Raw genomic sequence first — 144,179 nt, forward strand, 5'->3', positions numbered from 1 at the left:
AGCTTGGGCATCGAGGTCTACCTAAACTTCCCCGTGTGGTTTGCCTGACGCTGTTCTTTGCTTCCTTTTCTCTCCTGGACAGCCATGTAGTGCACCTCTGTGGGCCTAATAATTATCACATTTTGTCTTGTGCTACTTGTGGCTGCATTTCAGTGGAGAAATTAAAGATTAATAATATCCCTCCATGTTTTTCTGGTTTTGTTTTGGTTTGGTTTGTTTTCCCTGAAGTGCTGTGCACCTTTAAAAGCCCACTGAGATAACAGGGCTGTAAAAATTCAACTTTCTCTTACTCATTATCATTACCAGCAACATGAAGACACTGTTCACATAAAAAGCAAGGCTAAAAATTCTGAATAAGAGAAAAGACACCAAGAAATTCCCCTGATAATTAGTGATGACTGCAGCTAAGATTTAACTGTAAGGTTGTCACACGAATTTATATGGTCATTACCAGCCACTACGCGAGTTGTGATGTATCTCTTAGTGGCAGAATAGATAACAAGATCAATTTCTCATTTCAATTGAAGAGACAAGAGTGGTCTAGCAAAAAAAAAAAAACAAAAAAACAAAAAATTAAAAATAGAAAGTCAGTGGATATTGCATGACCAGTGCTGAGTCGTCTACACCGTGGTACAAGATGCGACTGCAATTTGTGTTAATGCGGTTAAGCTAGATTTAAATTAACTCTGATCTCAATGGCAGCGTAGCTGCAGCAATGTGAACTTCAGCTGGTTAAAGGCATTAACCACATTCATTTGCCCATGGTTTGCACCTTGCACTGAACTCCAGAGAGCCACTGCAACACTGATTGTTCCCTAAGCAAGTTTATTCAAAGCAGAACTCTGTGTTTCTGGAAAAGTTGCTGTCACACCTGGAGTGTGACCTTTTTTGCCTCTTTTCAAGTGGTACAAACCATCTGGAAAACTAATCAACTAATCTAGCTGGCTTGCTAGGGATTCCCCATTTGTTAAAGCACCTTGCCAGAACGTGGCCCACTATACCTGACCTTCAGTTATGAGTGATCCCATAGAATCTCAGGTAGTCAGAAATGACAGAACAGTTTGAGATGGCTCTAATTTATACCAAACCCAGTCTGGCTCCTGCCAGTCCCAAAATCACAGGAGTGCAAATGTAGATTCCAGCCACATTTTTCCCACCTTTTGTTGCAGTTCAGGCAGACAAAGGGCTTATCCAGCAATTGTATAGCTGCAGGTTAACTTGGAGAAGTCTCTTCTTAAACCATTTAGAAATTGGATTTAAAACTAAAAGGAAAATATTTTAGACTTAGAACGTAGCTGAGAACAGAAATCTAAAAGTCTAGGAATAGCTAAGATTTGACAGCAACCTTAAATGTACCCTTTTTCCTTTGTTTATTTTTCCTATTACTGAAGGAAGAATCATTTCTCAGGGAACAAAATACACTTATTTATAACACAGTATGTAATCAGTTCAATCTATCCCCTACCCATAGCGACAACAAAACTTCTACTCAGAACACTGAACAGGAATACATTAAAAACATGACATGAGCCCTTCAGAGGTTTTCAATTATTAGTTTTCTTGCATTGCACAAAGGTACAAGCTGTCATTGTATTGTGGCTTTTTAAAATGCAGAGTATGAAATAGATGTTTCCTCCACATACAGCCTTTAAGCACAACCATTGCAAAATTTAAACTCTCCCTCTTTTTAATCTCCTTGCTTCTTTAATAACTCCTGACTACTACTTAACCTAACAATCAGAAAAAAAATAGTTTTCGTAGATGGAAAACATAACAATGGAAGGCAGCAGAGTCCACAGGGCAGGATATGGATCTTTGGGATGCTCCATTTCTTTTCCAGGCTATGCCATTAGCTCCCCATGTTGCCACAAGCAGGTCATTCTGTTTGGCTATTGCTAGTTCCCTGCTATGCAAATAGCAACAACACCACTCATCCATGTTTTAAAATCTTCTGAGGAAATAAACTTGGATTTACTTGTTAAAAGGTTAGATTGATTCCAAAATGAAAGACTGAAATCTGCAAGAGTACTTCTACTGGAAAATAGTTCATAATAATAAATATTACTGATAATAAGAATTTAAATGCAGATAATTATGTACAATTTATTTAGGTCAGCACTTCCGCTTAAGTGTATAAAAGACTTATACTGCATAAGTTTATTTAAAGTTAACAGTAAAGCCCAATTAACTTATCATCTAAACTTGCTCCTGTTCGTGCAAGCTACATGTCTTGGAAATTCTGCTAGTGTGGTGACTGATTCTAAAAAGCGCCTGTTAATACAGTATGTTTGTGATCTTCACCCTGCACATTATTTAAGGTCTTTGGACTAGGGAGAACAATATAAAAATGAAAAAAACTATAGCCTTTAAACAGTCACAGACCAGGCTACCATGCACAGAGTTTGGAGACTCTTGCTATGTCTTTCAACTTGAGCGAGTAAAGATGTCCTTAACCACCATGACTGGGAACAGCCTGCTTCTCGCTTCCATAGGAATTAGTACCTCCAGCACCAGAGTGTGAAACACGCCAGCTTATCATATAGCATTTATCACATAAACCTTTCTAAAGATTGCATAGAAAGGAATATCACTGTCTCTGAATTTATCTTGTACTTTTGTAGCCAACCACTCCTGGGAATATGGTATAGGTTATATACCTTGTTTAAAATGCATGTATTGTATTTTATGAAAGTTGGATTATAATTAGTACTTTCCACAATTAACCCATCAAGCCGTTCAGTGTCGAAGTTGTTGAAAAAATTGTACAACAACAGTAGACTACTTAAAAGAATTAGTTCTTTCCAAAGCTGTCATAACAGCAAATAGCAAAAATCAGAACAGTTCAATATATTTTGTAAAATATTAACAAAAGTGCTTCAGGAAAATTCAGTAAAAATTGGTGTAAAAACAGAAGTACTATGCTGATATGCTTTCAGCCATATGTTATGTTGTTTTATTTTTCAGCACATGTCATCAACAGTTTTCTTTTGATATGATCAAAGAACCATACACATTCACTCAAATAAGGTATAAAGAAATCTGTGCTTCTATTTTTCTTTAGTTTTCAGTCCTTCATTTTTGTCTGTTCTTTAAACAAGAAACCTTGAGTGTTCTCATGGCTAAGATGTGTATCAATTAAAAGTGAACTATTTACTACAGGAAAACTAAAAACTTCAGGACCTTTCAGATATGCATATCAATGGTAGGAACCTGATTGCACTCCAGGGAGAAACTCTCAGTTATCACAGAAACACTCAGACTTGGCACTCTAGTGATTAGTGCAGGAAAAATACATATACAGATAACTGGATTAAATGGAAGCAACTAATTTTGGCCTAGTGAACTGAGCCTTTAATGTAATTCCTGTACATATTCTGGGATTTCATTAGTGGCTAGATGTACACATTACTATATAGGCTTGCACTCTTCTGCTATAGGGCTGGGGTATGCAATAGCGCAGCAAGATGAAAGCAACTTTCATTTTTTAAAGGATGTGTAATAATGATGTAAAATCTCCTAGTGTCCACAAGTGCCAAAAGTAAGGTTTGATGCAATAAAAATACAGCCACTGGACATGTTGTACCAACTTTTTCCTGATCCCGTCAAATCTCGTAAGATTGTTTGTAGTAAGATGGAAAACTTTTTAGGGATGCTTACTGCCAATGACATTCATTATAGACAGTTTGCACTGGAACACCTCTACCTTCTGCTCACGGAAAAGGAACAGCTTCATGGAGATAACTATCTGTCTTCCATATTTTGCATGCTAAGCACTGAAAAATCATGGCTTGGGCCAAAAAGTTTTTTACCTCTGTTAAATATAATTAAATTTTTTTGGCCTTTGTTCAAATGCACAATTTAAGTTCTTTTCAGATGCCTTGTGAGCCTCTTGCGTAACAGGTTGCGTGCAAACTTCTCTGCAACCAGAGAATCAAAGGTTAATCCATCAAAAAATTGTAGGCACTTCAGCAGATCTGCAGCTCTGGATCCATTCCCTAGTCTCCAGTACGTGGAGAGGGTTAGAGGAAGGGAGCATGAGTCCGAGATCCTGAGTTCACACCAGCCCCGACTTGTCAGTGTACTCGGCACAGTTCAGCACTCTTTTGAAGCACTTCCAGAGCTGAACTTGCACTCTGTTCCCTTATGTTTCTAGTTCTGGCTTGGGAAGGTGGCTGTTTCTGTGCCTGCAGAAGAGATGTGCTTTGGCCATAATGATATTCACAACAGCCAGTATGACAAAGCTGTCTAAAAAAATAAATCTAGTGGGAAACACCCAAAATATCCTAAATATTGCTTCTCTCGGTTACAGCTCTAGTTACCTTAGAAATTTTCAAGTTTAGGTGGAGGGTGCATGTCAGTTTGTCTAGATCTGCCATTACAGAGGTATTTCTTGGTGCATCTGGGGTAAAACTATGAGCAGACGGTGTGTATACCATTGGCTGGGGTGACCTGGGGACCTGAGGCACCTCCTGCTTTAGCTGTGCAAGCACTCAGCTAATTCCAAGCGTGGACTTAGAAACTAACGGGGGAGCAAGATACAAGGTGTGGTTGTCTAAAATCAAGATCCACAAATGCGTCTTCACGGGGCACCAAACCTTTGAGTTTAATCTGGGGCCAGCACTACTTTGTAGATTTGGCCCTAGCACCAGACTTTTTAAAAATTAAGTTGAGTTTCATGAGAAACAAGACTCGGAGCTGAGAGTATAATAAAAAAACCCCAAGTACTGCAAGATTGGTGCTAAAATTGTAAGCACCGACAGCGTCATTCTGAAACCCTCCCTTCACCAAGGTCAGTGAGAGTTTTACCGAGGACCTGACAGGCTAAGGACTTCACGCTATGTTTTTAGAGGCAATATAAAACTGTGTAAGTCTTGACCATATCCATTCATTTCAGCCTGTCTACTAGAGCCCTGGAAACTTCTCAGTGATACTGTTTTTTAAACTGGCACCACTGTTTAAATACAGGTTGCTAAACTGCTGAAGACCAACCGTACCTACATGTTTTTAAACTTTTATGTCCAGCCACTGAAAATGGCATTCTTTTTAAACAAAAAGAGAAAAAAAAAGTTCAGAATTTTCTAAAAAAATACAACAAATGTACAGCAAAGACAGACAAGAAATAGAATCTAATATATAGCTTCTAATAAGAACAGGGAAGTTAACCCAAGGATCTTGGCCATGTTCCAGTTCTAATAATTGTGTTTTAGCTCTCTAAATTCCTCTGTAATTTTATATAGGTAGAGAATTCTTCAATTCCTGTCCTAAGCTGTTGTGTAGATTTGCTATTCATTTCTGAACAATGCCATTTTCCAGTCAGGCAAAGCTTAAGTCATACATAAACTATCTGGATTTTATCAAATTAACTATTAAGAAAATGCCCTAACTCCAGTTTAGTCACATGTAACTTCTCCGGTAGTTTCACTGGTGAAAAAAATTACGGTTCTCCAAAGTTGTACTTCTTCAGTTGAAATATCTAAGTTTTTAATATTACAATACACAGCAGTATCTTTGTATGAGAGAGTATACATGCTATACTTTTAATAAAAGAAGGTACATTATTCAGATGACCACAAAAGGAAATGTGTAACATAAGCATAAAATGTATATCACCAATGTTAAACAACATGAGTATCTATGAAAGCAAAACCAGAACAGTATTTTCCTGAATTTTACTCTGTCATTTGAGTGCATTCTTTCTGATGCTTAATCTTTACTGAGTGCATTATGGACTTCTCCAGGGAGCAGAAAATGTGTTTTTTAAGTAAACATGAAATGCTTTGAAAAATCAAAACATTCAAATGAGATTACTATCGGAAAAAAAAAAATCTATTCTGTTTTTTAACTGAAATTCTATTGTTTAGGATAATAATAAAACCCTTTATCCCAAAAGACTGAAACAAATTTTTATTCATTGTTGCCATACTGCACATTTCTTAAAAACTAAATTGTCATATCAAATGTAAATAATGTATTCCCATAAGCTAATCAGAGAGAAGTAGAAATTGCCTACAGCATACTGAGTGATCGATATTTTAATGTGGTAATTAAAAGAAGCAGCACCTTTCCGGTACAAATATTCCTGTATCACAGACATGCAATGGTCTACACCTTTACCTATTCAACAGGAAACAAAGCAACCCGTACTGCAAATGAATCACTCATGTTTTGAATATTGACCTGTGACAGTAAATTTTAGACCACTGCTTGGAATGGTGCTGGGTAAAGCACCAGAAGATCGTTTTTACCTAAAAAACCACTTCTTGCTACTTATTACCTTATATTGTTTTAAATTACACCTTGGAATCTTACAGCTATGTAGAGATTTGTTTTTATGGAGATAAGCCCCCAAATACCTACTTTAAAGTAAAAGCCTCATTTTTCAGCTTTAAAATACAGATTACAAGCCTGATACTGCAAGGCAATATGCACTGTTCAGTAGTGCCTAGTATCTGCAACACACTCTTGCAATTAACCGAGACTGCTCCATAAGTGGATGAGCCAGCATATATTTCTACATGCATACTTACGTAGTGTCCTATGAATGGTAACACTGATACTAAAAGTAGTATTGAGCAGGAGACAGATCTTCAAACATGTAAACTGCAGTAGCCTTACTGCAGTTGCCTGAGGCATGACGGTTTATAGAACTATAGGTTTTAGCCTTGTGTTGAGAGAAGTAAAACATATGAGCTACAAGAGCATGAGTCGTACACAGTAGCATTTGGAAAGTTTAGATAACTGAACAGAAATTAGTCAATGTTTAGGTAAGTATGTAAGTACCTGTGAGTATTGAGAGATGTCCTGCCCCAAACTGACTTTCACAGAAATCTAAGTCCACCACTACTTTCAGCTGGACCAGAAATTCTTAAATCAGGAGATCTGATCTCAGCAAGTTTAAGAAAGATACAACCTAACAATATGGTAAAAGTCCAGCAAGGCATTTAGGCATGAGCTTAATTTTAATCTAATGACTAGCTCCACTGAATTAACAACACAACTCATGGGCTCCAAGTTAAGAAACTGCTTAAAGCGTTTTATTGACTCGGTAACAACTATTAGATCAGAGCTTCTTAAACACTGCCAGATTTGTAGTTACTGTGAGACTAGAATGAGTGTTGATGTCAAAGAAACCCTTGCAATTCTGTAAAAGCCAAGGGGCACACAAATTGCATGTCTTTGCAGGGGTCCCTTGATTTACATGTACTAACCTTGGAGCCTCTTCCTGAAATGTAATAAATAATTTACAGATTCCACAGCCCTGTACAAATATTAATTACAGCAAGTCTTATCACACTTTCTTAGCAAAACTGAAAATAAATTGTCGAAAGCCAGGCAGTGAGTGGCGGAGCTGGTAACACACTTCTAATACCCATTTATTTGCTCCCTACTTTGATTTGGTATCTGATTCAAAGATCTAGAAACTCTGTTTGACAAATCAGACTTTGGGCTGACGTTATTGCATTTTAGCTAATCTATCCTAGGTGGAGGACCTGTAAAATTATTTTCCATTCTTTTTGGGCCTTTAGTTTCCAGGCAGGGGAGTCGGTGATGCACTTCTTTTTCATTTAGAAACATGGTGTAAATTTCATAGAATCACAGAATGCTTTGGGCTGGAAGGGACCTTAAAGATCATCTAGTTCCAACCCCCTGCCATGGGCAGGGACACCCTCCACTAGATCAAGTTGCCCAAAGCCTCATCCAACCTGGCCTTGAACACTTCCAGGGATGGGGCATCCACAGCTTCTCTGGGCAACCTGTGCCAGTGCCTCACCACCCTCACACCATTCCTAACATCTAATCTAAATCTACCCTCTTAGTTTAAAGCCATTACCCCTTGTCCTATCACTCCAGGCCCTTGTAAACAGTCCCTCTCCAGACTTCTTGTAGGCCCCTTTTAGGTACTGGAAGGCTGCTATAAGGTGTCCCTGGAGCCTTCTCTTCTTCAGGCTGAACAAGCCCAACTCTCTCAGCCTGTCCTCATAGGAGAGGTGCTCCAGCCCTCTGATCATTTTTGTGGCCCTCCTCTGGACTCACTCCAACAGCTCCATGTCTCTCCTGTCCTGGGGCCCCCAGAGCTGGAGGCAGTACTCCAGGTGGGGTCTCACAAGAGCAGAGTAGAGGGGTGGAATCACCTCCCTTGACCTGCTGGTCACTCTTCTTTTGGTGCAGCCCGGGATATGGTTGGCTTTCTGGCCTGCAAGCGCACATTGCTGCGTCATGTTGAGCTTCTCATCAACCAACACCCCCAAGTCCTTCTCCTCGGGGCTGCTTTCAATCCATTCTCCGCCCACCCTGTAGTTGGGCTTGAGATTGCCCCAACCCATGTACAGGACCTTGCACTTGGCCTTGTTGAACCTCATGAGGTTAGCATGGGCCCACCTCTCCAGCCTGTCAAGGTCCCTCTGGATGGCATCCCTTCCCTCCAGTGTGTTGACTGCACCACACAGCTTGGTGTCGTCGGGAAACTTGCTGAGGGTGCACTCGATCCCACTGTCCATGTCGCCAATAAAGATGTTAAACAGTGCTGGTCCCAGTACCAACCCCTGAGGAACACCGCTCATCACTGATCTCCACGTGGACATCGAGCCATTGATCCCAACATTTTGAGTGCGCACATCCAGCCACTTCCTTATCCACTGAGTGATCCATCCATCGAATCCATATCTCTCCAATGACAAGGATGTCATGCGGGACAGTCTCCAATGCTCGTCAAATTTGTAGCTAAAGAATTCCCTAAAGTGAAAGGATGGATTAGAGACAGTGTGTGAGTACAAACTCCTCCCTTCTGGATCCAGACACCATGCACATCTCATTTGATGGGAGTGGGGAGGGTCTGTCTTCATTCATGTACGCCCCTAGCTCTTCTCCATTAACAGAACTGCACATCCATCCTCATCTCTGCCTGCTCAAGATGCTGTTACTCCTGCGTCATTGTTCTCAGTACACAAGTTGTGAGCTCTAACACTTTCTAATATGAAAAAGCAGTCTAAACATTAGAATCCAAAGCTCTTCTTTATGAATTAATTAGCACCACAGTACTTCAGCTCTTAACTAGATCATGGTCAGTAATTTGAGGGTTATCATTAGCGGCCCCTATAAAACTGGTACAACAGATCTGTGAACACTGCCCTCTAATTCAGAGTAATAATCTTCCTACAACTGTGTTCACTGTTGTTCTTTAACTGCGGGGAAATATATCAGTTCAATTGAATGAATCTAGTATTTATATCTCCCTTGCTATCTAGTAACAAGAAATTACACAGCATTATTCATAATATCTGTGTGGTAAAGGTAATAGTAAAAGGTTGCTGTAGAAAATAGGTATAGCGCATTTTGACAAAAATATCCATGAAATTTGGTAGGTAGAAAGCTTTTATAAACTCTGGTTTCTGCTAGGTTACTGTATTAGGAGTCTCAAAGCTTCTTCCAGTTAAGGTTAATTTATTGTTAGTAATAGTGCATATGCCTTAACAATGTAAAGAGCATTTCCCACAGATCGGTTAATAAGATGCAGCACAGAGAAAGGGCCAATGAATCTGTTTGTTACAGTCTACTTAGTGAAGCTATGACTACAATACTCCAGTGCTGAAGTCAGTGAAAAGACACCAGCACAACACAATCCAAGGAAAATGCAAGCTGATACAGCACAAAAGATTCTTTGTTTAAGAGCAGCAGAAATTTCCAGCAACTATCTGTACAAAAATGCACGATAGAAGAGAATGTAATTAAATAACAAAACAAACCCAAACTAAAAGAGAATCATTATAAACCAGGACAAGGACACTTTGTTTTTAAGTGCACACAATGAATTTTAAAGATCTTTCTTCAGAAGGGGCAATAAAGTATTATGGAGGAGTGACACATTTGATGGATGGGTGGGTTCTGAAAAACCACATTATCAATTATTTTTTCGTGTTTGGCTCTGGTCCAGTAATTATTATTTGAACAGGCCACATGCTAGCACGATTTTGATTGCAGGAAGTGACTGACTTGTTAAAGGTGGTACTATTCATTTGCTATCTTCAGCTTTACTCTATCTCTCCTTTTACTGATGGGGACTCTGTTATGGGAGGCACCGTTTCAATTCTTAAAAGACATTAAAAAAGGGGAAAAAAAGTTTGTTTAGTAAACTACTCCCTGTTTTGTTTTCAGCCAGCTCACATCAAGTTCGACCCAATATATCTGGCAGGTTGCTCAGCAAAGAAGCAATTTGATTGCCCCTCACGTTTATTTCCCAATCACTTTAACCCTGCGGGTTGTATCCCCTCTCTCTTTCGTACCAGGGTTCATCCAACGCAGTGCCATTAAACCCGATGGAGTCACTTGAGCTACAAGCAACGAGGGAGTAAATCCCCATTCACTGCTTCCTTAAGTAAACTTTACAGAGGTTCACGAGGCTGCCTGGTCAAAAGGATTAGTTATCAGGTACAAAACGTCACTGTTTACCTTTGATACAGGTGTGGGTTAAAGGACTAGCTGATACCTGGAGTACCTGGAGTGAGGATCACTGCACCTGTACCCACTTACACAGATAGAAACAGTCCTTCAAACAACAATCATTTTCTCTTTAACTGTGGATTGTGAAGGTCCCTTCGCCAGCACCCAGCGAAGAGAATTGCATTCTTTGCACTCATTTTTCATGGAGACCAGACTGTGACCCCTACTATAAATCATACCTAGAACAGAGGACAGAGCCTCACCACTTCCAGAATCCATTTCGCTCCACTCCAGGAAACTGACGGCAGCTCTCCATCCCACGGAAAATACTATGGACTCCCCACCGGCCTCCTCTCTGGTATTGGGGGCAGGAAAGAAAAATGCGTTCAAGGACAAGAAAGGCAAGGCTGCAACATGATGATGTATTTCATGCTAGGACAGCAGGAACTGTCAGACCTCCAGAGCCGGGATAACAGAAAGGTAACCTCACATGCTTGAGAGGTTGTGGATGCCCCATCCCTGGAAGTGTTCAAGGCCAGGTTGGATGGGGCTTTGGGCAACCTGGTCTAGTGGAGGGTGCCCCTGCCCACGGCAGGGGGGTTGGAACTAGATGGTCTTTGAGGTCCCTTCCAACCCAAACCATTCTATGATTCTATGATTCCATGCTACTTTGACATAATCTGATGACGTGGCAGTATTTTTCACACCACCCCAAAATACGCATATAATCCATAAAAGCCTAATGTTGACCATTTTCTGAAGAAAGGATTGCTGACTCCATGAATATGTCCATGTCCATATATAGTCAGTGTATGTTAATCCATTAAACACAGAAATAGAAGCAGAATGTATTCAGTGGTTCTTGAAATCCATCTACTGTTTAAAAGTTTCAATGCTGAAATACACTCAAAGTTCAAAACTGCCTGGACTCCTGTAAGACAGCAGGAAATTTACATTGCAACTAATGAATTTATTTGAAGCACATTGTCTCAACTATTTCCATTCTGAGTAATAACCGGAGAGGAATTATTCTTCCCATTCCTTAGGAAGGAAAAGTGTATTTAGAGAGAAACTCTGGTTGTTCATAAGATGAAAACACAGTGCCATTGAATTAATTTTGCATTATTTTAGAAGAATAAACATATATACAGCAGCTATTTGTGGAAATCAGTCTCTGCTAAACACATTAATCTTTTTATGTAGTAATTCCATAACTACTAAATGAGGTATTTATATCTTAATCATGAATGTTGCTCCTAACGAAGGTGTAAAGAAAATAAAACTGTTTCACAGTACACAGTATCTAAACTTTGGATTCCATGTGCTCACTGAGTCGGCAGTACAATGACAGCATGCAAGTCAACTTCAATATATAATTGAAGATTAAAAGAGAAATGGTATCTTTACCCTTTCAGAGCAACCAGGAAATTTGCAGTATACGATGTAAAAGAGGGAAGTTCAAAATCTTATTTACACTCTGAAAATAAGTTAAAAATCTTTTCTGAGGGCCCGCCCGCCAAAGTACAGAAGTGTTAATAGAGTCAATATAAAGAACATTAAACTGAAGATATATTACATACATTTTAAAGTATTTTTCTTTCTTTTGGCTTCTCAACCTTCAGCACAGCCTTCCTCATCCTACTTAATGTACCTTGAATTTGTAAAATTAAAAGTGGTTTATATAGTTTTCTTGCATGACAAAATATAAATAATTTGACGTTAATTTCCAAACAGTGATACTCTTTTATCAAAATTGCAACGAAATTCCCCTTTTCAACTTAATATTTACTTCTGAAAAGCTAAAGTTTTGAAAAATGTGGAATAGTATTTATTGCATCTGAGAAATCTTGAGTCAAAGTTAATGATGGCATAGGATTTTATGAGACTTCTCTGACAGAGTAAAGTTTTCTTCCCAAAAAATTTGTCATTGGTTTGCCATGGAAAACAATCTTCCTTACTGCTAGTTCATAGAGATGAGAAAGGCAGCATTGTCTAGGAAAAATTACTTTAATTTCAAATTCCTGCCTAAGCCATTCTGCACTGTGTTAGTTTGCAAATCCAGCTTCCAGTATACGATAGGCCCTAAACTGCTATCCTTCCTGCCGAAAAAACTTCTGTGGACTTTTAACAAAGGTTTTCCTGCCACATCCCAAGTGAGTTTCTTATAAATGGAATTGTGTCATGGCAAGAAGTTTGCATGTAATGAAATCAAGCAGAAATAAACAAAGTAGACCATGAATCCAAAACACCAATGCCAATTAAAGAACTAAATAAAATGGGACTTCGGCAATGTTAAAGAAGAATGTAAAGACTTAATTGAAAAATAGTTTGGAACATGCAAAACTCTTGTTTTGTGAGAGAGCTACATATAAATCATTGTATTATACATACTATAATAAATTCTCTTAATGTGCTTACTAGCTACAACATACCCCTAAGGTCACTAATGACTAATTTGGAAAGTTGTAGGTAGGGAGACAGGGTCACTTGATAGCACTTGTAAAACACAAGAACATAAACCGTGTGTCACGCTGTTACATTCTTCTACCAGTTAAACCTGCCTTAACACCATAATTAAAAGTTTTAAGGAGAGAGAACTGGCTGCCAATTAAACTGAAAACCTCAGTGAGTTTATCTTTTTGAAAGATAAGAAGAGCATTGTTACACGGTGCACTTAAATACATGTACTGATGTAAGATCTTCTCTGAGGCATTTCAAACTGATTGATTTATCAGTTTAACACCTTTATTTTTGTGTGTGTGTGTGTGTCTGAGTACACAGCTGACCAAGCACTGTGACCTAGTACCTTGGTCCCAAAATAAACCATAACAAGTTGCAGTGCTAGGCACAACTCTCTTGGTCTTCAGCTACAGTCATTCCAGACAGGAAATCTGTGGGGTTACATACAACATGGCCTCAGGACTGGACCCTTTATTAAAGGTCCTCTGGCACTGATAAATCTCTGTATTAAGGTTATGACTTGACTATAAAAAAAAATCACCAGAGCCTGAAAGTCGGTTAGAAAATCCTAGCCGGGAAACAGAGTTTCTTTTTCACCTCTCCTGTAAAATACATATATAAGCACACACTGTTCTGTTCATTTCAGACTTTAGACTTTGAATGTGAAAAAAGCAGACTAATTCCAAATTAACAGGACTGAAATAACCAGTTGCTTTTCTTGATAATGAGAAAAAGAACGGATGTGATGTTTTGCAACCCCAGGCTCCTCCGTGATATTTCGTAAGAGTTTTTCTACACCAGTCAAAACTCAGCACACTTGCTGTGCATATAAAACTGCCTAAATATTTCTTGCAGTCGATTCACTTAGGAGAAATCTTTAGCGAGATGTGTAAAACATTTAAAAGCTACCTTCTCCACTTGCTAGATAATAGTACAGGTTATATAACCTACCATAAAAGATTTTTCATAAAAGAAGGAAAAAACAAGGAACTTTAAATACAAAACAGCCTATATTTAAAGACTCATCAAGGCTGTGTCAGAAGTGACAAAAGATAGGAAAATAGAATGACATTGACATTCTGATCTTAATTCACATCATTTAAAAGTGGCAAGTTACAGTGCACTTTCTCTTAAACTTCTGGGTTTCATGGATCTTGCCAGAATGCTGCAAAATTGTGCAAAAACCCACAGTGATTAGGTAGATAGAAAGTTAAATATATAGACATATACATCTTGCTAACACTTAGCAAACCAAACTCTGCCCTACTTCTAGCCACACAAATTCACTGAAGACTAATCGGCAAGCAAGAGTGAACACTGTTGAAGCTTCAAGGAACACCACTGGTAAACTGCCCTCCACAAGAAGAAGAGGGACTGCTTTGACCAAAAAGCTGTATGAGTTTGCCTTCTAAGGTGTTGAATACCTTTCCGTTTGGAGCTATGTACCTCACTCCAAACTCATGCAGGGTGACAAGGAACAAAGAATCCTGCTGTTATTTTCAGAATTCAACTTCTTCAGGTATAGTGTTTATTTTATAACCGGTCTCCAGGATGTGGATTTTGATGAGCTCGCCCATCACGTTTCCAGAGATGCTTGCGGCTGTGCAGAGTGAGTTGTTCTGTTCTTCCCAGCTTTCAAGCACTTGGATGACAGGCATTTAAGCATCTGCAGATTTGGCAGCCATACTTCTAAATGTCAAGACTTGATCCTGGCACATGGTGAAAGTCCTCTATTTCAAAGGAGTTGGAAGTGCTCCACTGCCTACTTGAGGGTGCTCATGACCAATCTTTTAAAAGCATTTTTGGTGCTGGGAGATTTAGATACACGACAAGCAGTGTTTTTGTAATGAGGCAGGTGTTTTATCTCCAAATCTTTAAACAATATTTAGAAGTCTAAATCCCACTGGAACACTGATTACGAACTTGGTAAATACAAAAATTCCAGTAGAAACGACATTTGCAAGTAGGCTGAAGGCTAATACTGCGATACCTAATGTGTAGACATTTTTGGTGGTATAAAAACAGAAGGTGAGAAGGACGTGTTTTGGTCCATTTCCCAGCGGACCACTTGCCATTTTAGGCAAAAAAATTGCTTCAAAAGGATTCAGAATCAGTTGCCGCAAAACGCTCCAGATACCAGCAGTTACAGCACTCGCCACGAAGGAAGCAGATTTTGGTTACAAACTACTTCAGAAAGAGGAGGAATTTCCACCCCTTGGCTCCTGGAGCTCTGAGCCCTAAGCAGTGGTGGAAGATGGATGCCATCACCACCTTCATCAGCACCACTGCTGCTCTGCTTCAGAGTCCTGAGCTCCTGACTACTGCACCAGTCCTCGGAGATCACGTAACCAAGGCAAAACCCGGGTGGCAAAACCCGGGTGGCATGCCCCATCAAGGCTTCAAGGTGCTCGGCAGCTGCAGGCCTTAGCCAGAGATCTGTGGGCAGCAGAGAGAATTTACGACCAAAAAATCTAAGTATATATAATTTAGGTACCATCATTAGGGCACTAATTGCTGAACGCAAGCTTTTAGACTATAGATTTGGAATACAGGCATCAAAAATGACGTGACTAAACCGCATCTTTTTTGCATGCAGGTTTAAACTGCAGCTCATCAGGAATACAAACTGCTTGAAGGCAAATCTAAGCATGACAGGCAGAGGGAGAGGGGGGAAAAAAAAAAGAAAAGGTCTGAGCCTATCCCTCACGTGTGCGTCACCGCACGGCATTGTCTGCGGTGGGGCTCGGCAGAAAAATTGTTCTGGGGTCTTTTTAGGACACAGCACCACTAGGTGCAGAACTGGGTGGGTTGTTGGGTTTTTTTTTTGGGCGGGGGGCGGAAATCAGGCGTTCACCTTACATCTCGGCAGCGGCAACGGAGCAGCAGGCAGGCGGCCTGGGAAGGCATTTCCCGGAGCCGGCTCCCCCAGCCTGCAGAGCGCGGACGCCGCGGCAGCCGCAGCCAGGCTGCTCCGTGAGAGGCGGCTGTAGTTACCTGTCCCTTCCTTCCACGGGTCGCTTCCAGGTGCGGTTACTGCACCTTCGGAAACCGGGCCCCTGGGACCCGGCCGCCCCCCTCCCATCCGACGCCGGCAGAGAGTGCCCCGTCGAATGCCAACGTACCTTCACAATATATCACTTAAAGGTCACGCCTTTAAGCCTTACTCTTGCGAGCAGCCGAGAATAACACCTTCGCACCGCCACCGCTTCCCCGAGTAAACACCGAGTCCCTCAAGTAAAGCCGGCAGGAAAAGAGCCTTGCACCACGTCCCTTTCAGCGACTCTAACGCGGCACCGCTCCGCCGGCACCGGCCGCGCCGAGGGGCCCGGGGGCACCGGCCACGGGGGCGGACGGCGGGGCAGGAGACGTCAAATGGCGGGGGGTGCCCCGTGTAAACGGCTCAAACCGGGCCGCTGCGAAGGGAAGCCCGCCCCGGCCCGGCGCAGCCTGGGCAGGGGAGATGAGACGAAGGTAGGACAGCGCCCGCCCCGACAGCCGTTCTCAGGGATCGCCCGTCCCTCACGGTGCGCAACGCGGCGCTGCCGCCGCTCCCTCCGACGAGCCCCACGACGGGCCGGGGACCGGGAAGCCTACAGACGGCGTCCCGCCCGGCGGGGGGGGGGGGAGTACGGGCACGCCGCGCCTGTCTCTTTAAGGAGCTGTTGCCCCCTAATTAGCGCGCGTCCCCGGCGGCGCGGGCGGCCGGCTGTGGCCGCGGGCGGGGCGGGAGGCGGGGGTGGGCGCCCCCCCGCCACCCCCCGCTCCCGCCGCGCCACCGCCCCGCGCGCAGGAGGCGGTGGGAGCAGCAGCGGCGGCAGCGACAGCCGACACCGTCCCACGTTACTTTGATTGACGGCTGAACAAATGTTTCCCCTGTTCGAACGCCGGCGCCGCGGAACGCCAGCGATCTCAAGGCTCCACCTCGGGCGGCGGGCAAACAGCAGCGGAGAGGCAGGGGGAGCCGTCTGATTGGCTGCGGGCCCGCGCGCCGTCAGGCCCCCACGTGGGGCCTAAGCCCGGGGCCGCCCCCCCCTCCTCCCTCCCTCCTCGGGCCCGTATGCCCATTTGTCAGCGGCGAAATGATGGGCATTAATACAGAACGGCGATTAATGTGCGGCCGCCGCCGATTGGTCGCCGGCGACGCCCTTCATGGGCGGAGCGGCGGAGGGGGCGAACGAGGGGGGGCGGCCGGGCCGCGTCGCGGTGCCCGACGGGAGGAGAAGTCCCGGGCGCGGCCGCGTGCGGGCGGAGGGGGCGCCGGCAGGACTGCGGCTCCCAGGGTGCCCCGCGGGCGGCGGCCTTCCGGCTGCTGTGAATATGTATCAGAATGTTAATGACCAGCCCCTGCTAAATTTGGTCAAAGGAGTCACCTCGCCAGAGCGTGCTGCGGGAGCGGCACGGAGCGGCGGCGGCGGGCTGGGCTGGGCCGGGCCGGGCCGGGCCGGGCCGGGCTGGGTTAGGCTGGGCTGGGCCGGGCCGAGCCGAGCCAAGCCAAGCCGCCGGGCAGAGCACGGAGCTCCGCTCCGCGCGGCGCCGCCTCCGCTGCTGCCACTTCTCGGAGTTTCGAAAGGCGAGGAGGGAAAAAAGAGAAAAAAAAAAAAAGACATAAATAAACCAGCCCGGACCGTATCTTCTTTTTAATCTTCATCGCGCTCTTTTTAAATTTTTTTAATTAAAAAAAAACCAAAAAACAGAACGAAAAAAGGGCGGCCAAGCAGCACAAGCGGGGCAGATGCGGTCCGGCCGGTAGGAGCGAGGACCAGCCCGCCACACAAAAGGGCTCCGCACCGCACCGCACCTCCGCGGCAGCAGACCCGTGCGGGGCAGCCGCCCGCCCGCCCTCCCAGCTGGGGCGCTCCGCTCCGCTCTGCGCCCCGCTCCGCTCGGCGCCGGGGGCGGGAGAGCCGCCGGCAGCAGTAAAAGTTTGCAGAAGCGGAGAAAACTGCCGGCGGGGATCTCTGGCGGAGCGAGCACCGGCGCCGGCGGAGGGGCTTTCTCCGCCCTCCTTCTCCTCGCCCGTCGCCGCACAGGGCTCGCAGCCCGCCGGAGCCCGCGGAGCGGCGGCGCTCGGGAAAGCCGGTCGGCGCCACCCGCTGACCGCCCCCGGGGGATGTGGCAGCGGCTCCCGCGCGCCGCGGACGCCGCCGCCGCCGTCGCCGCCGCGCCTCGCTGCTGCCGGCGGTGCCCCGCCAGCCCCGGGGTGGCGGGGCCGGGGCGTCCCTGCCCGCCGTCGCCGCCGCCGCGCCTGCTGCCCTGATCCCCGCCTCTCCGGCCGTCAGCGCCCCACGAAGCGGCGTGGATGATCCGCGACCTGAGCAAGATGTACCCGCAGACCCGGCACCCGGTGAGTGGCGGCGGCGCCCCGCGGGCAGCGCTCCGGCGCGGGCACCGCGGAGTTGTAGCCATTTTCTTATTGTTGTCCGTCGCCGCCGCCCCGGGGCCGGGGTTGGCTCCTCCGAGTTGCCGCCGCCCGGTGCGCGGCGGTCCCGGCGCCCGCTCCGCGTCCCGCGGCTACGGCCGGTGCGGGAGGTCCGAGCGGGCGACGCCTCCCCCCGCGGCGGGCCCCGCACCGCCGGCGGCCCCGTCGGGGCAGCAGCCCGGGGCGCCTCGGGCGGGCGGGGGGGTGCGGCGGGCTTCGCTTTCGCGGAGCCCGGGTGCGAGGGCCGCGGCGGCGGGCCGGGGGTGGCGGGCGGGCGCGGAGATCCGCGGGAGGGCGAGAGGGGGTGATTAAAAGACCCGCTGTTGCTTGCTTGCAGGCTCCTCACCAGCCAGCGCAGCCCTTTAAATTCACCATTTCCGAGTCCTGCGATCGGATTAAGGAGGAGTTTCAGTTTTTGCAGGCTCAGTACCACAGGTAACGCTGCCGACTTTCCCCGAGCCCCGCGCCGGCTCGCCTCTTGCCGCTTGCCACCGCCGTTGTCCGTGGGGGCGGCGGGGCGGGAGCGCCGGGACCTCCCGGCGGAGCCCGGGCGCGGAGCGGACCCAGCCCAGCCGGGCGCTCCTCCGCCGGCCCCTCCGCATCCCGGCGCCGCCGCTGCTTCCCTCGGGGCGGGGGGCTCGCAGGGGCCCCGAGCCCAATGGTGCGAGCGGATCGTCTTGTTTTCCCCACGCTCCGGGTTGTGGCTTTTGGTTGGGGTTTTTTTGTTTGGTTTGGGGTTTTTTTTTGGGGGGGGGGAGGGGTGTGTGTGCGTGTGTGGAGATGGGAGCTGATGGAAAAAAATGTGGCTGGCAGGGCTCGTCCTCTGCGTTTCTTCAAAATGCTGCTCAGGACACGCATCTTGTCTTGGCTCGGCCCCCTCGCGCCTTTCATTGACATGTCAAGTGCTGATAACCTGGAAGTGAGGCGGCGAGCTGTTTCATTATCCTTAGGTGGAAGAGCGCTGCGTCCTCAAAGTGACAAGTGACTTCTGGCAGGATTGCTTAGCGGGCTTCTGAAAACAAACAAAATAAAACAGCGGAGGTGTTCGTGTTTACCACGGTATTCCTTAAATTACCTGCGGTATTTCCCTTGCAGTTCTGTTACCAGTAGCAGGAAAAAAACCCTTCATAAAATCTAGCAACTTTTTGCTCCTTGAAGTGGTGATATGTGTTTGATTCCTCGGTGGATTGAGTGAAAGCAAGAGGTGTTTCTAAAACTCTTCTAAGTAAAAACTCCAAAACCCAAATTATTGATTTGTAAGTGGCTTCTCAAGCTTAAGTGTTAGAGGTGTGAACCCTTGCGCCCTGCTTCTGTGAACCAGTGTTGGAGTGTTCTTTTGTCAGAGAAAAATACTCTGCTGTGTGCTGTATGCAGTTCGCTTAGGAGATGAGGATGTTGCACAGTATCTCCTGAAAGAGGAAAAGTACAAACCCCACCCTGAACTCCTAAGCAAGACCTGGAATGCACATTTCTATTTGTGTGTCGGAGAAATGCTTGAAAAGGGCATTAACACGCGCTCAAAAGAGTGTCAGGTTTGTGTTACGAAGTACCCATGCTTTTTCCTTTTTATGTCTTGAACAGTTTAAAGCTAGAATGTGAAAAACTGGCCAGTGAGAAGACAGAGATGCAGCGACATTATGTCATGGTAAGCAAGCTGCATAACAAATTCAAAATGTCTATTAGCTTGGTATACTGAGACCGAAATACATTTGGATTGCTGGAGGCGAACAGAAAGATTATAGTAGTGCTGCTGTTGTTGAGGTCGCATCAGCGCTTCCGTTATAACCCCTTAGTTTCAGGGGTTTATAAGTTGTTTGCAGCAGTTCGTTTGCGGGCGAAACCTGGTTTTTAACCTTTTAAGCAATTGGGGATATTTGTTCCAAATGCCAGCAGATTACTTGTCAGCCCTTTAAAGCCACGTACAACTTTTGTAGCGTACCCGGGGATGATGTTTTCACTTTTGCTGACTTCTCCCAATGATCATATCTCTGTAAAACGGTTCGAGATAATATTTTTTCCTGTGATGGGAGTAAGCCAAAATTGTACACGTACACATACAAACTAGAAGCCTACTTCCTAGAAGAACTGTTGCACCTGGGCAGCTGGTTCGTTGTTTCGCTAAATTCAGAACGGCAAGGATCTCAGCAGTGAAAGGGATTTCCTCAATGGTTGTGGGCTTCCTGGTTAAATAACAGGCATAGGAAGACATCTCTAAATACATAATTGTGTGATGGATCATGATAACTCCAGAGGAGGTCTTGCTATCTGTTCTTTTGTACATCTGTGAAGGATTAGCCGTTTTCCATACGTATGTGACAAATTACACTCTTGTATTTACAAAAAGAGTAAATAACCTTGAAAAATTCTTAACCAAGAGCACAAGCAAATGTTAAGGATCACAGTTGTCTTTTTCATGCGTGAGTCCTGGAGACTGTTTGGTACTAACATTACACACTGAACTGGGTTCCCTGCAATACTCGGGCACAGCAGGACATACTTAGATTGGTGTATCTGCTTTGGCTCTGAATTTCCATGCTCTTTCATTTTTTGCATCCCTGCAATTTAATTGCAGCTTTTTTGTGTTTTTAATTTAAAATATTGAATAACCGGTCTGTTAGACATTGCTGATTTATATGTGTGTCTGGCTTCAAGCACTTCAGGCGTTTTTTTTGGCATCTTTTATGTGTGCTAGGGAATAAAATCTTGAGCATTTTCTGTGTGGCTTTTTTTCTACTTCTAGTCTTTAGCTCTGGTTGTGATTACTTTTCATGATTTTTTTTGTTGTCTGTTTTTTTCCTTGTTTTATGACTGTTCATTGTAAATTTGACACAAAGCAACATAGATAAAGCAAAAAAAAAAAAAGAAAAAAAAAGGTTGCTGTGAAATGCTGTTTCAAATTCCAGGAGCTCTTCAAGGCCAATAAATGTTTTAATGTTTTTAGGTCTGTATGTTTTTGTACAGATAATGTTTGAGTCAAAGTGAATTTTGGAACAGTTTTCAGAATTGCAAGGTCTAATAGAGTAATTTTCTTCTTTCTTAGTATTACGAGATGTCCTATGGGCTGAATATAGAGATGCATAAACAGGTAGGTAGATAATTTATTTCGTGTAAGAACGCTCTGTATAGTTTCTTCCATCAGTCTTACACCAGATGTGTATTCTCTGTGACTTGCTTTTAATTGCATGCTTGAGTGCATTAGAAATTTTCTTTTACTTAACCTGGCTCTGACACTTCCATCTTGTGTATGGTAAACGGGCTCTGCGTAGGTTATGGTCTTGGCTACCAGTTGTGCGTTGTTTGACTTTCCACGTGCAGTCCCGGCGTATGGCCACGGTCCTGTAGTGCATGGGGAGGGTGTATGTGAGTAGGGATGGTGTGTGGGTTGTACCTTTGGATCTGTCTGACCTCGAACCTTTGGGGTTTACTTTTTTTGGGATGATAGCTATATCACGAATACATATTAGAGGTTGAGGGATTTGTATTTGCATATTCTTCGGTTAACCTGGAATGATTTAAGCTGGAGCTACAAAAACAATTGATGCACAGCCATGTTCCTATTTCCCTCAGGCTGCTTACTTGGACCTTTGTCCAAAACCAGTGTCTTAGCATCTCAAACACGAAAGAGTAAATGAGCTTTCAGCGAGGATGTTAGCATGCTCGGTTTTGTGCCTTGAAGTCTAGCACTTAGGCCAAGATTAGCAGGAGATTAGTCAGATGGAGCATGGTAGTGTAAATCAGAGTTTCTTATTCGGTAATGCATGTTTTTAACCTTCTCTAGAGGAGAATGAATTAAACATCTGACCTCTTTTCCAGTGAGGGAACTTTTTATAGTGGAGTTTAATACTGACAACTCATTTTAGCAAACGGTTGAGCAATTCGCCAGCATTGCTGGGGAGTGTAAACTGCAGAAATAAAGAAATCGTTGGATGGGAGAAGAAAGACCATCTGAAAATTGGTTTGTATGCATTTCTGTTCAAAGTTAGGGATTTGGAACTTCTCTGGGTTGTGGAAATAGGATTTCTTTATCTTGTTGAGAGCAGACATAGAAGTCAAATGTTTTTTCATGTTATTTATTATTTATTATATTTTGTGTTCCATTAGCATCCCAATGCCGCAGTACTGATTAGGGCCATTTGTGCTAGATGGCGTACAAATATGAAGACGGTGAGATTTCCTGCCTCAAAGCGTTTTGCATCCAGCTCTCCAAACTTACGGCACCTTGTACATACACGTTACTTAGAGACATATATGTAGACCTGTTGAATTCAGATGTCCTACTCACAGGTACCATGAAGACTCCACAAGTGCGTTTGACAAAGGGCTGAGAGGAAAAGGCTGTGATTGCAGCTGGTCAGATTGTACATACATGGTGACTCTCTGGACCTGATTCAGGTCGCGCGTGCTGGTGGAAGGACTGGTTATTGACTCTCAGAGGTGTTGGGTCTGTTCTCAAATGAATAGCCAGATTGTTTCAGGTCCCATAAAAAAAAAAAAACACCCAAACAACATGCACACAAAAAAACCCCCAAAACAAACAAAAACCCCACCCCAATCAGTAAAGTAGTAGATATGGAAACAATTCACAAAGACCAGAGTCCTTACAGGCCACCTACGTAGCAAATTCTTACAGGCGTTTGAAAGCAAGCATTGCAGCCAAACTTGTTTATATTTCTAGGTACCCTGTTTTTACAGCGAATAGTTGTATGTAAACTTACAGTGACTGCACAAAATTCTGTAGGACAAAATCAGCTTGCAAGTGCAATGTGTGATTAAATTGTTTTAAGTGGGGGGAAAAAACCCCACAGCAAAAGCTCTCTCTTAACTTTTAATTTCTAAATGCTTTACTTCAGAAATTGTATGCAGTTATGGCGATGGAGTCGTCAGTGATATTTTGGAGAAATTAAATACTTAGTTACAACTAAGTGTGGGGATTAAAAAGGACTGGGTTTTAATTAAACACCTTTTCCCACTACGGTTCAATCTGTTCAAATTAGTAGTTTAAGTATCGTACTCTCATGCAAAACACTTAAATATTTTGTCAGATGTTGATTCAAATTAGCTGCAGCTAAGAAACTTGTTTGCTATCATTCTTAAATTTGATATCAATTTCAAATCTATGATGCCTCCCCTTCTATTGCCAGAACAGGGGTTTTTTTGTTGTTTTTTTTTTTCTCCTTTCTCCTCTTCCTTTAGCAACTGCAAAATATTTCTCATCTTGCTTTATGATCTCAGCGTTAGGGTCCAATTTGGTATATTATGTAGATAGTGTTGATTGCTTCATTTGATGTGTGCGAAGCTGTTTTAGTCGTCCACCTTAAATTCCCTTCCCTTCCTTCCACATCTTTGAATTTTACTCGGCTGAAATTGAGCGATTCGCCCTTTTTTTTTTTTTTTTTTTTTTCTTCCTTCTCCCCCCCTCCCAGCTTTCTAAATTCAATCATATCAAAAATCCTGAGGGCAGTTTATCACATTATGAAATACAGACAGCCCTGCAAACCACCTACTTATTATATTTTCTTTCTTTTTTTCACTTTAGCACGGAGGCATATCTGTCTTTATTTGTTTTTCTGGGCAGACAGCCTTGGTTCCTCTCAGGTTCTTTTCCAGATGTACTCGCTGGATGCCCTTGTAATGGAAAGCAGGCAATAATGCAGTGAAGTTGCCCTTCGGCGTAATTGGGCCTAGTTCTCAAGATCAGGTTAGGCTTATTCACTTATTAGATTTGCTTCTCAAAGGGTTCAAGAGCAGGACTCCCTGGAGTCCTTGGAAGTACCCTAGTAATTGGTGGCCCTGATATTTGAAACCTTTGTGTATTTTTCTGTTAAAGCTTCTGTTCTTCTTGGCTGCTCCCAGCCACAGAGTATTTATTTTTAGAGAAATTTTTCACTGGAACAGAAAATGATGGCTGTGATGGAGTCATGACTCTGTGACTTAGCAAATTGATAAAAGGATAAACGCGCAGAGAGCAGCGGTAGTGAGTGTGCCTGTGTGTCGGGGCCGGGGAGGGGGGAGAGGGGGGGAAGAGCATTTCTTTTCCCACCCCTCGTGTGATGCTCATCATCAGTCATCCTGTGTTGATTTTGATAGAAGACTATTAAAGTGAAACCTATGGGGAATTTGTCATTCTGAAAGGAAAGCTAATGTAATTAGTACCAATTAAAGTACATTTAGTAAATTGGATTTAATCTTAATTAAGCTTGCATAATGTTGCCAATTTTTAACAATTATGTTTGAGAACATAATTAATTTAAATTTTGGTAACTGAGTAAATAGCATTAGACTAGTAGAATTAGTCATTTGTATTTTTTTAAAGACAAGTGTGGGGTATGTTATGACATGCAGTGTTATTGCCTAAAATACTACACTAATTTTTTATATTCTGTACTAGGATCAATAGAGTTTCAAAATAAACATATTCCAAAAAAAAAAAAAAAAGAAAAAAAAAAAGCATTGAGTTGGGGGGTTTTGGGTTGCAGTGTAAACAGATACTTCCCTACAGTTTTAAATTTCAATATTATCATAAATATGTACGTTTGAGTGTGGTCCGAAGATGTCCGCGTCTTACTAAGTTGCTTTTTTAACATGTGTTTTTAAGAGGCTAAGCTGATAGTTTATGAATGAATAGTTGACGTGCTGCTCTGTGTTTCTAATATACTGTTGCTACTTGGTGATGGTGGTGGTCATTTTGTTTAATTTCTGAAATTAGGCTGTTTTAATGTTATGGTAAACAGTTTATTTAAATTGCTGTAATCAAACATGCTTGATGAAGGTTTTAATTCAGAATTGTAATTATCACTTAAAATAAATGTCTGTACTTGGCTGCAGACAACAGATATTTGTGAATGAGACTGATGGAAAACATAAATAGGACACAGCATTCACTTTTTACTTCAATTATGTATTTTGGAGGTGGCAATACGTAAATTCTGAGTCGCTCTTTTTGGTTAGACCTCCGTCTTTGAATTGATTCGCATGCTAGGATGTTGGATTTCAGCATTTTTGAATGAAAATTCAGGTCTTTTAAGAAGCTGGGTATTAAAAAATAAATGAAATGACTTTTTAAGATCACAGTAAAAAAAAAAAAAATTCAGTCCAATCCATGTAAATTTTATTACAAGACTTGGGCAACAACCATTTGAGTGCTGCTAAAATATTAATTGGATAGAAATGAAAGGGCTCTGCTAGCTGATAGGATATCATAATCATAGCTGCAGTAGTCGATGGTAAATGATGATAAATGGCATTAGGAACCTTTTAGCAAACTGTAATAACTACGAGGAGGGAAGCAGTATGGATTTGCATTATATCTGATACCCTCTAGTACCAAGTGGATTGCCAATACTGCTTGTTTAGCATTTTCTAAGGGCAATAGGATATTGATTTCTGACTTACAAGGAACGGCTCTATTTTCACCATTGAAAAGTATTGCAGGTTGTTAAGAAGAAATTGACTTGAAGAGGCCTGACTGCTGCCCATCATGGAGCAAATAAAGCAAAACTGCCGAAGCATGGTGGAGCAGCGAGATGGGGCCCTCAGCAATTTGTTGCTATTAATTTACCATGCTCGACAGCAAATCAATCGGCATCTACTTCATCTGCTGGAGAAAATGCTGTCCAGGGCAGATAAAAGGCCCTGCGTGGTACAGGGAATAGACTGGATTGGCCAAACGGAGGCTGCAGTTAATGTGTAAATAAGTGAAATCAAGGCCAGTGTTGCCGAGAAAGCTGTTTTTAATTAGGTTGGCGCTTTATAGTGAGCTATTTAAGAAAGTAGTATGGAGAGTAAGGGGAGATTTATTGCCGACTGAGTTAATATATGGGCCGTACAACATCTCAGCCTTGAGTCTGCTTGCTTCTTAAGCCTTAGTAAATTATTTTGGTAAAGGGATAAAAATGGAAATCAATTTGTTTAATTTAGGGCAGAGTTTTGACCGTTTTTCATCTTCACAGCCATAAAACGCATATATCACAGAGAATTGGTTTGTATATGCGCTACCTGTGTAATGGAAAAATACTCTTGTTTTCTTTTTTCTTTTCTTTTTTTTTTTTTTTGGCAGTGGTTTGGGCTTGGCGTGAATGTGTGTGCATGCATGTGTGCACATTTTTTATTTAACACAGTCAGTAGTTGAGTGTATATTGTCTTCCATTTGAAGACTAGCTGGAGAGCCAGCTAAAATTATACCGGCTGAATTTGTTCTCCATTATAAACAGTAGGAAAGATTTAATAGAGATACAGGCAGTGGGTAGTCAGAACTGAACTGGAAAACTTCAAAATAAGGGAGATTAGAAGTGAAATTTTGAAGACTGCAGCTCACACAGGACTATTAGGAAGAGAAAAACAAGTGGCTTTTCCATCAAAGTCGCAAAATGTAAAAAATAGGCTGTCAAATCAGTTTGACAGCTGAGGCTTGTTTGTCCCAGTTTTAGGTTATTTAGCCTCTGAAGCCAGCAGAAAAGCTTAGAAGCTTATGAAAAGTTAGAAAATGTATTACTCTGCAGTTAAACCAGAAACCTTTTACGTGGTAATAACTGCTAAGTTCTGAAACAAGATTCTGCTTTCTTTTCCTCATGGTGTAGGTGTTAGCCTTTCTGCGGAGAGGTCCTGTTAATTACTGGGAAGCTCGTTGCTGCCGCTTCTCCGAGACTTACTGTTGAAATAAGCTTCCCCCCCGCCCCGTCCCCACAACTGCAGGGTAACACGCACGAGGACAAGAACTTTTATTTCACCCTGGTTTTGCCATTCATTCATAAGCAAAGGAAAGCATCGTTTTCCCCTGCTTGCTTTGGCAATTCAGACAGATGCTTAAGACACAGGAAGTAGCACAAAACGTGCTGAGCAAACTTTTAAATTAAGACATACGCTCTGTTTTTACTGGCAAAAGGCTGTGCTCTACAGCGCTTAAACATAAAAGCATTTTTCTGCCTTTGAAAGATGCTAATTGCCGTGATGCTGCCTCGCTGACTGTGTTAGTTTATGGGCCCACTTGTAATTACAGAGGGGGCCAGCGGTGACCATGTGGTTCGGGTTGCCTAACACCTTCCCCTATAAAAAACCCACAACCTTGCACGTTTTTTTCTTGATGCGAGAAACTCCATCACCTTTGCTGTTTGCAGTCGGGGACACCGCGCTGGTGAGAAGAGGACCCCCCCGTCCCGTTTTGGGCAGCGGTGGGGGAGAGGGAACGCAGAGGAGGGAGAGGCGATGTGGAGGTCCGCAGCGGGTGTCCCCCTCCCGCTGGGCACCGCGCTGGCTCTGGGGGGGTCAGCCAGCGCCGCTGGGAACGCGACTCCGGCGTAAGTTCTCCTGCTGAACGGTCAGGGCTTACCGCCCGCCGGGAGAGGGAAGCTGTGTCACCATTTTGTGTATAATAAGTTTTGCACCATTTTGTGCGGTGAGATTTGCCTTCCTTTTCGGGGCAAAAAAGAAGTGCCGAGGTCGTTCAGCACAGGAAGAAACATTAATTAGCAGATAGGTTTCGAAGTGAGGTATCAGGATGCCGGGACGCCCAAGCTTTACAGCATTTGTGCAAGCTTGATCCTGCCCCATTGTGTATGTGCCTCGTGCTGCAGTTTTTACTTATACACTCGCTGATCTCATTACCAGTTTTCCTAGAGGACCTCTTTCAATGCACAAAATAGACATTAGGAAAGTAGAATTAAGGCTGCAGAGGCGATTGTAAATCTGGCTTTAAAATGTTTGGCTGCTTGGCTCGGCAACTGAAATAACTTTAAACATAGGGATTCAGGCATGTGAAATAATTGCGATTGCAAGCTCTGAGAGGTGGGGATTCTGGTTTTGGTTTATGTTACAAAAAGTGAAGGGAGTGCTCACACAGGTGAATCACGGTGTGTGCCACGGACTTGGTGCGTTAAAGCCCGGAGACAGATTCTGTGACTCTTAACACCAAGGCTGTCAAATGTTAAGAATTCAGAGTTATCAGTTTGGTCTTTTATTTTTTTTTTTATGAGAAGATATGATGTACTATTTGTGGATGTAATTGAGGACTGGGTTTATCACGGACATGGGCCAGTTTGTGAACAGTGTGATCATAATTGATACAGAAGTCACTTCTTTCGCTTTCTGCAGATTGAGCGCATCTGCTGCCACTGACTTTCAGAAAACCTATTTAGCCACAAGGCACAGCAGGAGCAGAACAAAGATGATAATGTGAAACACAGGATGTATAAACCTATACTTGCATCAAGTAACAGATAACAGTATACTTGAAACTGAACCTGTCTATACTGGAGAAATGTTATTCTATGAAAAAAAATCTGAATGTTTGAATTAAAAATTAATCTTTGTTTTATAATACAAAAATACGAAGTGGTTTTAAGAATACCTATTTGTATCTCAGTTTATCTGTGTATTTTTACAGGTTTTGTCTTGGTTCGAGATGATATTTTTACAGTTCCACTGGTACCTTGAAGTACTACTGCTGTAATTTTTTTCCCTTGATATCGTTTATCTTTGTGATGGCACAAACTCTGTAGTTCAGTGTAGCAGGAAGTGTTTTGGCACAATATCAAAAGCAGGTGTCCATAACTTTTTTTTTAATAATGTTTTTTAAATATAACTGAAATACGTCACAAATAGTCAACAGAACTCTACAGAGTGCTGCCTTGCCCATGTGGATAGGATTTAGACATAAGGAATCATCTTTTCTAGCCCAGGACAGGTACGTAATGCTTTGGTACTGAGCACTGTGGTGTTACGGCTAAGACGTTTAAATGTGCAGATGTCAGGCAAGTCAAAGTTATAGTCCCCACAGTAAGCTTGAATTGGTCTCTTTATGGTTATGTATTTGTAAGGTACGCTGTATTGCCAACTCCAAATGTTAAATCATGCCAGTCACCAGAAAATCATGAGATTGGCTTAAAATTAATCATGAGATAAAAATAATAAATTTGGGGTTCTTTTTATTTTCTTTCTAATTTTAAGCTGTCAAACCACACTTGGCTCATGCTTCTTACTTTTCCCTCCAGTATTCTTCCATAATCGTTTTTTGCAAGTAAGGAGTGAAACGTCCCAAGATTCAGAATAAAGACAGAGGAGCTGGGTATGAGATACAGCCAGCGACTTTTGTTGTAATTTCCTGTTCTTGGAAACTGTGAGGTGTACTCCTAAGGAAAAAAAACAACAAACCAAAACAAATTAAAAATATATACATTTTTTTTTCTAGAATTGCTTGTTAAGTTTTTGTGGATTATATATTGTAGCTTGTTAAATTTTTGCAGATTATATATCCTAAGACGGCACAGATATGCTGGTGGAAATTCCCCTTTCTGTGTTAGAAGGTGAGGGAACACAGGACATAGTTTTGAGAGGAGGTCTTCTAATTTGGCCTCTCTCTTTTGGTCTGCTTAAATGGCTTCTCTGCAGGATCTCATACTGCCAGAGGTTTCTGACATTTGCTGGATGAGTTTCAACTTCTTCAAAGGAGAAAAACCTTTCACTGTTATGTTTGGGATGTGGAACACTGGCAATGAGAATGTGTGCTTTTCTTTTTTCTTGTGTTTGCTTAAAAACCTCAGCAGAGCATCTCACAGTTGAGCAGAAGTCAAAATCTGTCCTCTTCATGCTATAAAGAATCTGCATAACAATAGGTCCTGCCACTAGATTTTGTTTGGCATGTGTCGTGTACTGTGTGCATGTTTTGTATGATCACTGAGAGCATTTAATTTTTTAAAAAGCTGCTCTTTCCTCCATCTTAAATACAATAAACTCCCCTTGTATTTACTCTGTCTGCTTATATGCCTGGCTTCTCTTAGTGTCTTTGTCTTTTGGAGAATTTGCCAATGCAAAAAACCCGCTCTGACCTGGGTAGCCGGTGATGGAGTAGCACTGTAACAGAGGGCATGGGGAGGCTGCTGCTGAGACATCACCTGGGTTTCAATTACAGGCATAGCGAGTGATGCAGATATACTGTGGCAGAAGTGTACTTCGGAAAGCAAAGGGGCCGCTTTCCCCTTGCCTTTTCCGACTTTTAACCCAAAATCAACAAATCAAAACACAGCAGGGCCAACACACGCTCTCTGCAAATACTTAATGCAGCATCGTGGTACTTGTAGGGAGTGACAGCAAATGATGTTGAAATTCGACTCTGAAAATTTTAAACCCAAGAACAGCAGCAAATAGGTCTAGCCTGGGTCTGTTGTGTCCTCAAGGCAGAGAACTTCCTCAAAATTAATTACAGGGTGCCTGTGTGGTTACGATGACAATCTCAGCAGGGAATGAGGGAAGAGAAGGTAACCTGAAGCTCACTGAACTGGCACAGAGGTGTGTTCCTCGGGTCCCCCCTTGCTGCGGCTGGGAGGAGGCTTGTGTAATGGCACACGGACCTCAGTGTTTGGGCATTCTCAATTGTAGGATGTTCTTCTTGACAGTTGCTCAGCGGCTGCAGACATCATTTTCCATGTTAACGTAACAGCATTAGTTAAAATTAATCATAAGGCAAATTGGAATGAATTTTTTAGCTAGCGGTCGAGGGAGAAGGCATTTTGATCACTCATTTTGCTTCTTGTATCTCTTTGCTTCTTGGCAGGAGAGGTGGAACTTCATTTTTGCTCATTCTTTATAACAAAGATAGCTAACTGAGGGCTTCTAGGTTAATATATCCGCATATCCAGTTAACCTGTCTATCTCAGTAACTTCTGTTTGGTGGTCAACCAGTTACTCCTATTTAGCATTCGATTCAAATTTTACCTTTTAAAACCATGGGGAAAGTGGAGCAATCCCTGAGGAAAGTTTTTTTATCTTGGACAACCACTTTTTCCCATTTCTAACCTTTCACAGGGACGAATAAGGAGTTTTCAGCCATGCCTCATAGCTGAAACACTTCTGGACTTTGTTTTGAAAACACAGTGGTGTTTTCCTATTAAGGGAGCAAGGGAGACAAAATAAACTGTAGTGCAGCCCAGCTAAGGGTTGGGAAAGGGGCACGGCTGGACCTGGCAATGCTTGTCCACGTGTTTTCATGAAAGCCGCTTCACCGAGGGCTGTGCAGAGCCAGGTTTCTGTCAGTAACTCCGGCGGTGCCTCTGACTTCCTGTCTGCCTTGGGAGATCCTGCGTTGGGTTTGAGGTGGACAAGCCACCATCTAGCTTCTTGACAGCCAAGTAGCCAGTGGCTGCGTGGGCTCTGCGTGGTCATTTGAACCCAGGAGTTGAGCCAAGCTATGTCATGGTTTTGGCTTTGAGAGGGATGTGGGGCTCTGCTGGATTTTTGTGGTGGCTGCGGGATGAAGGGTGTGAGGTCAGTACTCATCCTTTGTGAAGTGCTGTGGGTCTGCAGAGAAAAGTCAGCATTGATTTCTGTTCTGTGTCCTGCTCTGGATACCTGCAGATGCCTACCCAGGGGCCTCAGGCCTGGGGAAGAGGCCATTTTTAATTTAAAGCATGTGACAAATTTGCAGTTGTGGTTTCTCTGACCAAGAGCTCGCACTCTGCAGCACTTTGGGAAAGTCTCAACATTTCCGTGCCTCTGCCTCCCTCCCTGAAACGGTGATGATATTTACATGACGGAGAGTGATGTAAGATTTAATTTGTTAACGTCCATTATTAGATGAGAGGCTCTAGAGAATCACAGAAGATTGAATGAATATGCGTTTGCTGTGGAGGGAAGAGGACTCCTTCCAAAGCCCTGTCCGCTGTGTAACTAGGTCCAGCAGTGCCTTAACTGCTACGGGATTTGCTTTGTCCTTTATGCCCCAGAGGTTACCAGAACATAACACTAAAGACACTTGAGTTGTCCTCCTGCCTGCTACTCTGTTAATTGCATTTGGAGATAAAAGTTGGAAATAGGGGAAGGCTGGTCTTGTGATAACATTTGGAGAAGGAAAGCAAAGAGAATAAGGCCCAAGCTGGCCAAAACACGTACACTGGATTTTTGGTTTGAGGGAGGAGGCAGAGAACAAGGAACGGTTGGAGGAAGCTCATTAATTTGTTTTCTTCTCACGTCTCCTATTTCCCTGCAGTACCATTCACTCTGTATGACAACCATCCACTTTCACAGTGCCCGCTTTGAAAGATGGCACTGTGCTGTTGTGTAAAGAGAGAGTCAGCTACAGCACCACTACTGTCTGCTTTCTGTAATTTTATAAAGCATGTGACTAGATACAAAGTAGGTGCCTCTTCTTAAAATATCTGTCCATAGTGTTTGAATAACACAAGAAGATTGGAAAGACTTTGTGCATAAAATACACCCCGTATGTTTGTGTCAGCGTATTAACAAAGGATAGATTGTGTATTCTTACACTCAATATTACCAGTAGGCTTTCTGTCCTAATTGCAGAAAGCTGTTACAGTCTGAGCATGTTGCTTATTTACAGTTTTTATCAGTACTTCTTAATTTCTGAGGACAAACTGCATGCTTGCTTTCTCAGTCTTGTCCTAAACAACAACTACAACAACAACAAAATCCAGGCATTGATGAGAGTCTCTTGCTTGTTTGTTGCTCTAAAGCATTATTGGTGGAAGAGACACCAACTCCTCCAAACATCACAGGTCTTTTTATGTCCTAGTTACTTGTTATGTATTTGTCCGTCTGTAAATACGGAGGTGTCACTCTTGAAAAGTAAATTGCATATAAGCTTTTGGTTTAATTAATTTAAGAGTGATGACCAGCTTCCTTTGCGTCTCTCAACTTCCGTGTGCTTCTGGAGATGGCATTAAGGAAAACAAAGCTAATAATGTGTCTTTAATGTGGACAATAGGAGGAGAAAGACATTTTCCATGCATCTCTACAAGACAAATAGTTCTTTTCCCCCTCCCAGCTTTCCCTGGTTTATCTCTGCAGACTGGTGACACCAAAACATGCATCCTGTTTCACTTGTTGGCAGCATAAGAACAAGTATTACAATTCTGTGCCTGTGGCGTCCTGGAAATTTCTGGAGAATGGTTTGTTTCTGACATTTTTTCTCAAACCACATTTGACTGAGGATGACAATTGTTCTTGTTCTTTGGTTTGATCATGGAGATAGAGATGTAAAGAGCAACAGCACCACAAGATTGTACAAGAAGAGAGCCCCCCCCCCCAAACATGTGGGGTGGTTTTTTTCTGAGGTTGTAGGTTTCCGCTTGAAGATGAGTTTTCCAACATGCATACAAGATGCTTTTCATGCTAACATTAGTAGCCTTGTTATTAGACACTTTCAAAACTTACCTCTATAGAAAGACATAAGACTTTGCTTTGCAGATACAAACATCCAGCTTCTTGCCATATGCAACAGTTTTTTTCAAATATGCCTTCAGCCAAATGGACATACAGGCCTTGTGAATGTAAGAAATGGTGATATTTTGTCCTTTGTTTAGTTGCTATTTACTTAGCTCTGTGTTCTGCCTGGCACTCAGGTGTGTATTTCTTCTAAAGCATTGATTTTGAACAAGTCTTTTTGTGTGGGTGAGAAGAATCCTGGGATAATCTTCGTTTGCACATTTTCAAAGAAAAATGCTGCTGTAAGTATGCACTGTATTAAGGGTCATGAGGTTTGTTTAAGCCTGCGACAGAACCTGGAGAGCCTGAAAATCTGTAGACACAGGAAATACCTCTCTGTATTAATGTGCAGCAAAGCAGAGAGCTCCCAGGCGGATGAGATGCAGCCGCCAAGGTCCAGGGCTTGGGGGGATCCAGGTGCGAGTTTCTGGACTATGCTGTCAAGGACTACCTGTGAGACCTCGGATAAGCCGCTTTGACTGCTGTCTGCGGCGAGACGGGAGCGATGCTGTGGGCACTGCTGGGCTGCAGGGCCAGCTGAACGAGGACAGAGTGATGCTTGCGGCATGTGGGACGAGTTAAGCGATTCGGCATGGAGCCACAGAAATCCAGCACGTACAGAGGGTGGTTCAAAGGGAATGTTGAGGTCACTGGTGTGTCTTAAGTCTCTCACTGCTTGAAGGCTGAGATACGAAAGTTGGTGCTGCCAGGACATGCTGTCTTGGCTTAGTAGTCTCAGAATCACTTTTTGAAGAGTGGCACCTAAACTTTATGTCAAAGTGCAGATTTTTCTTAAATAATAAAAAAAAAAACCAACCAAAAAAAAGCTGGAGAAGGCAACGCTCTTGGTTCATCTTAGTTCAGCTACTTTTCTGTCTACTAGTGAGACCCACGCCTCTCCTGGGAGAATGACCAGGATACCCAGCAGAAAGCTGTTTGGTTTGCAGGAGATTCTTAATGGTTCAGTAGAGCTGAAAGAGGAGCAATGCATGCTGTGCTGTCACCCTGGAAAGACTGGCCAGCTGGAAGGAGTTGTGCTGGGTTCCAGTCCCTGCCCCAATAACATTTACATGTTTTAGCCCATGATGGTTTTTCACATACGATGATCCTGAGCAGACAAAAGGGACTTTCCTTCTCCAGTGGAAGAATTGGGAGTATTTCCTTCCCAGATGAAGCCTATTAGACAGGGTGTTCTCCTAGGAGATGGAAAGAAGTAAAGAAAGAAAAAAAGTCATGTATATAATGCTCAGTTAAACTCTTTAACCACTAATCTGTTACATACAAGTCTATCCGTTCTCCACCCCATTTTTTTTTTTATGTGCTGCTGCTGTATTTTATGTGGGAATAATTCTGACAGTATATCTCAGCTCCCTGAGGGACATGGGTGGAGAAGTGTTGAGTTGGGGGAGTTGCAGTGTGAGGGTGTTTGTAGGCCTTAGTTGTCAGCTGGATGCCAAAGAGCTTGGTCTTGTTGAGCCAAAGACTCTTCTGAACATGTCTGGAATGGGGACTCAGTAGGGTTAATGGGGAGCTTCAGTGCTGGAGGTGGAGACTCCTATAGACTTCTGGTGGCTTCAGCACTGCGTCATTCCTGAGCGGCGAGGAAGGGTGCTAAAGACTGTAGTTTGGGATTTTAATGCCTAAATTCTTGTGGTGCTCCAGTGTTTATAGTTGATGTGCCTTTTTTTTAAGATGCAAAGGTACATTTATGTATCTTTGGGTATGAGCAAGTGCCCCCCTGTGCTTAGGAATTCTTGGCAATCTTCATGAGCATTTGTCTGTTGCTGACTTTCTGCCTGAATTACATGTCTAGTCTGCTTAGGCATTTTTAAAAATCCCATTACGTACCTTCTGGAGACTTCACCTCTGGCTTTCACTGCTTCACTTCTCTGTCTGGGAAATGGCAGTAATACTATCTCCTGAAGCATAACCCTTACCACAGAGCAGTTTTTGGAGAGCAGTACATTAAGAAATGGGAGGTGAGATATTGTTACATGGGAGTCACTCAGAAGTGGCTATGTTTATCTCTCTAAGATGCTTGGGGCAGGATGGTCTTTCTCAAGACAGTTTTGTTCCCCATTTTGCCTCCCATGTGAATTCTACTGTCTTTTGCATCCCAGCTGCAATTAGCATGCTCCAGTGATGTACCTTTCAGCGGTAATGCAGTCAACACTTTGATTTGTATTAAGGAAGTTTGCCCTTGGTAATCTATCTTCTTAGCCTCTGTTCCCCATCTGGAAAATGGGATAATACTACCTTTTTTATCTGTGTGGGATTTTGGGGGGAAAACTGAAACAAACTTTCTTACGTTGTAGTAGCACATCACTACCTTCTTGCTGTAGGCCCAAACCTTGGCAAATGCTGGAGGTGGGGCTTGTTGCTCTATGTGCAGTGGTTGCAGCACCGTGGTATCTTGATTCTCTGGTACAAGCAATTACATTGTAAGGTTAGGGAAAATCCAGGGTTTGTTAAATCTTTCTGTGCCTCCTGGTTCTATGCAGAATTAGTCTGAGGTAGGCTCTTGGTGTAGATCTCAAGTAGCTAGTTTCCCATCTCTTTTTAATCTCATTTGAATTTCTACCTGTCCATTAGACAATGAATCTGCACAAGGCTCTTTCTTGATTTATTGTTGCAGAGATTGAAGGAAGATAATGACAATGTGAGTTGTCAAAAGATTAGGCAAACTGGCTTAGTATTCAACAGTGAGGACCACAGCTTTGGTTGAGTCTTCACTCTTTAGCATGTGAAGACCCCGCATGTGTGAGAAGCTGTAAATCTAGTTTTGAGCCTAAATGGAAGTTGGACTTTGGAAAAGAAATACTAGTCTGAGGGCTGTCTTCAGCGTAAGATAGGAGAAAGGTTTGATATCTGGTGCTCTCCACTGAAACACTGCTGTGCTTTTCCACTTTGGTGAAGCGGTGGGATTTAGATGGTAAAGTAGGACAGTTTATCTACCAAGCATCACTTTGGCGCTACCTTTCCTGGTTGCCCTTCCTCAGAAGAGTGCCAGTTTTGGAGGCAGAACAGCCGTGAATTTAACAAGACTATGATATCTCTCAGTGTACAGTCTAGCTTAGTCAGTAGAGCTGGAGAAATCCTAATTTACAAACATAGCAAGTGAGCTCTACGCAGGTCCTGTGGTGCATATTGAGAGTAATTTTGTATTGCTTTGGGCTGCATGGGTGGTAAAAGGCATGTATTTTTAAAACTTTGTTTACAGGTACAGAGTTAAGATAAAGTACTTTCTGGTGCGTGTGGATGGTGTTCAAGGATATGACTGAAGTACTCACCGGTGTGCTTTAACCACCACCGAGCAGACTCATTCAGGTCCTGCTAACCGAGAAGTTGGGCTGAGTATTTCTCCAGCTTCTTTGGGCAGTTCTGCAGCTAGTTTAAAGGCTTCAGTTTTGCATTCATGAGCTGAAGTTATACTTGTGATGGTAAATTCACTGTATCCCATGTTGGTGGCTGTTAAAAAATAAAACTTTCTCTCACTTCTCTTTCCTTTGCTTTCACCTACGCAACATGGTATGTTACAGTAGTGAAAACTTACTTATTTCAATAAAAAAATCAGTCATTTTGAGCTGCCTTCCCTTTATATTAAAGGTTAATATTTTCCAACTTACTCTTTTATCTTCACTGAAGCTCACACAAAGGAAACACCGTCTGAGCTATCCACTAGTCATCAAACCTATTTCCCTTCCTCCTCCCCCCGGCTTTTTCTGTCGTCTTTGTGAAAAACAGATAGTGATTATACACAAACAGGTTTGCAAACAGTCAGTAGGTAGTTCAATGATTTTAAGGTTTCCTTTCTTGTATTTTGGCAAATTTCTAATGCAAACAGAATAGCACAACTTAGCCTCTAATTGTCATGGGAAGCTGCTATTATGAAAAGAAATAATTATAATAGTTTGTGCAAAACAGATTCTCATAAACCAAAATAGATATAACCTCTGTGTATTTTTGTGAGTATTTGCATGAGTATTTTTCATATCAATGCTTGCCTGAACCTTTTTGATTAAAAGGGTGGCAAGATTACAGACCTAGCTAACTAAATATGAAATTAACAAGCCCAGAGACTGCATTTTGGTAAGCCATAGAATTATGCTATGGCAAAAAGCCAGAGATCCATTTAAAAAAAAAAAAAAAGGCATGGAAATGTGGTTTTGCTGTCTGTCATGCTGTCTGCTGTAGCTGAAAAAAACATACATTGTTTTATGAGTGGGTTTTTTTTTTCACAGTTTTGACCACAGCATTTAATTTCTTCATCTGACCACTACTGAGCTAGGACGTCCACCACTAATGTACGCTAGTTTTTATTTATTTATTGTTTTGAATTCACTGTGCAATTGGGTATTGGTGATTTGGTTTACCAGATGACCTAACAGGTGGCTCTAAAGACTGGTTGAAACTTGCAGCTAAACCAGATCGTGATGCTAACCCGAGAGGTGAAAAGTTTAGGATGTGGTTGATAGCAATATGTCTTGGTTGCAGGGTAGTGGAGGAAGTGAAATGGAGTGCCTTCGTATGCTCAGAGAAGTATCGGTATCTGTAACGAGATGAGCAGCTTGCCCAGAGTGCTGCTGTGTGGTTTGCTCTCTTAACTGTGCTCTTGTTTTCTGACTCAAAGGAGTGTTCACAAAAAGCCTCGGCTTAGAGGTTTTGTGTGTCTGAGACTGAAGTTTTCCGTGCACTTCAGGTGGGCGGAAGGTGGCATTGGTAATGAAAGGGGTGATCCTGCATTTGCATTAACTCCATGGTAAACTGGGTCTGGGATGATGATTGTATTTAAAAAAAAAAAAAAAAGATTTGTGGGGGTCTGGGTTTTAACTTTTATAAATTCATTGCTTAGTTCACCATATACCCACAAAAATGCTAGCAGCAAAAGGGTGGGGTGAGCAAGAGTAGTTGGATTAGGGGAGAGTTCCTGTTTTTATGCCAATTTAAAGTGCATGTGAAGCTACAGCAAAAGACTTCTCTGTCTTGAGAGCAGATACAGTATAACTGGTGGGTGTGTAATCTGTATTTCTGGCCCAGACATCTTCATAAGGGGATCACGAGTGCGAAATTGGACCAACTTTATGATGGAATCCTGTTTAATGCCTTTTTTGATAAGAAAACATTTAAGGAGAAATGCGTTGATATTATCACATGGTTAATCTGTTTATAAAGTTGATTATTTACCCCTTTCATTTGCTTACATTTGACCTACTTTCCATGTTCTAGATGTTTTTATTAAAGTCTGTAGGTGCGGTATGATGAAGAGCACACTCAACATATGGTGCATCTTGAGCATTTGTCTGAAATTAACGCAGTTCATAGTAGCTCTCCACATAAAGTGTGATCTCACAGGGAGTTAGAGCACTGCAAAAGGTTTCATGAAATCTACATTTCCCAACCAGAGAGTTCTTTGCTCCACACCTCCTGTTCTTTTTATGGCATTTTCTTAAACTTTGTGTTTCTTTAAAAAGTTATTTTAAGTTGAAATCCCTCTTGGATGAAGAGTATTTGAAAACCTCAATAATGCTGATGTAATTTAAAGATAAATGCCATTTAGTGTTGCTTAACTCAGAGTCTGTCCTGGCAGGAGTCTTACTGAGGGAATACCATTCAAATGAATTGAACATCAAGATGTACTTAGTGTATCCAGCTGTCTTGGACAAGTGAATTTCCTGAACATATTAAGCATGCATGCCTTACAAATGTCTTAGCATTTGCTTTGCAAATGTGTCTTCTTAGGAAGTCTAAAAAGATAATTGCACATTATTTTAGATGTATTTTGCTGGTGAAACTTCCACTTGTTAGATATTCACATGTTGAAGGATAAAATTACCTGTTCTTTCCTTGTCCTCCTTCAGTTAGGGAAAAAATAGCAAGAAACCCCAGTTGCAGAAATGCTGAAATCCGAACAGGGTTATTTTCAGCAGAGGTAGTTATGATCCACAATGACTGACATTATGAGCAATGACAATTCATATCAATATTTTCTCCTCAATAGGAGTCAGAACTATAGACTGTTTTTTTGTTGTTGATCTCAGGAAAGCAGCATTCTGCTACATCAAGAATCCCTTCCTGTTGAGCTAGTCATCACAGCAAGTATTTTAGTTAAAAAATACAAATATGGATCAATATAACCTTGCGTGGTGGCAGAGATGTGTGAAAGGCTGGAACTTCCAGTCCTTCCTTACTGGATGAATGCACTCAGTTCCCCAGCTTTTTGGTGCTGTCCCTCTTAACTCTCAGGGCAACCTGCTCCAGAGAAGAGGAACTGGGATCCTGACTGGCTGTGTCATCCTGTGTGGTACGGGGTAAGTCCCGGGCAACGAGGCTGGTGACAATTCATCCTAGCGTGCCCATCCATAGGGTGCTGCAGGATGGAAGTCGACGGCTGGTGCTTCAGTAGGAATGTGGCATTGCCACCTCAAAGCATGAGGAAATCATGAGTCAGCACCTGAAGTTGACACTTACATTTCAATTCGGAGTAAAAGAAAATGTGCCTTCCTTATACAACCTGAGTATTTTAGATATCATTCACTTGTTGAGTGTTGATTTAAAAAAAATAATAAAAAAAGCTCTCCAGGTAGGAAAGGGCAAAAAATGTCTTAAATGTAATCTGATTCTCAGATGATCATTTTATTCCAGAAACTGGGACTTGGTAAATACCACCAAGGCGTATGAAACATTTATTTATCTTCAGAAAGAATTAACAGGTATCGTACTTCCACATGGTTTAAAAGTTGAGATAGTAACATGCTTTACTTGAATTTGTGTGATTGCAAGGATCCAAAATTGAAGCTTGATTATAGCATTGCTACAAAATCCACTACACTATTCTTTCATCTCTTTCAGGGTGATGTGAAAAATAACACTTTCATGTACTGGCTTAAAAGGGGCAGGATTTTTGGCTATTATGTCATATACAAAAATCTGTTACCTTAATCTATGGAAATTGCATCTGAGTATTGCTCATTTTCATAGTACAACAGGAAGTCACAATGGAAAAGGAGTTAAAATGTTGTTTCCTTTGTGTAGACTACTTTTCCTTGAAATAAATACCAGGGTTTTTTGCTGGATTTCTTAAGCTAATTGATAGCTATTCACCACGTGGTGTGAAATTGCTAGGTAGAAAGAAGAGATGAGAGATTGAAGGCAAAACATGACAAAGTTTTCAAACACTGTAAGAATTCTTGTAACCAGACCTAAAAATTCCACTGAATAGATCAATGTGCTGATTCCTAGTATTTATCTTTTCTGGAAGCAAACATAATCGATGGGCTCCACCTTTCATGACCTGCAGGGCTGAGGCAAAGGAATCCAGAGGTGGAACAGAAGAAGTAACCTTGTTCCTGATGCAGAAGGGCTGATTCCTGGCCTCCAGATGATTCTGGAAGAAAACAGATTGAGTTCAGCAGTCACATTGCTTTTCCTGTTGTTTATGGGGGACTTCTGACAGACACTTTTAAAAGTTTATTCATCAGCTTTATGTAGTTCCTTAAAACCTGGAACACCACCACACTTGCTGGAGAAACTAAATTTCCTTCCTTCTTTTTTGTCAGACTGTTAGGTGTTACCATTGGTTGCAGCGTTTAAGGCGAGCTTCAAGACTAGCAGTACTGCCTTGTAGATGTAGCTGGAAGTCTGGCACAGTCTTCACAGTTCTCAGCCATGATAGCTATCAGCTTCTTGGTGATTAACATCTGGAGCATACTGCTCCAGAGTAAGCACCGTAGCCATGATACAGAGTGCGTGTAGGTAATGGGGTGCTTATAGCTACTTCTGAGTCTTCCTTTCAGTGTGTTTGTAAATGAAAGGTGAGTGCTGGTGGGGGTCAGAACTGGGCACTGACAGCTCTACTTTGCAGAGGGAAAACTATTTTAGTGTTTATTTTATGGTAACATTTAAAAAGAGCAGCAGAACCCCCTTTTCTAAGCACTATATACGTAAATTAAAAAAAAAAATGTTTCTTCTAGATTCACCTGCTAGAGATTTTCAGCTTTTTCCTGAAATGCTCCCTCCTTAATATTTTTCCAGGGCAGTTAAGGACACCTCAAGTTAAACATGAGCCTACTGAGAACAGGATTTGACCTTTTTCTTTTTTTTTTTTTCTCCTCTTGTTTTCCTTTTTTTCTCCCAGTTTTTCACGATGTACACATTGAAACTATTGACCTGTAGTATTTCTTTCTGATTACTTTTCCTGCTACTCCTCAGAAAGAGAGTATGAAATTGTGGTGTAAATAAACAGAGGACTTTCTACATCCATTTAAATTAAAACTGTACTACAACCACTGTATGCATATAGTTGCAAGGACAGGCTCAGACTGGCTTGTGTCATTTCCAGCAGGTGCTGAAGAACTGTGGTCAGAAGTTTTGGAGGGATGTGTGAGGGGAGGAATCGAGTGGTAAGAGAGTGGTGATGGTGTGTGTGCTGCTGTGTTTCAGCTGTTAATGGGAAAGATTGAAATGGGAAATTCTGACCTAATTGCAGCTAGAAGACGGATGCAAAAGACTGAATTCAGAGCTGCAGCTGCCGTAGCGCAATGCCACAGGTTTATAAGCTTAAAAAAAAGTTTTGTTTGTTTGGGAGTATTTTAATATGAAGTCAGATTCCTTCAGGTGGTGGAGAGTAGTGGAAATTTCTTATCCCTATGTTATGAGGCCGTATTTCACAAAACAAGTAGTGCCGTGAAAGGGACAGCACCTTATGGAGGACTTCAAAGCTCTACTGATGGAAACAGCACCTCCCATGGCAGTGTCCCTTTCCTACTCATTCCTGTCTGCTTTTTCAGCAAGTGTTTCCTGCTGCCTTCGAGGAAGGGAAATCGAAGCTGGTCTCTGCCACCAAGTTTCATTTGCAGCCTTTTTTCTGGATGCTGTGTAGGTGCTGGTGGCAGGGCAGGGCAGGGCTCAGCTTGCTACCTGCTGGCAGCCTGAACAAATGAAGGGCTATGGGGATCTCCAGGCTGTGCGTTTCTATTCCCCTACTTGCTGGTAGAAGTCGATATTAACAAAAAACGTCGACTTCCTCAAGTGACAGGCTTGAAGCATGTTTATATGTCACCTTACTTGACTCGCTTTTTATTGTCTTAATCATGAATGATTCAATATGTACCCTTTCTTGCTCAGTTGAGCTCCACGTGGTTCCTGAGACATTAAATAAAAGCCATGTCTTATCAGTTCACTTCAGCAGCCCACGGATTGGGATGTACATTAGAAAATTGATTTTGAAAATTCTGCCACTCTGGTTTATTGCTTATGTTGCTGTCTGCAGTATTTTGTGCAAAATAAGCACCTAAATTAAGTTACAAAGGGTAAGTATCAGGTTTACAGTACTTCATGAGCTTAGCTGGGATGTTTGTAAAGGAGGTTGATAGGAAAGCGAGGTGGAGAATGTACCCATGGTTATTCAGCAAAGTCTGGTGGTCCCGCCTGTGTTCAATCAACTCTTACTTTCATTGCTCAAATTCAATCTCCTAAACTTGAGCAATTGGCTTGGTGAAGAAGTTGTTTTCTGGTTAGTATCCTTCTCACCGGAGAATTTTTCCTAGACTGTTTGTGGCTCAGTTTCCAAACACCATTCCTTTAGGGCTGAAGAGAAATTTTATATTCAGGGCTTGCAGTATTTCCTCCAGTACTGTAGAAATGGAGTAAGCACTTCCAGGCAACAGTCTGTGATTAAAACAAAACACATTCTTCTTTATGAAAGAAGAGTTAATTTTCTATGAAATACTAAGATTAGCTTTTTTGCTCGCTCCATTCAGAATTGTGATATGTCTTGTACAGTGTAATAATGTTTTTTGTTCGCACTAATTTTTGAAATGCTTGTTTAGATGTTATGGGTGTGTGCATGTGTTCTTGGTAAGCACTTAATAAACTAGATTGATCTTTTTGGCAAAGGCTGCATTGTGTAGAACAAATTAAACCTGAAATAACAGTTGTTTCAGATTATTTTTCTGAAAGTGTAATTGCATATATTCTTTTTCCTACTGGCTGCTGAAATGGGTTTCCCAATAGTGTTTTATTATTCTGTTTTATTTCAACAATACATACATAGTAGTTTTGTTTCCATTCCACTGACAGACCTACAGCCTCCAGTGGTAATTCTTTACCAGCAATTTTTTATAATTGTAATAACTATGGAACTTTGTGAAATATAGTGGAAATATTTTCCTGAAGTTTATATACTATAAATAAAATCCCAATTCTCTTTTTTCCCTCTGCCAAAAAAAGAATGCAAATGGAGATTTTTAAGCAACAAATTGATTCTGAACTCCCTACGTATTAGAACATTGCTGAATATTTTAATATCTGGAGTTTATATGACTCTTGCTTCTCTTTTAGTCCCCATCTGTGCTAAGAATTCGGACATATGCTAAAATACTTATCAAGGCACTTAAACACATTCCCATATTTTACCGTGTGCTTATGTCCTATTTTAGCTGTGTGTGGCAAGGGTAAATTGAATTAAACCCCTACATTGCCATCCTCAAAGGGATTTAGGAGTCTAATGGTCCGTCACATGCTCCCCTCTGCGTACAGCTGGTAGCTGTGGGGCCGTGGTTGTACCCCAAGGACCAGCTTTGCTGAGCCCCCTTCGGGGGCTGGCTTACCTCGTGAGACCTGCGGCGTAGCCTTGCCCACAGGCTTATCTCCTTCAGAATGCTTTTAAAGGTAGGTTTTTAGGCATGTTTAGGCAATTAAGTACCATTGAACCACCGGATTTTGTTGGCTGAGTTGGGGACCTAAGCTGTTGCTCTTGTGCGGTATCCTGGCAGTGATGCTGAGGGACTGTTGGCTGGTACGGGTCTTCATTCCTTTACTTGGGTCCAATTCTGGCACAGTGATTTTATGGTTGTCTCTTTATATGCATAACAAAACAGAGAAGTTATTAACTCTGTAGTTAATAAATATTTATTCTTTCTCTTTTTACAAGAGATGCCACGTAAGTGGCTAGGAACAGAGCTCAAAACTGTTAAAAATAGTGTCTTTTGTAGGTGTTGCCCAAAGGATGCAAACAATACAAGCTTGCATTAGATTAGATAAGTAAAAAGACAATTCCAGCCTGAGCCTTCCCTGCCTGCCTCTTCCTCATCTTTTCTGGTTCCATGCTGGTGTGTTTTTATGCAAAACCAAACATCTTTTGTGTTTAGGGAAAGGAGTAATAGAAGTGTCGGTGTTTGTTAACATATTTGACAAACTATGGCAGCAAAAGCTATCCTTTTTATATTTTGGCATGAACAATCGCCCTTTTATTGGGCCATTAATGCTATTTCGGAGCATCACGCTGTATCCACAGGCAATAATTTAGCAGCTGTTTATCAGGAGCTTTCATAAAGCTTTGAATAGTATTATAACATTCAGTAACCCTAACAACAGCATTTCAGAGTCTGTGCCGGTTTAAATGGGATATCCATGAATGTAGTTGTTCAGGGATGCGTGACCCACATAACCTATAAATTTGATTGGAAGTTACAGTGCTGGCATAGGCTGATGGATAGCAGATTAGAGCCCTGATTAACCATGTGATTCACAGGCTGGGAATATATTGTCCTAAGAAAGATTCATCAGATGCAATCAGAATTTCAAGTGGTCAGATGAAATTCAAATGCGCTGTGTGCTTTTTTTTTCTTCTCCCCTCTCTGTTCCTTCCTTGCGCTTTTCTTCTTAGTTTGCCCTCTGTTATTTATTTATTTTATTTCCAGAGCTGAAAAATACTTCTTTGATGAATCTGCTCCTCACCCTAAAGCTGTCTGTCTGTTATTCATCAGAAAGCAGGTCGCAGTTCAGTGAGCAGAAGAAAAGATTTTAATAGAAGCTGTGCCAAGGGCTGTAATGCATCATTTTAGGGCCCTAATTACATTACAATGACAAATATCAATGGTGACAACAGCAATAACCTACATCCTTTAATGGCTATGCTGGAAAAGGAGTTTGGGCGCTGCGCCATCAGATTAGACTTGGTTTCAAAACATAGGCCATTAGAAGTGTGTGTGTGCCCACAGTATTACTGGCCGATAACCGATGCCCAGTGGAAAGGCCTGTAAATAAATGATGCCTCTCCAAAGCCTGGTCCCATGGGACAACAGAGGCAAAATCAGAAGACCGCGGAAGCAGCCGTGTTTCCGAGGCGACTTTGGCTTTCCGTGTGAGGAATTGGCTGCCTGATTCTATGAAATCGTGCTTTTTTTCCTTCGTGCCTTCCTGCTGCCTGTGGTCTCCGGAGGTGGGCAGTCGATGTCTCGGCCGTGCCGTGCTTCCACGGTCCACTGCTGCTCGCTCGGGCCGTTTCCTTGCCGCCCAAGTGTTTAGAGCGATAAAACACAACTGTACACACAGCCATGCAACGGGGGACGCTGGTTGTTTGGGGGAGTGAAGACTGGTTTAGAGTGTAAAGACCTGGTTTGGCGTAGCAAGGGCTTCTCAGCTTTGTTGTGACTGGCCCCGTGAGCCCCTTGCCTAGCTGAGAAATGCTGCTAGGGAAGGTCCTGGCATCTCTCGAAGCTGTTAGCCAGCTCTTTTTTCTTTCTTCTCCGTAGATTGGGCTGGGTGCTGTCTCCATGAGCTCGCCTTCCTGCGCGCAGCACGGAAAGGCTCGCTGTCCTGCACTCCAGTGGGATCGGTATCAAGAGTGTTCATATTCAGTCACCTGTTCTCAGTTACAGGTTTTTGGAAGATGCTTTCTAGCTTAATATTTCCCAGGCTCAGAATCTGCTGGAGGTGAATTTTTGTATAAATACTGTGCAAATAAGTTTCAACCACTTTTTTGGCCAGAAGAGCAGTAGAAGAGAGACATATAAGTGTTCTGCTGGGGAGGGAGGGAAGTGATCAAAAGAAAAACATCATAGCTGAAACAGCTTGAAATGGCTGGGGTTGCGTACCTTAATTGAGATGAAATGCCTCAAAGTGAGTTGAATAAAATTATTTTTGTTGACTAAGCTATATTCTAGCTGAACTAGAATTTATGGGTTTGATGGAGAAATCGGTGAAGTTTTACAGCCTGCGTTACTGAGGAGGTCAGATAAGACAGTTGTAACAGTCCCTTCTGGCCTTAAAAATCTATGAATCTACAAGCCTTTTAAAATTACACGCTGAGCTCCAGCATGGCACTTGGAGCCAGTTTTATTCTCAGTTCCTAAGCGGTGCAGTAGAGGCGTCCAGCTAACCTAGCTGTGATGGAAGAGTGGTCATAAGAGTGGTCGTCTGCTGAGCACAGCTGATGCAAAGGCTCCCCCAGGAGCTGCGCGGGAGGTGGGTACGGCTGCGTCAGACATGTTAAAGATGGGTAGGAGGAGTTGTTTTGCAGGGAACGAAAGCATCACATGCCTTTTTTTAACTAAGGCCCGTGTGTGTTAAATGGCAGGTCAGAGGGGCTTCAGCTCAAGTCAAGACGGCGGCACTTTTGAGTTTTCTCTTCATAGGGAAAATCCTCAAAGAGCAGGACGTGTAGTTTTCTCTTTGGTTTTAAGGCACTCAGGCGATTCCTTTAAAAAAAAAAATAGCAGCGTGGCTAGGACTCAAAATTTGGAAATGACTAAATTAATGGTGCTTGAACCACTACAGCACAGGTACTTCACAGCTGTACATTATATTACAGTCTACAATTCCTTAATCAAATACTGTTTCTCAAGTAATGCTGTATTGGATCATGCAGACTGTCTGGCTGAAGCAGAAGGGCACACATCTTGCTGCTCCCTGTACTGCTCGGTGTAACAAGCAGTTCATAAATCTCTGCGTCAGCTAATACGGTGAACACTGTCTATTTAAAGGGATATTTAAGTTTTACATTGTGGGATAACTGATATTACAGGCACATATAGACCTTTGAAATTAGCAGGTAGCTTAGCTTTGTGGTGAAAAGAACATATTCTCAAGTGTCCTTTGAGGTACCTATGCTGCTGAATAAACAGAAAAAGTGTAGTAGATGAATGTAAAAAATGCATTAAAATGCATAACTTTAACAAGATGAGGACTTGCATAAACAGTGAAGACCAGTGAGAAGATACCGGGGCAGTGTAACATAGAAATCACTGCATAAATAACCCACAGGAGCTGAGACAGATTTCAGAGGAATGAAGGAAGTGTGTTGCGGAGTAGTGAGTGTGAACCTGAGTGTATCACAGTATGCACAAGGGGGCAGAGTTAGTTTCATGTGTACCCTCACCTCTAGCGGACCATGTCTTCTGGTTACGTACCTGTGTAACTGCAATATTCCTTGCACCCAGGTTTATTTTATACGTGGTTCCGTCTTTTTTTACTGCTAGTCCTGAGCCATTCTGCTCGATAGGCTGTTTTCTAAGCGTTCGCAGTTTAAAAGACAGGATAGCAAAAAGGCTGGGAGGGTTGCTGTTAAAAGAAGGAAGCCTAAGTTGCCAAAGCTTGTATGTCTTCGTCATATGGTTAGTGACTTTGCAGTAGGAAGAGCATTCTGTCCTACCGTATAATGAGGAACTGACCCTGGTTACAATTTATTATAAGAAAGTTATGATTTACTGTAAGAAAGTCTATGTGGCTTTAAACATTCTTTTTCCAGAGCTGTAATTCTTGTGTTATCTCTCCAAATCCCGCCGTCTCTGTTGAGATTTGCAGATTAAATACACAGAATAAGAATTGATCTTCAGTATGGAAGTAACACATTGTATATTACTCATTTCTGATCACAATTGCAACATGAAAGTAACTACTACTAATCTCGGGTTTGATAACAGCATAAATATGACACAAAACTGTCATACTCCTTTCTGAAATACGTGGTAGAATGATTATCATTGAAGTTGTATGTTGTGTTGCTAATGTTCTCATGATATGCAGTGTTAGTATAGAAGTAATTGGTTTGTTTGTTCACTTCGCTTACAGTGGCATTACTGTAATTTGAAATTACCCTTCTTTTTGCCTCATAGGAGAGAGTTTAGTTCGATGCACAGTATTTTGTTTATCTTTTTTATGTTACATCTCCTGAAGATTTTTTTCTTTAAATACCTTCGATTGCATAATCAGAATTAACTTTTCTTTGTGTCAGTTCTAAACTGTGTCTTTCAAGGAAAACTTTTTAGCCAGAAATTATTAGTGTCCTAGGTATTCTTGAATTGGTGTATAAATACTTTTGCCATTTTGATAATCTGTCCTGGCCAGAGGATGACTAGAGATGAAAAAGCCCCAAACAAATGTATCTTCTGTGTTCATGGGTAACAATCGCATATGAGAATTTATGTAATTGAACTTCTTTCTTCTTGTCACTTGCAGGCGGAAATTGTGAAGAGGCTGAATGCTATATGTGCACAAGTCATTCCCTTCCTGTCCCAAGAGGTACGTAGTGGTTTGTACTGATGCTGATCTAAACGATTGCCTCATATCTATTAGAAAAGCAGGATTTTGTGTTGAGACTGTTTCCTTATCAATGTCTTGGTGCTTGTAGATGACTTGACACTGTGCTGTTACCACTGTAACTTCATTATCTTCTCCAAGTTCATTACAGAATCATAGAATAGTTTGGTTTGGAAGGGACCTCAAAGACCATCTAGTTCCAACACACCTGCCATGGGTAGGGACACCCTCCACTAGACCGGGTTACCCAAAGCTGCATCCAACCTGGCCTTGAACACTTCCAGGGATGGGGCATCCACAGCTTCTCCGGGCAGCCTGTTCCAGTGCCTCACCACTCTCACAGTAAAGAATTTATTCCTAATACCTAATCTAATTCTACCCTCTTTCAGTTTAAACCCATTACCCCTTGTCCTATCACTCCATGCCCTGATAAACAGCCCCTCTCCATCTTTCCTGTAGGCCCCTTCAGGAACTGGCTGCAATTAGATCTCCCCGGAGCCTTCTCTTCTCCAGGCTGAACAATGCCAGGTGTCTCAGCCTGTCTTCACAAGAGAGGTGCTCCAGCCCTCTGATTAACCTCATGGCCTTCCTCTGGACTCACTCCAACAGGTCCATCACTTTCTTGTACTGGGGCCCCCAGAGCTGGATGCAGTATTGCAGGTGGGGTCTCACAAGAGCGGAGTAGAGGGGCGGAATCACCTCCCTCGACCTGCTGGTGTCAGTTCTTTTGATGCAGCCCAGGACATGGTTGGCTTTCTGGGCTGCAAGCGCACACTGCCGGCTCATGTTGAGCTTTTCATCAATCAATACCCCCAAGCTCTTCTCCTCGGGGCTGCTTTCAATCCATTCCTCGCCCAGCCTATTAGCTGTGCTTGGGATTGCGCCGACCTACGTGCAGGACCTTGCATTTGGCCTCGTTGAACTTCCTGCGGTTCATATGGGCCCACCTCTCCAGCCTGTCAAGGTCCTCTGGATGGCATCCCTTCCCTCCAGCGTGTCGACCACACCACACAGCTTGGTGTCGTCGGCAAACTTGCTGAGGGTGCACTCGATCCCAGTGCCCATGTCGCTGACAAAGATGTTGAACAGTGCCGGTCCCAGTACCGGCCCCTGAGGAATGGCACTCATCACTGGTCTCCAATTGGACATCGAGCCGTTGACCACAACTCTTTGAGTGCAACCATCCAGCCACTTCCTTATCCACTGAGTGATCCATCCATCGAATCCATATCTCTCCAATTTAGAGACAAGCATGTCATGCGGGACAGTGTCAAATGCCTTGCACAAGTCCAGGTAGATGACATCAGTCACTCTTCCTTTATCCACCAACACTGTCATCCCGTCGTAGAAGGCCACCAAATTTGTCAGGCACGATTTACCCTTAGTGAAGCCATTTTGGCTGTCACCAGTGACCTCCTTATTTTCCATGTGCCTGAGCATAGTTTCCAGGAGGATCTGCTCCATGATCTTGCCAGGCACGGAGGTGAGACTGATTGGCCTGAAGTTCCCCAGGTCTTCCTTTTTTCCTTTCTTAAAAATGGGGGTTGTGTTTCCCCTTTTCCAGTCAGTGGGAACTTCACCGCACTGCCAGGACTTCTCAAATATGATGGAGAGTGGCCTGGCCACTTCATCTGCCAGTTCCCTCAGAACCCACGGATGCATCTCATCAGGTCCCATGGACTTGTGCACCTTCAGGTTCCTTAGCTATTCTTGAACCTGATCTTCTCCTGCAGTGGGTGGTTCTGCCTTCTCCCAGTCCCTGCCTTCTGTGACCTGGGCAATGTGGCTCAAGCATTTGCCAGTGAAGACTGAGGCAAAAAAGTCGTGGAGTACCTCAGCCTTCTCCATATCCTGGGTAATGAAGTCGCCTGTTTCATTTAAATATATTTATGGAATGGAATGTGTTGTAATGTGCTAAGCAAAATTTAAGTTGCTTAAATATTTGGTGTCATGTACGGTGCAGTTTTTCTTACAATTACGACTTTGTCAGTCTGAAATCAGAGGATAGCTTGCAAAAATGCTAGAAAGGCATGATTTGTGCTACATTCTTGGCAGCAGGCATTAAAGTTCATCAGAAACTTATATTTTGGTATACTGAGTAATGATGCCCAATACAGTAGGCATACAAATGCACCTTTTTTTCTGCCTTTTTCCCCTCTGCATCCCAGATTACTTGTTACCTTAAATCCTTGTATGTTTTCTGTGTATTTGGGGAATATATACAGAAGATTGAAACTCTCTGTGAGCTAATTTCTCTAAGCGTTAATTTTCTCCAGATTATGATTTGCTGGTATGATCTTCAGTGCATTGTAGATGCTTTGAGGGGGACCGGGATTTGGGGGAGTTGATGGGAGGTAGAGAGGAAGCCTAGGAGCCAAAGGCATGTGTGAAGTAAAATGAAAGTGTGGCTCATGAAAGGAGACCTCAGGTGCACAACGGCTTCCCCTGCCCACCCCGCTGGAGGAAGGGGGCTGGAGACTGGGGTCTGCTGACACAGGCTGGCGTGCATCTATTTAACGCATGGTTTCATTTCAGTAGAACTGGCAGCTGAGAGGTCAAATCTGGAAGGTGTGTTCCTGTGCATAGCATCCGTAAAACACCGTGCCTGAGAAAACGCTGCAATTCTTTCTCCCACCTTTTCAGTTGTTCTGTAAAGTGCAATAACTTTTCAAGAGCGCTGCTCATCCTGCTGCAAACAAGAGGCTGTGTGCTCAGTATTAGCATTCAGCTAACACGCTGCATGTGTGCACGCGCGTGTGCATCTGTGTGTGTTTGAAATGAGAATAACGCTATCAAAACTGGAACCTGACAATGTTCATGAGGCCACTGTACCCTCTGCTTATAAAGATGGATTTGTGGAAACTAAATGATGTGTAATGATCTAGTTACATCGCTGGGGGACCAGAATTCAAGTCCTGCATGGATCTAATATGAGTAGCTGTTGTTTTTGTACTTTGATTGCTACAGAACCTCTATACATCTAGTTACAGGGTTTTATTTGCTGTGCAGGAATAGCACAGCATATAAAAACGAGGTGTAAAGCTGATTCATACTCCTGCTAAAGTGAGCACTAAAATGACACAATTTTGAAACAAAGGCAGGGGTGAGTACTTGGCAGGCAAAGCTGTGATCTTGGCAAAGACATAGGATCAGTATTTCCATGACAGAGACATCTTCTCTAGAGCATGCGATACTGTGTTTAGAAACTTTGTACCAGTATACTGCTGCTGGTGCTGGTACTGGTACTGCTATTTTCAGGTGAAATGCAAAAAACCTCCCAACTTTATTACCATACGCAAGTCACACTGCTCTGCTTGCTCTGCTTCCACAAACCCAGCCCATGTGCTTTCTTGTAGTAGGTGTTTCTTGCCAATAGACAAGCAAAGGGATTACGTGGGCTTAGAATACATTTGAAGAAAGATGTGTTTGATTCACAGTGACTGATAGATTTTGGCCTTTGATTTTGGAAATCCTAGCCTCCACGCCCTCTATATACTCACATGGAATTGAGAAGGAAAGAAAAAAAAAAAGGCTGTAGGTTTCTGAGCACCCACTCAAGTGAGCACAGGCTCTCTCCTTTTTCTCTGCTCTGTATGCATCATGCTCTCCTGTCCCTGGAGCTAAATCGCCCTGGAGACATTCTCCTGAAAGCTGATAATTGTACATTTTAAGTCCCTGCCTTAGAGGGAGGAGGCAATGTGAAGGCTGCACATTGTACTTCCTTCTTTTCTTCCATTGAGGACAATCTCCCACGTGGTGCTCACATGCAGTAACTTGTGAACTATGAGCCCTGATGTATCTAACTTGTGAACTCTGAGCCCTTGGGCCCTGATCACTGTGTAACAACCTCCAAGCTAGGCATGGAGAGCAATTTTAAAGTAATTCTGGACTTAGCCATTGCAGTAGCTTGTCGTTAATGTGCTAGTTGCAGGAACTATGTAGGTAGACAACTGAGATGATCCAGATTGTAAATTTAGAAAATGATGTCGTCCCACTTCTGTCGTGGGTACAGTACCACCCAATGAGGGCTTAGATGCACCAGCATCAGTATGCTTAATGATTGCTGTTTGCTTTGTTAGGCTGTAGATCAGAGCTTCGAGTTAAACAGTTTTAGATCTGGAAGCAGGCTCTCGTATGGCTTCTGTGCTGGTGAGCCTCTGCTTTTTAAATCCGTGGCCCATGAAGTTTCCTTCACCTGTTTGCATGTCTTGTTTTCCAAGTCATACAGCTTCTCTGAGCATTTTGCACGGTGTGAAAGCCCTTAGCGCTATGGAGGAGATGGAGAGATCAAAAAATTCAAAACTTCAGCATTTTTACATGCATTGATGAAGACAAAAAGGAGCACTGCCAAAAAGCTGGTGTACACATTTGTCTTGCGTGGAGGCGAGTGTGCTTTTCAGCTCACCTAGCAAGAGGGAAGGGGGACTAGACAGCAGAGAGGGATTGAAAGGGGAAGCACAAAAAAACTTTTCACGTGTCTCAACAGTGCCACTGATTGTAATAGTTTTCATATTGGGGTTAGGAAAATCCTACTAATTGTTTGACCTCTGTTAGTAGAAACACTTATTTAAATCAGTTTATATTGGCATATGCTGATGTGGCAAAAGAGAACTGGTCTCCAGATTTAAGTATTCTGCTAGTCTTGATTTCTGTCTAATTTGTGTCTTTAAAAAGTGAGTGTCTTAATGGAGGTTTCTTTATTTCGTCATCTAGATTAATAGAGAATTGAATTGCAGCATGCTTTTGCTGTTTATGCATTTTGCATACACTCTAATTGTGGAATAGTGGCTGAAAAATGTGATCAGGCTCCTTTGTATTGTGCCTGAGGGAAAAATGAACAAAATACAGTGGTTACATGCTCTGATGGCAATATTATTGCCTCATAATAGCACCAGGTTAACTTGTCTTATTGCTTGTTAACTTTGTAAGGAATCAATGGCTTGCGATAACTCACTTAGAAGTAAGAAATCGTGGCCAAAATCGCTAGAGATCTCATGAGAAGGATGCAATTATAATACATCACCCTACTGTGTACTAGTGCCTGCTTTGTTTCAGGGCACAATCCAGTAAAGTATTCAGGAAGTTCTCCAGGCTTCAGTCAGTTTTACTGTGCTGTACATCATCTAAGCAGATATTGAAAACAAAGTTCCTAACCTGCCTAAATATGCAGCCAAGTGGTACCTTGTTTTTATGTTGACTCTGACTTAGGCAGACTGTAAAAAAACAGCACCAAGAAATACTAGCTTCCCATTTTGATAGCAAAGAGTGACTTTGTGGTCAAGGCATGAGGTGGACCTCAGGGGCAACGTGTGTTCAGTTTCTGCTGCGGTTGTAGTCTTCCTGTGTTGCAACAGTCGTTTTCTACCTCCCTGTGATGCTGCGAGATACCAGTGTGCTCAAAGTAGTTCCTATTGCATAAGGTGAAGGGGGTGCCTGCAAGGTTGTAGGTAAATACTTGGAGGTTGTTAGCGCTCTGATAACCTAGTTTTAATCTGCTGCAGCTGGTATAGATAGTTTGATGTTCACATCATTGAATGATCTAGCCAGTAAGATGCAATGCATTTTGGATCTAAAGCTGTAGATCATGCCTTTGCTAATTAATGCTTCTTCTCAACTGAATTTACCAGCTGCAGCACCATGTGACACTTGCACAACCCTGCGGCTTTCAAGTTGGGGCTGGTTCCTGTCTGGTCCTGGTGGCGTGTGTGTGGCTGTCTGCAGCCTCTGGCTATCGCTGTGGCACCCTGTGGGCTATTGAGTGCTGAACAACATCATGTGCTGGATAGTGGTATTTGTTCAGTGTGGCTGGAGATACTCATATCGCAGTTACCTTCTTTTGAGTAAATACTGACTGTGTTTATATTCATGAAACACATGCAGGCTGGCTGATTTACAGCTAACGATATAGTTGTGGCAACCTGGAGCTCAGCACAACCTGCAAAAGCTGCTTGAGAAGCCAGACGAATGTTCACAGTGTTGTCCCCTGTCAGCTTCTATGCCACACTGCAAGCATTACATAGGCTGAAGGAAGGTGCACTTTCCCTTCCAACTGCCAGTGAACTAGCTAATAACAAGCTAGAGGGATTGCTCTTTAATAGAGATGTTCAGTTCCCTCTGCACGCTAAGGTGGTCAGTATACTTAGAAGTACAATAAATGGCAAGCACTGGCATGAATACATGCAAACAAACATACAAAAGGAAATGCTGCACACAGTCTTTTCCTTTGAAACACTTTAATGTTAGTTGATGGTTTTGTTTTTACAAGACAGGTATAGTCTGTAACGTGCTTGCTGTCCTCTATACATACATTCCTTAGAGATGCTTCTGAAGTTCAGTAAATTTGGATGAAGAGTGAGAAGAAGCAGAGCAGGAGTCCTTTTGTGCTGTTCAGAAGGACATAGTTGTTGGTCTGAGACGTGAGAGGCTGAAAGACAAAATTATTTTCCTCCATCTTAGACTTGCCCCAGACTAGAGCTGAAACAGTAAGTACAAGGAAGCTGTCAGATATCTGTAATCCTACCAAGGAGGGCATCTTATTAGCAATTTATGCATATATTGCTAATAATGTTCTCACGTTTTTACGAAGTGGTTATTATATCTTGTCTGAGTTATGGTGCCTGGATGCAGTGACCCTGCTGGTCTCTTGTAGTTTTCTAAGTGTGTGCTGTACTCCACGGTAAATGTGTGTTTGCTTTCCGGTTCTCACTGGTGTTTTTGGCGTAGCCTCATCTCATCATGCCATCTCTAGATCAGGCTTTTCAGAAAGGCATTGCTGCAGTTCTTAAGCAAGACTGGTCTGTACTCCCTCTAAACAGATAATACGACAACAACAAAATAATATGAATAAAACATAGCAGAGCCTGCTTGCTTCTGCAGAGTGAATTGTTCAGTGAGTTTTGCTTTGGATGTTGTTGGCGGTGCTGGAGACATGCTGAAATTCGGCATTTTTAACACCAGTGCCTGTGCGTGTGCACCAGGGGGAATTTCGGCCGCTTAGTTGCTGTCAGCATGGCTCCCCTGTCCCTGGGAGCCGTGGGGAGCTGTGTGTGGTGGGTTGAGCCTGGCTGGAGGCCAGGTGCCCACCAGAGCCGCTCTCTCACTCCCCTCATTCACTAAACAGGGGAGAAAAGGCATAACGAAATGCTTGCAGGTCGAGATAAGGACAGGTAGAGATCACTCACTAATTATCGTCACGAGCAAAACAGACCAAACTTAGAGAGGGAATTCATCTAATTTATTACTAGACAAAACAGAGTAGAGGAATGAGAAAATAAAATCAACTCTTAAAACACTTCCCCCCACCCCTTATTCCATCTTCCTGGGCTCAACTTCACTCCTGGCTTCAACCTTCCCCCCCTCAGTGGCACAAGGGGACGGGGAATGGGGGTTACGGTCAGTTCATCTCACGGTGTTTCTGCCGCTTCTTCGTCCTCAGGGGGAGGACTCCTCTCATCGTTCCCCTGCTCCAGCATGGAGTCCCTCTCACGGGGTGCAGACCTTCAGGAGCAAACTGCTCCAGCGTGGGGTCCCCCACGGGGTAACAAGTCCTGCCAGCAAACCTGCCCTGGCGTGGGCTCCCCTCTTCACGGGTCCACCGGTCCGGCCAGGAACTTGCTCCAGCGTGGGCTTCCCATGGGCCGCAGCCTCCTTCAGGTGCCTCCACCTGCTCCGGCGTGGGGTCCTCCACGGGCTGCAGGTGGAATCGCTACACCCCCTAATCCTTCCTCCATGGGCTGCAGGGGGACAGCCTGCTTCACCATGGCCTTCACCACGGGCTGCAGGGGGATCTCTGCCCTGGTGCCTGGAGCTCCTCCTCCCCCTCCATCTGCACTGACCTTGGTGTCTGCAGAGTTTCTTACATCTTCTCACTCCTCTCTCTGGCTGCAAAAGCTCTCTCTCTAAGTGTTTTTCTTCTTCTTAAATATGTTATCACAGAGGCACTGATTGGCTTGGCCTTGGCCAGCGGCGGGCCCATCTTAGAGCCGGCTGGCATTGGCTCTATCAGACACAGGGGGAAGCTTCTAGCAGCTTCTCACAGAAGCCCCCCCTGTAGCCCCCCCGCTACCAAAACCTTGCCACGCAAACCCAAAACACTGTGACATGGTAAAAACAGCCCAAGTATTTTCCACTGTGCTACAATGCCTGTTGCAGGAGCCAGGGCTAGGTGACAGGACAGTGTGGTGAGACAATGTCATGGTGAAAAAGCCTCCATCCTTCTTGTGATCTCTTTTGTTGCTACCCACCGTGAGACTGAAATGGGGTGATCTTCTAACACAAGGCAAGTGTAGATACATTGCTCATTACAGAAGGGGTGAAGAGAAGAGATGGGGAAGAAGTTAAAAAGGAGAAACGATACTAGCCTGCGTGACAGGTAGGGCAAGATTTTGTGTTCATTGCTCAGGCCTGTTAAATGCAATGCAAAATACTGTTTTCCCATAACTAAAGAAAATGCGTCTGTTATTTTCTTGTGTGTACAGAGGGAGACTAACATTAAATGTGTGTGAAAGCTTCGGCCCTGTGACTATTTTTGGGAAAAAAGTAACCCTTCTTTTGTTGTTGCTGTTTTTACTTGGCTGTAAATCACTATGCGATCACTTGATGGGCAGGCTAATGTATACTGCCTGGTTTTAACATAATGCTGCTTGCTACCAGCGCGCTGGCCAGGGAGGGCATCCAAGCACGCGGTGAGCCGTCCATCCCTGGGTACCCGCGCGGGCTGGGCCAGCCACCTGCCGTCCCGCTCGGTGGGCCCCTGCGCTCCCTGACCCTCACCTGGCTTTTGGGTTGCAGTGTGTCCCTGTAGCCCCGTCAGGCTCTTTCTCTGTGTGTAGAGATAGCCACCCATCACCAGAGCTGGGGTCGGTAATGTGGAGCCCCCCACCCGCCCTGGGGGCAGCCGGTGGGCTCTTCAAACCCTGCACGGCGCTCTGCCGTGCCGCGGGGTGACTCTGCTTTCCTGTGCCTTTATCCACTGCAGTGTGTGGTTTGCACCTGTGACTCAAAACAGCCCCGGGGTCACTCGGGGCAGGCCCCCCGTGGGGTTTTGGGGAGCTGAGCGGGAGTCTGCTCGGTTGCTGCGACAAGGTGGAAGTGATGGAGAGGCTAATTACAGACCATCTATTTTGGGTCTTCTGCATACTATGCCACTGAAGATTGAATCAATGTTAAAGCACCTAGCAATAGGAGAGTTTTAATTGTCGCTGCCATGCCTAATTTAGGTTCAGCATTACAAGGCCTGTGGGTTTTCTCCTCTCTATGAAGGCTTGATCCCAAACCTGTTAGAATCAATGAAAGATGCCTTGTATGGCTGCTTAGGGAATTTCTGTCTAACAGTGCGTTCCAGCAGAAATCTTAAAGTGAGATTTTGGTACTCTACCCTTCCACTTCTTCCCATCACCTGGGAGTGAAATAATGTTTTTCCCAAATACTTCTCAGATCCGTTCTTTGTATATTTGCTGTAAAGGAGAGGAAACCATTCATACTCTTGTGGGGTGACTTATTTTTCCAAAACGTGGATGAAAATGGTAATAATTTTCACAATAACTTTGATGTTTTCAGTCTGGCTTTCTGCAGGTCTCTCAGAAGCTTTTTTTCTTCTCTTGCCCATGGCCCTGAGAACAGGATTTAAGTAAATAGGTGTTGGAATTGAATGCTCATATATACAAATCAAGACCTAGGTCCCTTTCTTTACCTCAGTGCAAAAAGAATTGCCTAGGAAATGGTAGGAAGGCAAAGGTGACTGTAAACCTCTAAGTAAATTATGTTATTTCTTTTTTAAAAGCCATTGTAAAGATATTTAAAACCCATTTTTGGTTGGGGTTTTTTTTTTTGATGACTTGATCAAAAATGCTATGACCCATCTGTGGTGTGGCTGACCTCCACCAGAAAATACTAGTGTATTTTTTATGATCACCTCATTGCCATATAGAGCCGTGTGTCACCAGGCTTTCTGCCGTCCCTGTCCTTAACACATGCTGACCTGGAGATGATAACACATCATCAGGAACTTGAGGCTTGGGTATCATAACTTCCTTTTTACTGGTTATCTGTGATGGTGGTACACCACTGCATTTTCTGTATTTTTTTCTCTGAATACCAAGAATACATTTGCTTGTGTTCGGCCTGCTTTTTGTTCTTTATATCGCCTGCTTCTAAGTGACAGATTTGGTTTATGTTGACACGGTAGCTTTACAAAACTCTAAATGGTACTGCTGTGATTCTGTTTGCAATAATATGTTATTTGCTCTCCTAGCATTTTCTTCATTTAATTCTTCTTTGGTTAAAAACAAACAAACCTTAAAAACATTTACTTCCTTCCAAGAGTGTTTCTAAATTTCCTCCTTCATTATTCGCATTTATCCATTTTTCATAGTTGATATCAGCATTTCTTAGAGTTATGGGTGGATTTTTAGGCTTTTTTTTCTTCTCCGTGGGGACTTCTGTGGGAGAAAGTTTGTAAGTGAAAATGCCATTTTTGTTTGTGCTTTGCACCAAGAACTGGCAAATCTGAGACTGCCAAGCCCCTGAGGTGGCAGAGCCCTTCCTTACGGCCCCCTGTCCTAGCGGGGTTCAGGGTGCTGCCTGGGGAGTCTTTCCGACGCTCTTCACCTACTCTTATGTTGGAGGAAGTCTTGAGGATTTGGGTTCGCACCTTATGTTATGCAGCTTTCTGCCCCTGGTAAGGACGCACGGGAGGTGTTGCTGTACCTTGGCTCTGCTCGGCCTGTATACACAGCCATGGGGGGCAAACTGGAGGCTTTAAAGAGACCCTCTCAACCCTTTCCTGAAGCTTTGTGCCAAAGAACATCTAGACGTTGGTTTCAGTAAAGAGCTGACTTTTCATCGTTACGGTTTCAGCACCTCTCAAGATCGGCAAAAGCTCACTCCTCTCTGTGTTCAACCTGTGGCTGTAAATCAGAGATGAGCAGCTCCCAGTGCAGACTGCACAACTTACTTGCAATTCTCCCTGACCCCCCCCTTGCACCAATTTGCCGCGTGTAATCTTGATCCTGTGAGGCTGCCTTGTGCTGATGAATTTGGCACTGGTGGAGCTCTGAACAGGCATGGATCTGGTTGCAAGATGAGGACCTTATTTTATTTCTAGTTGATGTTTTCAAATAAATATCAATCAGTTTTCAGCATACAGCAATTTTGAATTTACTGCAGGAATACAGTATCACTCAAACTGAGATAATATAACCACTGAAGCTTGTAAACTGTGTTGTTAATTAGACCATGTGTTTTTGATGGACTTTTTAAAGCTATTAAAATTTACATGTTGGGGATTGAAATAATTAGTTCTCTTTCACGTGTTTGACAGAATTGTGAATGGCATTTTAAATTTCTTTCTTACGGTTGAGCTGCTTTGAAATGTACCAAGGAGAATCTGTATATTCTTCAGTGATGTGGGTGCCATGCACTGTGGAAAATACATACCTTTATTTTTCAGTATGCCTTTTTTTTTTTTTTAATCAAAAAGTTTCAATGCAGAATGTGACTGTGTACTAGAGAACAGTTATTTCAAGCCCTGCATGTGTTTGAAAAGCAAAGAAAAAAGATAAAAGGAAGAATCTGTGCTTAGTAATTTAGAAAACAAATGATTTTATTCTGTTTCTGATCTTCATTTATAGCACCAGCAACAAGTGGTGCAGGCTGTGGAGCGTGCCAAGCAAGTGACCATGGCAGAACTGAACGCAATCATTGGGGTACGTGGTCTTTCTGTTTCAGCTCTAACACTGTTTGTAAATAGCTTTTCTTTTTCTTTCTCTCTTGTATGAACTCATTTCCATCTGGTGGGCAGAAGCTGTGGGCAGTAAAGTTCAGTAGCAGTAGATTACTACCTGAAAACTTTTGCTTGCACTGTGCTAAGACTGACAAAATAGTTAAAGTCTGTGTTGTATCCATTCCCTGATGCTGGGTCAGTATCTGTGTTTTTGGTGTCCTTTGCATGCCGCGTGCCAGGCTGCTTCTGCAGCCACTGTAACAGGTAGCCTTCATGTGACACGTGGTACTTCAGGAGGGGTTTTTCCCGTTCCTGCTGCCCACTTCTTTTTCTGGCTGGTGGCTCAAGACTATGAATATTTGCCACACTTTTTATTTTTACATTAAAAAATAGCAGTTACTTTTTAAAAAAAAAATCCGCAAACAACCAGCCAAAATCGATGACAAAACGACTCATAACCCATGTGCTCATAGGCGCCCTGCTCCTAGTCATCTAAAAATACGTGTGTAGGGAACCCCTCTTGTAAAAGCTTTACTGCCAGTGGTATTAGCCCGGTATAGCAGTCCTGCGAGGTTTTATGGGTGTGGGCAGCCACAGTGTTTACATTTTACAGCTAGAGAGGAAAGGCATAACAACGAAAGCTGTCCCTGTTCACACTACATAAAATAAAGGTGAGAAGTCATAGCTTAGTAGCACATTATTCACATGTATAATTATGCAGCTGGTGCAAGCAGTTGTTTAAGTTATTCTAATGAAGACACTACAACTGTACTTCCCATCTTCTGTGCCCTCCCAAATGCTTTTTCTTTTGTGTATAGATTATACATAAAAGTCTTTTCCTTTTTTTTATTCAGTGTATCAAACACACTTTGAAATGCTAATTATTCCATTTACTTTCATTAAAATTCAAATTGCTGAGTGAAGATGTGGATAAGGGTCGCCAAATAATCAATCTGAAGTGAAGATATTGCTTCAATTATGCCTCTGTCTTTTAACAAGGAAATCAGGACTCTCTGATCATTGCTGACGGTAGTGTAGAGCAGCCCTCTGATTGTAGCTTCTTTTTAATAGGCTGTTTCTAACTCTATTTTGTATCCCTCTGACCACAAGAAAACACTGGTAGTCAATTAGAAGATATAAATGGAAAAGAGTAACCTTTATTTCCTCTGAAGTGCCCGTTAGGAAGAAGGAGGTGAATCGGAGCGAGTCGTGTAGAATCATGAATAACATTTGTTGTACGTCTTTTACGCTCCAGTGGGGAGAGTGGGAGATGAATAATTTCCCAATTAGTTTTCATTACCTAACCAAAAATATTGCCTTCTATTAACATTCTTTGCATAAAGTAAGTAGCTAAAGGTTAGCTTCTCTGTAAAAGAAGTTTTTATGTGTGCACTGCATGTGCATACGTAGTGTGTGCGTATACGTGCCTGTACTGTTTTTTGTGTGTGTGTGTGTGTGTGTGTAGGTGCACACGCATGTGTATGAATACTTCACGGCCCACTTGTGTACATTTTTGCCATCCACCTTTGCATGTATGAAGGAAACTGCAAAAAGCTATTTGCTTTATAGTAAAGAATAAGTTGATTTATGAAGAACGTGGTGTTACAGATACTGGCTATTGCACTCGTTATTTAAGTTTATCCTGCTTTCATGAACCACTAAACCACGCAGAATATATGTAAACAGACTAGACACTTGTCTGGGAGCCTGGCAGAAACTTCTGTTGGTCTTACCCCAGCAGGCATAAGTAGATTTTCTGTTTTGTTTGATCCTGTCTGAATTTATCTTTTCAAGTCACTTGAAATTCCATTGCCTCAAATTTTCATCATATCTGAATTTTGGTTTCGTACATTAAAATGGGACAGCTTTCACCTCCCTCAGAAGACTGATTTTTACCTTGTTTTGCTGCCTTTTTTTCACTCTCCTGTTTTATGTTGACTTAGGACATGCTGTGTGGCCCCCTCTTTAGTTTTAGAGAAACAGGAGCAATACGGACTGAAAATTTTTGTGTTCATCAGGTTTAAAGAAAAGTAATCTAATCCAATCTTTAAGAGATTCATTAAAAAATGGAATAAATAGGATAGCAAGTTACCAAAAAAGCTTAAGTTCTAGTTGCATGAATACCCATGATAATGTTATGTCTGCACTTACAGAGATCTGAAGTCTGAAAACATAGCATGGGACTAGAAAAGGCTTGTCATACTTTGTCAGGTGAATACCGATAAAAATAAAACAAAGAATGTAATTAGAAATCATGGCTTTTCTGTATCTCTAATTATGTTGTCTTATATTACTTTGCTGTTTGAAAAGTCTGACAGTTTGTGTTCTTTTAACCCTGTGATATTTTAAACGCTTCTGAAGTTTGTTTGCTTTTTACAGTTTTAAAAAAGTACCTTTTAGTTACTCAGTGAGCTGTGTATCAGATGAAGACAGAAGCAGTATCTGAATCTTTGAAACACAACTGTAACTTAATTTTCTCTGTGCTTTGAGGGGCCCTATTCAGTTCCCCTCACTCATGCTAAACCCCTTTGGCTCTAACAGAGGAACCCTGGGTTTGAGTTTAAAATGGATTTTACCAGAATGGAGGATGGCACAAGGAAAGAATTGAATGTGCACAAAACATGTCTCTCTCTGTGTTTCACATGTATATATTTTTGTTTGAATGTGCTCAGATTTAATGGAATCTGATGAAGCACCTTTTAACTTTGCAATATTATTCTATCTTCATTGGTAAATGAACCAAATCACTGATCCGTGCAGTTTAAATGCAAAATACTGAAGTGAGCCTGGAACCCAGAGAGACTGCTTGTTCTCCTGACAATAAACTAGTTGTGTTTAATGGAATGAAACACAGTTATAATGACTTCTTTCACAGGTCATGTTCAGTTTAAAACTGTTGACGGGCTGAAACAAGTTAAATATCATCTATCTTCTTCTGGAGAAATGCAGGGAGAAAAACTAAACCAAAACTAGGTATCATAAGCATGCTGCCGGAGGACTGTGAATCTGCAGGCATCCAGGCTCTGCGTCTGGTGTTTGCCATGGATGGTATTGGTACAGCATTCTTGCTCGGAGCAATTTGTAGTCCACGTCCAGAGCTCCTTTCCAGGTTGGGTGTATCGGGATGAGCAGTGTGATATATCCAGTTGATCTTGTCATATGTCATAGCTGCTGTGTTTTTAAATTATCATCTGCAAGATCACACTGTTGGAACAACATGCAAATTGTAGCCTTAAATCAGTAATATGATCTAATTAGGAATGATGTTTTCATTTCCTGTATTATTAAATTGAGTCATCTAACTCTCTTAAAATGTTTTGGGGGTGGTTTTTTTTGTTTGTTTGGGGTTTTTTTAAGCCATTATACTATATAATTGGAACATGCTGTGTGAATGTGGTTACGTTTTAATAAGGGAAACAGGGAATTAACTTGTAACTTTGTAAGAATTTTATCAGAGTGTGGGGTTTTTTTTCTCTGTTTAAAATAGTCAGTTTTTAACTGCAGTTGGGTAGTACGGCAGAAATGGAGGCTACTGCCTGTGTGCCTGTTTATCACACGGAGAGAGATAAATGTACCAAAAAGTTAAGAACAGGTATGTGATGGTGTTCAAAGAAAATGCAGTTTAGCACAAGAAATGCTGAACCTCAATTTTTAGCAGTGACATTTTAATGATAGGAAGTCTGCAAAATTATTTGCCATCAATTGTGAAGGCAATAACAAGCCTTGGTGGTTTTTCACACCCTCTGTGTTAAGTGCTTTCAGAATGACAGCGTAAACTGTGTTGGAGAACTCCAAGGAAGTAAAACTGATTAAAATGTTCATGCTTGAATGGTGCTGATGGAATAGTTCATTTGGACTTTCTCTACCTCCCGCAGCTCAAGCTGAAATATTAAAATTCAGTGGATTTAAATCTCTCTCCCCTCAGCTCAGGAAAAAAACATTACATTTTAATAGGTTTTAAACTCATAATTCATTGGTTTGGAGCGGCACTATTAAATCTATTTAAATATTACTTGTATTACTAAGGAAATTATTTAAATTATTTTTCCTTTACCATTCTATACATCTGAGTGAAAAAAAACCAAAACCAGTTTTGGTTTAATTTTTAAGCATTTTGTTTTATTATGTCACTTTTATTATCTTCCTTAAAAATAAGCAAATTGCAGTTACTGGAAGAAAGGACTCCTTCTGTATTGCCATATACAATCATCAAGCTATAAAGTTCCTTCTTTAATATGCTGCTTGTCACAATATCTACCCTGTGTTTAAGGCTGAGGTGCTTGTTTGACCCATCTTGAAAGGTGTGTAATTTTTGGTTGCTTTCAAGCCAGTAGTCCATTTTACAGCTATGGGGAACAACGCCTGTTTAAAAAATAATAGTATGCCATTGCAGGTGCAGAAACCTTTGAAAGTGGTGTGGTGCAGATAAGCGTACCCAAGTTGTAATGAAAACTCGGCATCAGTGGATGCTATCATTGCCGCGGTGCCAGTGGGCCAGCCACCTGCCGCCAAATGCCAAGGTGCTTTTTTGCGTTGGTGCTTAACGTACAGAGGTATCTCCCACTCCTCGCCGAGGTTGGGTTGCTTTTGCCCCTCGTGTGTGCTTGCACTGCGAGGAAGAGCGAGGGGTTTTTTGGTTGAACCAGCGCAAGTGAGGGGGAATGTTTTGATTCCGGTTCGTACGGCAAAGTCGTTCCTGCCAGTTGTGTGCGGTCAGGAGCGGCAGGTTGAGGGAGGATGGGGAAGGGCGGTAGAACAAGCAAGTGTGTTGCAGCCTGGGGGCAACAGCCACTTGTCTCTGCAGCCCCTCTGTATTGCCTATTCAAAGGTGTAGTAAGTGGTGGTTGAAGCTTAAATGCTGTAAAACAAGTCGGCCACCCGCTGTATGTTGTATATAGGTTGTTACAGTGGGAAGGTGGCAGAGGAGCTTGACTTAGTATGTGCTTCAACTTGTGTTGAAACGTTGAAATTCATTCCTCCCTATCTAATTACTCTTGTTTACTGTTTGTATATTGAGGATGTGTGATGATATGGTCCTGCAAATTTTTGGACGCTGCCTAGTGCCTGAAATGGAATTGTAGAAGGAATTGTAGATATAGAAGGTTTTGGGGTGAGCACTTTTTGTTTTGAATTATTCATGTGAAGTCTAGCTAGGTTAAAGACACCTTGTTTTTTAGGGGGAAAGAGGTGTTTTGTAGGGATTTTTCTTCTTCTCCCCTTACTCCCAGGTGCCAGCTTCAGACTGTGCCTCGCAGGTGAGGCCTAATTTAAGTAAATCTCTTCCATATGCAGCATAATCCTGATTTAAAGAAGCTGGAAATGAGGTACAGGATCTTTTTAGGGATTTTTGAGGGAATTAATTAGAATGTAAATAATTCCAGGTTCCATATTTAAAAATGAAAAAAAAAAAAAAAAATGCCCCGAGGATGGATTTTAAATAGTGTTGCTACACTTGGAATGGGCTGCCACCGTTTTCCTCCTTTCCTCCTGTTTTCAGTAGCTGTGGTATCTACTGAATGTATATTGGTCTATCACTATATGAGCAGTCAGTAACGTTGCAGTGTGAAGCGCAGACCACTTACTACATCTCACTGCCAATATGCTGATGCCAGAGGCCCTGCTCGTTATGCTTAAGTAAGTGCATATGACATGAGTGTTATGGCTCACATAACTGTATCTGATCAGGCAGGAGAGCTGACTTCTACCTCCGTGTTTCTCAAGGTTTTCCAAACCCTGGCACCAAAGCTATGTGACCAATGTATCTTTTTTTTTTTTAATTAGGATTAATCAGTGCAGATATGAGGAGTCCTACGGAGAATTTTCTTCATGTTTTACAACATGAACATATGCAATATTTTATTTCTGACTTATTTTTGTATGCTCTCACTTCACACACAGTGGAAAGGAGAAAACACTGCTGCCAAGGTGATCTGTACTTCAATGCATGGAAGCTGTATCCAACCAAATACAGATTTTCCAGACTCTTGGTCCATTATGAGCTATATATTACCTTCAGTGATAGCCTTATGCCGGTGCTTTGGAAAAGAAGAAAAAGTATACATAAAGGATCTGTTTGGTTTTGAAGTATTGTGAAGGTAGGGATTTCCCAAAAATCCTTCATTGCAAAATCAGCAATGTTTATGTACTCAGTAGGGATGCAGCCCATTTAAATATGTACCCTTAGTGTACTGTATAGCTTAAAGATGGTTATTATTGTGTCCTGGTTTCATACCACAGAGTTCTGATATCACCCCTAAACAGGGCTTATCTTTGCCATCTAGACTTCTTCCCAACCACACTTTGTAGGCTGTTGCCTACACCTGTGAATGAGGACCAGGACTCCATAGAGTGGATCGGTTAAGCGTTTGCTTTTCTTCATGTATGTGGGTAGTTCTTTTGGTGTCTTAAATCTTAAATGTTAGGCCAAAGCAAGGGCTTTAGTGCTTAACTGTGATGGACACTAAAGCACTTCATAAGGAGAGTATTTCCAGATACTAAATTCGTCCATGAGGAAGGAATTTAAGGGGTCTTAAATCTTTAAGTTGTCTGATATTTCAGAATGTGTGACTTTTGTTAGTGAGATAGTTCCTTGTTTCTTGTTTGCTGAACTTTTCACAAACACTTCCTTAGTATATGAATGCATTACGAGCCTGCATTATGAACTTCCTGCAGTAATGTTTCTGAAACAGGGGAGTACTGCTTTCCCTGTTGTACCTGTAGAGGAGGCTGAGGCAAAGAAAACAAGTCATCCTTCTGCTGCCTCAGAGCTGTGACTTAAATCCAGGTGGTTTGATCCTTGTCAAGGTCTTCCTTTATCAAAGCTGCTGTAACTGGGAAACTGCACTAAAGAAAAAGAAATTACTTTAAGTTTCAGTTATTTGACCAATAGGCACTACATTTAAGAGACACCACGCTACATCTCTCAATGAAATCTGCTTGGAGAGAGATAATAGTATCCATGTGTCCCAGCACCTAACGTTGACGTTTGGGGAAAAGGCAGCTCACCACCGAGAAAAGCAGGCATTGCAGTGCTCTGCACAGGACCGGAGCTGCACCAGAAATGGCAGCCTTTAAAGACACAGAATGAGTTGGAAAGAATGGATCAATCCAAGCAACCCAGGTTTTAATCCCAAGCAAAGACTGCTTGGTGAAATCCAACACAGTGTGTTTGTGTGTTGTAAGCATGATGTAATTTGGTGTGAGCACTTACAGAGTTATGGAGCCTATGCTTCTCAGCAGTTACTGTCCAGAAATTTGACTTGCTAAGGATTGACTTTAAAAAAATACATTACAGAAATGCACATGTGAGATGCATAACATGATTCTCTTTTATGGTGAGACTACGTGGCTCTTAAACTATATGTTGTGAGGAAGCTTAGAAGTGAGTTATTGGTGCCACATTAAAAGCTCTGGTGATAGAATTGCTTATAGATTTAGTAACTCAGGTCTCTCTGTGACCAGTGGCATTAGTTAACTTTTCTTCTAGCGTTTATCGTTTGATTCATTATACATCTCAGATGGTACTTGTTTCACTTTTCAGTCATGTTTATGTGGCCTAGGGTTTCAGAAACTTTTTCGTGTGAGGACCGTAGAGGAAGGTTATTTAGGACTCAGCTGGGAAAAGCATAGGCATTGCTCTCATTTTCTAGCTCTAAAGAAGAGGACCAAGATTCACAAGGTCACAACAAGGACACCGTTTTCTTACTGTGCGTCCAGAGGAGAAAAAACCTCTCCCCAGTGTCTGTGGGTAGGACATGAGGGGAGCACTTGGTAAATAAGGTGCTTCAACCAGTGTGCACCTACTTATCCAGAGCTGATTTTGCTATCCGTTCATCTGTAACAGAAGACACCCAGTTGCTGCCATCATTACTCTTTTCTCTGCGTTGGTATATATGAAAAGGTTTTTGGAGTGGAGGTTTGGTATGTGTGCATATTTCATGTGACCGGTGCTCTGTATGGTAAGGCGTTGAGCTTACTTGCATTTGGTGCTTTCTGCCTTCTCTTGCAAGAGACGTGGATTTTCTTTTCCTAGGTAGCAATTGATGAGGGAGAGGGAAGGAAAAGAGAGCTTAAGTGGCATGATTTATGCAAGAATTTCTGCCCTTTATTAAATGCTAATAGAAGGTGATTCTAAAGAACCTAATTCTTCCTCCCTCCGCCCCCAGTGTGAAATTGAGATGGAGAGGAGTGTGCTGCAAGCAGAAGAAGGAACTATTGAACTCCAGGGTTCTGGGAGAAGGTGCACTTGGCCTTTTGCAGGGGACTAGGTTTTCCCTTTATTAAAATGCTGGCCTTTTTTTACCACAAATCTTTTATTTGCTAGTGGGTTGTATTGTTTTTATTTTTTTTTTTTTTTAAATTTTTGTCCTCTGGCTTCACTGTTTCACTGAAGGAAAAATAGTCACAGGGGGGAAGGGAGGACAAATGGTGAAACATGTATCCTGACAGATGTTCTTATATATATGATTAAGAACGGAAATGTGCTCTGCATATATTACCTTTCATCCCACAGTATGATTCGGGAGATGACTTTTTGTTCCTAGATCACTTAAAAGATCTTTGAGGCAATTTGTAGAGATACAATTCTGATAGTTTCTTTGTTATTTATGTGGGAGTTCTAAATGCTCTCCTTCTGATTAATGACAGCTATTGATTTTTTTCCTTCCCCCCCTATAGTTTTCTCAGTGAGGCTTGCTTTGCTCCTGTAGATTCAGCTTCCTCAAAGGCAGAAATCACTGATTCTCAGAAATTAAGCAGCTTGGCATTTCCTTTTTTTTTGGGGGGGGGAGTTAGTTTTTTATTATTATTATCAGTCTCCTCCTTATTCTGTCTTCTTTTTTATTGCTTTTCATTCCTTTTCCTAGATTTTTTCTAACCTATGCATTCATTCCCCTTTGTGAACAGAAACGACATCTGCGTTTTCCAGTAGATCAGCTGGGTATGAGGGTTTAGAGTTCCCGTCAATCTCTGATACCTTTCTTTCACACCGTGCATGTTCATTTGCAAAATGATCGCTCTCCCTTGAAAGATTAAGGACAGTAGGTTGCTCTACCCCTACATCTGTACCACAGTCTCTTTATGGCAAACCAGTCATGTGATATAAATGCATATAGCTCCAGGACCATTCCACTGCAGGAATTGCTGCATGACTCTCTTTGTAGGCTGTTTTGCTGTGTTCTGTCTTAACATCAGAAAAGCATTTTTTGTAATTGTATGCCAGCAGAGAGAGAACTGTATAAAGGAAGTACAAACAGTGCACACCACGTCAGGGGTGTGAACAGGCATGATTGAAAAGTGTTCATGTCATTCGGAGCACACTTACAACTGTGTGTGCCAAAGGACTTCCTTTTCTCGCTGGTCTTTAAACCATTGACATGGATATTGTGCACTCTCGACCCATTGTTTTTATGTCTTTATTTCCTCTTCATCTTGGTTACTGTTTTATCTGTATGCTCTCTTACTAATGAGTCACTCGGAGTAATCAATCACTTCATCTAACGAATTTCAAACAAACAGTGAAACTATCCAGATTTTTTGAGGTCTCCTCCCAGTAGTATTGCAGGTATGGATAGTGCACACGTGTGTATAGATATAAAATATCTTTTTGAGACGTTAGTTTGTTAACGTCAGAAATGTCTTCAGGTTAGAGGAGTGTGTTCAGGTTGTTTGGGTAATGACTGTGAGCTTTCAGGGTCTGTAAGAGGAATACTAGAAGATTACTGCTACAGAGAGCTGCTTGGAAAGTATCCAGTAAAAACTTGAACTTTTTCCAGGAAAATAGGCTTTGAATGTGCTGACTATAACAAGAGAGCATTAGAAGCTAATTTGTTAGTGAGTTTATTATCACATTTTACTTCAAATTTGATCTCTTAAGATGTGTTGGGAAAAGAATTAAGCTAAGCATCAATATTTAGAAATGCAGTTGTAAAAAATAGTAATACTCAGATAAGAACCTTTTGCAAAGCCTTTTTACCCATGGCTTTGGGACGTGGCTTTGGAGTTATTTTAGTCCTTACTGTAGACTGCCTAGAAGAATATAGAGAAAATTAAAAAAAAAAAAAAGACAAAACAGATTAATAGCAACCAGATGTTATCTTTATTTGACATGTGTTAATATGTCTTGAAAGTTTTACTTCAGTTTTTACCACTGAGCTGATTTAAATGATCATCTTCCTAAAGTTATTACCAAAAGGATGTAGTCTTCTTTTTTGGCCGCTTTCGGATTGCTGGGTTTACCCCTTGCCTTTATATTTTTGTGTGTTCGCTGTTTCTTAAAAACACTGCAATCTGTTTTGCAATTCTTTAGGGCATATTTCTTTGTACCTAACTGCTGCTGTTTTTATTTTTAAATAGTTCTGGAAAATTTACAGCATAATAAAGCCTGGTGTACTGCCTTTGCAAGTTTTCACCTATTATGCATCGATGCTGAAAATGTATGCTTGACTTTATGCATACTGTAGTCAACTGTGATGGGATTGTCTAAAGTTAACCACACGATAAGTGTTCATAAATAACGTGACTAAGGATAACAAATTAAAGAGAAGATGGAGGAGTGGGAAGTGAAAGCATTACAGCAACATCAAAAAAACTATGTGGTTGCTCAGTTGGCTCATTTTCAGGCTTTCCTTGCAAGTTTTTAAATTGTGTCAGATTTTATGATCTAAATTCATGGTATGGGCAGAAACAAACGTAAACTTTCTTCCACAGTGGAATATTTATTTGTGGGGAGAATATCTGTCAGTTGTCTTACTCCTCCATATCTTTGGCATTTTGATGACTAAAGGAGGCCACCTTTTTTTACCACTTTGCAGCACTAACCTGATGCCCAGTGGGCTAAGAAATTGCCCATGTTTTTGTAACTTTCCCTGTAACCAAGCAGCTGTGTACAGGCCACCCAGGAAGCTGATGCTCACCAGTGACACTCATGGGCAAAACCAAGCTGTGAATGTTGTGGGCATTTGAATACAGTAATAGATTTCAAAAGTCGAGAAATGGCCTCAGTTAGAGAGGCACTGTCACTTTATCTTTACCATCTTGGGTGTGCCTGTTAGCAAACAGCGCTTAATTATGTGATCATACACTTTTTTTCCTTTTGCTCTTTCATATTCTGAGAGCAAACGCCTGCCCAGTGTTTTGTTGAATTATTCTCATTTCTGGTTTTGAGCCAGCGCCTCACTTTTGCTGTACAACGTTGCTCATCTCATTGGAGGAGCTCGTGGTCCTTTCCTGTAATCATGCAATCCTGGTCCATGATCCTCCTCCTGTGCTGAACTTTTAGTCCAACCCTGGTCTGAAAACACGCACAACATCACCCGTGACTGTGTGGCACAGGCACGTGTGGCTATACTGGAATTTTGGGTGTTAGCTTAGATTTATTTAACAGTCTCGTTTTCATGCCAAAGTGTTTTCTTTGTGCCGTTACAATGGGACTAAATTGCACCAAATTTCTGCTGTATCAGTGAGTGACACTTTTGTGACTGTGGGGGCCGTGTTCTTTCCAGATTTCACGTTTCCCATAATTTTCCATAGAAGAGCTTGATCTCCTCAGAAAAGTTCTCCATGGCAGGAAGGCTGTGGGCTTGGGTTTTTTTTCCTTCTCTCCAGTTATTTTCAGAGCTCTCTGCAATTCAACTCGCAGTGAAAACGTGTCAGTTCTCGGCCAGGAGGTGCTGGGCCAGCTATGGTGTTCTGGGTGATCTCAAGCTGCTAGACACTGAGGTGTCATTACCCGTAGTACTCCTAATGCCTATATTGTGTCTGGGAGGCAGTAACGATGTTCGGTACATCCAAGGTGCAGTCTGTGCTGCTGTCTTGCTGAGCTATGTAGAGAGGTTTCCAACAAAGAGCAGTGAAAAAGGGAATTGCATTCACACTGCAGATTTCTTCAAGCTCTTCGGAAACCATCCTGTATCCATAGAGGAGGTCATATAATGCAAGTCGTGTATGTCAGTAGGCAGATCTGTACGGGTTGTGCAGTACTGTGCAATGAGTATCCCTTACCTGGTACACTTCGCTCAACAGTGAAATAATTAACAAGGGGAAAGCTCTGTCACTGTTGATGTTACTGGGCTCTTCCTAAAGCCTTTGCTTCAAGCCACTGGCAGATTCAAACAGACATCATCTTGCAGTGGTTTATAGCACATTCTCAAACAGGAATGGGAAATTCCTTGTTTAAAATGAGACTCCAGAACACAGATTATTTTGGCCATTCCTTTTCTTTCTCTCGCTCTCCTCCTCCCTCCCCAAATCAGGCATGCCAGATTGTTCCCTTGCTGTAAGGCTGCCCAATTCAAACCCTGAAGCTAAACAATACACTGTTGGCTCTTGCTTCGTTTTGTTGTAGTTAATTTAAAATTCTAAGAAACGAAGCATCCTTCCATAGGCAAGCAAAATGTGTTTGATAATTCCTACAAGAAGGAGCACGTGATGGAATGGCACAGGTTCACAAGCCTTTCCTCTTCCACCTGGAAGAATCATCTTTCTGATTTTTTTTTTTTGGGTGCCTTTTTTTTCCTCCCCTATTTTTTTGTATTTTAAATTACTTATTCTCACCTTCCTTTTGGATCATTCACCTCCTTTACTGATCTGGGTTGGATGACGTGTGCGTGCCACCACCAGTCTGATTCCACCACCTGGATTGTTTTTCCAAGAATAAAAGAAGGATCTGTACTTTCACAGTGGGGGGTTTCACAGAGGTGTGTGTGCAGTGTGCTGCACAAGTTACCTAGTGTGCTGTATGTGACTTGCAGTCTTTTACTTTCAGCTCACCCCTATGTAAAGATTCATTCTAGGGAGGGAAAAATCAAGTGAACAGCATGTTATCTCCTGATTGAGTAAAGAGCTGGGTTGCAGGGTAGGAAGCGAATTTAGGTACAAACAAAAGTAGGACTTCAATCTTTGCAACAAGGAATTTAAAATGGAATGTTTTTCTGTGAACCGAGTTAAGTTTTTATTTCTTCTTCTTCCAAAGTCCTGTATACAGATGTACATGGGGTATAGAGCAATCCTAGAGGATTTAGGATTCAATTTACCCTGAGTGACTGCTTTAAAACGAAAAGAAAATTTCAGAGCTAATCTAGATACTGTATGAACAGAAGTTAGTTGGACGGTTAGATGGCAAACCTTAGACCTGAACAGATCTCTCTTGGGATATATGTAACATAACTTTTTCACCTGTTTTTGTGGGTTTTTTCCCCCCCCTGCCTTCCCATTGAGTAGAAATAAGCAATCTACCTACCCACAATGGTTAGTACAGCACAGAGCTTGATGCAGCCCTGGTTGAGGTCAAGCACTCCAATTCGAACCTCTCAAGGGCTTTCTCTATGTGTTGCCAGTGTACTGGTAAAAATGACTTTAAACTCTTGTCAGCGCAGTTACTGGTGCATGCATCACAGTCCCACTCAAATAAACCTGTCACAACACAGAGTCAGCAGCTAGAGAAGAGTACAAGGGCAGGCCTCTAGCTTTTCATTCGAGCATCACTAAACGTGCACAGAGTGCCCAATTATTTCAGCATTATTGAGCAAGCCTACAGGAGGACCCCAGCCTTGCTACATTAGATTTTCTTTAGTAATTTGCTCAAGTACCGCTGAGGACACTTAAAGGGCTTAAAACGGTGGCTGCAACCAGTTTCCTTTTCTGGATTGTTAATTCAGGTTTTCTCTTTCAAATTAACTCTCACTGCATGCTGTGCAGTAGCGCTGGGAGAACTGTTTAACACTAATTTTCTCAATTTTCAGCTTTTTTTCTTTCATTATATAACTGCTTTTATAGTTACATATGTTTTGATTAGATGTGCACGTGGTGCCTTTCTGCTAGAAAGAGTAAAATGTAATACCTCTGTCAGAGCAATAAAAATTTCACCAAAACTGTAAAATTCCTTTCCTTTAGTCTTTTTTTTTTTTTTAATTGCTTTTTTGTTGTTCTTTCACTTCAGCCTGAAGTTTACCAATTGTATTGCATCCAAACATATGGACATTTTTAAAACGTCAGGATGTTTGTGAGAGTTGATATCTGGATTCAGCAGATGCATTGGTTGATCTGATCAATCACATTTGATGTACATGATTGATCAGACAACCCCCGCTCCCTGAACAAATTCAATATCTGTTTCGTTTTTCACAGCAGCAACAACTCCAGGCCCAGCATTTGTCACATGGACATGGTCTTCCTGTGCCGCTCACTCCGCACCCCTCAGGCTTGCAGCCTCCAACCATCCCACCCATTGGCAGCAGTGCTGGTCTCCTGGCACTGTCCAGTGCACTGGGGGGGCAGTCCCACCTCCCAATTAAAGACGAGAAGAAGCACCATGATAACGATCACCAAAGAGGTAGGCACTGCTGGACGAGTGTGTAGCTTCATTGGTTTCTCTTTTCATCTTTTTTTTTTTTTTCCCAGTCTCCTCTTAAAAAAAGGGGGGGGAGGCAAAAAAAAAAAAGGAATTTTCACAAGAATTCCTAGCTAATTACTTCTGTATTTATTACCTAATGGTAGCCAGAAATTGTGTTTAAATGCTAGAAATTCGTTTTTATAAATCTGGCTGTACAGGATTAATAATTAACTATACAGAGAAGTTAACATCTGTGCAATTTATTATTTAACAGACATCAGGGTTCTTTCTTCCAAGTATGATAAATGTATAATTTTATATAAACTAACTAGTACTTTTCTCTTTCTCTCTTCCCTCATCTCCCTATCCTCTGGCACCGCCTCCTCCCCTCCTTGTGCATGGGGGCTGCTCTGCATGCAGACAGAGACTCCATCAAGGTAGGACTCCATTTCATAGGTGTAAGGCGTGGCTCGAAAGAGCTGCGCGCTGTGTTTTTCTGAAGTATGGCCCAGAGCGGTGGAAAAAGTCACAAAGTGAAACCGGGTTGTGACGCTGATGTTGCTCAGCAGAGGCCTGCACAGACTGTGTTTTGCACGTGGAAAGCGGCTGGTAGCGGGGCAGCCAGGATTGCAGGCGACGTGCTGCCCAGTGGGTTTGGTGGAACAGCACTGAGGCTGTTCCTGGGTACAAAGAAAGGGCTGCCCAGGGTCTCTGCCCAAGCTTATGAGACAGAAAGAATTAGCCAGTAGTTTTAAGTCATTTGGAGGTTGTAAACTGTAATTCTGATATATCCTAATAATGCAGTTATGGAAGGAGAGCTCTGTTGCTCTCACGGGGAGAGGTGGGGTGCTGCCTGCTGTCATTGCCGAAGCAGTTGGAGAGGACCAAGCTGCTGTTCCCTACTCCAACGAAAGGTGGTACTTGCACTGAAGATCCTGCCTTCCTTTTCCAAAATTAATTTTCAGGCTGTGAATGACTGCAGTGGACGTCTGTGCACCATCCTGTGCATGATAGTGTTTACAAGTAGACATAATACACATCTTGCGGCTCGTGTACTTTTGAGCATTCAGTGATGAATACGCCTGCAATTCAGCATATGTGCCTGGATGCTTGTCCATACTGGATAGCCACCGGAGTCTCTCAGAGGCTCCTGGAGTTTCAGTGCTGCAAGTTAGCCCTTGCCCTCTCCTGGATCAGTCTCTCCTCGCTGCTGCTGGTGGTTTACCAACTCGCAGCAGTCCCAGTTGTTACCAGCTACTCAGTTACCTGCCCAGCTCCGGGTAGCTGGATGTAGTTACAGAGCAGAGCCTGAGTGGCTTGCACAATTTTCAGGAACATAAGATTAAGCCTTTTTAGGTGATGGTGAGTGTGAAATTAAAGATATGCTTCTCTTACAAAGGGCAAAACCTATGCTCACCTTATTAAGCACTTAAAACCAATTTGTCAAGGTTTTAGTGGTGCTTTTTTCAGGAAGACGTAATTTATTTGTGGGGTTGGCCAAATGGCAGAAGAGGTGTTCACAGCACGAGTCTTGGGTGCTTTAGACAAGATTACCAGGAGCTTGCCAGGGAGGTGTTACTGGTGTGCCCTAGACGGTGTCGGCAGGAGCACAGTGCCAGGCACAGGCTTTGCCCCCACCAGAGACCTTTCTGGCTGGGGCTGCTGTGCGAGGAGCTATGCCTTTGCTTCTCCGGCAGCTCCAGGTGGGGATGTGTCCTGCAGCCTTCCCCAGCGTGCCCATTCTGCCACTGGCAACTCTGCCACGTCCCAGCCGAGTGCAGCTGAGCCGATGGTTGTCAGTTTTGCTGTTACCCACATGGCTCTGCATAACAACCGGGAGCTGACAGGAACTGTCAGTTTTCACTGTGAGCAGCAAAGGCACCGAAGCTGTCTACCTGCCGACGTAGGACAGCAGCGCATCGGATTTCACTTCAGCTTCCTTGTCATGAGGGCTAGAAATTGGGATTATTGTTTTATGTGGCGACGTGGGCACAGATTACTGATAACTTCCCTAAAACGCCCCCTGTTCACTGTGAACAGGTAGTTTTAGTCCATTTTCTTTTTCCCTGCACCCAAAGTACGAGTAGGGAAGATACCTAAATGTTGGAATACAAACCCACCTGGTTTCTTTAGCAAGTCTACATACCTGTACAGTTGGAACCATAAATGTTTCACTCAAGAAAGTAAATGAGGAGAACTGCTACTAAATGCCAATCACTGTTTTTAAACAAAATACGCAAGTCATGTTTCTGTAATATCTGTGGGATGTTGGGGTGTTTATGCCTGCATGGGTGTTACAGGGAGTGTTTATACCAAAAAGGCTGATTTTGTCTGGGAGTGATTCAAAGTCACTGTTATTCATACAGCTTCGAGAGGCAGAGGAGGGCGTCACTACTTTGTGCCAATTTACTTTGAAATGATAAGTAGATGTTTGTCTTGCACGGTGTTCAGGTTGTGAGTTGGCTTGTGTCAGCATTATGGGGCCTGCTGCCAGCTTTGCAAGGTGAAACAGTTTGCTAATTTCCTTAAATGTTTTCAGTGATGCCCAGAGTAGCAGTTAGTTGCTTGTTCGATCGATCTGTCCTCCCTTAAGTGGCTCCTGGTTAAGAGAGGCATTTTATGATTGTCTGCTGTGTGACTTGAGATGATTTTTGTCAGCCAGAACGTGCCAGTTGCCAGCAGCTGCAGTCTGTGTGCTTGTATGAAATAATTTATTCATGCAGGATAATGCTCCTTAACATTTAACAGGTAATGAACGTGACATAAATTTCCTTCTTGCTTTTAATTTTTCCCTTTCCTCTTCTAATGTGCAAACAGGCAGCTCTGGTACTCTAAATAGTAAGTAATTTTTGGCCATCTGTCAAAAGGAAATTTCAATACAAATTTAAATTAATGGTGCCTGAAATTTTTTATAGCTCCTCTAAAAGCCTCTAATGTGCAGAAAATTCTGAATCTGCTGGTAGTAATTAGTGTAGCATGTAATGAGGATATGGGCAATGTTATACAGCCCCAGTGTAACGTTTTGATATGGTAGCAAAATTTTGATTTATACAAGGTTGTGCCTGAGTTTAATTGTGAGAGACACTTTAAAGTGTTTTCTTGCTGATACAGATTATTAAGCAGGGCAGATTTTAGAATAGCTCATAAAGTCTAAATTTACGTTTTAGTGTACGATTCAGATAATGAAGGTACCTTACCCATTTCCACAAAGAAAGGAGTTTGGCTGTAGTGTCCCGTTTCTTGCCACCACTTCCAGCGCTTTGGATTTAGTGGGCAGCTGTCCTGGTGAAACTCACTGTCTCTAGGTGTGCTGGTCGCAACCTTCCTCCTGGTTTAGGCCAGGGAAGAGGCAGTTTGCATCACTTTTGTAAACGTGAGGTTTTCTGCCTGGCAGGCCAGACCAGACTCACATCCTTCCCAGCACCTCCCCAGAGTGAGCAGTTCACTGCCGAAACCAAGCAGTCACCTTCCAGATAACACGAGGTTGTCCAGGAGCTGTTCCTAAATAGTAGATCAGCATTGGCATAGTGAGTGCCGTGGAGAAGGGTGGCTTTGGGAGCTCTTTGATTTTATGCTGGATTCAGTCCTCCAAATCCTTTGCAAAGTTCGAAGTGTGGGAAGACTCTAGATGCAGTAAACTGGGTCACGGGAGCGCTCTTTGTGCAGCGGCAAGGCTGCGGAGCAGACAAAGGGAAGGGAAGGGTGGCAAGCGCCAGGGCTGTGCTCAAAGTGCAGCCCTGGCTTAAGGGCTCTGAGGGAATATAATGTGTTTAGACAGAAAGACAAACAGCTCTGCAGTTAGCCGAGCAGCTTTTCACAGAGGACTTGGTATGTCCCCTTTTCAAAGCAGTAAAACTTATTTAAAAAAAAAAAAATTATTCTGCAGTGGATTCTTGCTTGCTAGTTGCACCCCACAAGAATTTTTGCACCTCCTGCAATAACTGCTGATGCAGGAGGCATGTCATTTTTCCCAGCACTGGTACCCTCTCTGGGACAAATGTGGCCAAAGTTTCTCTGGTACCTAACAAAGCCCCTTCTGTAAAACACACCTTGTGAAGAAGCTAGGGAAGCATTTTGTGTGCGAAGCACCACCTGGCAGAAAGTAGTCTAGCGCTAGCAGTCTCTTCCTGTGGCTCTCGCTGCAGCAGCTGGAGCGAAGGAGCCCCCAGATGCTGGCTGGGTTTCGGGACTGCCAGAGGTAGCCAGCGTGTCCCCAAGCAGGTTCTTCAGGAGTCTTGGTCTTCTGACTCACTGCCTCGTGCACAGGATTCACCTCATGTTAACTTTTTACTGCATCTTTTGCTAATCCAGGTATGTTGTTCTTTATACCCAGGTGGTGTGTTGCCTTTCTTTTCTTTTTTTCACCTGAATTGTAAATTATAGAGACCATGCCCATAGTAAGACTTGCCTATGCAGTGGAGACTGTTCGTTCTGATGCTGGGAGTTGCTGTTTCAGGAGCAACAAGTGCCAGTAATTAAAAGCTGCAGTTTTGTGGCAGGAATAAAATAACTTGTTTGAGATTCCTCTGGGAAAAAAAAAAGGTTTTAAATGAAAAGATATGCAATAATGCATCAAATGCAGGTTAGGGGTGAATTTCTGTCCAACATGCTAGTGAACTAGGAGAAGTCTGGGCAATTTCAAGTGGGTTTAGCAATAAGATTACTTTTGCCTTAATCTGTGTGAAGACTAATAATTACACATATGGCAGATACAGGGAAAGCGGACGGGTGCGATTCCCACGTTCCATTTACATTTGTGGTGGCAGGTGCTCCAGTGCTTCTCAATTTTGCTTCTCGAGCTGTTAGCCACTATTAAGTGTTTAGACCTCTGTTCATTTAGTACGTAAGTAAGCGTAAGCTGCTTAGTCCTGCAGCTGTAATTTGATATTTAAAAAAAAAAAAAAAAAGTTGTGTGAGTGTAATGCTTCTGGAAAGAACAAGGTAGTTTAAAATCAAAATGCCCAACATATAATGCTTTTGGATATTATCAAATGAACTCACGATGCTCAGACTTTGTTCTTCGGCTGGTAGAGGAACACCCCATAAACTGCCATGATGTACTACTGTGGACTTTGTCTTAATTGTCAGGTTTCTTTTAACTGAGACTTCCTCCAGTGGCGTGAGTGTCCTGCCAAATGTCTTTGCATTCAGTATGTATTTAATGAGCCAAAGAAACATAGTTATCTGTTACACACCTAAAGAAATTTACAGAATTTATTTTCTGATCATTTTGTTATTTTGCCACTTTAATACCATTCAGCTGAAAAGCCTGTTAAAATCCAAACATTTCACACTCCTGTCATGGATTCTGCTCGTGCCTTTCTCCATTTGGAAACGAGGCATTGCGTGTATTTTGCTTTCTGTAATCATGAAGTGGTAGTTTTAAGCTGAGCATATTTGAACTAAACTTTGCTCCACGAGAGTTGTGGTTTTGATCTTTGTTGGTGGTTTGGGGGTAGCGTTATCAAAATATAATGAGTAACTTCTGTTGGCTTGTGATACAATAATTTTTTCAGTATTAATTGATATCTGCCTCTGGGCATGTAAGCTGTGCCGAATGTAACAGGTGCCCTAATTCCAGAAAATGTGTTGTAATTGTTTGTTTGTGGAACAGATGAATAAATATCTGTGGGGCATAGCTGGTCCTCAGGTGGTGAACGTGAATGGATTAATGATGTGATTGGGTGAGACATGCTTGTTTGTTGCAGTCTTGTCCAGTAACTGTCTGCTGAAGCAGAACAAATATTAATTAGCAGGGTCCTGTTTGTTGTCTCGGTCTGTCTTATGGAGCGGATTTTTTGGCACTGCTTTTTTTCTTAATAACCTTTTCATGGCTAGACGTGTAGCATGTCATTCAAGCCCTCTGTTTTTTAACAGATTTTTAGAACACGAAACTGAACCTCAGGTATATATATCTTCTTGGTGCATTTTTTCCTTTTCTTCCCTCTCCCCCTCCAAACGGAGTTTTACATTTCTTTCATTCAGTGTCACATCATTTGCCTTTTTAATGTGGTCATCTGGGAATTTGAATTCAGTGTATTCATATGAAAATAACAGCATATACTCTAGTATCAAAGAATTAGCTGCTTCTGCCATTTTTAATGGCTTCACCTCCTTTACCCAATAGCTTTTTCCACTTCTATATATTAACTGTACGCTAGCCTCCTACCTTGCACACTTTTGCCCGTTACCACAGGGTGACTCTTACATGGTGGTGTGACCACAGTTGGACAAACTCCTGCACTGCTTCTCACTATGAAACTTTGCCACTTGGTGATTTAGGGTATCTCAAATGTTCTCTCTCCAGATGCTCTCTTCACCCAGGAGGCAAACGCTTACATGGGCTGTAATTTCTAATCTGAGCAGTCATGACTAATTATTTCCAAGGCAACAAACTGCGATGTTGATAACACAGGATTATGACTTCACATTGTAGAGTAGGAAGAGGAAGTTTGCTGGGGTGAGGAGGTGGGTGGAAAGGTCTTCTCCAGCGCAAAGGCTTTGACAATGTAATAGCTGGGGTAAAAGAAGTAAAGGGAGGGAATTAATTTGTTTATTATCTCTTTTGAAGTTCTCTTCATTGTAAGTGTGCAATTAAAGTCATACTTCGGATACTGGCATTCATGTCTTACACCAGTTTACTCATGGTGAACATGTCTGGAATGGAGAACATGTTTGCGGGTTAGGTTAAATAGGTGTTAGTCAAAGTAACGGGAGAAAATAATACTTACCATTTTTTGTCAAAGTGGGACACAAACTACATGGCTGCCTTTTGTCTTACAGATTTCTCTTGGCGATGTGATACTTTTTTTTTGTCATATTCAGCACTTATCATTTTGATTTTGAGTTGTCTTTAAAACTCTTAGATCAAAAGTAACTTGAAACATCCCTTATTTTTATGCAAATCAATGGATTCCTTGGGCATGCTGATTATCTGCTGAAGGGAGGGAAGTAAGACAGATTACCTTCTGGTATCAGCGACATGGATGACGTGTTAGAAGTTTCTATCTTCTGGCTAAAGTCACCAAAGACTAGTAGTAGGTTAATATTTGTAGTAATATTTGCTCTTCCTGTCTCTTTCCTGGCACTGAGAAAGAAGCATATTTCTAGTCAAAGCGTCAAAGTGTTGTCAGTGTCTTAGGTTGATTTTTAGAAGTTGTTGAAGGAAATGAGTAGTCTGACTGATTCCCAAGTTATTATGCAAGATTGTCGAGTGCATCATGAATTACAAAGTTTTAGCTGTGCTTTGAGGGAAGAAGCAATTAGGCTGACCAGCAGGAATCGGCCATTGAGGGGAATTTGCGGGAAAGCTACACCGTGTCTCCTGCCTCTCTCTGGTACAGGTCTAATTGAGTCCAGTAATTAATTAAATATCTAAAGCTCGATTAGCCTATTCTGCATAGCAATTTGAAAAGTTCTGTGTTTTCTTGAGCGACATTTGGCCTTTCGAAGAACAAAAAATTGGAAATGCTAATTTTTTTCAGCCAACTAAGGGAAGAAAATAAAAATGTCTCCATAGCAACAAAGCTTCTTTCTAGATGGTTTCCTAAGATATGCCTGAACCAGAAGCAGATGTCTGATTTGAAAATCTCGCCTCCTTCAATGTAAACAAATAACTTCTAGGCAGGTGTTGGAAATAATATGGAAATCCTATTAAGGGGCCCTGGGTTCCTGTCACTCAGGAAGCCCCTGCCACAAAAGGGTTGGTTGTCTGAATAAAGGAGGCAGAGTAAATTCTCGTTAGGCTTTAGCTTTTCCCAGGAAATTATTGTCTCTGCGTGCTCTTTCTCCTGCGAGCCTGAATGCAAGCCGTTTCTTCTGTTGATCCCCTCTGCCACCCTTGCTTTCTCCCTCTCCTCCCCTGCTGGATTAGCGCTTGATGGTGGCGGCGGCTGCTGCTTGGGGCGTTGTGGCATTTGTGATTTTAACCCCCCGTCCCTCCATCCCCAGCCCTGCCACGGCCGGTGAGGGAGGCCAGCCGGAGGAGACGTCTGACACTGGCCTGGAGTGAGGAGAGGATGGAGGAGGCGGAGCAGCCAAGTCCTGGGCGGCTTATCGCTCCAGCTCGTTTGTGTGAATTTATAGATGATGATGTAGCCCTCTGCATGGGGAGACCCAGCATTGTCTGGACCCAGGATTTTCCTTTTCCACAGAGACCGCAGCTTTGGAGGGGCTGTGGTAAATATTTCAGGGTGGCCAGCTTCCTGGTGTCACATGTTGGGATTGAAAATGAGAGTGTGGTTTTTCTCATAACGTGCCTAGGAAGTTGGTGTGCCTTTTATTTTTTTTCCTTTTGAAGTTTCTGAGAAAATGTGTTGTGCCTGCCGTCAGCAGTCCATTAGTCTAATGTGACACTTGTGCTGCCTTTGCACTTGGCCGTGTCACTTTGGTCCCCAGACCCCGCTGTGCTTGAGCCCTGCACTACCACAGCCCAGGGACCAGCTTACCTGTGGCCTGTGGACGAAAACTTGAGCGCCGGGCAGGCGAGGACAGGTGCCGAGGACCCGATTTCCAGGGTTTCTAAGGCTGGGAGCAGAGACCGGGTGCGTGTCCCTCCCCTCCCTCCCATCTCCTCCCTTCACTGTCTCCGCTTTCCTCGCAGCGCCAGAAGTGCATAGTGATGCTCTTAATAACACTCAGAGGGTTAAATGTGGATAAACACAAAACAAGGCTTCTGAAAAGCCTGACGATTATCATGCAGCATTTCTCGGACTATAGCCCCCGAGACGCACTTCATAAAGCCAATAAAGCGCGCGCCGGTGGTCTCCCGTTGCCCTGGCAACGGACCACAGGGCACCCGGTGTGTGAAATGCATGAACATCTGCGAATTAATCTTTTTTGGTTGGTTCTTTCCTTGGCGGCAGCGGGGGCTGAGCTGGAGGGACTCCAGGGATGCCCCCAGCGCCTGGTAGAGGGGGTGAAGCCGGGTCCCTCCTGTCAGCGCTCTCGGGGATGCTCAGGGACTCGGCTTGACGGCGCTCTTGCTGGGATGCTGTTAGCTTGCTTTTGGCTGCACGGGGGAACGAATAAAAAAATTTTTCTCCTAATTTGAGGCGTTATTGGGCTTGTCGGTCTGCCGTGAAAAAAAAAAAATAATAACGTGAGGGAAAAATTGAAATAAGCGCTCGTCTCCGCACCACAGTTTACTGGACTTCACCACTCCGGTGCTTCGCTCTCACAGGACTGTAGCGGCAACACAAGTCGAGGGGTAGCTGCTGTCGCGCAAACCGCAAAATGGAGACGCATAACAAAAATCAGCGCTGTGACAGCCGGCCCGGCTGCGCTCGGGAGACGCAAAGCCTCGGGCACGGTAGTTTCCACTGCCTCCCGGAGCAAGGAGCCAGCGCGGGGGCCGTTAGCGTCCCGGCAGCGCCCCGGCCGCTGCGCGGGTTTTCTGCCCCCCTCGCCCGCCCCCCCCCCCCCCCGGGCGTTCCGAGGTGCGGATTCGTGTCCCGCCGCGGGCGCTGAGCCGGCCGCTGGCTGCCAGCGCCGCTCTGCACCGAGTCTCCGGGAGGACTGTAGGGGGAACACTGTGTATGCCGTATCATCAGCTAACGCTGGAGGCAATCAGTGTTTTAATGAGGTATTGGAAGTGAAATGCCGCTTTAATCTGCTAATTGCATTAAGAGGACGGCAGATTGCTCTGTATCACTCCTTTCTGAGCTGCAACTTTATCAAAGAGTACCGAGGTGCTTTTAAGTGAGGTATTGCAGCCAGTCGGATGCTACTTGTTTGCATACGAATATTAGCAGGCACAGCTGTACCTCTGGTTTTCTGCCTCTCGAGAGGTGGTGAATGCAGCTGTGGGAGTTTACTTAATGCGTACTTAGCGTAAGTGGGGTGAAGCGGGGCGGGGGGAAGAAGGGAAAAATTGTGACATGGTTTGTTCTTTTTTTTTGTTAGTAGGGTGAGTGGTCTATTGTAACTTCTCTGTTTAGTGAAGCTGGCATATTTCAAGCCACTGTATTTTTTGAAAGAGTAAATAGTAACACTGATTTCACTGGCGGTGTCCTGTTTTGTCAGACTGGTGTGTGCTGCAGAGGTGCGGTGCAGGTGAGTGGAAGAAGGGTCAGGAGACGTGTCTCCCAATTGCAGCTATCCCTAGAAGAAGGGCTGTCTGAAGGGTTGCGCGGTATGAGTTTGGCACAAACCACACACAGCACAAAACTTGGCAGCTACACCAGAGTATTTTGAAGTCCTTTGCTCATTTTATTTTAATAACAAAGTGACCACACTATATAGAAATAATTGCTTGTATTGTAGTTGAAAAGCCAATGCTGACCTAAATAACATGAAGCTTTGCCTTGTGATGTTACAACACTGGGCATTAGGAAATCATTGTATTTGACTTGCAGTAATTATAGCTGTGTGTTTATATTTCTTGACTCCCCCTCCTATGTTTGCTTAAACGATAGCTGTTGATGCTGTATTTCTGTCCCACCTCTCTATTTCTTTTAAAAATACCAAACTGCTATTCATTGTAGCCCTCGAGGAAATGAATGTTTTGCTTTTCCTCCCCTGCTTTGAGAAAAGCGTCTTGCAATGACCTGCAAATACTATTTTGTAATGAGCTTTGCTGTCCCGTACTGCAAAATATGAGAGGAATTCAATGTCTGAATAATTGTAAAATAATCCCTTTAAAATCAATTACAGTAAACCTTGTGGGATGAGAGAAACCCTTTTTCTGCCATTCCCTTGAAGTACGCTATCTTTCCCAGTGCCCTGTCAGGATGCATAATTGGCATTAGAGTAGCAAAGGCACCCTGCTTTCAGCATAAAGGCAGCCTGTCCGGGGTCAGTTTGGTGCCTTTATAAAAAGCACTGTATGCTCATCACCAAGGTAGCCTAAAAGCTTTATATAACACCACAGGTATTTGAAAGCAATTAAGTATTTAGCGTACCTTCTGTAAGACTTTTGCATGCTTCATGAAGGTTTTCTGGTAACTGTGTTGCTTTCAGCAATGGCAAAGGCTGGAGGTGCCACTTTTGGACCTTTCTTCCTGCTCCAGGGGATGAAGAAGAGGAGATTTTTTTGTGTGGTGTTGTCTTTTCCCTGTTCTTTTTAGAGTATCTAGTATCAAACTGTGCGGGTTTTTCCCACTTAATCTGTGCAAGTTGCAACCGTTTTGGTATCAAATCAAATGTTTTCTGTACTGTAGTACCTCTCTATTGTGCCTTTGGTCTCCATGGAACCCTAAAACATTTTGCAAATACTGCTAATGACTGTAACGGTCCTGCTAATACTGATAAACAAACTTAGCATGGCAAATAGCAATAAATAGATTTATCATAGTGAATTTAACTGAAGTTTCCCACCAAGTGGAGTAGGGCTGAAATGGGTACTAACAGCTGCATTGATCACAAAGTGATGGACCTGCTGCTGCTTAGTAGACAACTGTTTCATAATTGCTTTGGACAGAAAGAGGAAGAATACTTTATTTGATTGAAGAAGGCTCTTTATGTTGACAACACACGACTCCAGAGATTGCTGCAGTGAAATTACTGTAAAACGGCTTGTTTTACAAACAAAATGTGTTTCAGATTCTAAGTATAAAAACAAAAATATGTGCTTTAATTTGACATACAGACAGAATTTCTCTTAGTATTTTGCTAAGTCTTAAAACTGCCAGGGATTCTCTCTGGAATACTAGTTAGTCAGCATGCACAACTGCTACTGTAGATGTCAAAAATAAAATATTTATAAGTGTATTTGATACTGTGTTCTGGCTCAATATATGTATCCGTCCAACACTGCACCGTGATATATATGTAAACTGGTCTTGGGAAAAACATTTGTTCCTATCCAGGGTTGTTCTTGCCAATAGTGAGATTAAATCAAAACAAGCACCACTTGTGATCTAATTTGCCCGTTTTCTTAAAGTTTACTTAAAGTTTAAAAAAGAATATGTTAATGTAATGATATGGTTGTGACAAAAGCCAACAAAAACAGGGAAGCAGACATCTGGAGGTGGCTGTTTCCCACACTAAAGAGGCAATTGAAGTAAAAGATGTAATGCTTAGCACTTGGTTCTATGCTGTATGACTGGTTTGCGCAGCTCTTTGAAAGTGTAAACATGAACCCTGGTGAAACCTCTGGAGAAAAGCACCTGAGCATTCGCCTTGTGGCTGCAGAGAAAGAAACGTGAAGGCGGGTGATTAAGATCAGATCAAATGAGTACGGGGAGGGGGGGGGCGGGGGATGCGGAGGAAGAGAGAGATGTGGGAATAAATGCATGTTTCCTCTCTGCATCCACTTGACTAACTACTGTGCCTATTTTTATCCACATTTTGCATATTCTCAGGAGAGAACTCTTTTACCACTCGCAGGAGAAAAAAAAAAAAAAGGAAGAAAAATCGTAGGCAGCAGCCTTGATTATGCTGTATAAAGATCAGGCAGCTAGTAGACCGATACGTGCCTAGCGCTTGTATGTTAAAAGCTGTTTGCTCTCTATACAGTGACACCAGAAGCAAGGCGTAGGAAGGCGTTAATCCTCTGAGCGTTAACACTTTCCCAGATCATAGGTTACCATTGTCCTCTGATATGTCAGAATTTGCCTAATGTTTCCTTTTCTCCTGTCGGACATCTGGTGGTTCCTCGGAAATATTTGAAGAGCCATCGTTTAGTAGTTTACAGGAAAAGCCTTGAATAATTCACACAACAAATGATTAGGCAAGCACTTGTCTATCTAACTGAATTATTCTGCATGTTTGCTGAAGCAGTAGAGCAGGAGAACTGCATTTCCTTCTCCGGAGGGTTTACAGTGGTAGTATTGACCCACCTAGTTATTGGGTTTCAGCCTTTTGTTGACACTGTTGTAAATGAAAGCAGCCTGGACAGGCACTGAGCAGCTGGGCTGGATAATTGTGAAGGATTCATGCTTGTTGCTGTTACCCCCAGTGTTTGTAGTGAGTTGTTTGCTTTGACTTTTGTTGAACTGTTGACAAAAGCATTAGATACAAATGGGAACAAATAAAGTGGTGAGATGCCAGGAGGGCTTGGCAGTAATGGTGGTTTTCATTCCGACTTAAATGGGGAATGTCGACACTTCTCTGGATGGGAAATGGAAGGTGTGTTCAGCATTCTTGTGTTTCCCTCTCCCGTTTCCCTTCCTTTCCTTACTGCTAAATATGTTTTGGCGAACACAGGTGAATAAAAACAGAGTGGAGGCAATTTCACCATTGCCTTAACTCTTTGGCACCACATTCTTGTAGCTCTTTCTGGCTGTGGGATGTCTTGCTGGGCAAATCCAGTTCCTGGCATGAAAGGATTAAGTATAAAAAGGGAAGGGGAGAGAGAAAAAAAAAAAAAAAAAAAGAGAAGGAGGGGGAGGTAGAAGGGTTAGAGTTGAGAAAAGAGAGGATTAAATAGAACAGTATACACTAAGTAGTATAGCCAGCAAAATTGAAGTCATTTACTGGAACGCTTTTAATTTGGTTTAAACAAAATACTCTTTTGTATATTCAAATGGGGAGTAGCTCAGCTGTTGTGAAGCCAGAAAATTAATGGTATTTTTAGTGAAATAGCAAAAGCATGTCAACAACATAGCTGTGGATGATAATGTTGGCATTTTATTCATGAGGAATTATCAATGCAGGTTACTGGACAACATAGTGTGACTGGAATGATTGAGCACAGGGGGAAGCGGCTGTCCTTCTGTAAGATTATTTCATTTTGCATTTAGTCTTTCAGGATGAGAAGGAGGGAGAAATAAAACATTTAAAAATACGTGTCTAAGATGCCTGTCCTTGTGGTTTCTTGCTCCTGGAGACTAACCTTTTTACCTCTGTCTGACTCACGGTTTTGTCACTGCTGCTTTTTTGCCAGCTGTCCTTTCTTTTCTACTCTCTCTTGAGGGATGGCAGAGCATAGAGGCAGAAGAATAGAATTGCATCAGGGTATCTTTGCTGAAAAGGCAGCTTTGGCCCTGGAGGAGCTGCAAATTTGTTCTAGTCATTTCTGGCTCTTGAGTTTTGTGCCTGAACATTGTTTGCTTGGGACCCTTAATGCATTTAATGTGTTGTGAAATATGGTTACCTTGCCAGTCATGGAGGAAGTTAGTGTATGATCTGGAAGGTCTTACCAGTTGGCAGGAGAGATGCTTCATATTTGTTACTCTGGCTATAGTTTTCTTGTAGCAATCAACCTCAGAGTGTTGTGCTGGTCAACTGGAAAGTGGCAAATAGAGTTCACAGGGGTGAAGACACCACTGCAATGAAAGAAGACACGGTTTTGTATTGCTGTCTGAAGGCATACAAAGATACTCCTTGCCTCTGCTGTAGCCTGTGCATCTGGTGGTATCTGAGGTGCCCACAGGGTTTCGGAGCACCGAAGTTGTCATGTGCAGGTATTTTTTGTCTCCTGCCTGCATGCAGCTTCGAATCATCCTAAAACCAAATGCCATAGTAGCAAAGTAATCGTGGCGATTACGGACCCACTTTAAGCAATCATCTATGAGTGTTTTCTTTATTCCCCTTTGTTATGGTTGCCATATTGTTCCTAGTCTCTTCACAACAAGAAGAGAAGCACAAAAAGAGATAAGGATGAAATTGCCTTTTACTGCTGCCATTGCTAAGGTTTCTTGTAACATGCAGCATGTTTGTTGTGCCAAACCACAGCCCTGTGGACGTCAGCAAGAAGCGTTTTGCCCAGATGTTAAATACTGTGGGATAAGAGCCTGAATTTGTTATTAATCCCACAAATATTAAAAGAAAGTGAAGAAATATCAAGCTATTTCCAGCAAACATGTACTGGGAGTGGTGTTACTGTAAATATCAGCTTGTGCATGATGAATCCCCAGTTCTTTTTGTCTCCCTCTTTGGGGAATACCCTGAAGAATTCTACAGGGGGCTGAAGAAATTTTCATAGCAAATTTCAACCTCGAATGAAGGAAAAATGAGAAATCTCTGAAAAGTAGGGACTTAAAGCCCAACCAAAACAAATATATTCCATAATCATGTCTGCACAGCATTTGGGAAAACCAGTTTTGGATCATCTAAATTGTGTGAGAATTCAGAAAAAATAACTCGTGAATGTTCTGTGGCATTGCCTGGATGCTTTTTTAATCAAGCTTGGATAGTTTTCTGATTTCATGTGAAATGCACTTTCCCCTGTACTTGGTCACACAGAGTTAGCTCTTTAGGCTAATCTGCTTTGCTTGCAGACCTGTAAGAAGGCCCCAAGCTGTGTGTTACCAGAAGAAGGCACGAGTTTCAGGAAGCTAAAAGCTGGAAGTAGGAAAGTGCTTCTGGAAAGAATTTGCATTGGAGTAACAATAGTTTTAAATGATTACAGGAGCAAGAAGAAGACAGAGAAGTGGCATACTATGTAGGCTGAGATCGGATTGGACTTGCCAAATCACAAAGTGATTATGCATCACGGTGTAAGATATTTTTTTTTGCATAGTCTAGTGTGAGATAGTAAGAAAATGGAGTGCTAAACTGGCTAGGTAGGAATAAGAGTGGAGATGGGGAAGAGCATTCAATAATGTAGCATAGGAAACTGTAAAATAATAAGGCAGATGTAGAAGTATGACAGAGAGATGATGCCCTAAATCAGTGGTGCACAACCTTCAGCACAGAATGTCTTTACTGGCAACTTGCCATGAGCCAGTGGGCTGCACCTATTTTGCATATAATTTACATTGGATTTTAATCAGATAAGCACACACCCTGTTTGTTTTTCTTATTTATGGAGTGCTTTAAGTGCAAACACTGCATAGCACAAAGCAATAAAAGACTGTGTACTTGGTGGGTTATAGTAAAAGGACTGATGATGGGAAGAGCGGCTCTGCATTTTTGAAATCAGGGAGGTTTATCTGACATCTGGCTGTCTTTGAGAAGGCCTTATACATTTTGAAGGTTTGAGTTTATTAGGCAGCTGCAAGTTTGGCTTTGTTCACATTTCAAATACATAAGGTTAATTTGAGAAAAAATAATTTCAAAGGCAGGCTTGCAGATAGCACATTTCTTGGTTAATCCTGTTACCCATGGGTAATTTAAAAAACAACAACAACCACCACCACCACCAGCAGTATTTTATTCCTGATTTTTTGTTCAGAGTATAAACTTATTTACATCTCGGATGTAGTGGCTTTAAGTTCTTGTGAGTTTAGCTGATGACAGTTTTACATACAATGCAGAAGTGTTTCCTCTTTTACATTTTCTCTGTCTCTGTGATACAGATTTATGCAAACTAAGAACAAGCTAAAGTTATTATTTGTAGACGTATTAGTTTCTGGAGTTTAGTATAGGCAGGCACTCTGTTATAGTCCTTGGTTTGCTCTAGTAATCTAGTTGTGTTTTTGCTGATACAAGGAAGACTGATTTTTATTTTTCCCCTCCTCCCTTATATTTCCATTTCAATCTAGTGTATTTAGTGGATCCATCCCTCTGGTACTGGAGTACCTCCAAATCTTCAATACATTAATCCTCACAACAACCCTGCAAGGAAAAGAAACGCTCTCTAGGCTTCTGAAATTATCCCTATTTTATAGATAATGAACTGAGGCATGAAGAGGCTTAATTGACTTCACACAATCAGATAAAAGAGCAGACTACTGAACCTAGAGTTCCCAAATATAAACACAATTTTCCATCCTTCCCAGTTTTAGTTTTTTGCTCAGGCATCAGCCTTACCTTCAGTTCTTCCTTTAGAAACCTCTCAGTGGATTTGAGTCCCCTTCATGGCAAGCGCATGCACGCTTCTTTCTGGTAGCAGCTTGTGTGGGCTAGTTTGCCAGCTCAATCCTTTTGGGCTAATTCTGGTTTCAGTTGACGACCTAATCTCTGTATGTTTTTTCAGAAGAGAAGCTTTGGCTGAAATTTCATCCTTCTTGGGGGTTTGATAACATTACCCTTGTGTGTGGTGTAGATCTTTCAACACCGCATGGGGTTGTAGATGTAGCAGAATCGCTGGAAGCCCACTTGGCGCTGTTGGGAGGGTCACGGCAAGGGGAGCACGTGCGCAGTGTGCCCCCCGGGCTAACCAGCTGTCACATAGCATATATACAACCACACCGCAGAATCCCTGGGGCTAACCCTAATCCTAACCCGTCTTGGTAGCACACCACCCACCAGCAGCACGACTCCGACAGCCCAGCGCTGTGCCTGAGCTGTTCCCCATCGCGTTACCTCTGGCCCGGGGCCACGCTAGCAGGGCTCTGCCGCTTCCCATACGTGGAGCAAGGTTGTTCAGCCGTGGATCAGGATTGTCGGCACGGTGCTCCGCTTTCAGCCAGCAAGGTGTCTGGTGCGGGCTGCTGCGCGGCTGGAGGACTCTCCCAGGCTTCCTTCCATGCTGCTGCGGAGGGAGCAGCCCCAGAGGTGGATATGGGAATGTGATTTTTGTCAGCAGTGAAACTGCCCTGTGGGGAGAGCATGTAGGCAGGGAAGAAGGATTTCCATCTGCGGGCTGGAGCTCCTGATACAATTGTGCCTGCTGTGAAAGAGCTTGTTACGCTTTCTCACTGTAAGGGCTCCATCTGGTGCTCTAGGTGTCTTTAAATGGAAATTTACGTTTACTGTCAGAACTAAGATCTATGCACAATGGGCAGTCTGGTGGTCTTACCAGTCACATCAAATGCTGAAGGCCTATGCTTCACCTCCCACCCTGTAATATAAGGGGCAGGGAAGGAGAGTGAAATGGATGGGGATGGACCCCATCACAGTAGGAGGCAGTAATGAAGACGCACTTAAAAATTCAAGATTTTCTCTGTCTTGGGGCATAATTTAGCTCATTACTGAGAGCAAGCAAGGTGGTGTTGCTCAAGCAGCCCAGATGTTGGTTAGTAAATAGTGGTGTGACTTACAACTGAGCCCCTTAAATTATAACTAGAGACTTGCTGGCAGTGCTTTGTGTATTTGATCTAAGGTTCCCACTCACTCATCAGGACAAGAAGGCCCTACGTTGATGTCAGATTTTAAGGTGGTGTGTGCAGAGATCATCATAGTAGTCAAGCCTTGCAGTAGGAGACATGTTGCTAGCTGTTCTGACTTCTGCCTTGAAAAGCCATGGTTTTGACAGCTACTAAGGAGAAGAAATGCACTGACAAACTGCTGCAATCTGGGATTTAATAAGGCTTCCCTACTGAGAAACCCATTTTACAAGTTATCCCATGCATCCTTTCCAGCTCCTTTTTTGCCTTCTCACCGTCTAGCTGCTTCAGTCTCATCTGGATCGTTCTTTACAGCTAAAATAATTCACGACTGTGCATAAAATCAAGCTGCTTGGTTGAGTGTCCATTAAAATATGGTTGTTGGTTTTCAACGTACTCCAAAGCAAAAATGCTTGTCTTTGCTGTTGCAGAGTGAATGGTGGCTAGAGGAAATTTTCCATATTGAGGAATCTCGGGGAGGCTTTCCCTTAACTGTGTAACTCCTGGGTTTGTAGTGCTGCTTGGGCCTTTCATCACCACGCTCTTAATTGGTTCACAGGGAGATTATTTACTGTCAGCAAGAAAAGTACCTTGAACTTGTCATTTTAATAAACTTCTTACTTATCAGCTTCTCTAGAGGCATCCCAAATGGAAATAAACATCCTTCATTTTATTTTATAAAATAAATTTTAAAAATGGTTTCCTAGACAACCTTGATGAAATGTCAACATCTTCTCGGATCTAAACCCACACCATAGGTATTGTTATCTCTATCCCTGCTGTGTAATTTGTACACTGCAATAGTTTGTTTGGAAACATGCCTGTTATTCTTGAAAATGTACTTAATGCTAGATTAGAGAACATAAGACTTTTTTTTTTTCTTTTTTTTTCTTTTTTTTGTCTTCTGTTTCCACCAGCTCATTTCTAAACCATTTAAAATAAAGAGCTTGAGTGTGTATGGTATTTAAAAAACCTTTCACATGATGTTTTTAAAACAGATCAATTTCAGCATTAAAGGGTTAGGAATCCAGCCAAGGAAAATTCAACTCAGGATTGTATAGCTATAATGATAATGTATTATACCCGTCTTCCTTGAAAATGATTGTAACAGTAGAGTTGAACCTAGTGAATTACATAATTTAGGAGCATTTGCCAGAATGCTGTTTTAGGGGGATTACTGTAGTCTTCCCTTAAGAAAAGCAGAGGAAAAGATGGATTGTATTATGAAGTACTTAAATGAGAGAGAACAGTCTTCACAAATTATCTAAGATAACTCATTTGAATAGAACAGAAGGTCATGTGTGTGTATGCCAGTTATCACACTTAACTACTTGGCAGAGTATAGGGGGAGTACAAGAGGGAGATTTTTGCTTTTCCTCTCCTCTAGCCTGAATTAAAAATGTATTGGCTACTCATTGCTGACATCAAAACATTTCCAGCTAGCCTGAAGTTAGTATTTGATTGTGCTTTTAACGTTTAAAAAATTAACAGCGTGACCTGTCTAATATAAATAATGTAAGGCCCAGAAAAGTAAAAGCTACTGCTGCTTCTCTTGGCAAAGCTCTAGGATGTTCAGGAGTTGTAGTGCATCTAAAAATCTGGCAGAAAGGACTGTGTGTTTTATTTTTCCAGTCATCAAAGTAGGTGTTGTACTTATAATGTGTTATTATATACTGATGTAACTTCTTTAAGGCTGATTGCAGGATCTGTGTTCCCACTGCTCCTCCATCCATTCCACTTACCAGAGTCTTTGATTTGAAGAATGAGAGAGGGGACAATTATTTTCGCAGCAGGCTGAGGTCCAGATTCAGAGTAGTGTGCAGTAGGCATCTAAAGTTCAGCACATATGTACGTTCCTCTGATTTCTTTATCTGCCTTGTGACTTTTCTGAGATCAAAGCATGTGCCTCAAATCTGGCATCTGCTCGAGTGCTTTCCTGAATAGGAAATGGGATAATTTCCTGAACAAGGGTCTTGGGAACACAAGTAAGTGAGTGTAGATGAAGTGAGGCAGATATAATGGGCTTGGATGTTATTTGGGCAGAGAGGCGAACAGTAGTGCTCAAAGATTTCTTTCTGGAAGGTATTTTTATAGATGGTTGAGAGAATGTTTTGCTTCGAATCAGCATGAACTGGAATTTGCAAATATTTAATAGCACCTGGCCATGTTTTATCCACCTGCCCAATTAAGAGACTGGTTGGATAATGAATTCTTTTTTCACTGGGCATTTAGCAGTGGCTCTGGCTTCCTAAATCATGTGGGGTACTAGAAAAGCATAAAATATATCAAGTTTTCAGAAGCCACACAAGATCTGACAGGGGGAGAGATAAGTGAATTGCCAGTCTCTTAGTTAATACCTGAGAAAACGTTTGAATAAGTTTCTGCTTCTTGAAGTAATTGGGATTTGGAGTGAATGTTTCTATTCAATTTTAGGGTGCTTTTTGTAATTGTGGTAGCTCCTTGAAGACTACCTCTTTTTCCCATCACTTTTCTACTGATCAAGTCAGGAACAAATAGGATTAAAAATGGGGGGGAAGGGAGGGAACAAGTCAGAAAGTGTGGAAAGAGATGATCAGCTCTATCTGTGAAATATTCAGTTAAAACAATACTTTGTTTTGTTTTCTTATCATCTCCTAGGTCATCTCTGCAGCAAAACAACTATAAAATCCTTTAGAGACAAACAGGCAGAAGGAAAGAAAATGAAAATGTTTTTCCCTGAAGGGTTGATACATATGTATAGATTGGAAGGGAACAGAAATGTGAAAACTCCAATCTGATGCCTTTGCCATGAATATAGCCTACGTTAGATGTAACCAGAACTAAAAATGTGGGGCACTGGGTCGCGGTATCTGATTGAAAGCAACTAAATGGAGTGTCTCATGGGACTATCTTCAGACATGATCTCTGTGGTTTTAAAGCAACAAAAAAAGGTTAATTAGTGCTAGGTTATATCCTTCCGGTCAAAATGAAGAATTAGATAGGGAACGTAAATCCCAGGAGAAAGTTGTTAGGACCTGTCACATGAAAACTGAATCCACTTAGCTGTCCCTGGCGAAGGCAACTCTTAAAGCCTGATCATTACTACTTTAACATGGAAAATCTGGGGGGTGTAGGTGTGTGTATTTTTTACCTCCTAACCTCTGTTGCTCGTGCTGACGAGATTTTTATAACCCCCGTGGCTTGAGCCACTGCAGGAAAGTGTTTGCGTTCAGCTTGGCTCAGTGCCGCACAGTCCATTTTAATCACTGTGCAAAGTGAAAGGATAACAGTTTTACTGTGGTGCTCGGTCTGAAAAGAGGGCTCTAAGCAAAAGCCGGTTATTCTTCAGAGGGATTTCGTGATTCTTGCAGATATTTTTTTAACAAAGTGTAAAGCATACTGACACAGGCCTTTAATGGCTATCATAAAACATTCCCTCTTTAGCGTTTTCTTACTACTCTGAAAACTAACCAAATTACCTTGCGTGTTCTGTTTAAATTCAGTCGCTATGAAAATGTAATTAGTGTTAATATTCTGCAGATATGTTGGATGCTGGGAATTTTCTCTGTGTGGCCGTCATCGGCTTTTGAAGAACACTCACAGAGCGCTGCCGCTTTTCCTTGCGTCATGGCACGCCACTGAATCAAAGCCTGTACTGCGGGCTGGTGGTTATCCTGCTCTCTCCCTTTCATGGTGGTGAGCCCACAATTAAATTGTTGCATTGAATGCTCCGGCTGGTTGAGCTTTTTCTCTTAGCCTGTGATTGCGTGCTCTCCCTCACTCTTTTTCTCTAGTTAACTCCCAATACTCTCCTCTCTGTTTCTGTTTCTATTTTGCTAGAGCTGCTCAAACTGTTTCAGGTCTCTGCTGAAGGAAATAGCATGAAAGATCAGTAATTGGAACCCCAAATAAATATTTGAGGAGAGGAGAGCTGTAGTTCCACGATTCCTCAGCACTGCTCTGCTCCTCAGATTTCCGAAGACGATTATATTTACCCTCAGTCCTTCTGAATCGCTGTAACTCGGTGGCCTTTGACCCCCCCATTTCAGAGTGTCTGATTTTGGTTAAGGTAACATTTAGGGGTTTGTATGATGCGATGACTAACATGCAGATTTGTCCCGGATTTAGTAATTTTATTTTCTAAAATGCCAGCTGTATGTTTTTCTCTGTCTGGTAGCATTTTCATGCTTATGCCATTGGAGCAGTTATCTTTTCTGGTCTCATTAGGGGCAGAACTCCTTTGCAGCCTGCATATGCCCTGAGGCTCACCCACTGTATTGCCTATACTAGTTGCAATTTGTGCCTTAGCACCTTCTCGCAAATCTTTTCACTCTGTCTGAGCTACCTGCTCTGCTGTGTGCTAAAGCATATGGTCTTAGTTTGGGGTCTGTTCAGAGGGGAGGGGATTGAAGTGCGGGGCTGTGAATGGAGAATGAATCAGGTGAATTGCTCTGTGGATTAAAGGGGAAGATGTTTGACAGCGCTTGGGTCCTGTTACCATCAATTAAATTCAATATTTACGAGTTGGCAGATGTGGATGGGAGCAGACTTGATGGTGAATGTAATCTGTGAACTTTGAAGCTTCTGTAAACCTATCAGAAGTGTTTAACTCCTCTTCCTGCCCATCTGTTTCTTTTTCTTTTGTTCCCTGCTGAAACCAGGTCCTTTGTTCAAACTGTCTTGCTTACCAAAGGGTGCTTGTTATTCTTGCCACACTCCTTGATTTCACTACCTTCATGTGCGTGTGCTAAGATATACTTTAACCTAAACCTGTCTTTCCTTTTTGCCTCACAGCTGCGTTCCTCTACTGCTTCACTGCTTGTACTTAAGCTGCGTCGGTTCTTCTCTCCATCCTTTGACCCTGACAGCGTCAGTAGTGATTAGGCCTTATGTGTGTTATGTCCCTCAGCCAGTGATTACTGGAGAAACTGTATTTTAAAGGATTTATTGCAAAAATCCATCTGTGAAAGGCTAGCCAGCAGCCCTCACCGCTGCTTTAAAACACCTACATTTCTTGCAGCCACCGTGCACCTCTACTCCAGGAGGGACCGGAGAAACAGCAGCACATGCTGATAGGATTATACATCAAAATTACTAGGTATCTCCAGCTTCTGCTGTGTGGCCCGTTTAGCTTTTCCAGCAAATTGATAAGTGTATGTTGAAATACACGACTGGAATTAACGTGTACAACCGTAGTGGTTTATTGTTCATTTTATCACCCATTTCATAACATCTAGACTTTGATGCTTTTAATTAGTTAGATTACATATGGCAGTGGTACCACCAGGGCAAGCAGATCACCGGTGTAAACAGTTACACGGATATTTTTAGAGAAATTACACACACATACACATAATCTATGTACATATCTACTTCTATTCACAAAAACTTTTGAGAACACTTGTGTTTCAAAGACTAAGTGCTGAGCCTACACGTTCTCTTTATTCTGGACTTCTTTATGCCTGTCTCGTTGTTCTTGCAGCAGCACTGCACATCTAGACTTTGATGTTTTTTATGACACTCTTATCCACTAATTAACTTCATTAATTTTGCAATTAGTGAAGTTAATTAGTGGGTAAAAATGCTATATAAAACTTCAAAGTTTGCATTTTAATCATAGTTTGTATTAAAAATAATTATCACACGCTTGATTACTAAACTCAATCCAGTTAGCTCAGACAGGGTCATGTGATATTAAAACCAGCTTTGTTCTGTATCTTTCTTAGCTAGTTAGTAGCATTTTTCACTAACAATTACTGAGACTTTGGTATCTGAAAATGCAGCTACAGGGAAAAAGCAGTGAATGAGACAAAAAAAATAAAAATTTGATCATGGTGTGGCTGAGTCGAACTTGGGTTTCTGTTTGGACAAGTAGAGAATCAGGTTGGAAAAAGGGGAGGTAAAAAATACTAACAAAGTTCACCATGACCGGCGACATAGATATGAGAACAATACTTGGCTACCAGCCTCCTCTCCTTTGGCAAGCCATTTCTGAAGAGATGTTCTCTGGGCTGTACTGCCTGACTGTGTCAGCCTGATCTGTGTCGGCCTGATCATGACCACTGCATATACATAAAGGAAACAGCATGGTGAGGAAAAACTGCTTGCCTAACTAGGGACAACAGAGGGGGGATGTTGGAAAATTAAAGCAAAGAGCACATAATCTGTGAGGTGAAGTGGATACTGGCAGGTAGTAATAGCAATGGTAGTAATAGTAATGACAACAGCAACAACAAAAAGCTGTAGCAGCAGTGTAGGTGTGGGTGACCGCAGGAGTACAACCACTGTGCAAACACTCCGTATGTTGTCTATAGAGCAGCCCACAACTTTTCACATCATCTCCCTCAGTTTAATAAAAGTAATGTGCCTATGGGTGTATGTAAATTAATGCATTTTTGTAGACAGGTGGATGTTGCCTTATAGTTAGAGCCTTGCAGGAGGTTTGCTGTGTGGGAGCTCTTGTTTACAGTTTTTCTCCCTGGTCTTGCTGAGTTGCGCTGGACTGCCTAACTCTCGCCCGTGTATTTCTTACGCCCTATCCTGTCACCTCTCCTGTGGGACTTCTCCCACCTCGTATCGCTCATTACTCACTGGAGTGGTCTCCATCCTATGCCTGGTGTGTTAGAAGTCGCAGCACCTTTTTTTTTTCCTTTTTCTTTCCTTTCTAATTTAAGCATATGGTTCTGTCTTAGAGAGCTCAGTGCTGCAAGCCCAAGCCTGGAGCAGAACCTGAGTCCAAGCTCTGGTGCTGGTACGTCCATTTATAACATTGGTATCAGCCAACCAAGCAGCATTACTGCCTGGTCGTTTCCCTGTGATGCATATGGTATCCATTTTTATAGTTTCTTTTATACTTTCAGCAGACTTTATAATAGCAATAATGTCATTCAGATAATTATACCGTAATTGACCTTAGCGTTGAGCATCCTTGGCTTTTACTGCAGTTTGCTTAATACTTCAGGATGGTCAATTATCTCATAATTCCCACTTTGTTGGGAATTATTGTTTTAATTATTACACTCCAAATACATCATTTTGGCATAGTAGTAAGGGTACGCTGGGGAATGGTCATATTCGTGAATGCTTTAAAGAGTTACCAGCTTTATCATGTGGGAGGGCTTTTCATCCTGTCATCTCTAGTCATTACTTTTAACACTGATTTCATTTAATTATCATGTAGTCTGCTCAGGCCAGGTCTTCATCTGCAGGAGTTAGCATATGGGGAGTTGGGATGCAGGATTTGAGAGCAGTTAGATGGCTGTGCAATCTGACCGTATTGATTTCTTTTCTGTCATGTTACAGTGTGAGTCATCTATGTTATGCGAGTAACTTTCAGTGGAAGTTGAGAATAAAATGGTAAATTTAATTTTTTCTTTTCCTAGCAATTTGAAGTATCAATTATCCCAAATACACAGCGAGCACGCTGATGTTTGCTCTGTTACTGGTCATAATTTTACGTCTGCCTAAGGAGCTCGTGTGGCCCTCTTCATATTCATTTAACTTGCGCCTTTGTGGCACTGGTACTCCACCAGCAGCAGCACCCTGCCAATGCTGCAGAGAAAACAGAGCGGTCCTCGTGGTGGGAGATCCTCTTGGTTAGCACTGTGCTCCGCACTGCCCAAAACAGAGACTGAAGAATAGCTTTACAGCCTAGTGCGAAATATACTGTGGGTCCAGCACTAGAAACACTGTTGCACTTCTTAAGCAAATTATGTGAACAAGGCAATGTTCTCACCCTTTCTATAAACGTATATGTTCAGTTGTTTTTTGTCAGCATTTTGTGGTGTATTTAACATGAGTAAAAATGTTCTACCTAAGCAGAATGTGAAAAACGAGTACGTTTTGCTAAAAGAGAAACTAAATATAACCTACTTTCACCAAAGAGTATTTTTTTCTATGTCTCATCTAATTATATGTGAGCAAACTCAGTGTTGGTTAGTAGGAAAATGCTACTCTCTAGTAGATTAACGCATTTGATTGAAGAAAACAGCAGCGTGAAAAGACTTTATTTCTCTATAAATTTTAATAGTTACTAAAATGAGGACTCCAGCCCATTAAGTTACAGCCTGCCAAGTCATAATGCTGAATCACTTAATTTCTCTAAGTAGCTATCCTATTCCAGCTTCTTAAAGGCAGCTGTTAGGAGAGCACCAATGTTTTAATCAAGGAACAAGGCAGAGTCTGACAGCTAAACAGTGTGCTTCGATGGAGGTTTTCTTGCACAGTCTGGAAATACAGGGGCCTCTCTTGGAGTGTGTAGACTTGCACACCCAGGAACCAAGGTGTGGGTGTGTACAGGATTATATGTAGGAATCTGATGTCAGTGGAAACCATGAGGACATTGTTACATCCCGGCATTTCTCACTGAAGGTAGATCCTTACAAGTGTTTGTAGGCTGAAAAGCTATTGCAAACAATAGTGGTAACTTGGTATGGGTAATAATGTTGTCCCTCAGACACTGAAAATGCTAGGTGTTAGGTCCATAGGAAGATCTAGACCATAGCTCACTGGCTGTATATATGACTTACCTTTATTACTTAGCATAAAAGATAAATTTAGGTCTGTCAGCACCAGTACCAGAGATCCCACGAAGTCAGAGATCATTATGTGGCAGGTGTACTACATGTTAAAGGAAAGAGAAGCCAGAGCTGCAGGGCTGTTGATTGACTGGCTCATGCAGGGGAAGGGGTCGGACAGGTAAAATGTTCGGATTTGTTCTGTAGTCATTGACTCTTGAGGCAAAATAATGTTGGTCCTGTTTCAGTCTGGGAAATGAGAATCTGCCTGCTGTCCATAGGTGAGTTGCCTCTGTTTTTCTGCTGATGTCAGGTGAGATACCACAGCAAGGTCTTTTCATATTGGTATCAGGTCTGATCCATCTTTGAAGCAATAAAACCATTAAGCAATGTGCATTGCCCCAATGCCCAGTGTGGTGCTCATCCTTTATGTGCTAGTGATAATTAGCTACTTTATCATTCTAGTAGGGAGCTTTAATTTATTACTTTATTAAGCAGTGAAATCAAAGATTAAAATGGTATCTATAGCACATAGCTAACTAGATTGTGAAAAATGAAACTGTATGGTTTCAAATTTACGAAAATAAATATTTCTATTTAAATAAGTGCAGTAGTTTAGTTCTTTAGACACTGCTCTAATTTGTAGTTTACTGGTGATTATTTTTCTTCGTTTTAAAGCAAATTGCTTTCTGTAGGGTGAAGGTGAGAAATAATGAATTGAATTCACATTACAAGCTACTGCCTCCCAAATTGTAAATGAATATAAATGTAATAGGAACATACTATTAAAATCTTTTGTAAAAGACTATGCTATGTCGTTACATTTTTGAAGCCATCAGTTCATTTGATGTTGCATTTCTACTTGGCCTTTATTTTAAGGGCTTCTGTGCCTACTGCCACTACTGTCTCCTCATGTCTTAACATGTGTTGTCTCTTCAGAGCAAAAAATAGCATTGTTAGTTTGTGTCATTTAGTATAATAGTTGACTAATGATCTGTTTTAAAGCTAAATCAGTGAAAGTATTTTAAGATGTATTTGATCAGGGTGGGAAATCCTTGTCTACCTATTTTATACTATCAGGGAGAGAGAGGGAGGCAGGCAGGCAAATGGGAAAGGTACAGACTCTGTTCAGCACTAGCTTTGTTCTAAAATTTTTGTTTCCACTTGGTGTACTTAGAGAGTAATTAGCAATTACCAGTCAAAAAGATGGAAGATTTTTGCAAATTCCACCACTCATTAATCTGAGCTGCTGCGGGCAATAATTGGAAATTTAGAAAAGTGGAGAGGAAGACCTGATTGTCCCAGCAGGGAGACATATTCTCTCATGTGACTTGGGCAGTGAACATAGTTGAACTTCTGTGGTTAAGTGTTCTTAATCCTTACCAGAAATTTGTGGTGTAATAAGTTAAGGAAAAAAAACCAATTGGTAATAGCGATGGAACAGAAGTTGCATAATGTAAATGCTAATTTCTTGGTTTGCATTCCTGGTAGTAGCTATAAAATAAACCTAGGGAGGTGTGCACTGAAAACCCCCAAACCAAATTGCTGTGTTGTCCATAGTGCATGGTGGAAGAACCCCAAGTTTTTGGATGAATGGGAGGATCTAAAATCTGGCAGTAAGGACTTCTGTGGTTGTTGTTCCTCCCACCTCCTTATATAAGGAGAACAGAGAGGTAGAAACAGTCAGCAGGATTTCAACTGAGAATTACTTTCATCTTCATTCCTGTCAGCTCCAATTCTGCAGAATGCCCGAACACATCCTTACTTACGTACGTTCAACCGTTGACTTCAGTGTGAGATAAAGTTTAGCGCATGCTTAAATGCTTTCTTGAACTAGGGCCAAAAGCTGCTGCTGCTGCTAAAATCAATCCTAGAGGGAACTTTGCATCTTTCATTACTTTCTTTTTTTGTTTACCAAGGTACAAGGTCCACCAAGCTTTGGAAGTATGGTAGGAGTTGATAAATGTCGCCTGCCTTGTTTAAAGGAGTAGAGAAAAATTGTTGGATGGTAGCACATATTATCTTCTTTTCTCTCCTGTCCCATATGCATGCTCTTTAATGATCACTACTAAGTGAAGGCTGCAGAATGGCAAAAGAATCCCGAGCCATTGCATTGTGTTTCCGTCTACTGCAGGCGCAGCCTATAATTATAAAAGGTGCCAAAGTGAAATGAGTATAGGTGTTTTCCCCTGTTCTTTTCTGCTGCGTGACTGTTCAGAAGCTTGCTTGCTTCTTTGCTAGAAATCTTCATTCAAATGTTTGCTGAAGTGTGACTACCTTGAGCCACTTTGTTCTTCTTGATTTACTCAGGCAAACACGCACATATACACACCCACCCCCTCTTCTGGGAGTATTGATTTAACCCTGCGCATTTTTAGAGGAAACAAGCTAAAACCAGGCCAATGCACAGTATTCATAAAACGCTCCCAAGTAGCTCTACATTCATACCGTTGACACTGCAGATAGCAACTATGATCCGTCGGCTGATTGCCTTTATCTGTCTCTTGCAATGCATTGTGCACTTTTAATACAAGACACTTGCTGGGTAGCTATAACTGATTAAAACCCAAAGTGCTATCTGTGAGAATAGTTCCAAATCATATTATCGGGGTAGAATCATATTACCGGGTTAAGTTGTATTGAGGGATAGTGACAAGTGAACCACTATTTTGAATGAGCGTCTGATGATGTTTTCTTCATCTCTTTTCTGACTTCAGAGCTCTTCTGTATCTCCCTCAGCCAGTTTCAGAACAGCAGAAAAGCACAGGAATTCAGCAGATTATTCTTCAGATAGTAAAAAACAGAAAACAGAAGAGAAGGAAATAGCAGCTCGTTACGTGAGTAAATTGTCTACATTGTGCATTGTTGAACTTAAATGTTCCTCTGTAATTTCACCTGATTGCTGCTGCATAACTAATTTTAAAATTTAGAGAGTCAAATTTTTAACAGGTTCTTACTGCCTACCTCTAACATCTGTGCTGCATGGAAGGCTTTGGTGTGCAGGATTGATAGTATTTTTAACAATACAGAGCACCTGGAAGGTGTGTGAGAAGAGGACTGAGCATTAGTTAGGCTGGGACTTGGTAGATCTGGAGTCTAGCTTGGCTCTGCTTCTCAACGCAGTGCAACTCTGGATGAGGATCTTCATCCTGTGTCCTTGTTCACCAGTGTGAAAACTGGGAAGAACGCTTTAGCTGTGGCAACCTGTTAAGCAGAAGCCCTATACCAGATGTGAATATTACAATTGTATTACCACATAAAGCTTGGTAAAAGTAGATGCTCTGTTGCATAGTTGTGAGCAGCCGTGCATTTCATTGGTTTATTTTTTCTTAGTACTTAAGGGACATTGGGATATTAAATAAATGTTTTTAACACATTGTGATTTGTCATTGCAGGACAGTGATGGTGAAAAGAGCGATGACAACTTGGTGGTTGATGTTTCCAATGAGGTAAACACAATGTTGGTTTTTGTACCTTACAGTGGTGGTGGTGTCTTCAGTGGTTTCTATGCATATTGGGTATATGAATAAGATTACAGCCTTTGCCTTCATAAAGGAGCTTGAAATGCCTGAGGGAATCCAGTCAGGTCGTCTGTCTTTAAAATGCAAATCAGATCTGTAACACTTATTTCTACAAAGGACCTTTTTGTTTCTTGTATGAACCAAAAGTCTGCTTGAGATATTTGAAGACAGCTCAGCACAGCAGATAGGATGCAGCTTGTAACAGTATCTGTGGTTTTTTTCACTCTGGCCATGACTTCATTTGTGAACTTTATCAGGTTCAAACCTTTTCAATCTGTCACCTGGAAAATGAGATTTACTTGCCTGTTTCATAGATTTTTAACATTTTTCATGGTTAATGGCATCAAATTTTAAAACTTTAAAAAAAAGAGTTGTCTTTCATTATCCATCTTGATTTTACAGTTTTATCGGCTAAATCAATTAAGAACTGAAGGAAGATGTCACTTTTTAGGACAGGTCTTCATTCCAAAGTGCGAATTGCTCAAGACAAGCATTAGTGGCTATTACGAAGTTTTTATGCTAACCCATGTTGCTCATGTTTAGGATCCTTCCTCTCCTCGAGGGAGCCCAGCACACTCTCCACGGGAGAATGGCTTGGACAAGACTCGACTGCTGAAGAAAGATGCACCAATTAGTCCAGCATCTATTGCATCCTCCAGCAGTACTCCTTCCTCCAAATCCAAAGAACTTAGCCTTGTAAGTGCTTCAAAATGCTCCTGACCCATGATCATATGCTGAAACACATGCTTACCGTATTTCTGCCTGGACACAATTTGGATTTCCACAGCTATCAGTAAAGCACTATGAAGCATCAATTTAAAATTTGTTTAATTTATCTCTTCAAGGGAATTTAGTAAAATAGTAAGGAGAAAGTCCACAGCCTTTTTTTTGAGATAGGAAGAGGTTATTTTCACTGGTGGTGTGGGTAGATGATAGATGTACTGTGCTGAGAGATGTTTTTCTCCTCCCCCATATGAAAAACTGTCATTCTGAGAATAAATAAAAGTACAAAGGGGTTCCTTGAGCTGTTTTGCTGTGCTGTGGTTTACAGCAAATTCAGTTCCCTGCTTGGATGTGATTTGGTTGTTAGCTTTGTTTGAATTACCAGGCCATATACAACAACAATAATTTTTATTTTCTATCTAAAAAGTAATCTGTCATTTACAAGAGCCTTCCTTGACTTGCATCGCAAATCACAATGCAAAAAAAAGAGCTGCCTGCAAGTCGGGGATGTTCTTTCCTTTCCTGTTTGTGACCACAGTTAATCACCTTCCTGAGCTGCACAGTAATTCCCCTCTCAGTTCTTCACAGGTCAGGGTACGCGATTATTTAAAGAAATAAAATAAATAAAAAGAAAGCTTGAAGTGAATGTAGTGCTCAGGAGAGGTGATGGAATGACAGGTTCAGGCCCAGGAGTCAGTGGTTGGTCTGATGAACAAGCTTGTCACAAGAGCGGCACTGCACAGTTCCTGACTTCATACCCATCACTGTCTCCATCCTGTGTTTCCAGCACCTCGTTTGGGCATGAGTTGTCGGTCAGTTGTGGAGTTTTTTTGTGCTCTTCTTGTCCACCTGGCAGTGGCCTCTCACAGAAACTCATAATCATAATAGGAGAAGGTCCTCCATGAGCAGAGTGAGACCACCGACAGATTTCACATATGCTGCCAATGTAACTGTCGGACAGCAATGATTTTCAGTCATTGACCTCATTCCGAATCATATGGATAGCCCCGACAAGGAAAGCTGTGAAGGCTGTAGTTAATTCCCAAAGCCATTCTGTCTTTTTCAGTGTCTCTGCAGCTTCTCTTCATTGCCAGGGACTGTTGAAACTCAAACCCGAAGCTAAATATCAGTAATCACGCACACTCTGGTTGTTGTTGGCTGTCTTTCCAACCACTAGCTAAAAAAGTAAAATAACTAACAAACTGTCTTCCTTTTTCCTTTTTGGTGATTAGAATGAGAAATCTACCACTCCAGTGTCTAAATCAAATACCCCAACTCCACGGACTGATGCCCCAACTCCAGGCAGCAACACCACTCCTGGACTGAGGCCGGTGCCTGGCAAACCCCCAGGTGTGGACCCACTAGGTTAGTGTCCATATATTTTCATGCTGTGAAACAGTGGCCATTTGTCCCTAACCAGGCTCTCTTTAAACCTACAGTCATGAGGCAGTGTGTGTGTGTGTGTGTGTGTATATATATATATATTTATATTACTGTTTGCCAGACTCATATTTCATCTGATGGGTCTGGGCTGCCTGTGTGACTTCTCTCTTCTTCTCCACTCAATAGCTTCAGGTTTAAGGACACCTATGGCAGTGCCGTGTCCTTATCCTACTCCATTTGGGATCGTGCCACATGCTGGTATGAATGGGGAGCTGACCAGCCCTGGAGCTGCCTACGCTGGTCTACACAATATTTCCCCTCAAATGAGTGCAGCAGCTGCAGCAGCAGCAGCAGCAGCAGCTTATGGGAGATCTCCGGTGGTGAGTGTTTGCCGCTAGTGCGTTCAGTGTTGGGCGCAGTTTATGTTAAACTTAAGACCTGCGGGGTTAAATGTAGTTCAGTCTCTTTGAAATTCGAGGAGTATGCTATGGAGAACATGAATTTATTTCCTTTTCCTAACTCCATCGTTAATACACCTTTTTGTTTTACTTGGGGAAAACTATAGGTTGGTTTTGATCCACATCATCACATGCGAGTCCCAGGCATCCCTCCCAATCTCACAGGCATCCCAGGAGGAAAACCGTGAGTATCAAACATTCAACTTTAAAAGTCAATCATCTGTTGAAGTTGTGTTCCCTTGCCGGTTGGAATTCCCCTTAGCTACTGGAAACTATTCTGTGAATAGAAGTAAATATAGCTATTTGGCAAGGGCAGGAGAAACACTGTTTAATCTTAACATTGCATTTGTAAATTTGTTTTGAAGACTAATAGCAGCAGAGAAGGACTGGGTGATACAGAGTAAAGGAGACAGAAATAAATGGAAAAATGAGCTGAACTTTGAGGTGTTACATGCTGAATCTGACTGGTTGGTCTTATATGGAAATGCAAACTGGAATGGGATCTCGGCTTTCCATCTCTACTGTACTCTGCTTCTCAGTTTTAAAAAAATGATTTCTTTGTTCACAAAAACCTTGCAATTACTTGCAAACTTATCAGCTGCTATGAACACCAGTGTGCAGAGAAAGGAACACTGAAATGTTTTGTTTGATGGAAAAGACTGGAAAGAATTATTGTATCATAATGTTCAAATTCATCCTTGATGGAACTGACCGTAAAAGGTGACCTGCTCTACCAGCCTTTGCTTATTGTGAGCCTCGGAAAAAGAATTACACAGATATGAAGAACTCTGTGCTCACGTCCCTCTTGAGTTAGAGAGGGGGAAAAAAACAGCGATGCAAACCATATTGATCCAGATTTTATGTAAGGGTCCTCCAGTTCCATTTCTTGCATGACATTTATGGGAAACTGTGACCAGCTAATACTGAAGAGTTTGATAGGCAGGGGATGTTTGTGCCGTTCTTCTCTCACTCTTGTATGTATGAACGTGTTTGTGGAGGAGTGTTTGGGGTTAGTCACGCACTTGCACGCAGTGTGAGTAAATGCATGTGCTTGCCTGCCAGTGAGCTTACGGACACGCAGGATTAATAACATACCGTGGAGACAACCGATCAATCCTAGTGCCTGTAACTCCTCTTGTACATATGTGTCACACGTATCATAAACCATGCCCAGCTCTCTCAGACCTCACACGCTAGTTACCGCCTCATGTTGACTTTTGTACTAGTTACGCTGCCCTGTTAGGTGGGTGCATAAGGCGAGTTTGGAAATAGGTGTGCAACAGCTTCCAGATGAGCTGCTTGCATTAAAAATTCTGTGTGGCACAGATCTTCATCTACACGTGCAGTGGGCACTTAGAAATGTCTTGACTTAATGTTCACGTGTTCACTGGGTGCAAGTTCATCTTTGGTGGAGCTGGTCACTCGGAAGGAAGAATGACCGGATCTACCAGGCTTTGCTTGCTGTGGTCTGAGAAATGGCAATACCAGGGCAGCTGAGACCTCCGTGCTCACATCTCACTTGTGTTAGAGGTGGGGGGAATAAAATGCGAGGCCAACTGAAATAAAACTGGCTCAATACTGGTGCATCTCCAAGGGGTTTGAATGTTGTTGACATACTGATGACAGTTTAGAACATTTAAATGTAACTGTCATTTGTCTGCCATAGGGCCTGAAACCTTTGAAATCTGTGGTTGTTTTAGCATGATTGCATTGATTTTTCTTCATCTTAAGTGCAGTACTTTTCACAGCTATCATTCGGGATTGTTGCTTTCTCATTTACTCTTCCTTTTCCTGTGGAGCAAAAATTATATAAATTCTCTGCACTGTTGAGTGTCTGTTGAAATGGAGCGGGCAGCGTGTGGCACATCAGGGATCTGGCCCATAATAACTGTCTTTTCACTTTGGAGATATATCAAATGCTGAGGATTGTACAATGTATAAATAGAAAAGGTAGCTAATGTGAAAAGAAGAAAAAAAGTGCTCGCCAGGTGTCTGTAGTGTCGGATATTCGTAAGATATTTAGAGTACTTCAAATAAGCAACATGCAGTGTTAGTTCTCAGAGTGGAAAAAACCCTACTACTCAACCGCCACAAAACCAAACAACAAAGCAACAGTTTAATCATACGTGCTGGTATGGAGTAATGGATAGAGTGAGAATAATGTAGTCACTGATCAGTCCAGATCTAAGCATTATTTCTGTAATTGTTAAATATGTTCCCTGTGTACTTTACAAGCATGCTAAAAATCACTTTGGCTGATAAAAGTATCATGCACTCAGTGCTCAACTTGGCTCTGCAGAGAGCGACTGCATACAGAAGTCAGGAAAGATGATAATGAAGCTGCACTTGTTTTGTTAGAGATTTCATGTGACCATCAGCTGCTTTTTTCAGTATTTTACTGCAGCAAACACGAATTAGGGAGATAATGAAGAAGATATTTTCAATTTCTGCAGTGATAATCAAACCCTAATTCTGCTCATCTAGGCAGTTTGCTTCTGACAACCGCAGAAATCTGTCCTACCCTTTTCTGAACGTGTTTAATGTCAAAAAATGGAGAATGATGATATGATCTGTCACTCAGACCTGCCAGAACAGGAAACAGAGTGCAGGATGAGAAAAGTGTGTAAAGCTCTGGGAATAGGGCAGAAAGGTGCAAATGCAATTGCATTTTGTCCTACTGAAAATTATGCACTATGAATATTAAATAATAAATTCAGTAGTTGAATCCTGGAGACTGCCTTCTTCAGTGACTTTGAAGCAACAATTAAGCAAGCAATCTTCCTAAGTATTCTCATAAAAAGATTTTTTTTGTGAGCTCTTCTGATCCCACCATTGTGACAATGGATTTTTCATCACTGCTGTGATGATTTTTCAGGTCTGAGGAAATTAAAGCCTTCCGTTAAGCATAGCTTGGTATGTGTAGGTGAACCCTCTTATAAAGTTTGTGCTCTTGTAATAGATGTGATCTGTCAGGTAGCATCTCAGAACAAGACAATTTTACAACCTAACTGTTCTCTCTGGAAAATATTTTGAGATGAAGCTGTTGATAGGTTATTCACAGGTGGCATAGCTGCAGTCACACCACACATTCTTTCTCAGTGAGAGCCCTGATTCTGACAAGAAAAATTGGGATTTGTAGTTGTGTCAGGTCCACGCAAAAAAAAAAAAAAAGTGGGGGGGGCGGGGAGGAAAGACAGCAAGCCCAAAAAGAAGGAAAAAAATTCCTGTGAATTTTTGTTGGTCTATCCTGTCAGATGTCAGGAAGCGTTCCTTGAGTTTAACCTGAGGGGCGTGGGACCCACGGTGTGTTTGGAGCAGCTTATCAGCAGTCCAGCTGAAGTTTGCACATTAGAGTCAGTAAGGGAGCAACCAAATATCCCCCTCGGGTACTCAGCTACCCGCTGTGCTCTGCCGCAGCCAGCCAACTGTTTCTGTCTTCCAGGGGGCCCTGACCTGACCTTCCTTCCCTTCTCTGTGTGTGGTGATCTCCCCGTGCCCCGAGTTTAAGAGTAGCATCGTGTATCCTCACCCATGCCAGCAATCATCATTGCCTGAGTTGTAAAAGCTTGGTTGATTGGTAGATGGTGCTTGACTTTCCATGTTAAGAGTACCTAAGTTTATGCTTTGAGAGCCAAGCTATAGATAAATAAATAATTTCTTCTTCACGTGATAAAAAGATTGCAAAAGGAGCTGAGTGCACAACCTGAATGCCCGCAGTGGAAACATGCCTTTAATTCTGTTTTCTTAAATAGGCTTGAAGAAGAACTTCTTAAATCACCCCCTATTTTTTTTTTTTTCCCCTCAGAGCATACTCATTTCATGTAAGTGCAGATGGTCAGATGCAGCCGGTTCCTTTCCCTCCTGATGCCCTCATCGGTCCAGGAATCCCTCGCCATGCCCGTCAGATCAACACTCTGAACCACGGGGAAGTTGTGTGTGCAGTTACCATCAGCAACCCCACAAGACACGTGTACACGGGCGGGAAGGGGTGCGTCAAAGTCTGGGACATCAGCCACCCTGGCAACAAGAGCCCTGTCTCTCAGCTGGACTGCCTGGTAGGTGAACACGGGCATACGACAGTAGAAGAAGATAGCAGGTTGTGTTAAGATTGAAATGATACCGTTAAGGTACAAAAAACAGTGGCTATTTGAGTGCTGTCATTGGTATCAAAGCTTGATATTTCATTTGTAATTCTGTTGTTTCTTTTAGAACTGAGTTTGAAGTATTTTCCTTGTCGTAGTTGTGGTTTTTCCCCCCCAATAAATCAAAACATCTTTAATACCCTAAAATTGTATTGGTAGGGCGAAAGATCAAAGACAGCAGAGCAAATATTGTTTATAAACTTTGACATTTGTTGGCAATCTTAAAACTCGATATCCTATCATGCTAAAAATTGCTGTCTTGCAGCTGTATTCTCTGAGAATATTTGAAGACTGTCACGTATTTTGTGTCTGTGTATGTGTGTGAATGCATTGCCCTGTCTTAATGTGACAATTAAAAATATCTCTGAGTGTTATTCACAAATTATTTGAATGTGCTAACAAGATGAACCATTGTTAGCAGCTTTTCTCGTGTCATTTACTAGTTCTTGGTAAAATGTTGCTTCTTGTTACAGAGGCAGTAAAATGCTGTGCAGCACATGTAGACATATAATGAATTGCTACACAAGTTGCTACACAAATGAAGAAAATTGCCCAAATATTTTCCTCTGACATCTTCTAGATGGTGGCAGCAAGTCTCACTGGAACAGAGGGGGGGGAGTGTGTAGGGAATTTGGTACTCCCCCATGCCGAGAGGTTAATGTGCTGAAATAAACAGAGTATGAAAATGTAACTTTCTACACAAGCTGTCGAATACAGCTATCTTGAATTGTTTTGGGCTGGGTTCAGGTCTTTGCGTTTTGATGCTAATTAAGATTAAATATCTCTCACTACTGAATTTTGTAGATCAAGTTTAAGTACTTCCCTAATGTCATGTAATTTTCTGGCATTAATACACTTTATCATTGTCATAAGTATAAATGGCTCATTAAAACCAGGAGGGAATACAATACTTTTATGGATTTCTGCTCTCATGTTAATGCTGTTTTCCTTTCCTCATGAGTAATCTCTTGATGGCTTCTGTCTCCACAGAACAGAGATAACTACATCCGTTCCTGCAGATTGCTCCCCGATGGCCGCACCCTGATTGTTGGTGGGGAAGCCAGCACATTATCCATTTGGGACCTGGCAGCTCCAACTCCTCGCATCAAAGCAGAGCTGACATCTTCTGCTCCGGCTTGCTATGCCCTAGCTATCAGCCCTGATTCCAAGGTCTGCTTCTCTTGCTGCAGCGATGGGAACATTGCAGTGTGGGATCTGCATAACCAGACTTTAGTGAGGTAGGTTCATCAGGTTGTGAAGAATTAATTAGACAAGGCCTTACGTGCTCTTCTGCATACATACGCTATTTTCTCCACAGTGTCTGCATAGCTGCTTCCAGTATGTCATTGCTAGGCAATAGCTGTGGTAATACCTTGACAAAAGTTTATATAATTGTTTATAGGTTTGGGGAGTTTCAGAGTTTCAGGCCTGTTGAGCAGCCCCATAACTGTAATTTCCTAAGATCAGCTGGTGTTGACACTGCTGTATGTTCGTAGAACAGATGGTTTTCTTTGTTTCCATGCAATACACTGTGCTCACGCTCCAATCTCTTTAATCAGTGCTCCAGCAAATACGTCTTGTGTAAAGATGTGTGTAAATTACTGCATTGCAAACTTAGCGTCTCGGGCGTATGGGTTGCTGCTCAACACTAATGTACAATAAGCTAGGAGCCAGTCATACAGAGCTTCTCTGTGCACTGTACTGTGTGTATGTTATTACATGTAATATTTCAGTATTGCATGTAAAGGCAGGCTTTTACTCCCCCATGTTACCATTTAGACTGCTCTTTTTTTTCCAGCTTTGTTGGTGACCTGCAGATTCTTCTTAAACTAAGTGAATTTTGACAATCGTGCTACGTTCCTTTAGAGGGAGTGGGGTATTTTCAGTCAAATAGTGGGCACCGCACAGTCAGCAGCAAAGATCCCGAGAGTATCTGACTCGTAAAGCATGTGTTTTGAAATCAGATTAGCACTTGGCTGTCTGGACTGATTGCTTCATCAATTCATCACAGAATTCACGTGGTTGTCCCAGAGTTTATATTAATGTCAGATTGCTATTGGAATCTACGTTACCATTGTCTTTAATGGCTGCGTTTCAGGGACTGAAAGAAAAGGGAGGTATTTAGTATACGTGCTCAGAACTGACTCTTTCCAGTGCAAGAACGTGCGTATCTTCTTTCAATACTTTCAGGCAATTCCAGGGCCACACAGATGGAGCGAGCTGTATTGACATTTCTAATGATGGCACCAAACTCTGGACGGGAGGCTTGGACAATACAGTGAGATCGTGGGATCTCAGAGAAGGGAGACAGCTGCAGCAACATGACTTCACGTCACAGGTTCAGTCTCAGAACCCTTGGCATGTTAAGAAAAACCTGTCATGGTTTTCTAAAACAAGCACTTTGGGGTTTTGGGGGTTTTTTTAAAGTAAAAAAAGCAGGCTCAAAGAGAACTCCAAAGAATTTTTCACTTAGCCTCACACTTGGTTGGTTGGTTGGTTGGTTTGTTTGTTTGTTTGATGTGGCGGTTAAAAATCATTCTGGATTATGACTATTTGACAGATTAGTACTTTACCCATGAGAGTAGTGGAGAATCCTTTTTATTAAAGAATTGCTAGATTAAAGTGTTCCTGCGTGCAATCTGTTCCCGTTTCTGTAGATTTTTGTTCAAAAAATATTATATGAAAATATTTTAAAATGCTGTCAGATTAGCTAGGACATTAACTTTTATAGCTTGATTCAGTGCTTTACTATTACAGTTTTTATAGAGCTTTGTTTACATGAACTAATTTATCTCAATTACTACAGTAATTGGATTATCATGTTTTTAAAACTGTAGTAGACCAAAATGTGTTTTTGCATAGTGTTAACAGTGTAGCAAGAGTTGGTTTTGAATAGCTCAAGCTCATTCCTTTACTGATTGAAGCATGTGCTGTGCTAATTCCAGATCTTCTCACTGGGCTATTGTCCAACTGGTGAGTGGCTGGCAGTAGGAATGGAGAACAGTAACGTCGAGGTGCTGCATGTTACTAAGCCGGACAAGTATCAGCTGCATCTTCATGAGAGCTGTGTGCTGTCACTCAAATTTGCTCACTGTGGTAAGCAAATCTTTCTATGCTAGTGTTTTTCCTCATCAGAAATCTGTGCAAGATTACCTTTAAATGAAAGTAAGGTTATAGTTAAAAATTAGATATTAAATTTAAGTATTAATTTTAAAAATTTTATACGACTGCTTTTTTGTGTGAACTGCTTATGTTGCGATCGAACATCGTAGTGCAACCCGATGAAAATGTGACTGTTCTTTGGATATGTTTTCCATTAATGTGTGAATGCATTGTCATTATGATTAATCTGTTTCTTGGGGTGCATTCCTTGAAAACAATGCAACAATAATATTTAAACAATCTGTTGCAGGGAAATGGTTTGTGAGCACTGGAAAAGATAATCTTCTTAATGCCTGGAGAACACCTTATGGAGCCAGTATATTCCAGGTAATAATCTCTTAAGAGCTATTTTCCACATACATTACAGTGCAGTAGAGCTGCACATCTCAGGGTCTGTCATTAGCTTAAGGAGTTTTTAAATGGAAATTCTTGGCTAATTACTATGTTCCTTTAAGACTTTGTCTGTAATTAGAGATACGCTTTTGTCCTTTCTAACATTTGAGTGATTTAGCTCTTACAATAAAGTAACCCTTTCATCCAAAATTGGTTTTAATACCCTTCTTTCTCACCTTCTTGTGCATATTGCTGTAATACAGTACATGTGGTTAAGTGAGCATTCACTGAAGCTCCAAAGTGTAGCTGAGACAGTGAAAGTCCTATTCAACATGTGTATTTTTCTTGGATGAGGTGCACGAAGTCAGTGGATTGAACAGGCGGACTCCTGAGCTGAAGACTGTATCCTTATGGAGGAGCCCTGCGGAGTGTAACTGGAAGTTGTAATCTTTCTGTAGTCTTTAAACCCTCAGTGCCCAATTTTAGTGGCACTTCAGTGCCATGAAAGAAAAGTAGGATTTTGTGGCATGTCCTCCCTTCTTTCACCTCCAGGTACCTCCAGGCTGGGAATTTCTTGAACTAATTTAACTGATGTTCTGGTTTAAATGGTCAGATCTCACCTGTACTGATCCCTGCCATGTCTCTGTCTTTGAGGACAGCGCAGTTTGCCTTGACAAGAGAAAGCTGAGGTCTGAGTTTTCTTAGTGGAGACTATTCAGCTCAGGAACCACCTCCCACAGAAAGCCCAAATCAAGAACACATCTGCCTTAAACCTGATGTTAAAACCCCTGTGCAGCTTTCCTAATGAGGGTTGGAGAAAGAAACTTCCTGTGCAGTGCAGCAGAGGTTTCTTGGCAAAAACATAGCATGATTGGGAAGTTCTTAGCTCTTCCAGTGACAGGCAGAAAAGAATGTGGACAAATGTTACGTAAAAGAAACGTGCACCAAAACAGCATGTAAAATGTACACACCATCTCAGAAAAGTCAGAAGAGCTGGGAGAGACAGAGCTACTGCACCCTGGTGTATCCTGTCTCCCATTCACCTGCTGTACAGTGTTGCGCATCTTATTCCGCCACAGTATCTTTTCATATTTGCATCTTCCCTAATAATGTCCTCCTTTGTGCAAGGCTTTAGTTGTCTGTGTTGGGGAAATAGTGAGAGGAGATACAGTTACTTCTGTGGAGTCTCTTTCTTTCATACCTGTGGGTGGGTAGGGCTTTGTAACGCTTCTCCACATGGATTTCTGGTTTACAACAAAAAAAAGGAGGGAAGAAGAAGATGGGTTTTCATTCATTTTTATGCAAAAGCTAACATTTAAAATATTAATAAATGCTCATTTCTTGTAAAGCGTATAGAAAGGACTACTTCTTTTTGTTTGATTCATAGATTATCTCCCTTTCCGCTGCTGATTTTTGTTGCTGTAGTGCTTTAGGTGGAGTAAGTTTGGAGAAACAGTCTTGTAACAAAAGCTGCCACTACAGATCTGATACTTAAATGAGCTTTTGGTATATTCCCTTTCTATAAACTCTTCTAATTAATCTTCAAGCCATTCTAGATTGAAAGATTGGAAAGACATAATTTTCTTTTTTCTTTTTTTTTTTTTTTCTTTCTTGTAGTCCAAAGAATCTTCATCTGTGCTTAGCTGTGATATCTCTGTGGATGACAAATACATTGTCACTGGCTCTGGGGACAAGAAAGCTACAGTCTATGAAGTTATTTATTAGAGACAAATCTGAATGCAGACAGAACTCCTTCTCCTAGCACTTTGCTGTATATTCCTTTTTTTTCTTTCTAAACTGAGAACTTAAATGCTCATCACAGTTGTGGAATTTATTTTTACCTTCTTAACTTGCTATTGATTTGTGATTGCTCATTAAGAACTTGTGATACCAAATTGTCAGATATCTACTTGGAAGAAGATGGAATAAGCATACTTAACAGTGAACTTGACTCTTTAATTATATATTATACATGTAATGTATTTATTTTGTTTAAAGAAGGCTTTCTAACAATGAACTGACTAAATAAAGCTGTCTGGCCCGGCTTTAGTTTGAAAGGTGCATTGTATACTTTGTGTTTTTGCAGGTGGATTAATTGGGGATCTTGGAGAAGGATGTTCAGGAGATAGTTAAAGTTACACTAAATAGACTTGTAGTTTCTATTTAAAAAAAATAAACTTTGTTATATTTTTTAGTCCTGTTCTTGGATGAGACCTCTAAGTGTTATTACAGTATAATTATTTGGTGGGAAGATGCTGTATCTTAACTATTTTAGACAGTCTTGGAAACTTAGGAAATTGCAAACTGTAGCCAGTAATCTACATGCCTGTGATGAATGGCAAATTCAGTTCACATCTAAATTAAATTCACTTTAAGTAAGAATGTGCTAATTTATATATTTGCAATGTTAAAATAGCATCTTGTGTACAGATTTGTTCTCAATGCTTTTCTGTTGATAGACATAAAGCATTTTGGTGTCAAGCTAGGTTTTTTAATATAAACACCTCTCTTTGTTATATTGTAGAGAGTACAATAAGTTGCCTCAAAGAATCACCTTTGTTACTTCTGGAAACTTTTGCAATGTTTCCTTGAAAATGGGGATATGTGTCTTTGGGCAATTTTTCAATTACAAGAGATTATGAAAAATATTTGATATGTTCTTTGGAAACTGCACTGAAATAAGAATGGATGCCTACCAATATACAAACTACAAAAGCAATGACCTCCAAGGTAGGATTTACAGGAGTACTCATTCCAAAATACAAAAAGGAATGGATACTTATTGGGATAAGGACTTGCTTTGTTCGCCAGCAGTTCAATCCAAGTCTTGATTGGATGTCCCTAAAACGGACGCAGACTGAGCCATTGTGCCAGAGACAACGTGTTATCTTTTTATGTTGTTGTTGTTGCTGTTAAACTATGATCTGTGACTTTTTTTTTTTTGAATGCTTTAAGAAAAATCTTTAAGTCTGTGGATCTGCTGATGTACAGTGCCTTTGCTGCTATGGATCAAAATCAAAAGACCCGTGTAGATAAATCTTATTGTATAAGTAGAAAATTACTTAATTTCATACTAGAAATGGATTGATGCTGCAAGTTAAAATGGACTGTTCATTGAAGTTCAAAATGTGGTAGCAAAAAATGGTGTCTTAAGTGCTTAGTGTTTGATGTCATTAACAGTTTCGTAATACTCTACATTGTAGAAAGATTTTGATACTAAACTGTGTCATTGTACATAGTTCTAATGCATTGTATTGACCACCAGTACTTCTATAATGGTAGATTATTGTTTGTGCATTCAGACTTTTAAGCATTAAACATAAGTAACTTCTAAGATGCCTTTTTCTGTTGGGTTTTTTTTTTCCCTCATTCTTTTTGTGCATGATAATCTCAGTTATGTGTGCAGAATGCTGTCTGTAAGAACAACAGGCATTCAATCACAGAGCATGCCACTACAGAGACTTTGCGGTTTTGCCACTGAGAGACCATGTAGAGTTTCACAAAATTTCTCCGAGCTAGCAAAATCAATGAATTTATTGTTTCCCAGGTTACCTGACTGCAATGATTCTGTCACCTAGAAGTTTGCCACCTCGCGTTTGTGTAGTTTCCCGTCTGATACAAAGCTTTGTGTTATCCCAGACCTTGGAGAGAGTGAAACTTGGGACAGTTCCTGCGCCTGCAGAAATATGTGGAGTTAAATGGTGTTGCACTGCAGTGTCACACCTGGGTTTCCCCATGCAGAGCTAAAACCTGTTAATGCCTGTGGAAAGACTTCTCTTAACTATAGTTGGGTTTAGATCAGGAATTTAATCCAGCTTCCATTGAGTTAAGACACAGGTTAAAGTGAACTAGGGGAAATTAATTTATACACTACTGGGGAGGGGAGGCTTGATAGGAGGAGTTGTGCTATTCATAACAGGATAAATGGAAAAAATCCGAGGGGAAACTGGAATTAAATCTCTCTCCTGTAACCCATTTCTGAAAAGCAGCGTTGTGCATGTTGGGAATTCCAAGGCATGAAAGCCGGTCGTGCTGTGATGTGCCAGCCCGTGGTGGCTGCTGGCACGTGAACACAGGCTGAGAAAGGTTTTGGGGTTTTTTGAAATGCCAAAACAAGGCTTAAGCTGATGAGGTTGTGCACCTGTACCGTGAGTGACTGGGTAATACTTGTTGATGAAGGAGAGTGTAGAGGCAAGTTTCCCTCAGAGCTATCAGTTTCCTTAGAGTTAACGGTGAAGTTTTCCAGATGTCCCCCAGAATAATGCAAATTTTCACTTGTATTCAGGTTCTGCGCTACTTAGTACAATAATGCTTCATAAAGGTAAACATGGTACAGATGCTTTCTGTTAATTGTTACTCTTGTCTGAAGAGATATAATTTACCTGTTATAAGTATTATATTGGAGACACCTTTTATTTTCAAAGCCATTCAAAAATTTAAAAGGCTAGGGTGTACTCCATTTGCTAACAAAAGAGAAAACACCTACTTAATGTTTGCAGAAGATGTAATATTTTCATGTAGTGGTTGAGGCATAAGAGATTACTTAAAACCCCTAAGATAAAGCCTGCCTTTAAAAAGAATAAAACATTGCATACTCCTGAATTCATACCACAGCTAGTTTTGACAGCAAAGTAATATACTTTTAAAGCAGCCTGCCATATATCTGCTTATTAATGTTTGTACTGATGGCTTGTAAACAGTCTAGGAATTAAATGCTTTAATCCAGGATTAGTGCAGTTAAATGTGTAATCATCCTAATTTTTTTCCCCTTCAGGGTTCAGTGCAAGAGAGAGATGATACAGAGCTACTTTCTTTTTTTCAGTTAATCATACATAGGGTCACCTTCCTTTTTCATTCTTTAGTTTCCCTCACCACTGCAGAGCACAATTTTGTGCAAAATGTTTTGTTACAGATGTTTTTTGTGCCATAAAAGTGGCCAGCATAGTCCATATTCAAGGCACAACCATTGCTTTCTCTGTATTCTTCCCCTCTCAAATGTTGTTTAGTGCAATGATACATTAGGAAAGCCATTTCTTTCTAATCTTTGTATCCTTTCTCACTGGCCAGTATCAACATGTTTAAGGGGAGCACTTTCTGACAAAACAGCATTTTCTAAAAATACGCAATTTAAAATTGTATTTCTCCTGCTTCTTTTTAGCCAAAAGTGATTTTTCTTTCCTATTTCTTTTTAAGCTACTCAGTTATGTAAAAAAGAAAAAAAATATTTTACTGGCTGTAATTTTCCTGTATGAGGGATTTTTAAGTCTGTACTGGAATAGTTCAAATTGGATTTTGTGGTTGTTTTTACTCTGGCACCCAAAAGGCATAGGAAGTTCCTTCTTCCTGAAATGTTGATGGGTGTGTGAGAGTAACAGGAAGGTAGCTCTGCAGGTTTACATATGTCTTGGAGTATCTTCCACAGAAACACAGGTCAGATCCTTTGCACAAATGAGCTCATCTGTGCTAAGGACAACGTTCCCATGGCTTACACAGCTGAAAATCTAGCTCACTGCTATAGGCATAGAGGACCCCATCAACCCATTTGGATTAGGGGTTTTTTGTTTTGGTTTTTAACAGTTTGGTCCTTTGAGCCTCTCTGGTTTTCTACTAGCATGTTTGTGATCATCCCTACTGAAATCTTGATGTGACTACCTTCTACTCAAGGATTTATGCTCTGAAAAAAAAAAAAAAAAGTTTAAATAAAATATGCTCAAGTTTCTGTATGTGCAGGAGTCAGGAAATTCAAAGCTGTAGCTGGGGCTGCAACTGTTTCTCATTTGCATTGAATATCCTACATCTTTGTGGCACCAAATTAGCACTGAATACAGCAATACAAAATACACTTTAGAACATCAAGTATGGCTACGGAGAAAAACGTCGCTTTGAATTTCTCAGAGCAAATGCATTCTGAAGAGCTTAGCCAAAGAACTGCTCTTCCATGGGGTACATGGGAGGAGTAGTTGCATTCAGTACTGAAGACCTTTTCTGGTACTAACATTTTGTAGTGACCACAGTGGTACTGAAGAGGGTTGGGCAGCATGGGCTTGATGTGCAGCCAGCCAGCTCTGCCATGTATTTACATGAGAATCCCCTTCCCAGCTGTAGCAGGAGATGAATCCTGGAGTAGTGTGCTGTAGAAGATCATCTCTGACAAGCTCTTAAATAATGCACCTGCAGCGTCTGCTTTTGAACCAAGAGTTACTGAACATAACCCTTGAGATTTCACGTTTCTTCCGGTATTTGGAGTACAGCATTTCCACCTCACAGCAAGAAATTTTTATGTCAAAACCAATAAATGTTCTTACTCTTACCAAATGATTTTCTGTCCTGGATACAAGGAAACAGTATTATAGTGTCTTTTTTATTATTAAAAATGGTGTAGGCTGACATTTACAACATGTCCATAAACCTGCCGTCAAGTGCACAGAAGCTCTTCTGGGGGGTCACTTTGACTGACATGGTTACATTCTAAAATGTTGTTGCAGAAATAAATTTTTTCTAGGTTTTTCTGGGGGGATTAACCTGTGATATTGTATGCACAGTATATACATTAAGGGAGGGACTGTCTAGTAGTTACTTCTGCATCTGTGGTTTGGACTTGGCTGATTACCCCAGAATACTAAAATGCATCTGAAGGGTAAAATCAGTAAGTACAAATATTTAAGGATTTAAAAAAAAATTCTGCTCTTCTACAGTAATTATATTGACCCAAACTGTCTTTTAATGTCATATCAAGGTAAGCATCTGTATTACACCTTCTTTTCATATTCAAATAAAAGAAGGGGTGGAGGAATTTAAAGTTAATCTTTACCTTTCAATCAAATCTGTTCTTTAAAAAATACCCCAACGCTAGTGCTTGGAGGAGTAATTGTCTTGGTTTTATTGTCATTATTCTTGAAGAATTTTATACAAATGTGCTGTGGCACAATCCACAGTAATGCTATAAATGGGGATGGGTGATATGGCTGCTATTAAAAGCCAGGTTTTAGACAGTGCTATTGACATAACAAAAAGTCAGCATGACTTGGTGGTCAAAGGTGTTACCTCATTTCCTGAGCAAAAGCAATTGGGCAGTATATTTGAATGTGTTTGGATGTCTGTCCAGTATGGCATAGGGAAACTTCAAGGAGATTCGACAATTCTTTCTTGATTTTTTACCTGTCATATAGGATGTGTTTGATGCGGGAAATGGTGCGTAGGGATGAGTCGGGTCCCAGGGCCATGGGCAGGAGGTGCCATGTGGAACACACTGCTCCCCTCCTAATTCCAGGCTCCACTCTGTGCTGCCTGGTGCGTAGTGAAATGATTTGCATGAGCCCTGTGTAACGTGTTTTTATGTTCTTCTGCATGAAAGGCATTATCTAAAGGCTAGATATCCATTATTTTGAAAAATTTGTCACAGCTGTATTGAAATACAGGGAGACGTTTCCTGTTGGGGAAAGAGCAAGGAGGACCTCTGGGGAATCAAGCGTTCCAACCCCTTATCAAGCACTGTGAGTGCACAAATGAGGCAGTTGCACTGCTGTGTTATAAACTCTCGGCCTTCTGCTGGAGTGGGGAGAAAAAAAATCATAAAACACATGGTATAAAGATAATAGACTTCCCGTGTTTCAGCATGGCTTTAAGGTATTAGGTATGAAGTCCAATTTACTTTCATTTTAGACTAAACAAACATGAATTCTCTTGTGATATTAATAATGGCATAGCTAGCGATCTTACAAAAAATAATGACATTGAAAGAATGAGGATAGTTACCATGCTTTCTTCTCTCCAACATGTGAAGCAATATTATACAAAATAGTCTTCTCATTTTACAGTATAATCTCCTAATTGTGGCCAGTGATGTTAATATTTGAACGAAAATATTTTTTCCAAAGCAACGTTAATGTCGTCCTCCCATTTACCTATGCACACGTCTTTGCCTGATTAAAAAAAATTCCCACCTCCATTGCAAATTAGCATATTTCATTCAGGCTTTTAAGACATGATCAGAATAGCTTCTCTATGTCACATCAATTTTAGGGTTTTTTGGGGGTTGTGTGTGACACCATTGTTATTTTCCCACTCTTTCCTCCCCGACTGAGAACCTGGTGTTCAGCGCTCAAGAGATGCTGTTGTTTGTGGCTTGGTCTTGATCTCGGGAGTTGCTCAGCGAATGGGAACGGAAAGCGTTCACAGGATTTGGCTGGCTGAAACAACTGCTGTGACAGCTGTTACAGACTCATTTATGCCTCTTTCTTCCTCTGAGCAGTCTTAAATAAAGAGATGCAGTAGGAGCAGTCCTCTGTCTCGCTGACCCTTCTGCTTTACCAAGTTTCACAGGTGCTCATCAGCTGGAAATGACGGAGGAGGAGAAGGAGCTGGGAGTCCTAGCTGGGCCCGGAGTGCCAGCTGGAGACAGCCATGAAAAAGACAAATGTGATCTAGGATGTGTCAGGAGAGGCATTTGCAGCAGAGATAGGAAAGTATTGCTGCCATTATACAAGGCACTGGCGAGACCTCGCCTGGAATAGTGAGTACAAACCTGGTCACCTGTGTTCAAAAAACTTAATTGAAAATGGGACTGACAGGGAGAAGGGTCTACTGGGTAGACTGGAAAATCAAGGGGATGGAGAACGTGGCATGTAAGAAAAGCCTGCGTCCTTTTAATCTAGTAAAGTGGCAGACCGAGAGCAGATACAAATGTCATGTAAAAATGCTTCAAATGTCTATTCATCAAGGGTGAAAAGGTATTATGACTGAAAGATAATGCGAGCATGAAAAACAAGTGAGGAAAACAGTGTAGCCTGGAATTAAAGAGGCTCATGTTAGAACAACGAGGCCCTGGAGTGGGTTTCCAATCCAGAGACCGCTGAGAAAAAAGCAGACTGCTTTTAAGATGGAGCACGATACATCTATGAAAAGGTGAGTGTGACAGCCAGGCACTGGCATCTGTAAGGTCTGGAGCCCGTAAGGTCTCCTCCAGTCCGTCTTACGTGCTTGCCCTGCATGTATAAAGGATGTACAATGGTAATGGAATGAAGGAATGTTTATTTTGAAAAAAAGTTTGGTGTGGAGGGAGGGAGAGGAGGAAGGTGGGTGAAGAGAGTGGGAGAGAAAGGCTGTTAAACAGAAAACACTCATTCAGAGTGTTTCTCTGCAGCTGAAAAACGAGCACTTCTCCCTAGGTCTATTTATTATGACACTGCTTATCTAAAAACAATAGTTAAAAAGTAAACTACACATTACTCAAGCTCTAATGCAGCATGTTCCAGCCTACTTAGACTCGCTGGGTTTGAATTCTATCAGCCCAGACAGGTGATCTGGTTTCTTTTGTAAGTCAAAGTGTTTGGATTTTTTCTGAGCTTGGAGATGTGGCCGATGCTTCTCCTCCACATCTGTCACTGGTCACGTCCCTAGCACTTGGGTTCAGTGGAGTATACCAGACTGCAGCTACGCAGACTGAATAGCTGTAAGCTGCTCAGAGTAACAGCAAGAGAAGAGAGGGAAGATGATTTTGGCTGCACAGGAGGGAGGCAAGATGATTACAGCTCAGCGTAGTCAGTTGTACTGGCTGCTACTGTGCACTGCTGTGAGAGATGTAGCTTTAGGACAAGGATTGCTGAGGATCCCTTCACTTACCATGTCAGGAAGAGGAAGGAAAATAGCATTAAAACCCAAATTGTTCCATGTGAAACACAGGCAGCCTTCTGACACCAGGCTAAATTTTACCAGCCTTGTCTTCTAGATCAGGCATTTCTTTTCTTCATGCCTAGCAAAAGGAAAATTTCTGATCCTGCCACAAGTATTTGTGTATTTTGGTCTGGGCCAGTCTGCAGTTGGAGGAATGTGTATGTGCATATACAGGCTTGATGGATCATCATAAGAGTTGTTTCATATCAACTTCCTTCCTTCCTTCCTTCCTTCCTTCCTTCCTTCCTTCCTTCCTTCCTTCCTTCCTCCCTCCCTCCCTCCCTCCCTCCCTCCCTCCCTCCCTCCCTCCTCCCCTCCCCTCCCCTCCCCTCTCCTCTTCTGAAGCTGAACATCAGTCCACCAGAGAAATCCTTGTTGGCCATCCTGCATAGCTTTTCAAAGAACTTGTTTAATGTACCAATGTGCAATGGTAATAACACACAAAAAAATTTTGAACTGAGTTTTGTGTGGCCTCACACCAGTTTTAGGTATGAAAAAAAAGTCTGATGCAATTGAAGCTAGGTACCTGGAATGGTACTGAACTAGAATGCAGCAAATTGGTAGGGGAACACCCAGAAGAAATGAAAACAAATGGATGGCTGAATTTTCTTATGCAGAAAATAGTCATGAGGCTGACTGTACCTGCCATATTAAAAAAACCCCACCCACGCCCAGCAAATCAAAAGACAAGAACAACCCTCTGTTTTCCTGCACCTTGAATGTACATGATAGAGCACAGGCACCTGTGCTTGGTCGCTCCTGTGTAACTTTTCATCACTCTATTGCAATGGTTTATGAGAGGAGACTGCTGAAGACTTTTCTGGGGACCTAAAAGGATAATGTGACTACTGCTAACTATGTGGTAACACTTACTCCTGACACCATTTATAGAAGCTTTCCCTTAGGGAATCACCTAAAATAACTAGTGACATTTATATAGCACCTTTGTCTGGTGCACTTGACAAACCACAGGCACAATCCAGGGAAAACTTATTTATTGCTGAATTGCAGCCATTGCTGGACTGGTGGGAAGCAGCTACTTAGCCGAGGAAGCATACACACTAAGGAAAAACTCCATACTCTTGAAAATACAGGACAGCTACTTTTTGTTGTTAGTAAGGATGTGTTCCATGATGCACTTGATCATGCGAGCAGGTTTTGATAATCCCTTGTGATTATCATCTCTTTCCCAAGCCAGTCGTTCACACTGTGGCAGTAAGGAAGGACATGAAATAGTTGTGGAGCATTTAGGTTTCTCTTGTTATCTCTTACTGAAATATTGACCCACTTTGGTGGCACTGAAATATTTGAGACTTCAGGAGCATACTGTCAGTCCTTTCTGCCTGGCAGTCTCAGCTGTCTGGGTACAGAGGGACCCTGACTTGAGGGGCATACTGCATGGCTATCACCCTCACAGGATCCTGTGATGTCCTCCCACTGCATCGCACCTCCTCACCAGCTCTGTGACTTCCAGCCTTGCCAGCACTCCCATGCCTGTGGGAATGGCACCAGAGGCAAGGAAGTCTTCCTTTGCCCTAAAGCATCTAAAAGAGTTTTGGCCTGGATTGTTTGCAAAATGGGAGCACTCTGAGTCCTTACAAGGGCTTTTCTCCCAGCTATCACCACCTCATCTGAGCTATGCCTTTTCTCTGAGCTATAGTCTCAGTGAGTCTTTCAGGAAAGGAATTTTGTCTTTTATATCCCTTCCTGATAATCTTTTTTTTTTTTTTTTTTAAAAAAAAGGAAGTTTGATGTAGGCGGCTGCTCAGCTTCTTGGGACAGCTCTTTATTGTGTCCAGCCAACGTCTCCCAGCAGCTTGGCAATTTCTGGGTTTGCTGCAGTTGCAGCTCAACAAAAAGTAGAAATCTTTTCATTATTGTTTTGTCTTTTTGTAAGGACTGGCATAATTGAACTACAGAGTGTAAGAGAGGTAATTCCTTTAAGAATGTTACTGAATTTATTCAAAGGATTGGAGGTGAAGGAAAATACTTCATTTTTCTGCCTTTTACCCCACATTTTTATGTGGCCCTAGACAAGTGTTGGTTTCTGGTAATATATTCATTAGGAAAAAAATGAGTTCATGTTCCAGATTAACTGTTCAAGCTACTCTGTCACAGTGTGTATGCTGCATAGTCCTATCTACTAGCCCAGCTGGATGAATGTTTGTCCTTCTATTATTGGTCTTTTGCTTCATTTTGCAACCTTTCCTTAATAAAGGAAAGGTTTCGTGTCCAAAGGAGGGCCACAAAGATGGTGAAAGGACTAGAGGGCATGACTTAGGAGGAGTGGCTGGGGATACTAGGTTTGTTCAGCTAAAAGAAGAGGTGAGGGATGACCTTATTGCTGTCTACAGCTTCCGTATGAGGGGTGGTGGAGCGGGCAGTGCGGATCTCCTCTCTGTTGTCTGGTGATAGGACATGACAAAATGGCTTAAAGCTCATCAGGAGAAGTTCAGTTTCTCGTTTTTTTCACCGATAGGGTGGTCAAGCCCTGGAACAAACTCCCCAGGTAAGTGGTCATGGCCCCAAGCCTGTGGGTGTTCAGGAAGTGCTTGGACAACGCTCTTAGATACATGGTTTAACTTACAGGTTGCCCTGTGGGGAGTCAGGAGTTGAACTCGATGATCCTCCTGGGTCCCTTCTGATTCAGGATATGGTATGATTCTTTGATTCTAAATTGCAGCCAGTTAAAATCTTACAAAAGAAAAAATAAAGCCCCTCAAACAAACTAAAAGTACCTCAAGAAAAGTATTATGTTTTTTCTTCATGGAAAACCTCAGATAATTGACACTAATTCATTTTTTAAATGGAAAATTTTCATCTGGAAGCTTTCTCATGACTCAGAGCTCCCTTCCCGCATGAGGGGCATCCTGGGCAGCATGACCCTGGGTGAGGTGGGTGGCAGTCCCCTGCTCTGCTGAGCTTGGAGCTTGTGTGCTGGCTATTGCCAACATTGCAGGCTGTTGACCCTAGCCATCAGATGCATACCCGCGTGTCTCCATGTTTTCCTATCTCGTTTCCGAGGCTGCAGCCTCTTTGGATGCGAGGATTGCCGTCTCTTCTGTGTGCGCACTGCCTGAGCCTCTCCGAGATCTTTGTGCTTTACCAGAACACAAATAGTCCTGGTTCCTGGCTCTAGAGATTCTTAATCTGTTTTACAGTTGATTGTTCTAATAAACTTTCAGATCAATTGGTTTTGGTGGGTCTAGGACTCTTTTTTTTTTTTTTTTTTTTTCTGTCTTGGCATTAGGAGACATAATATCAACTCCTACAATCCTATTCTGGTCAAGCTAGAAGATCTTAAAAACATGTTTGATGTTGCTTTCTGTCACATTACATATGCCTACAGCTGTGACTTCAGTTGGAGTATGGGATATTAGACTCTGATGTAAATCATATTCCTTTATTCTGTAATGGCCGTAACGGATCGATTATTCCACAGTGGCTCCTAATCAAATATTCTGATAATATGTCCTCCATTGAAACCTTAGAAATTTTTATGTGAAGCTACTTCAACTTAGCTTTTATCCCCTATTAAAATATCGTTGATAAATATGCTTCTCTATGAGACACTTTGATATCTATGGATTAGAAGTGGGAAGTGTAACTATTATCTTTTACTTAGGGATTCATTTATAAACTACGTAACATTATTTCTGTGAAAGATTACATAAAGGGAAGAAACATATTTTTAACTGATCAGCTTCAGGAAATTTGAGATCAAAAGACAGGCTAGTGTGAAAACCTGACACATCTATAGATATTTCAGAATCCAGAACGCATGCACGTTGTGTCTCATTATGCAGAATCATGTGTAAAATGAGGTACATCCCTGAGGGATATCATAATGGCTATCAGTTGGTGTTTGCTGCACAGTTTGGTGTTACTCTTGGAGGTACTAGTCTTCTAGGAGGACTTAATGTAACAGGGAAGGTTGCAGTAGTTTCCTAGGCAGACCAGAAACTTAAAATATTAAGCTTACTCTGAGTCTCAAAACATCCTTCTAATAAATAGATTATCACAACTGGAGTCTCATTTCTCCTTTTCTGAACCCAGTTTATGGATGGGTGAACTTTGACAAAAGACTGCATCTTAGCTGAAAGCCTTCTCTAGACATTGTTATGTGAATAGGGGGCACAGAGCAAGTGTGCAACCGTGTCTCTTTTTATCTTTCGAGTGCCTCCTTGCTCATCGGTTATAATAATGGTAGTTGTGGAAGTCTGGTTGTTGTATGACATTTGGAGTCCTGTGTATTTTCTGTTCTGTCAGTTAGGGTAAATGTGGCATTTTCTGTGAATGGAGATGTTTGAAGGTACTTGATGAGCTCTAGGAGTTGGAAGATGCTTCCATTAATTTACACCAGTATCTTTGTTTGCATTTCTATTCCAAGGCCTGCTTTATATGAAACTGGTAAAAATATATTTGTTTGTATTACAGACATTGTTTATGTAAGGATTTGAGACAAAAATGGTGTCAGCAGGGTAAATATTTTGCAAAAGTTAAAGGAAACACTGAGATTTACTAGAAACAGTGTTTTTCAAGGTCCCCTGCTACGAAAGAGTTTTAAACAGCCTTTTAGTAACCATAGGAAAATCTATGATTGTTTACATAAAAGCATTTCAAGCTCTTCCTCTGTTATAAATTATGTGTGGTGAGTAGGTACGTTAATGTTTGCAGTAAATCTCTTTACCATGGTAAGATAAAAGGAATATTTATAATTTCCTTAAAATGTATTTGGTTTTCAGTAGATAACAGGTTATGAAGTTATTCCTCTAAAGAGAACTGTATTTCTTGCAGTTGTTAAACCACTATCAGATGTATAAAACTGGTTAGCCTATTTTAAAGTTTCACCTATACAATAGTCCTTTCAGTTACATGCAGATAAGCTACAAAGGAATGACATGTATAAACCAAATATTTTAACTTGAACAACAAAAAAAAAAGCTATAATTTTTGTTTGGAGGCACCATGTATAGCATACAGTTTCCATTGTTTGTTACCTTTTTCTGATGGCTTATTTATGGCTGAATTCTTTTTTTTTTTTTTTTTTTTTTAATAACTGAAACATCACAAGGTCATATGAGCCATTATAATTCAGGAAGTTAAGGTAAAATATTATTTTCTATATAAGCATCTGCAAATTTTCATGGACATAGGTTTGAGCTTGGGCAGGATGGTCTATGGGTGGCCTGGGCGTTAGCTTGAACATGCATCTGATAGTCGAAGAACGTGACGCTCCTTTGTTCTGAGAAGAAGTAACAAAATCCTGAAAACGTTGTCATCTCTTTTTAAGGATGCAATCAGTTTTAACCTGCCTCCCTCTTTGCTGCAGGCAACTTTATTTTTGCAAGCTACTACTGGGAACAGTATTTCCTCCTGGAAAGGAATGTTTTGTTCCACTTTGCTTTACCTTATTTTCCGCAGGACATCAGTTTTGCTGAATAAAACCTCCTCATCAGTGCAGGCAGCTACCTGTAAACCAGGATGGTGGCTATAACTGTGAAGATCCTCCCAAGACACTGGTAAGACCTCTGTGTAGCCTGTCAGAGCCCTGACACTGCGTTGCCATTTATCCCAAGCAGAGCAGTTATGCTGCAGGATAGCAAAACGGAGTTGAAATTCGTTGTTGCTTTTTGTTGCTGTGTGTTAAGGTGAGTGCTGTCCAAGTGGCTGGTGATGTACTTACCTCTGCTTGGCCCTCCTGCACCTCACAGCTCTAAAAAAAATCTGCTGTTTGATACTGAAGTAATTGACACTATAACTGTTCCGTACAAAATTCTTTTGAAATGAAAAATGAGCTAGATCTCTCAAGTTGGGTTCTTTTACATAATACATAAAAGGTGACTATGTATAATAATACAGTATACGTGTTCACTCATTATGCTATAATTCATTTCATGTCCTATTGTGATGTGCCATTCTGTTTAATATCTGTAACTTGCTCAACTGAAGCACAAAAGTAGCAGAGCTGTAATGCAACCATTCAGAGTGATAAAGGATGATATATTTTTCTTAAAGGGACAGTCCTTTGATTTTCATCTAGTCTTGGCTTGGGCAAATTACCTTTTACTTCCATGTATTTTTGCTTAGGGAGAAAGCCTCAGGTCTAGAGCCAAGATTAGGTTATACAGTTAGGCTTTGTAGTTGCACTTTTAAACAACTTTGCTGATATAGCTCTGCAACTAATACCTGAGGTATGAAAACGCTTTTGAAAAGTGTCTTCTTTGAATTCTAATACGATCTGTCACACACACCGCCCCCCAACCCAACCTGTTTTCATCTTCACAGAACAAAAAATGGTAGAAAAATTACTCCGAGCTTTGATTTATTTTCTTTAGAAAAAAGTCAAATGTGAAGTACAGCACAGGTGGGAAAGATGACGATAAAAAATTTTTTTCTCTTATAAACAATATGTTGCTGAAAGGAGTGCTCAAAAATACAACCCATATGTTATGTAAATATGTATCTGGAAATGCAAAGATAAAAACATGGAGATAAACCTGTATACAAAAAGCTAGAACTGCACTCTCCAGAAAACAGGTAAATGTTTAATTGCAATCAACAGCAAGGACAGATTCATGATGTTAATGATAAATGTTATTATAATTGGATCAGTTGTAAGGTGACCAACAATCATCAAGATAGTTTGATCTGTATAACTACTTGCCAGGAAATACTTGAAATACAGATTACAAAAGGACACTCACAGTTAAATAAGGAGTTTTTTGTTTAAGTCAAACAAGACTGGAATAGGATTATTCTGTTTATCTGCTCTTCTCTTTCTAATATCCAAAGAAAACTGTCAGATGAACGTGGTTTTGAAGCTGCCTTTCTTTCTTAAACATTTGGGTTTTTTAAAATAAATACTGCAGAAAAGCCTAAGTGGATAAAGGCCTCATTTGGTCAATTCCCCCTGCAGTATTGTAAACAGTCATGTTTTAATAGGCTACTTTTTAATGTATTTTTTTGTGGTGATGGAAGGAGAGGAAGAAAAAGAGGAACTTGAATAGCTCCTCTCTAACAGATTTTGCAGATGTGTTTTTTTCTTCAGCAGAGCAGAATGGATAAATGCCACTTATCTGATCTTGTTCCCTGAGAATTCCTGCCAAAGGTCTTAAAGAGAGTAGTTTGAGGTTTATCTCAGCATTCAGACATCTACTTATTGATTATGATACAGTGTTTTGTTGCGTGCACTCACCAAGAAACTTAACCTGAAATGCTTTTAGGTCCAATGAAGTAATTCGCAGAAACAGCAGAAGATCAAGAGCTAAGCCATGCAAAAACACACTTGTGGTACAAGTGGCTGGAGCCTAAAAGAATTGAATTCAGCTGCAACTATGCTTATTAACAAAAGGATGTTTCATAAAATTTCTTGTCCTTTTCTTGTATTGGAACAACGGGGACCTATGTTTGCTAGTGATGAGTGATTAGATGAACTTGAGCGGTCGTGAAGATATGCTAAGCAATCCTCCCAAAATGTGGGGACGTGCTTTAGAAGTCACACTGAAATCCTGGTAACCTATCTTCTTGAAATCACAGGCGTTATGAACATATAAGACTCACCAGATGCCACCAAGCACTGGCTCATGTGGTGCAGCAGTAATCTACCCATTGGAAGAGCAATAAACAAGTCTAAAAGCTATTTTCTATATCAAATTGCTCTTCACCACCAGGGAAAGAATCTGTTTTTCCCCAGTGTCGTGGTTTAGCCCCAGCCGGCAGCTGAGCACCACACAGCCACTCACTCCCCCGCTCCTCCTCCTTCCCCCCGCATTGGGATGGTGAGGAGAATGGGAAGGAAAATGCAAGACCTGGTGGGTTGGTATAAGGACAGTTTACTGGGATAGCAAAGGGAGAGGGGAGAACAAAACAAAACAAAACAGTACGTAACAGAGTATACAAAACTGGTGATACACAATGCAGTTTCTCACCCAAGGACCGTACAACTCAGACCGCACGCTCAGACCCGTCCCGAAACCGGACTGTCCCTGAGCCACGCGTCCTGGAAAATGCTGCTGCCCCTCCCCGGCTAGCCGCCCTTTTATGCTGAGCATGATGTCACATGGTATGGAGTACCCCCTTTGGCTAGTTTGGGTCACCTGTCCTGTCTGTGTCCCCTCCCAACTCCTTGTGCACCCCCAGCCGTCCCGCTGGCAGGGCGGTGCGAAAAGCAGAAAAGGCCTTGGCTCTGTGTAAGCACTGCTCAACAACAACAGGTCCATAGAACAAAAACACCTCTATATTATCAACGCTGTTTCCAGCACAAATCCAAAACATAGCCCCATACTAGCTACTGTGAAGAAAATGAACCCTCTCAGCTGAAACCAGGACACCCAGCTCAACCTACTACTGCCTCACACTTTTCTCTGCATTAAAAAAAAAAAAAATATTATTCTGAAGTCTATTCCTTACTAATCCACTGTGGGTGTGAAAATCACTTGGCGTTTTGATTTTCAGCCAGTATTGCTGGCTGTGACAGACTGTTAGGGGAAATGCAATGCGAGAGCAGGAAGAGGCGTTCCACCGAGGAGACGGACTGGGTGAGCGGTACCTGGCTCTGGTGCCATTTGCTGCCACTTTCAAGGAGACCTTGAATTGCAAGAAGGCAATGGAGAAGGAGGATCATCTTGCAGCACTTTCAAAGCTTCAAAAGCTACTGCTGACAGGTGTGCAAAATTTAGAGCAATGTATTACAGCATCTCATCCCTAATTTAGAGCTAAAGCATGTTTCCAAGAATGCGCTGACTGTTGCAGAAACCACCGGTACAACGCTGAGAAAGCTCCTCTCAGTGGAAGCAACCACGTTAGAGAATAGCTCCTGCTATGGGCTTAAAATCAGTGCTGGCTGCTTTCCAAGGGGCAAATTTTTTTGGCAGCTCAGGAAATGGTTCCACAAAAGAAAGTCTGTTACCACAAGAAAGACTAACACTTGCCTCTGGAAATATATCCTGGTTTGTGGAAAACCAATTAAATACAGTCACTGAATCCTTTTAGTGTTTTGGTTTGTTTATTTTATTTTATTTTATTTTATTTACTTTATTTTATTTTCATGGATTACATTAACAACATTTCAAAGTGTAAAAACTTTATTTTTGGTAGTATGAAATCATGAGATTGTTCGGACTTACTGTAGGTCATGCAATTTTTTATGCTGTTCACATTGCGTAAAAATATTTACAATATACTCTGGAGCGAAGGGATGCCCTCCAGAGGGACCTTGACAGGCTGGAGAGGTGGGCCCGTGCGAACCACATGAAGTTCAACAAGGCCAAGTGCAAGGTCCTGCACGTGGGTTGGCGCAATCTCAAGCGTGACTATAGGCTGGGTGAGGAATGGATTGAAAGCAGCCCCGAGGAGAAGGACTTGGGGGTGTTGGTTGATGAGAAGCTCAACATGAGCCGGCAGTGTGCGCTTGCAGCCCAGAAATCCAACCGTGTCCTGGGCTGCAACAAAAAACAGTAAGACCAGCAGGTTGAGGGAGGCGATCCTGCCCCTCTACTCCACTCTCATGAGACCCCACCTGGAGTACTGCGTCCAGCTCTGGGGGCCCCAGTACAGGAGAGACATGGACCTGTTGGAGTGAGTCCAGAGGAGGCCACAAAGCTGATCAGAGGGCTGGAGCACCTCTCCTGTGAGGACAGGCTGAGAGAGTTGGGGTTGTTCAGCCTCGAGAAGAGAAGGCTCCAGGGAGATCTAATTGCGGCCTTCCAGTAACTGAAGGAGCCTACAGGAAAGGTGGACAGGGGCTGTTTATCAGGGAGTGTAGTGACAGGACAAGGGGTAATAGGTTTAAGCTGAAGGAGTGTCAATTTAGATTAGATGTTAGAAAGAAATTCTTCACTGTGAGGGTGGTGAGGCACTGGAACAGTTGCCCAGGGAAGCTGTGGATGCCCCATCCCTGGAAGTGTTCAAGGCCAGGTTGGATGGGGCTTTGGGCAACCTGGTCTAGTGGAGGGTGCCCCTGCCCGCAGCAGAGGGGTTGGAACTAGATAGGCTTTGAGGTCCCTTCCAACCCAAACCATTCTGTGATTCTGTGATTCTATGAAGTGAAATAAAGGGAATAGTCCTTTATCTGAGCTTAGATTCTTACTAGTTTTATAACAAGTATTTATCACTTATAAGAAGTATTACTCACTGCAAGATTTGATTAAAAGAAAGCAGTTAGAAGGGATACTTTCTAAGGCACCTGGCCACCTCAGTCCCATCAGCTTACAATGGAAAATTTGGCAGCTAGAGTACCTTAATAAATAGTGCTTTGAGACCCTCTCCCTCACTCCTTTTCCAATACCAGGGTAAAAGTGAAAGGGTGAATGGCTTCACTTGAGCATTTCAAACCTTTCGGACCTTAGAGACTGGAAACAACTGAGGCTGGAGAAACTTCCAGTATGCCCTAGATGCTGACTTTACTCAGGGCAATAGATTTCTTAACTGAATATGGTTGGGTTTGTTTTTTGTTGGATTTTTTTTTTTGTGTGTGTGTGTGGTTGTGGTTGGTTTGGTTTGGTTTTTTTTTTTTTTCCCCAGAGCTGTATGCTGTATTGATATATTGCATTGCTGAGTTTTTCTTGCAGTCTAGAAGAGAATTATTAGACATTTGGATAAAATCGACAGACTGACTTTGTTTTCTTTGGAAAGTTGAACTGTATCAGGCCAATTGTGTAGTCTGAAACCATGTTTTCATTAAAAGTTAGTAAGTGTCTTTAAATGTTTAACAGGCCTGTCAGGCAGGATGCATTACAGATATAGGCTGTATGTAGATAAATAGAGCTGTGTGCAATTCTTGATGGCAGTGATATTCCTTCTGACTGTTAGCGCAAAGGAATAGATTAGATAGCGTGGACTTACATCATAGAAGGGTTAGTGCACTTTGGGCGCATCTCATGCCAGGCATGTCCCCAGTCTACTGTGATTGCCCAAAAGATTTTGATTTTTTTGTGTGTGTGTGTGTCAGTTTTTATACATGTTTTTCAGACTTTCTGATGGCTGCTTTTTGCTTTTGACTATTGGCAAAAGTCGCCAAAGGTTTTTAAGATACGAGCTTGCTGATATGATTCATTTGTAGCACCCAGTCCTTGTTCATGCAGCTCATGTATGCAATGGTGTAGTTTTGTTATCTTGTGAGATCTGTATACCGTGCAAATTATATACCATGTTAATGAAAGTACCTTCCCCCCAACCCCCCACCCCTTCCCATCCCATCTGTCCCTTTGAATCTTTGGAAGCTTCCAGGGCTTTCTCATTTAGCAGTACAATAAACGCAGGTTACTCCTGGCTCCTTGATGAAAGTTTCTCAATGCTTCAGAAAACCCGATAATCAAACTGTTAGATTAATAAGATAGAGGAAGGAACACTGGCAGCAGTAGGTGAAGTTCATAAATACTAGTTCAGAAGAACTCTGATTCAAAGCTTGAATCTTAGGTTAGTCTACAGCAGGTAAACTGGAGTTGTGTGAAGATGATGGGTCTGGGAGGGATTTCTGTTTGTGACTGGCATTGAAACTGGCATTTCCAAACTAACTACAAACCAAACCCTCCAGCTGCTTGAAAGGGCCCATTATAGGATACATTTCTAGACTGGCTGAGGTCTAATTTGAACATTTTTAGATTTCCTAGGACTTTTTCCTGGTTTTCTGGTTCAATCTTTCCGCTCCATCTGTTGCAAAATGGAAGAGCGAGTGAAACATTTCAGAGAAGGATTGTGTCTTAAGATATCTAACTCCTGTATTGTTGTGGCACTTGAAGTTCAGGTGAATCTGAAGTGATGATAGTTCTTAAAACAAAAGTCTCATCTTAATGAGAAGTGTTAAGTATCAGGACTTTTGTGTTATCTTTCTTTACGTTGGATAAAGGAGAGAGGAAATTTCTTTATGTTGGAAAAAAACGTGGTTTTGGTGTTATATCTGTTATAATAGAAGAGAGTTTGTACACTTTTTTTTTTTTTTTTTTAAGAGTCATCCAAGGTACAGCTTCAGGAAATCACACAAGCATTTATTTTGATCCTTTTCTGTCCAGAAAATCTGTACTTACACATGACGGAAGATTTTATATGTTCTACAGAACTTGTCCTTTTATATAACACTCTATTTGCCTGGCAATTATATTTCTTCCTCGATAGTGTATTGCAATGCTTATATACCCTATGTAAATATTTATGTAATTCTTTTCTCAGAGTGGGAGAACATGAAAGATAAAAATCTCCTAAAACTGAAAAGAGAGACTTGACTTTGCTCCTTTATATTTGGAAATATATCTTAATTTATAATATTTCACAGTGTATTAACAGAAGATATATTCAGGATTTGATTAGTTTCCCAAAGGTCCTCTACTCCCAAGACATCATTGATCAACTTACTATTGTTAATTTTCTTGGTATGAAGAGTTCTTGGTTTCCAACAGCTCTTTGGTGTGCTTATGTGATATAGGTGGCTGAGGTGATTAAATTGTGCAGTCCTGAATGCTTATCATCACTGGTGTTCTTAGTATTGCAAAATTCAAAAGCAAATAAATGAGCAAAACTGCTGAAACCTGTATAGAGTGTGACATTCTGGGAATAAAATCAATTTTCTCCTGATTTAGTGAATAACTTTAAGTGCAGTTTTCAGAGTTCAGAAATCTTAATTTATCGGAGTTGCAGCTCTGTTCTTTTTCAGTTTGAGAAAGTGTTCATGACTGTTAAAACAAGAATGAAAAATATGGGCATGAAGCAGATGTTACTTTTGCCTGCAAGACCAAGGATTGTCTAACACTGAATATAACTCTGTCGGGTTCCCACAGATAATGCAGTATTTCTGAATGAAAAGGGTGTGGATTGGATCTTGAGAAAAGACTTTTAAATATTTAGAGAAATAAATGGACTTTGTAATTCTTAATATAGATTCAGATGGGCATATTCTTTTAATTGTCTGTTTTTTCTTTTTCTTATTCAGTCTACATTCATTTAACATACCCTCAAAATACTGCATAGTACTGGAGTAGCTTTTGGAAAATAGCTTCCCCTGTGGACACTGTACCCCTGCTTTGTGAAAACTGGAAAATTTCCAGAATAAAGATAAATAAACATGCTGTTCCAGAAATGAATGCCGAGGCAGGGAGGAAGGGATGGAGAGAGGGAGATAACCACTCCAATGCTTTTCTCCAAGTGAAGATCAGTCTAAAGTATGTCTAAAGGATACCAACATTTCTAAAGAATGGTAAAGCCCAGCACTGCCTTTGTTAGTAGCTAACAAGATCTTGAATACGGATAGTAAAATTAACAGACATTTTGCACCACGCTCAGCTGCTTCTGTAGTGAGAGGAAGTCTGCTTCTAGTAAGACACCGGTCTGAGACTTGGGACACAGCATTTGCTCTTACTGGTGCCAGGAATGACCTTAAGCAGATTGCTCCAGTCACATTTTGGCAAAAGGCTTGAGCACAGATTTATGTCCCAATGATTGCAAGACATGTGTTTCATGGAACAGAGAGAATAAGTCCACTGCTACTTAACTTCTCGCATAAAAAAAGAGGAAAAATACCAACCCTTTTCTGTCCCCCTTTTCCTGTGTGGTCTCCTTGCATTGTCAGCTTTCCAGGACAAGTATTTTCTTTCTGTAGAAATACATCCTCTTTGTAATGCATCTCTGCCAGGTGAATTGGTTCATGCTATCAACTGTCATCACAGGCTCCCTAGCAGTTGAGACTTTTCCCTGAAATTTCTTGGCACAGCTGCTTCTGTGGGTATTCTCTAACCTGTTTCAGCCAAATGACAGAAAGACCTACTATTGATCCTGGTTTTTGCAGATAATTTGTGTAATTTACACTCAGATGAGATGGTCATCCAGGAGCAGCAATGTCATCTGGCAGCATGTAGTACTGAGAAGCAGGGAGAGGTTGCATCTTCTTTGGGCACAGCGATGGTGTTTTATGGGTCCAGAGCTCTCCTGTAGACAGGATAAACACAATGCAGCTCTTTGTAAAGTATTCCTCAAATAGTACAGCCATATAAAAGTCTGTCATACTTTCTTTTCTAATGGTTGGTCTGTCATTAGACAAATAAACTGCACTTAGTGTTGTTTGTTGCATTTATTAAATGTTTATTGTTTTCTTACATTTTAACGTTTTTTTTTTTTTCTTTGTTTACCATACATCTTATACTTGATCACATGAGATTTTGGCAGAATTATATGTTTGTTGTTTTTAAACACTTAGCCAGAGTATTTTATATCTTAAAAGCATACATATAATTTTCTGCTTTAAAGCCATAAGAAGTTATTTGTCATTTAATCAAAAGAAAAATGTCAGAAATGCTAGAATTTTATTTTCATGACTGAAGCTGCCAATCCCTCTTCCAAGACAGTAATATCACATTTTCATTCTTACTAGCTTTCTATTTTACCATTTAAAAATGTAACTCATACAGAAAAGATATTTAAGAGCAGTGTAAAACTGCATACTTATGTTCTGAAAAGTCAGGAAAGCCAAAGGTAGCATGCAGGAGATCTCAACCCATAAACAGTCCTTGCTGTAGTTACAGCCAGATATAGGATCTGCTTTTCATATGGATCTCCATTTGCATTCTTATTTGTATCAGCCTTTCAAATGGGAAATTAAACTAGATGATAGATTTCCAGGAGGTTTTGGCAATAGATAGGTTGCTCTTGGTTTCTTTCATTCATTCCGTCTGTCCTGAGACAGACCCTTCATCTCATTCTCCAGCTGAAGCTCTATGCAGGAATGGGTTTGAAGATTGCTGATGTTTTTTGAGCTTATAATAGACAAGGTCCGTAACATTCTTGCTTTGCGCTTATAAAGTTGCTATGTAAGATCTGAGTGTAGTCATCTGCTCTCAAGTTTTCCATCAGCCTTAGCATTCCAGATGGTGATCTATACATAGGTCTGGTTGGCTATCACCACAGCCTTTTTGGTATTGCCAACTAAAAATCATCTTTAGGCAAGAAGTGTTGAAAACCTCTAATTATCTGTCTGCATTTTGCTCCATATTCTGTTTTAGTGTTGACAAGGCATTGCTGTTGCACGTTTTCAGCTTAGTTTTTAGTTTAAATCAGGCAACTGCATCAGATCTTTCTCACTTGTCTCAATGCATTCTTCGCTGTTGGGGTTTGGTTTTGTTTAGATCTTTTTGACAGTTGATCTTGTTCTTAGCTTATTCCCGTTTACAATTTTTGGCTTTCTTACGGTTATCTTGTGTACAGACATATATGTACACTACTTTTCTTAGCTTTGAGGGGATAACTTTTAATTTTAATTCCTTCAAACATGTACTATATTCTGCATCATCTGATGTTCTTTGCGAAGTTTCCAAACCTTTACACGATGTAGCATATGCTAATTTCAGATCCCTTAGCTATTCCTCTTCATCTGGTTGATTCCCATCTATTGTAGTCTGAAGTTCCTCCATATCACAATGGCTGATCATGGAGATGCAAACATGAGCTAATTTGATTCATTTTGGAAATGACATGCTAGGAAGCTCAGCTGGAAAATTTGAAGTGATAGTAACTTTCAGCAGGAGGAGGTGAGCATCAGCCAGGGGAAGCTGAGCACAGTAACTTTCCCTTCAGCACGGGTGGGTCTTGGGCCCTCCCTGTAACTTAATCATCTCTCTTCTAAGAAAAGACAACCTCAACCAAGCTGTATTATTGTTTGTCATTTTTGTAATTTCCACAAATTCCATTAAATTTCCAAAAAGAAAAAAAAGAATTTAAGACTTAAGGAGCGCTTCAGATAGATAAAAATAGTGCACTGAGATTCTCAAAGATTAAAGAAATTAATAAGCTAGACCTGAAACCCATGTAAAAATATGATTAAAAAAATTATATTTCTTTTAAATCTGGGTTGAGTTTTTATCTAGCGAATGGTGTTTCGGTATGCCAACTTAAAAAACAAATTAAAAGAAAATAAACAAAAAAACCCCTGATAATCAAAGCAGTTTCTAGTCCGTACTCCTTTGGCAGAAAAGGTGAAAACACAGAGCAATTGATTGCATAACATCTTGACATATGAGTCTCCAGTTGTTTTGATATAAGTATAATTAATAGCGTAGCAATGGCGGTTCTATCAGTGTGAGATTTCTCTTCCCCTTAACAGGTAGGGGGACATATTGTTAATTCTATGAGTTAGAATGCAGTGTTTGACTTTCCCAGGGCTGTGTGCATGTGGATATGGGGATCCTGTACGCTTTCTGGCCAGAAAGTTGAAAGAAGCTGAAAATGTTCATCTCAGTGTTATTAAATTTAATGTGATATTTCCTGTTGATCTGGTGAAATCAGGACTGGAGCTCTGTGTAAGCAATAATCTATGATATGTCAGTTTACTGACGATAAAACAATCCTACCATGCAGCTGTAAGTGCTTTCTAAAAGAGAAATAATACGACAAACATCAAAGGATAAGCTGACACTGGTAAACAATCATCAATTATTTAAAATAATTCTGTGAAAAACTGCAATACCTTATCAGTTTCAAACATGAAATGTGAGAAAATTAATTATTTCAAATTGCCTTCACCTGAAATTGAATTTTGAGCAGTACATTTCCTACTTAAAATTAATCTTTGTGGAAGCTCCTTTCATTCAGTGCTAGTGAGTTTCTTTATTTTGAACTGACTTGGTAGGAATACAAAGGTGAGACATCAGTCTTCTGCTTCTCCTGGAGAGTGTGGATACGTACTTTGTTGTCTTGGATTTATAGCTATTCAGCCTTGTGCAACCTTACTTACACAAGTAATCCTTAAACAGGGACAGACACAGGGCAGATGTTTTTACTTCACAGGGTCTCCACCCCATGCAACTCCTGCTCTGCAAAGGTGCTTTATACATCATATATTAGTTTTGAATTCAGGGCCACTGTGAGCGTGCCTGAGCAGATGTGCGAGTACATTGCTTAGGTTTGTCCTCTTATGAGGCTTGATCCCGCTGCTGCTTTCATGCGAGTGGTGCCGATGTTGTAAGGCTCTCTTTAAACTCCAAATGAGTAAGTGCTCCTTGTAAAAGTAACTGTTTCCAGGACTCCACACTTGCAGCGTGTAATAGATACCTTGACATCAATCATATTTCCTGTACAGGGCAGCCACATAGCTAATGAAACGCATAGTACTCAAGTACAGCAAATAAGCCTGGAGGTTTGATTCTACAGCCCTTCTCCTGCCTACAGGACTGCAGCACAAAATGTTACATGCTTGAAATTTTAAGACCTCAACAGTATACCATTCCAGACACTAGGTTGCTTGATCACATATGTGAAATAAATAAAATAAATAAATAAATAAATAAATAATCAGAGTAGGGTTCCAGAAGAATGAAGTAGTATATTAGGCTTTCTCTCCTTTTCCCTAAGAGAAAATGTGTCTCTCATAAACATCCTGCTGCTAAATTTCTAAAATATCTCTGCTTTTAATTCTAACACCCTATGAAAATAAATGAGAGGTTTATATATACTTTATATTTTTTATAAAAATATATTAAATGCACTTTTTTTTTTTTTAATTCATGGTCTTGGTGTTTCTGTGCTTTGGCATAACTGTTCATGGGATAACATTAATGATAAAATCATAGAATGATTTGTGTTGGAAGAGACCTCAAAATTCACCTAGTTCCAACCCCCCTGCCATGGGCAGGGATATTCTCCATTAGATCACATTGCCCAAAGCCCCATCCAACCTGGCCTTGAACACTTCCAGGGACGAGGCATCCACAACTCTGGGCAACCTGTTCCAGTGCTTCACTACCCTCACAGTAAATTTTTTCTTAATATCTAATCTAAATCTACCCTCATTCAGCTTAAGGCCATTACCCCTTCTCCTATCACTATATGACCTTGCAAAAAGTCCACATTTCTTCTAGGCCCCTTGAGGTACTGGAAGGCTGCTATAAGGTCTCCCTGAAGCCTTCTCTTCTCGAGGCTCAACAACCCCAACTCTCTCAGCCTGTCCTCATAGGAGAGGTGCTCCAGCCCTCTGATCAGCTTCGTGGCCCTCCTCTGGACTCACTCCAACAGCTCCATGTCTTTCCTGTGCTGAGGACCCCAGAGCTGGACGCAGTACTCCAGGTGGGGTCTCACGAGAGTGGAGTAGAGGGGCAGGATCACCTCCCTCGACCTGCTGGTCACACCTCTTTTGATGCAGTCCAGGACACAGTTGGCTTTCTGGGCTGCAGGCACACACTCATGGCTCATGTTGAACTTCTCGTCCACCAACACCCACAAGCCCTTCTCCTCAGGGCTGCTTTCAATCCATTCTCTGTCCACCCTGTAGCTGTGCTTGGGATTGCTCCAACCCATGTGCAGGACCTTGTATTTGGCCTTGTTGAATCTCATGCGGTTCGCACGGGCCCACCTCTCCAGCCTGTCAAGGTCCCTCTGGAGGGCATCCCTTCCCTTCAGCATGTCGACCACGCCACACAGCTTGGTGTTGTTGGCCAACTTGCTGAGGGTGCACTCGATCCCACTGTCCGTGTTGCTGACAAAGATGTTAAACAGTGCCGGTCCCAGTACCGACCCCTGAGGAACGGCACTCATCACTGGTCTCCAATTGGACATTGAGCTGTTGACCACAACTCTTTGAGTGCGACCACCCAGCCAATTCCTTATCCACCGAGTTGTCCATCCATCAAATCCATGTCTCTCCAATTCAGAGACAAGGATGTCATGTGCGACAGTGTCAAATGCTTCGCACAGTTCACAAAGGCTTTGCACGTTTCACAAATGCCATAAACTAGGAAATGGAACTATGACAAGCACCCGCTCTCTTCTAACGCTGCTGCCATTTGCTCTCTACAGCTTGTAGGAGGCGGAAAAGGCCAGGGGTTCTGGACAGGGCATAAACCCCAATGCTCACCCCCTCAAAATGCTTTGATACAGACCTTGGAGATATTCAGCTCTTCATTAATGCTCGTCATCCATGGAGCTAAAGTGCTTTGCATTGGCAAGCCAGTGTGTGCGAAGCATGGCTTCGTGGCAGAGCTCCAGGGGCAAGCGGGGTGCGGCCCTCAAAGGAAAGGGGATCTGTGTTTGGTTGACATCAAGTGTATACTGTTCCGCATCTCTGAGGCTCTGGACACACAGGGATGGGAATGGTAGCCTAGAGGAAAAAGAAGCTGGGAGGGTAAGCCACAGCCACGGCAGAGAAGTGTTTTCCAAAATGTATAGCAAGCCCTTTCCCGGTGGTCGGTGGTGATGAGCTCAGTTCGGCTCTGGCCTGGTCATATGAACAGCCAGAGAGCGATAATGGTACCATTTAGAAGATATTTATGCTAATGTTGCCTTCACAGTTAACAAGCTAAATCTGCCAACAACGAAGACTTTTAAATATTTACTACTTTGCTTCTAAGGCAATAATTTCTGACAAGCTAGGAAGTAGCATTAAAGCACTATGGAAAATGGTTTATAATCCTCTTATATTTATCACTCGTATTTCTGGGGTCAAAGATGATGTCATTTTTCAATGGTTGCCAGCAGCCATATGCTCTGAAATTACAAATAGTGCTAACAGAAACCTTCATTTGTCAAAAAATCCAGATTTTTTTGC

The 144,179-nt window shown here is 41.9% G+C and overlaps 1 protein-coding gene and 1 long non-coding RNA gene across 3 annotated transcripts; one reads left to right on the forward strand and one right to left on the reverse strand.

Annotated features, from left to right (window-relative positions):
• Positions 1 to 13,981: 13,981 nt before the first annotated feature.
• LOC129199586 (uncharacterized) lies at positions 13,982 to 16,563 on the reverse strand. The gene is made up of 2 exons (XR_008574690.1): positions 16,020 to 16,563; positions 13,982 to 15,333 (listed from the first exon to the last, which is right to left on the reverse strand). It is a non-coding gene; the product is annotated as an uncharacterized LOC129199586 (long non-coding RNA).
• An 809-nt stretch (positions 16,564 to 17,372) lies between these two features.
• On the forward strand, positions 17,373 to 118,310 carry LOC129199585 (transducin-like enhancer protein 4). 2 transcript variants are annotated; one of them, XM_054810290.1, is made up of 20 exons: positions 17,373 to 18,241; positions 18,654 to 18,751; positions 19,898 to 19,961; positions 21,357 to 21,401; positions 48,767 to 48,829; positions 60,478 to 60,552; positions 74,694 to 74,898; positions 75,319 to 75,335; positions 103,984 to 104,103; positions 104,662 to 104,715; positions 105,331 to 105,483; positions 106,743 to 106,875; positions 107,080 to 107,273; positions 107,459 to 107,535; positions 111,157 to 111,406; positions 112,484 to 112,731; positions 113,684 to 113,831; positions 114,439 to 114,589; positions 114,906 to 114,982; positions 116,606 to 118,310. In XM_054810290.1, exons 1-20 carry the CDS (start codon positions 18,197 to 18,199, stop codon positions 116,711 to 116,713), a joined length of 2,325 nt encoding a protein of 774 aa, XP_054666265.1. In that variant the 5' UTR covers positions 17,373 to 18,196; the 3' UTR covers positions 116,714 to 118,310. The 2 variants fall into 2 exon arrangements, with proteins under 2 accessions (XP_054666265.1, XP_054666266.1); XM_054810291.1 differs by having other exon boundaries at positions 74,697 to 74,898.
• Positions 118,311 to 144,179: the final 25,869 nt, after the last annotated feature.

The sequence above is a fragment of the Grus americana genome, chromosome Z, assembly GCF_028858705.1.
Source record: "Grus americana isolate bGruAme1 chromosome Z, bGruAme1.mat, whole genome shotgun sequence".
NCBI classification, from domain to species: domain Eukaryota; kingdom Metazoa; phylum Chordata; class Aves; order Gruiformes; family Gruidae; genus Grus; species Grus americana.

Bases quoted from the DNA above. Each gene is read 5' to 3' on its own strand.
- LOC129199585 (XM_054810290.1), top strand. From the start codon at position 18,197: ATGATCCGCGACCTGAGCAAGATGTACCCGCAGACCCGGCACCCG. The intron at 107,536-111,156 runs GTGAGTATCAAA...TTTTCCCCTCAG, and splicing joins GGCATCCCAGGAGGAAAACC to AGCATACTCATTTCATGTAA. The intron at 114,983-116,605 runs GTAATAATCTCT...TCTTTCTTGTAG, and splicing joins ATGGAGCCAGTATATTCCAG to TCCAAAGAATCTTCATCTGT.